This window comes from Lithobates pipiens, unplaced genomic scaffold (genome assembly GCF_037356315.1).
Source record: "Lithobates pipiens isolate NorthernLeopardFrog02 unplaced genomic scaffold, aLitPip1_a1.2 Scaffold_19, whole genome shotgun sequence".
NCBI lineage: Eukaryota > Metazoa > Chordata > Amphibia > Anura > Ranidae > Lithobates > Lithobates pipiens.
This window is the reverse complement of record NW_027507764.1, coordinates 128699692-128843870: the sequence shown is the minus strand read 5'-3', so window position 1 is coordinate 128843870 and position 144179 is coordinate 128699692.

Here is a 144179-nt window from a genome sequence, read left to right as displayed (position 1 = left end):
CTCGGAGTGCAGAGCTTACCCAGTTGTATCACAATAGCAAATTAATATTCGCTATTGTCTTCCTGATTCTCCTCCCACCCAGTCAGTAAGCGGCTCTTAACCACTTAAGGACCGCCACATGGCAATGTACGTCGGTGCAATGGCACCAACAGGCACAAGCACGTACATGTACATGCTCGCCTTCCAGCGGGTGGGGGGTCCGGTCGGACCCCCTCCCACTGGATGCGGTGGTCCGTTTCGCTGCAGGAGCGATCCGGAATGAGGGGATGGCCGTTGGTTTCTGGCCATCCCCTCTCGATCGCTCCTGGCGAATGAGAAGCTTCCTCCCACTGTGTATAGTAAACACAGGCTGGAGGAAGTGATGTCATTCTCCTCGGGGCGGTCTTATTGACCGGACTACTAGGAGAGGACACAGTAAGTCTGCACCAACACTACACTAACACATAGGCACACACAGGTACACAACCCCCCCCCGATCACCCCCCCCTCCCCCCCCCCAGTCACAGTGTCACTGATTGCAGTGATCATTTATTTACTGATCACTGCATTCAGTGTCAGTTGTGACAGTAAAAACTGTCAGGGCAGTTAGTGTTAGGTCCAGAGTAGCCCCCTACCACCCTCCAATAAAGGTTTAACCCCCTGATTGCCCCTAGAGTTAACCCTTTCACCCCCTTTTGCCAGTGTCACTAAGCGATCATTTTTCTGATCGCTGCATTAGCGTCGCTAAGTAGCTAGTTATTTTTTTAGGTTCACTGCCAGGTTTTTATAGCGCTAGGTACCCCGATATACTACCCAATAATGGTTTTAACCCCCTGATTGCCCCTAGTTATCCCTTTCATCCCCTTTTGCCAGTGTCACTAAGCGATCATTTTTCTGATCGCTGCATTAGTGTCGCTAGGTAGCTAGTTATTTTTTTAGGTTCACCGCCAGGTTTTTATAGCGCTAGGTACCCCGATATACTACCCAATAATGGTTTTAACCCCCTGATTGCCCCTAGTTAACCCTTTCACCAGCGATCACCGTATAAGTGTCACTGGTGACGCTGGTTAGCCAGTTAGTTATTTAGGTTCCCCGTCAGGTTTTTATATAGCGCCAGGGACCCCCATATACTACCTAATAAAAATTTGAACCCCCTGATTGCCCCTAGTTAACCCTTTCACCAGTGATCACCGTATAAGTGTTACGGGTGACTCTGGTTAGTTAGTCTGCTTTTTATAGCATCAGGGCACCCGCCATTTATTACCCAATAAAGGTTTAACCCCCTGATCACCCGGCGGGTGATATCAATTAGGTTTTAGGGTCAGGGTCTGCGTCGCCCCAGGCACCGCTAGGTTAGTGCCAGTACCGCTAACACCCACGCGCAAAGCATAAACCTCCCGTAGTGGTATAGAATCTGAACAGATCAATATCGGATCTGATCAGATCAATACTAGCGTTCCCAGCAGTTTAGGGTTCCAAAAAAACGCATTGTTAGCAGGATTAGCCCAGATACCTGCTAGCACCTGCGTTTTGCCCCTCCGCCCAGCCCACCCAAGTGCAGTATCGATCGATCACTGTCACTTACAAAACACTAAACACATAATTGCAGCAATCGCAGAGTCAGGCCTGATCCCTGCGATTGCTATTTAAATCCGAAAGGCAGTGCTTGGTTTTCAGGGTCCCATACGCGGCTAGGCTCACAAAAAGTCCCCCACATGTGGTATCCCCGTACTGGGGAGAAGCAGCAGAATTTATTTTGGGGTGTAATTTGACTTATGCCCATAGCATGTGTGAGCAATATATCATTTAGTGACAACTTTGTGTAAAAAAAAAAAAAAAATTGTAATATTCCTGCAACTTGTGGCAAAATATAAAATATTTCATGGACTCAACATGCCTCTCAGTAAATAGCTTGGGGTGTCTACTTTCCAAAATGGGGTCATTTGGGGGGGTTTTGTGCTATTTTGGCATTTTATGGCCTTCGAAACTGTGATAGGTAATGAGGAGTGAAATCAAAAATTTGCACCCTTAGTAACCCTGAAGGCAGTGATTGGTTTTCGGGGTGCCATACGCGGCTAGACTCCCAAAAAGTCCCACATATGTGGTATCCCCGTACTCAGGAGAAGCAGCAGAATGTATTTTGGGGTGCAATTCCACATATAACTATGGCATGTGTGAGCAATATATCATTTAGTGACAACTTTTTGTAAACTTCTTTTTTTTGTGTCATTATTCAATCACTTGGGACAAAAAAATAAATAAAAATTCAATGGGCTCAACATGCCCTTAAGCAATTTCCTTGGGGTGTTTACTTTCCAAAATGGGGTCATTTGGGGGGGGGGGGGGGGGTTTGTACTGCCCTGCCATTTTAGCACCTCAAGAAATTAGATAGGCAGTCGTAAATTAAAAGCTGTGTAAATTCCAGAAAATGTACTCTAGTAGACGCTATAACTTTAGCGCAAACCAATAAATATACGCTTATTGACATTTTTTTTTTACTAAAGACATGTGGCTGAATAAATTTTGCCCTAAATGTATGACTAAAATTGAGTTTATTCGATTTTTCTTATAACAAAAAATAGAAAATATATTTTTTCTCAAAATTTTCGTTTTTTTTCCATTTATATCGCAAAAAAAAAAAATCGCAGAGACAATCAAATACCATAAAAAGAAAGCACTATTTGTGGGAAGAAAAGGACGCAAATTTAGTTTGGGTACAACATTGCATGACCGTGCAATTACCAGTTAAAGCAGTGCAGTGCGAAATTGTAAAAAGACCTCTGGTCCTTAGGCTGAAAATTGGTCCGGGGCTGAAGTGGTTAAGACCCAATTGGCCGAGAGGAGAAGCGATCGCATTGGCCAACGAGGGAAGACGAAGGGAAGCCATGGCCGAGAACGAAGCTGGCGTGAAGCTGGAGAAGCAGGGTGAAGTTGCTGAGGAGGAAGCCATCGCCACCGCCAAGGAGGAGGAGATGCAGGAAGGAGCCAAAGCTGCTAAATGGGGTGAGTGTGGGGCTGGTGGGGGGACGGATGAGCGACAGACTGGGTGGGGGGGCGGGGATTTGGAGGGTTGGTGATGGGTATCTTGTTGCTGCCACCCCCAAAATATACACCACCAGCCGCCACTGGCTCAGTGTAGTGTATCTAAAGAGGAGCCGCATTGTAACCCTGGGCTGCTATCCAGTTATGAACTATAAACACTCTTCCTCTCCTCCCTTCATCTCTGTTAAAAACAGAGGAGTTGTTCTGTAATTCACAGATGATAGCTTGGAAAGCTGATTTTATATTAGTACAGTGCACAGGAAGTTACACTGAAATTCTGGTAAGATCAACAATGTTCTGTATTGGCAAAAAATGTACTTAAGGCAGCCATAGACGTTTGAATCATGGTTGGTTTGGCAAAGACTTGCCGAGATTTGAACCATGTATGGGCAGGCAGATTGTTGCGATCAATCAACTTGGGTACAGCCAGCCTGTCAGATTTTTTCATGTGATTATTGTCAGCGACTATAGCTGCTAGCAATAATCACTGTGTGCTCTCCCAGCTGGGACAGCTCCCCCTGCTGGGAGCACACACTAGCCCTTCAGGAGGGATTTCTGTGGTTGCGGGAAAGAAAATCACTCTATCTATGGTCGGCTTTGGCATTAAAATAAGCTAATACAGACACCACATCGAAAGACCGGTAACCTGTGGCCTCATGCACACTGGACGTTTTTACAGCTGCTGGTTCTGGCTTCAGATGTTTTTTTTTCTGCAGCCAGTCAATAGCCATTTTTTTGGCAGGGGTGTATTCTAGGTGTATTCTGGCTGGAACCCCCCCCCCCCCCCCCACAATTAGTGGGTTTTGAGCCTCATGCACACTGTATGTTATAAAAGAGCCAGTAGCGTTAGCTGTAGAAAGCTGTAGCTATAGAATGAGTTTGCAGCGTTTTTTGCAGTAGCGTTTTTTAGCAAACCTATACTCCCACAAATGCTTATGGCTCAAAAATGCTGATAGCGCCGTGTTTTTCAGCTTTTTTAAACTTTTATTAGAGTTAAGAGCATTTTTATAGCTGAAAAACTCTTCTGAGAACCCACTAGTTCTGAGTTTTTTTTTCCAGCCAGAAAACATCTCTGCTAAAAACTGATGGAGTTTGCTAAAATTGTTACATTCAAGGCATGCCAGGAATGATAATTGTCACAGTTGCTTAAGGCTTACCTGTAGGTCCAAGAAAGATCTCCTAAACCTATACGGTTTAGGAGATATTTACCCGAAGACAGGCACCACTGTCTACGGCGCATGCGCCGTAGACAGTGGCGCACAGGCGCACTGAGCGCGGCATCTTCTATGACGGAGCTGCCGCGCGTGTCAGCTCCCGTGTGCATGCGTGGGAGTGACATCATCGCGGCTTCGCCGAATGACAACGGCGGAGCAGCGAGACCCAGCGAGAAGATGGATGCGCCGGACTACAGGGGACAGCGGTGACATCGCTGGCTCCTGTGTCAGGTAAGTGACACATAATGGACTACTATGTGATGCATAGCAGTCCATTATGCTTTGCCTTTGCAGGGAATGAAAGAGGAAGTAAAGTCATCAGGGTTTACTTCCTCTTTAAAAGAGTATCAAAAGTGCATCAGTGTAAAAAGGCCCTATGACAATTGCAGATCAAACAGAGGCTAAGGTGGCAGCTTCTTGGGCTGTAAAGGATAGGAAGGCTTAATTCCAAATTAACCGCCAGCAATATGACGATGGCAAAGTGGTTTAGTTATCCTGATCGGACATCATATGACGTGATCAGGATAACAAGCCGGTGTGCGCCCGCGCGTGTCTGACACACAGCAACTCCGATCGTGGTATGGAGCCACTGACAAAGGCTTCTTATCACATGATCAGCTGTGACCAATCACAGCTGTTCATCGTGTGAACCAGGAAGTGCCGGTAAATGGCTTTCCTCAGTTCATGCTGACGGGGGGGGTCTGCACTGATAATCAGCACATTGATTATCAGTGCAGCTCCCATCAGATGTGCCCTCCAGCTGCCAATAAGTGCCCATCACTTGCCAGTCTGTGCCCAATAATAAACTTCTGCCAGTGGCCATAAAAGTGTCAATCAGTGCCCACAGCAGGGCCAATCAGTGCCCATAAAAGTGCCAATCAGTGCTCCATCAGTAATGCCTGTCAGTGCCCTTTAGATGCCACTCAGTCATGCCTGTCAGTAGCTCCTCATCAGTGCTGCCTATCCAGTGTCACCTATCTGTGCCCATCAGTGCCCATCAGTGCCACCTATCAGTGCCCATCAGTTTTTTTTTTCAAAATTGTCGGTTTTATTGTTTATAGCACAAAAAATAAAAACTGAAGAGGTAATCAGATACCACCAAAATAAATCTCTATTTGTGGGAAGAAAATACAAAAAATTTAAGTTTGGGTACAGTGTTGCATGACCGCACAATTGTCATTCAAAGTCCGACAGCGCTGAAAATTGTCCTGGGCAGGAAGGGGGGAAAGTGTCTGGTTTTGAAGTGGTTAACTATTTTTGTCAATGTTTTTCCTCTGTGCTTTGATGCTAAAGCAACCTGCATCATCTGGCCAGCTTAAAAAACCCACAGCTGCATATATTTTCTTTACCCCCTCCCCCTCCCCACTCCGTTCAGCCCCCAGCAGCCTAAAGAAATTCCCAGGTATGGAAGATCATGTGATTTGCTCCATATCCCTGTGTAATGTCTATATATATATATATATATATATATATATATATATATATATATATATATTGGGCTACCAGTGGAATTTAGAACACCATGTTATTTAGTAAGTTTGATAAACATCATAGAGGAAACTTATATAGAAATATGATGTACAAAACTATATATATATATATATATATATATATATATATATATATATATATATATATATATATATATATATATATATATATATATTTATTTATTTATATATTGTGATATTGATTGGGGGTTCTTTAGCTTCTGTGTAGAGCACACCAGTGAGCAGAGTCAATGCCAGTCATGCCATTTAAGGGCTTGTTGGCCCACTTTTATTAAATGAAAAAAAATAAAACAAGTCCAATAACAGAAGGGTTGCCCACACAGGGGTATCAGCTTTCCACAGCAAACACTGTAAGTTGAACAGAAAATACCAAGCCACCTGGCTCTCTTTAGCAGCACTGCTGCTCAGGCTTATGCTTCAGCCCTCTCGGCTCTATAACGGAGTTCCTGTACACCCTGTACCTCAGCACTCTTTCAGCTTCCTTGCTGTTCTAGCCCACAGGCTTGGACCCTCTGTCTGCTCTGACAGACAGAACTGTGTAGACATGTAGACTTCTCTCGTGCTTGCCTGGATTCCTCGGGAGGGTGGAGCCCAGAACCATGGTCAGGTGTCTACAAATACACCAGCACACACCTGACCAGTCAGTATGCTGGTGGATCTCAAAACCCGGAACCAGGACTGGGGATTTCATCCCACCCGGATTGCTACGAAATTCTGCGGGCTCCAGGTCCCATAGTGGACTTTAGTAAACAATGAGGAAACTGAAAAGCCAGTTTCCTCCCAAATAAACAACTGCCCTGGAGCCCCTCAACCTGCCTGGTTAAGAACCCTGCATCCTTCTGCTGGTGGGGTACCACACTACCACAATATATATATATATATATATATTGGTTCTAACTTGTACATTTTATTGTGATTTATAGAACATTCCTCTCCCTATTCCACTGAAGAAGCTATACATGTGAAATGCGTTAAAAAAGGAGACCCCTGCTGGTGCCAAGAAAAATAGGCCTCTGGGTATGATACAGACATTGCACACAGCAGTTGGTTGGTCACCTGCAGGGAGGGAATTGTAATTGTATGGTTTATGCCATGTCTATGATGATGGGACAGAATGTATAAATTGTCTTTTTTCATCTTTTTAATGGTGGCAAACAAATAATGAAGTATATTTTATCACCTCTGCCAAGATGAATTATACAGCACCATGAAAACTCCAGTAAGCTATTTTTAGCATTTATAGTGGTCCATATCCCTATGTAGCCCTATGTAAGGGATTTTCTTTCACTCCCAACTGATAAACAGAAGGAATGAAGGAGTAAAGGAAAGATAATTATATATGTCTGTGGAGGTCTGTATTAAAATTTAACTTTTACGTTTTGCAAGGGCAAAGAACAGAGTCAGTTTAAGATCCATGTTGTTTCATGCCATATAAGAAAGAATGGTCAGGAGGGCTGGTGACTTTCATTTAGCAGGGAGGACATTATTCAGTATTAGAAATGTTTTTAGAGTGTAATTATATAAGGGTATTCGAAGGAACCATCCAAATATTGTTAAAGAGATTTAAAAAAATGGAGACCTGTCCCCAACAAGTCTCCAAAAATGGGAGGAATGGACTATCTTGGTACTGGGCTGGTACCGAGATAGTCCATTTCCTCCCCTTTTTGGCGACCTATTGGGGACAGGTCTCCATTTTTTCAATCTTGTCATCATTCAGTATTAAACAGTGATAGCCCCTGTACACACGGTCGGAGATTTCCACAACCAAATCCGTCGGATTTTGCCCGTCGGATTTTGTCAGTCGGATCTTGTCCGAAACTGTTGCATACACACGGTCGGGCCAAGTTGGCGAAAAATCCGATCTTTCAGAACGTGATGACGTAATTTTGTTACGATGGGACTACATTCAGGCTAGTAGCCAATAGCTTTGATGTAGGAATTTGATCTGAGCATGCGTGGCACTTGGTCCGATAAAAATGCTCTACACATGATCGGATTAGGTCCGTCCGGCCCAGTTGGTCGGGAAATATTTCCAACATGTTGGAAAATTGGGTCGGACGGAGATTCGGACGGAATCAGTTCCGATGCATACCACACACAGTCGGATTATCTGACGACACGGTCCGATAAGACTCATTCCGACAGATTCTCCGACCGTGTGTACAAGGGCTTACACAGCCAAATTGGATGGCATGACTTTATATAATCTCGTCTGTTGGCAAAATGATCTGGAGCAGATTCGATCTCATTGGCACCTAGATTGGGTGGAGAAAATCATTCTTTCACAAATCCAGTTATTCAGAATGTACAGGGAACAATATATGCCTCTCACCAATCTCATGCATTGATCATCTATATTCTGTAAGATGTTTCACACTAGCAAGAAGACTTCTATCAAAGACAGTCACATCACGAAATTTTCATGTTGTAAAGAGCTGCGCAAACTGGCTCTATATAAATCCGGTATAATTAACAGAATAATAATAATAATATACAAATATATAAAGTAATAAAAAAAATACCAAATAAAAAAAAAAATATAAACCTTTGTAATTACTGACACTCAAATAATATGGCCAATTCTTAAAACAAAATCCTAAATAACATCTTACAGATAGAAAAATCTTAAATAACTGAAATATAAGATTTTTTATTTTATTTTTTATAAAAAAAAGCATGTCTCCAGTAGTACAGAGTTAAAGGGGTTGTAAAGGCAGCACACGTATGGGTGACCCCGCCCCCCTCTGATGTAACGGTCACCCATGCGTCATTGGGGAACCCCTGGCTTCCCTCACCAGCATCAGAGGGGGCGGGGTCAGGTGACGGGTGGCCCCGCCCTCCTAATATAAGAAATGTCAGCGCTGGGATCCCTGCAGTGTCTCCTCAGTGGAGACAGAAGACGGATGCATGGATGGACTGCGCTGGACTGAAAATCACCCGTTGCTGGATCAGATCAGCCATCACTGGACCCCAGAGAGATGATCATCCATCACTGGATAGCAAGAGTAGATTAGCACAGCTGGAATCTTTTTTTTTTTTTTTTTATTTTTAATAAAGGAATTTTTCAAAAGTGTGTTTGTTTTATTTAACCATTTTTTACACTTTCTTTGTGAAATGGTAGGGGTACTTTTGTACCCCCTTACCATTTCAAACAGGGAGGGCTGGGATCTGGGGGTCCCCTTGTTAAAGGGGGCTTCCAGATTCTGATAAGCCCCCCGCCCGCAGACCCCCACAACCACCAGCCAGGGTTGTGGGGATGAGGCCCTTGTCCCTATCAACATGGGGACATGGTGCTTTGAGGGGTCACAGACCCCCAAAGCATCCTCCCAATGTTGAGGGCATGTGGCCTGGCCTGGACCTGAAGTGTCTGGTATGGATATTTAACTGGACCCCCACGTCAATTTTTTAAAAAAATTTGACACGGGGTTCCCCTTAATATCCATACCAGACCTGAAGGGCCTGGTAATTGAATTTAAGGGAACCCCACACGTTTTTTTTTTTTTTATCAATGAATGAATTGTCGGCTCCATAATACAGAGAACAGAGTGTTCTCTGTATTATGGGAGCCGACAATTCAAAGTTATTTTAAAAGACTTTTATTGTTTCACTTTAATCATTATTAAAATCACTGCTCCTGAAAAAACGGCCGTTTTTAAAACTTTTTTTTTTGCATTGATACATGTCCCCTGGGGCAGGACCCAGGTCCCCAAACACTTTTTAGGACAGTAACTTGCATATTAGCCTTTAAAATTAGCACTTTAGATTTCTCCCATAGACTTGTACAGGGTGTTCCGGCTGTTCGAATTTGCCACGAACAGCCCAAATTGTTCACTGTTCGCTGAACAGGCGAATAGGCAATGTTGAACTCGAAGCTCATCCCTAGTCTCTCCCTGCAGCAGCTGAAAGCTGGCAGAAGGGAGAGGGTGAGAAACCAGCTTTCAGCTGCTGCTGCTGAAAGGGTAGGGAATATTTAGAGTTAGCTGTTACAGCGCCATCTGTGGAGCCACTTCATGCACTCCTTTGCATACCTCCCAACTTTTAATCTTCAGAATGAGGGACACTTGAGGGAGGAAGTAACCGACGGTGCACTACAGCAGTGGGCGTGGTCAAACTGTTAACAGTGGGAAGGGCTTAATGTACGTGGTTAAATAAAACCAAGGTTTTCTTGTAGCTATAAATTATTCTCACTGACACATACAAACCCCAGCACAATCATTAACAAAATAACAACCATTACAAATGGTTTTGCATAAACTACGGAAGTGTGCATTACACAAAGTGTGGAAAGATCGGGAGTGCGTTATGTACAGAGTACTATCAGGCATCCAATCATAGCAGAGGAGGGGAAGAGAGGATGGGAGAAGACATTGAGGAGCTGTCCCACCGCCACCAAGACAGGGTAAGTACAGATGGCGGGCGGGGGGCACATTGGCAACATTTGATATGGCACAGTGGCTGTGTTTGATGGGGCACAGTGGGAGCATTTGATGGGGCACAGTGAGGTTGCATTTGATGGGGCGCACTTAGACTGCATTTGATGGGGCACAGTGAGGCTGCATTTGATAGGCACAGTGAGGCTGTATTTGATGGGCACAGTGGCTGCATTTGATGGGCACAATGGCTGCATTTGATGGGCACAGTATCTGCATATGATGTCACAGTGGCTACATTTGATGAGGCAGAGTGGCTGCATAAGATGGGCACAGTGGCTGCATAAGATGGGCACAGTAGCTGTATTTGATTGGGCACAGTGGCAGAATTTTATGGCACAGTGAGAGCATTTGATATGGCACAGTGGCTGTGTTTGATATGGCACAGTGACTGCATTTGATGGGCACAGTGGCTGCGTTTGATGGGCACAATGGCTGCGTTTGATGGCACAGTGGTGGCAATTGATGGGCACATTGGCTGCATTTGATGGCACAGTGGCTGTGTTTGATGGTACAATGGTGGCAATTGGTTGGCACAGTGGCTGCGTTTGATGGCACAGTGGCTGTGTTTGATGGTACAATGGCAGCAATTGATGGGTACAGCGACTGCGTTTGATGGCGAAGTGGCTGCGATTGATGGTAAAGTAAGGTAGGGATGGGCCAAACACCCCCCGGCTCGGTTCGCACCAGAACATACCGAACAGGCAAAAAATTCAGCAGAACAAACGAACACCGTTGAAGTCTATGGGACACGAACATGAATAATCAAAAGTGCTAATTTTAAAAGCTTATATGCAAGTTATTGTCATAAAAAGTGTGTGGGGACCCGGGTCCCGTCCCAGGGGACATGTATCAATCCAAAAAAAAGTTTTAAAAATGACCATTGTTTTGGGAGCAGTGATTTTAATAATGCTTAAAGTGAAACAATAAAAGTGAAATATTCCTTTGAATTTCGTACCTGGGGGGTGTCTATAGTGTGCCTGTAAAGTGGCACATTTTCCCGGGTTTAGAATAGTCCCTACACAAAATTACATTTCTAAAGGAAAAAAAGTAATTTAAAAGTACTTGTGGCTATAATGAATTGTCGGTCCCGGCAATACAGATAAAAGTCATTGAAAAAAGTGGCATGGGATCCCCCCAGTCCACTACCAGGCCCTTTGGGTCTGGTATGAATATTAAGGGGAACCTCGAAACAAAATTTAAAAAAAATTGTGTGGGGGGGTCGCCCCAAATTCCATACCAGGCCCTTCATGTCTGGTATGGATATTAAGGGGAACCCTGCGCCAAAATAAAAAAAATGGCATGGGAGTCCCCCCAAAAATCCATACCAGATCCTTATCCGAGCACGCAACCTGGCAGGCCACAGGAAAAGAGGGGGGACGAGAGAGCGCCCCTCCTCCTGAACCATACCAGGCCACAGGCCCTCAACATGGGGAGAGTGCTTTGGGGTAGCCCCCCAAAGCACCTTGTCCCCATGTTGATGGGGACAAGGGCCTCATCCCCACAGCCCTTGCCCGGTGGTTGTGTAGGTCTGTGGACAGGAGCTTATCAGAATCTGGAGGCCCCCCTTTAACAGGGGGTCCCCAGATCTGGGCCTCTCCCCCTGTGTGAAATGGTAACGGGGTACAAATGTACCCCTACCATTTCACAAAAAAGTGTCAAAATGTTAAAAAAAAAACAAGACATAGCTTGGATCAAGTCCTTTATTAAAAAATAAAAAAATAAAAATGTCCCATGAAGTCCATTCATCTTCTTCTCTCGCTCCGCTGATGGACCGAAAAAGAAAAAAAAAACAAAGCCGCGACTAACCAGCCTGGGAGGCACCCATCGTATGACGAATCTTCTCTTTGACAGTTCTTATATAATTGAGGGCGGGGCCACACGGTGACATTCCCGTTCGACCCGCCCTCCTCTGATACATGTAGACTTGCATGGCTTTCCCTGGGCGTCAGAGGGGGGTGCCTCCCAAGGAGGCGGGTCAGTCGGGGCTTTGTTTTTGTTTTTTCTTTTTCGGTCCATCGGTGGAGTGAGAGAAGAAGATGAATGGACTTTGTGGGACATTTTTATTTTTTAATAAAGGACTTGTCCCAAAGTGTGTCTTGTCTTTTTTAACATTTTTACACTTTTTTTGTGAAATGGTAGGGGTACAGTGAGGCTTAATTTTTGAGGGGACCCCTACACCATTTTAAAAAAAAATTTGGTGCAGGGTTCCGCTTAATATCTATAACAGATCTGAAGGGCTTGGTATGGAGTTTGGGAGGACCTCCACGATTTTTTTATTTTGTTTCAGGGTCCCCCTTAATATTCAAACCAGACCCAAAGGGCATGGTAATGGACTGGGGGATTCCATGCCATTTTTTTTAATGACTTTTATCTGTATTGCCAGGACTGACAATTCATTATAGCCACGAATACTTTTAAATTACTTTTTTTCCTTTAGAAATGTCATTTTGTGCAGGGACTGTTCTAAACATAGGAAAAATGTGCCACTTTACAGGCATACTGTAGACACCCCTCCCCCCCCCCCCCAGGTACAAAATTTAAAGGATTATTTTACTTTTATTGTTTCACTTTAAGCATTATTAAAATCACTGCTCCCAAAACAATGGTCGTTTTTTAAACTTTTTTTGGATTGATACATGTCCCCTGGGGCAGTCCCCGGTTCCCCAAACACTTTTTATGACAATAACTTGCATATAAGCCTTAAAATTTAACACTTTTGATTTTTCATGTTAATGTCCCATAGAATTTTACAGTGTTCTGGTGGCTTTCGAATTTGCCCCAAACACTGGATATTGTTCGGTGTTCTGCAGAACATCCGAACAACCAAAGTCTGGCCCAAACTTATGCTCGGGGCAAACCGTTTGCCCATCCCTACAGTTATCTGTATTGCCGGGACCGGAATTCTCGTCGGAAGCTCTGATGGTTCTCCCGACGGAGCTCGGCTCAAGCTCTCTTGCCTACACACGGTCACCAAATTCCGATCGTTTAGAACGTGGTGACATACAACACGTACGACAGGACTAGAAAAAGGAAGTTCAATAGCCAGTAGCCAATAGCTTCTGTCTCGTAGTTGAATCTGAGCATGCGTGATTTTGTCGGAATTGTATACACATGATAGGAATTTCCAATAGAAAGTCCGGAAAATTGAGAACATGCTATCAATTTTTCTAGCCCCAGATCTTTTGTAGACCTAGCAATGCCCCTGATTCCCAGAGAAACGTTTTTGCACTTTTTACATGTAAACATGTAAAGAAGCACATGGATGCAGATTTGAACTGATAAATGCAATCTAGTGACTAGAATAAATAATAATATTCTAGCCAATAGAATGCGTACACTTTTAAACCCCATATGTGCATAAAAGCGCATTAACATTCATAATTTCACACCAAAACAAGTATTTTTTAGGCTTGATTTTTCTGCAAACTCTAGCTGAAACATACATAGCAGTATTTCAATATGCCTGAGTGTGAGGCCTTAAATCAACTAGCGGATTCCGATGGACTTGACTAACAAACTAAAGCCAAACTTCGGCTAACACTTTTTAGGCCTCATGCACACTGGACGTTAAAATAACGCTATAAAAACGGCAGTAGCTTTGCAGTAAATTTTACATATTTTTTCAACTTTTTTCAATGTTTTTGCAATAACATTTTTTTGCGTTTATTAGCATTTTCCCGCATTAGCGTTTTAGCATTTTTTTAAAGAAAAATATATATATTTTTTCAATGGATCAAAAACGTTTAAAAATGCTGATGAGCGACGTTTTTGAGTGTTTATCGACGTTTATCAGCCTTTATCAGCGCTAGAGCGTTTTTACAGCTGAAAAAGTCTCTTAGCACAGTTTTTTTTTTTTTACTGCTCAAAAAACGCCACTGCTCAAAACTGCTGATAACAGCCTATGTGTGCATGGACACATAGAATAACATAATGGAGAGTTGAATGACTGTAGAAAAAAATGTCTACAGCCAAAAACAGCTGCTGTAAAAATGTGAAAAAATATCCAGTGTGCATGAGGCCTTAAGCAGTTACAGCAACATGTTTTTCCTTTTGGGATGAAGGTATTACATACAATGCAAATTAATAAAAGCTGACCATTGTAAGCATCTCTGTCAGTGTTAAATGGTTTGTCTCAGCATTCTAACTGCCCCTTTTACTGGATAGCTTGGTCTGCTAAAGGAAGTTGAAAAATAGCAGACTTACTGGTAGAATCAATAGGTGAATATAAATGAGAAAAAGCTTAAAAAAGGAAACTAGTGCAGCCATCGCATCTAAGAATTGATAAGCTGCAATAAGAAAAATGTCTATTTTGGGGTTTAATACCACTTAAAGTGGTTGTAAACCCTTACATATACCCAGTGAAGTTGATTATCTTCTTACATAAGTTGTACTTGTTTATCTGTAGCCCTCTATCCTCTACAGTAGTGGTCTCCAAACTGCAGCTCTGGGGCCGGATGTGGCAAATTGCTTGCCTTTATCTGGTCCTTGAGGCATTATTCATGCTACTGACATCAACAATGAGGCATAATTCCTTCTACTGACATTAAAAATGGGACATTATTTCTCCCACTGACACCAACTATTTCTCCCCCTAATACCGAAGATCAGGCTGATATCTGATTGGAGGGAAGGGACACCCCCCCCAGACTAATGCTAGGTACACAATACCAGGTCTATTTTTCGTTCAACCCAGCAGACTAAATGAAAAAAACCAGAGGAGCTTGGGAGGAGCTGCTGTACAAACTATCTGATGTTAGTACAATAATTCCCCCCCACTGAGCTATTGTGCTCTGACAGGGGAGTGACCCCCCTATTAGAACACACCGGTCAGTGCTTGAATCCATTGGCTGTAAGCGCTGATCGGAAGCCAATCAACAAATGATTTTTGGGCATGCCATTTCGACAGAACCTGACTGGCTGGCTCCTGTTGGACAGGCTGCTGTACACACAGGACATGTTGGCCAGTTTCTGTTGAATTGGTCGATAGCGGCCGATATTCAGCCCAGGCAAACAGAAATGCATACAGAGGTGGGGACGGAGCCGGCAGCCGAAGGAGATGGCCGCGTGAGAGGAGAGCTCCTGAGACTCACGGCGGTTCTCGGTCATATGTAACGACTACACTGGCATAATTGCACTCTCCGAATGCCAGAACTGCAAGGATACCCCACCGAGCAACATGGGGAAGCGGAAGCCTTCCTCCGGTCCACGGAAACTCACTAACTATTTCCGAAGTGCGGAGGCCTGTTCGAACAAATATGGCGCCGGACGAGAGCAGACGCGCTCGCCGTCCAGACACAGCACACCGCTCAGCTCATGCAGTGGAGGAGACAACCGGGCCTCACCCAGGGAATCCCTGAGTGGTAGTCCCCTCAAGATGAACCCCAAAACGTCTCCATCACATCAGTATGCAGCTGAGAAGGGTCAAGGGGATTTGTTAGGTGACTCCACCAGAGAATTCATTGAATGTATAGATTACTACCCTGTGGTGGGGGAGCCCCTGTCTGACAAAACGCTGAAGGACATGCTGGTATCCCTGAAGGGGTCCTTGCATAAAGACATGATGTCAGTGATCACTCATATCAAGGGAGATATAGATGGTTTGGGGGACAGAGTGCAACACGTGGAGAATAAAATGGGGGATTTTGCAGTGGCGCATAATGAGCTAGTAGACGCACATAACGAGGCTGAAGATGAAATGCTTACTATCAAATCCAAGCTCGCAGACTTGGAAGACCATTCCAGGAGGAACAATGTTAAGTTCAGAGGGGTGGATGAGAAGGTAACTCCTGCTGAGTTACGCTGTTTTATTCAACAAATGATTGCCTCGCTTCTTCCTGAAGTGCCTGCAGCAGAAATAGTGGTGGACAGAGCACATTTCTCCCAGAGAAAGTACCCAGGGATGTAACTGCCCATATACACTTTTTCCACGTGAAGGGGAAACTTATGTTAAAGGCCAGAAAAGATCCTATTCTACCAGAACCCTATATGGGCATCAAACTGTTTGCTGACCTCTCAAAATACACCATGCAAGTCCGTAGCAAGCTGGTCCCACTCACCAAGCTGTTCAGAAACCATGGGGTGGTCTACCATTGGGGCTTCCCTGCCAAACTGCTGGTTACTTGGAAAAGCAAGACCCACACTATATTTAAAGTGGAATCAGGTTTTCAATTGGCCGAAACTTGGGGACTACTACCAGCAGACCAACAAGCGACCCCAAAAAGCACCTCACCGCCAAAAATTGCCCCGCTTTCGAACACCACTCCTGAGTGACTATAGTGCCCGCTATGAAAGGAGAGTGCGCAAGCATTGCATCCAGGAACCCCATGGCTCAGATGAGCAGTTACCCCCCAGTTGGATTAGCAGTTAACACTGCTACTATTGTTCTTGTTCTTTTTACACCCCTTGTCATGTTTTGTTTTTGTTGCTGTTTTTTCCTCTTTTTATTTCTAAGTTCTGATGCTGACGCCATCGGCCTCATCCGTGATCTCGGGAACTACCCAAAGCCCATTGGGTGCAGCTTACGCCTCTGTTGCTGGAAGAGAAATGAAGAACTCTTAGCTATCAGGTACTCAGTTTCTCACCTCCTACCAAATGTCTCTTAAACTTATTTCACTGAATGCCCATGGCCTCAACAGTCCATTCAAGCGAAAAGCGATGTGGCAGGAGGCAAAAGAACTGAATGGCGATGTTCTATGTATACAGGAGACCCACTTTGCTTCCTCTAAACCTCCCAAGTGCACGCATAAGCTGTTCCCGCACATATTTAATGCATCTGTTAAGAAAAGGGGAACTTTGATAGCGGTGAAGAACTCAGTAGCTTTCACCTTGCACTTTTGTATCCCAGACCAAAATGGGAGGAATCTTATTTTGGTGTGCAATACCAACAATGTCACTTACACAATAGTGAATGCATATGCACCCAATGCGCATCAAATTGCATTCATGCATAAATTACTAAAGAGGGTCCGACAGGTGTGCAAAGGGACACTCCTTGTCTGTGGGGACTTCAATGCAATAGTTGATGCTCGCATGGACACTACAGCTACTTCACACAAACGCACCACCCTGCAGCAACTGTTGCATAAGAAATGCATACAGAGATAAGGCTGTCAGTCACTTGCTGTGTGCTGGAGTGGGGGTCTTCTCCCAGAAGCCTGAGGTGTCAGAAGTGACTCGTGCAGATAGCAGAGAGAGGGGAGATTAGGGAGGAGTCACACTAGGTGATTTACTCAGGCTAGTGCATTGTACACACTATAGAGGGATGTGCTTTGTTCATTTTTCATGTCTGGTTTACAACCACTTTGGTTTCAGTACGTTTTTATTGGCTTTTCCTTGTCAAATTTGTTTATTGTTTTGAATAAAATAAAGGAGAACAAAAACGGTGGTACATATTCAGAGGGTAACAAACTAATTATTGAGTTGGAAAGAGACAAATAAAAATTCAAATGCAATATCACGCTTTATAAGCTTATTGGTTTTTCAGAACAGTATGAAAATAAACAATATATAGGCCTACAAGGCCCAAATCAGTATGTAAAACAAGTAAAAGAATATTTGTATGACATTTGTACACACGACCAGACTTTCCGGCAGAAAAGGTCCGATGGAATAATTTCATTGGATATTCTGATCGTGTGTGGGCTTCATCTGACTTTTTTTTTCAAAAATTCTGATGGACTTAGAAATAGAACATGTTTTAAATCTTTCCGATGGAATCAATTCCTCTCGGGAAAACTGCTCGTCTGTATGCTAGTCCGACGGACCAAATACGACATAAGGGCAGGTATAAGCTACTGGCTATTGAACTTCCTTTTTCTAGTCCCGTCGTACGTGTTGTACGTCACTGTGTTCTAAACTAACGGAATTTGGTGTGACTGTGTGTAGGCAAGTCAGTTTCAGCGGAACTCCGTCGGAAAGACCATCAGAGTTTATTCTGACGGAAAAACCGGTCATGTGTACGCGGCATGAGAGTATAAACAGGTCATACAACCACTTTAAATGTGTCCTTTGTGTACCACTAGAGGGAGTTATCATGTTGAAGTCGTTATTTTGCATGCTTGGCTGTTTTCTGTTCAGCTGCTTTCTAATAACAGTGACTCATCCAAAATGTCGAGTACTTAGTATTTAGCATGCTGAAACATCAGATATTGGAAAACCCCTTTATTCAGCCACAGGCTCTCCAACATGCACATTACAGCAAGGCAGGAAAAATAACAGAGAGAAACAGGAAATAACCTAATATAACAGAACTACACAACATAATAATTTAGAGGGTATAGCTCCCCCTAGTGGTACACAACACAACAGTTGTCAAGGATAATAAGGGCCATAGCAATAACAACTTTTCTTTTACTCTGGGCAGTGCGCCATTCTGTATTATCCTCCTGATAGTAGCAGATACCGTATCTCACTCATTTTGCAATGCCTCATCAATGCATTGACACATCATTTATAATTTACAGTATTTGTCACAGCTTTTCATAATGGCACAGTGAACAATCAATGTATGCATACGTGCATGCGCATGTGTGCACCAGTATTACCATAAAGCATTTATTGATTAATTTTTCCCTCTTGTTTCTGAAATATCTAGATAATACCTTTTTCCAGTAAGAGATTTCAGTGTGGTCCCTAAGAGCATAAAGAAGTGATGTCAGGTCTAGCAGACCATCGATTAAAAGAAAATTCATATATGCAGTTTGTTTATTCCCAAATCACATAATTACACAGCACACGTTTACAGCTTTCACAGCAGACAGGGGATTTTAGCTGTGACGCACACAGCCTTGGCTTTGCTTTTATCTATCATGGATATCTCTCTGATAATACATGTTATAATTACATCATTTGAAGCAAGTGCAATATTCTCATCCCTGCACACAGCCATTAGCCGGAGAGTGACTCTGGAATAGGCAGTGTCCCCTAATATATCATGTAATTTGTGTGATTTAGGGATATCATTAAAAAAAAAAACAGTTATAATAAACGTAAATAACACTGTGTTTTTCCTAAACTGTCAAGTTTAATGTGGTTTACAGTGGTGGATTCTGGGTAAAAAAATTGCGCTAACTAGTTCAGACTGTTCAGCATGCCAATTTTGTTTCTGTTCTTATTTCTCCTTACACGCTGAAAAGAGTTTTGCATTCTATGAAATATATGGTCACCATCAGAATGTAGTGAATGAAAATCTTCAATAACTTGGCTGCCATGTATACATATCTGAAGTACTAATGCAGACATTTTTTTAAGGTTAAGTTAATTTTTAAAAGAAAAAAACCTCTGCAGTCATGGAGCTCCAGTAGGTTTTAAAAAAACATACCTGTAAGCCAGGGGTATCCAAACTTTCTGAACAAAGAGCCAGTTTATTATCCTTCAGACTTTAGAGGGGCTGGACTGTGGCCAGTAGGAGCAGAAAATGTCCTGGCATCAGTAACAACACCCCATCATTGGTGTCAGTGAGAGAAATAATGCCCCGTCATTGGTATCAGTGGGGGGAATGGTGCCTCATCATTGGTGTCAGTGAGATGAATAGTGCCCCATCATTGGTGTCAGTTAGAGGAATAGTGCCCCATTATTGGTGTCAGTGGGAGTAATAGCGCCCCATTATTGGTGTCAGTGGGAGGAATAGTGCCCTATGATTGGTGTCAGTGGGAGGAATAGTGCCCCATCATTTGTGTCAGTAGGAAGAATAGTGCCCAATAGTGCGCCATCAATAGTGCCTCAGCGGGGCCTCTCCTGCTGGAAGCTCCCAGCCATCTCCTGGGCCATTGGGTGACGTCTGCCCCTGTACAAGCCATGGCTGGTGAGGATGAAGTCTCGGAGGCCATTCAGGAGCGAGTGGTGGTTGGGTTTAAAGCCCTGAATAGGGTGAGAGATAAGCTCTATAAGCTGAGAGCAGAACGGAAGCGTTTGCGACGGCAGCATGAGAGCTTGCACAGCAGGATCGACAGAATCAGAAATTCAACTGGCTAAGGTCCGAGTGGAACACCAGGAGACCATCGTGTTCATGATGGAAGGAAGAGATGAGCCTTTCAAGGAGAAGTTTGACAATGATCTAGTGGCAGTGTGTCCATAAAGGGTGTAGGAGCACCCCCCCTCTCTCCTGGCACTGCTCTATCATCATAGATTCATGCATTGCATGAATCTATCTATGGTTGCCACTGACACCCCCTATTCAGGTGTCTGGCCCCTTTTTGGGCACCAGGCACCGGGCACTGGGCACCTGAATTACAGTGGTGTGGGTGTTTTTGGAAGCACCTAATTAGAGCTGTAGGTGAACAGTGGGCACAATGCTGTGCGTTCGCTGCTCACTCAGCTGTCTGTTAGCAAAGCACAGGAATTTGCTTTGCTAACACTGAACTGCTTCTCAGCCAATCAGGTGCTCAGGTCTGTTACCTGTCACCTGATTGGCTGAAACATCAGGCGCTGTGATTGGACGCCAGATAGAGAGGATGGAAGAAGACATCGAGGAGCATGCAGGACACCACCGCTGACCCGCTGCAGTCAGGTAAGTGCAGGGCGATGCACACTGACAGCATTTGATGGGGCTCAGTAGCGGCTATTGATGACGAGCACACTGGCAGCAATTGATGGGTAAGTAGCTGCATTTGATGGGCACAGTGTCTGCATTTGATGGCTCAGTAGCAGCAATTGATTTTTTTTTGCAGTTTGTTTGCGCAACCCAAAATTTTGAACACCAGAAGCCACTACAATGATCAAAGGTTTGTAAGGATGATAAAGGTGGAGGAGGAGGAGGAGACCCCCAGTTCAGACCCCCTGCCCCCTCAGGGAGAGGTAAGCAGCCCCATGCCTTTCCAGGATTCAGGAGGCATGTTGAGGGCCATCCAGGCAAAGGAGTCTCCTATGCAGGGGGGATCAGTTGGCACTTGGTGATGAGGATATAACTGATTATGTGCCTGATAATGTCAAGCCCCAAACAGGGAATAAAACTGTTTTTGCGCCATCTAGCATGAGTAATGCTGAAAGTGTGCCCAATCAAGTTGCTAATCCCATGTGTAGCAATGCTGTACCTGCTGATGCTGCAATGCAGCAAAATTTGCATTTAAAAAATGACATTCCTGCAAAAGATCTACAAGAGTCAGCTCAGGCTGTTAACCCTCCTTTAGCTGAGTCCAAAGTTGTTGCCCCACAGCTGCTGAAGACTCGACAGCGCAGTTTCAGGAGACAGCTGGTATTGCAGCAGAAACTGTGACTATTCCTTATGGGAAATTGAATGGGTGTGTGACTGATAGCAATCGTACCAGCACAAGTGTGGTGGACAATTGTCCCAGCTCAGTCCAAGCAATTAATAATAATATACAGACTAATGTTACATCAGTGTGGGATCTTGGCCCCGATAAGCTTACATCTGCTGAGGTGGTACACTGTGCTCCTGGTAACTCCACTTCCAAGCACATTTTCTGCCTACAAGCTACCAGTTTGAGCACCACAGGACCTGGTCTTGGGTCTCTGGCTTCTGCTGGGGGTCCGAGACAAAATGTAGTCATTCTTAAATGGGAAGGTGGTGCAATCCCTCCAGCACGGCGTGCGGTGGTGGACATGATTTTGGAGATGGGTTTTGGGGCAAACGACCTGCATGACCCAATACATGTAGCTGCGAGCTGGGAATATACTATTAGTGTCACTTGGCCAGAGGATCTTGACCTGTTCTGGGAGCAATATGAGGCTTGGTGCAGGTCAAGACCTGAATGGGAAGCTCTGGCCCCAGTTGCGGTTTCACAAAGGTCAACATTGAAAAGGATCACAATTATTCTCACTAATGAGAGCGTCCCTGCTCAGGATCTGGAGGTCTGGTTAAAGAATTATGGTGAGGTTTTGACTAAGCCCGATAAAATCCTTGATGAATGTAACATCTGGACTGGGAGTTGGTTGGTAACAGTCAGGCTGGCCAGGGATGGGAACATTGTCAGTCCCCTGCCCTCCTCAGCTTTTATAGGGAGGGATAGGATGACTATTTTCTACCCTGGTCAGCTGAAGCTGTGTCACCCCTGTGGAGAAAAGGGGCAATTTAGTTCCTCCTGTTCAGCCTTGATGTGTTTAGTGTGTTGGGGTCAGGGTCATGTGGCTAAGGATTGCACCGAGATAAGGTGCAACCTGTGCCAGCGCCTTGGTCACCCCTTCAGCTGATGTCCTGAGGCCTGGTACAATATGGAGAAGGAGGTAAAAGATGACCTGTTGAAGCTGAATGGGTTGGAGGGTGAGGCCTCTGGTGTACCATCCTCTTCTGTGGTGACTGACTCCCCTGGTCCTGTTCAGGATCCCTCCCCAATTCTTGTGGCCACCCCTCCTGTGTCTGTAAGTATTCCTTCTGTATCTGTCTCTGTGTCCCCTAGCCTACAGTACCCACTCCTCTTGTGTCAGAACCTTCCAAGTCTGTGCCCGAGTCAGTCAGTCCCTATGAGTCTTCCCCTCCTAAGTCTGACTTAAAGGAAGCCCCCCCACCAGGAGCGGTAGAGAGTACTAAAAACGGTGCTGCTTCTGCCTCTGGGAAGACTTCAAAGAAAAAAGCAAAAGATGAGAGCATCTCTGAAGCTGACCTGCAGTACCTGGAGGAGAGAAGGAAGGTCGGGCTGTGGAAGAGGCAGGCAGTGAGGATGGAACAGGGACAGGAAGCTCCAGTGCCTGTCTCCAACCCTCATAGGGCCTCTGAGTTAGATATTTCCTCATCTGGGGCTTCTTCGGAGCAAAGTTCAGATTTAGATATGGAGTTGGAGGTGGCCTCAAAAAAGGGGGAAGGCTTCTGGTGATGAGCAACAGAAGGGAGCTAAGAAGCAATCCACCCAATAACCCTAAATGGCAGTTCCCCCTTTGTTTAAAAGTGGTGACAATAAATGTTGCCAGCATTAAGTCAGTAAGAGCTTGTTCTATGGCCTTCTTTTTGTTCAGTCAATTAGATGCTGATATTTTAATTTGGCAAGAGACTAGCTTCACTACCTTGGCAGATATTCATATGGCCAAGAGAGAGTGGAGGTATGATCCATCTTATTGGTCTCTTGCGGCCGAGCCTTACAGCGGTGTGGCGGTGTTGTTTAAAACCGGCATGGTAACTGTCTGGCGGGTTAATGAGGTGGAGATTGGGAGATGTATGGTCTAATGCCGTGTACACATGAGTTGAATGTCTGACAGAAAAAAGTAAGACGGAATCTTTTCATTGTATATTCTGATTGTGTGTATGCCTCATCAGACTTTTTTTTACGAAAATTCTGACGTACCTAGAAATAGAACATGTTTTAAATCTTTCCGATGGAACCAATTCCTGTCGGGAAAAATCTTCGTCTGTATGCTCTTCCGATGGACCAAAAACAATTCATGCTCTTAAGCAAGTATGAGACGGAAGCTATTGGCTAGAGGCTATTGAACTTCCCTTTTCTAGTCCCATGGTACGTGCTGTATGTCACCGCGTTCTTAATAATTGGACTTTGGTGTGATCGATTTATGCACAACAGTTTCAGCGGAACTCTGTCCGAACTCCCTCAGCAAAACCTTCGGAGTTTATTTCGACTGAAAAAACGGTCGTGTGTACACGGCATTAGACATCATTGTGGGAGGGCAGGACCTGTGCCTAATTAATGTTCATGGGCCGCACACAAAGTGGGACAGGAAATTACTTTTTACAAGGATCAAGCCATTTCTTTTGTGCCTCAGGAAAAAATTAAGCTACTAAGCATTGAATTTGGACCCAGCTATTATGGCCTCAAAAACTAGAAAGCCAGACTGGAAATTGCCAAAACTAAGGTGGTCAGCTGGAAGAGATGGAAGTTATCTCTGAGGGAAAGGGTTGATTTGATTAAGACTTGCCTTATTCCGATATTCTTGTATGTCAGCTTTGTCTGCATCTTGCCAATGTCTCTCTATGCTAGGGTCAGTAGTGTGTTCTTCCAGATGCTGTTGGGGAACAGACTGAACCCTATCAAGAGGAATGTCACGTATCTATCCAGGAGGGAGGGTGATTTAGGTATGGTCAACCCAGTTCTTTTCTTTTCACTGCTATTTCTCAAGTTTAACATTGGTAATATGCTTGCAGTGGAACCTCCTGGATGGGTAGGCATGTTTATATCTTGGTTTAGGCCTTTTCTACGACTTTGGGAAGAAGGTGGCCTAGTGAAGAATCTCAGGGGTCATTGTGGTCAGCTACCAGCCTATGTCGCTCCATGCCTGAAGTTGTCGGTTGAAGATCTCAGATTGGTTCTGAGAAAAGTCCTTATAAGTTGAGTCTTGAGTGAACTCTTTCATGACCCACTGGCCTTAAGGGATTGCCCAGGCACAATTTTGAGGGCAGGGTTAAGACTGATTCATTTGGATAATGTCCCCCTTTAATTTAGGGATCTGGCCTGGTTGTTCTTCCATGGGAGGCTCTATGTACAGAGCAATTTGAAATTCTGCAGTGAGATGGATCGTAGCTGTCCTCTGGAGGAGTGTGCAGGTGAGGAGACTATGGACCATTTTCTGCTCCGTTGCCCTTTTAACATAGAAGTGTACAAACAGATGGGGCGGGCTCTGGGTGTTCCTTTCCTCTCCAGGCTGCATTATGCAGAGTGGATGTATGGAGCATTCAATACCAGTCCGATTTTTTGTTTGGATACGCTTTTTTTAGTTAGTTTAATAGTCCGTTATTTCACCTGGAATGCATGGTGTCAAGTCACCACTCGGCATAAAATCCTTCCTGTTCAGGTGGTGGTGCATGACATTTTGCATGAGGTGGGGAAGATTTGGGAGCTTGGAAGAGACAAGTGGGGTCAGGGGGCTTGGTTGAAGGTGTGGAGAGGTTTCAAGCCTCCCTGACTGGCAGGAGTCTGTTTCCCAGATATGGCTGTCTGTCTCTTATCACCAAAGATTTTATAACTTATGATACATTTTTGATAAATGGTTGCGTACATAGGTGATGGGTTGTGCCTCTTAGGCCCTCTATGCTGCTTTATGTAAATAGTTTTCTAAAAATGTTTTGGTAGTGTACTATGTATATATTGTATATATTCTGAACATGGATGTGTATTCCTTTGATTTATTTATTTTTTCTCTTCTTTTCTTTGATTTCTGTTGAAGTTTTGTACTATGGTTTTGTTTTTTACTTTTGTATAAAATTGGTTGCTTGATTCTTTTCAATAAAATATCAATAGTACCCCAAGGACCAGATAAAGGCAAGCAAAGGGCCACATTTGGGCCCCCAGGCCGCAGTTTAGAGACCACTGCTGCAAGTCCCCCCCAGAAGTCTAGCTACTACCCCTAGTTAGCAACAAGTCTAAGGACACACACAACTTGGAGTGGAGCCTAATGAGTGCTCATACACACACAGGTGCCCCTTTAGCACCTGGCTTGCTACAGGAGGCACCCAAAGGGGGAAAGGAGCCTCCGGTGGAGACTGTTAGAAGAGGATAAAAGCAACATTTCTGTGCAGTATCATTGCACAGAGCAGCTAGGTTTTTTTTATTTTTTATTTTTTTTATTTAACTTTATTATTACCTTAATTTGATTCAAGCAGAAAATCCTTTTTTTATTTTTAATGATCCATTTGTATTGTTTTTATTTTGTGATAGATTGACTTAAATAAAAAGACTGTACTCTCTGAATCTGCCAAACTGTTATTCCTTGTTAATCGTTACAGCTCATTAGATTGCCTATTCCAGAATAAATTTAGGCCGACACTGACTGTAAAATCATTTGCTTATTTTTACTTCTGGGGAAGCCTACACATGTCATCATTCCAATGTGATTTCATTTAGACATATTTACTGGTTTTCGTGTCTGAATAATAATTGTAATATGATCGTTTGCAGGAACTGCGGTTATAAGCACGGTCTTCTTTTAGTGTGGCTAGCAGATATATACAAGACATTCTATGAGCATCATTGTACTTTCTCAATGACTAGAAAACCAGTCCTCGGATTTCCATGTTGCAGACCACCAACCATTTGTAGAATGTTAGAGGAGATCTAGCAGGAAATGGCTGGGTCACCAAGTTATGCTCTGTTTGGAGAGAGGTCACAAAATGTTTGTTGTTTCCTCTTTTTGCCTCTCACTGACAAAACACTTATAGTCATACCGTGAGTCAGAGTTTAGCTAACAGTATATTAGAGCAAGACGTTTAGTAGTTTTATGAATGTTAGTTCATTTGACTTCACGTAACTACAAAAAAATTAATGAATGTTCCAAAAGGTATTATTTAAATATCAAAAACAAATTCCATGATGTTACACAGAGTACATAAAATTATCCTTTGTCTGCAAAAAGAGCTTGCAATCTAATGCCCCTGACACAGCCTTACACATTACTGTTCATCTTGAGGGGAAACCTATTACATTACCAATAAATGTCTGACTCAGAGAAAGAGACTGGAGCAACCTGGGAAAATGTATGTAAACAAATAGAAAACATGCAAGCTTCATATACTAAATTACCAAAAGTATTGGGACGCCTGCCTTTACACACACATGAACTTTAATGGCATCCCAGTCTTAGTCCATAGTGTTCAATATTGAGTTGGCCCACCACAATATTGGACCATTCTTAGAGAAGTGCAATTGTGAGGTCAGACACTGATGTTGGATGATAAAACCTGGGTCACAGTCTCCGCTCTAATTCATCCCAAAGGTGTTTTATCGGGTTGAGGTATGGACTCTGTGCAGGCCAGTCAAGTTCCTCCACCCCAAACTCGCTCCTCCATGTCTTTATGGACCTTGCTTTGTGCACTGGTCTAAATGATTTGGTGGAGGGGTGATTATAGCGTGGGGTAATTTTTCAGGGGTTGGGCTTGGCTCCTTAGTTCCAGTGAAGGGAACTCTTAAGGCATCAGCATACCAAGACATTTTGGACAATTTCATGTTCCTAACTTTGTGGGAACAGTTTAGGGATGGCCCCTTCCTGTTCCAACATGACTGTGTACCAGTGCAGAAAGCAAGGTCCATAAAGACATGGATGAACAAGTTTGGGGTGGAGGAACTTGACTGGCCTGCACAGAGTCCTGACCTCAACCCAAAAGAACACATTTGGGATGAATTAGTGCGGAGACTGCGAGTTAGGCCTTCTTGTCCACCATCAGTGCCTGACTTCACAAAAGCGCTTATGGAAGAATGGTAAGACATTCCCATAAACACACTCCTAAACACACAATCTGTGGGGGCTAGTGCTACATAGAGATCATGTCCTATGTGACACACACACTCATACACACTTTGGCAATCAGGATGCTTGCAATGATGGTTTGCATGAATATGTGGAGGCATGTGCACTCAGTGATCGCTGTCCCCTTATTGATCTGCCTAATTATCCCTTTAAAACATGTCTATGGTCAAAATGTAAAATTATAAAAATTTCCACATTGGATTTCAAAAATTTCCTATTAATCTAAACGATCTTGCCCTGTGGGAAGGCACTGCTGTGTCACACATTTCACAGAGCCTGCCATCTGAATTGCAGAGGTGCTTAGAGGAGGAGTTTCATGAGGCGGAGTCAGTGCAGGAATCGCTACTTGCAAGAAGCCAGGTACCATGGGATATGTAGTCTGTAGAAATCTAAAGTGAACAGCAGAGGAGAAGCTGTAAAGCATGCAGGGAGTCCAGGAAGTTGTAGAAAAAGATGACCAGCAGACAGGCAGTGATCACAACATGAAAGTACACGTTTCAACTAAGCCTATATTGGATTTATAACTATTACAATACTGTTGTTCTAAACAGAAAATGTATGCTGTGACCATAGAACTCCTTTAATTTCAATTAATTTGTTACAGCCCAATTTGCAATTGCATTTTCAAATAATGCTGCTTTCATTTCTTATATCCCAATAAGGTGCTAAGTGTGTGTTAAGACTCTACAAGTCCAATTCAATTTTGGCAAAAAAATAACTAATTCATTTGGAAAATAAAATATGCAGCTTTTGCTGTATTATTCACCTTCTCCATGGTGCTTTCCTCCACAGACTTGATGCTCCATGGTCCAGCACCCAACCTCATCTAGGTTAAATGATGCTGGTTGCTATTCAAACCACTTCCTATGAGCTGAGGCATCACCTTTCCCTGGGCTCGCAGTACAATGCTACACACTACAATGCTGACATCATAATGTTAGGCTTAAGAATTGTAAATAGGGGAGGAGGAAGAAGCCCCTGCATGTCTTTTAACCAGCCAAAAGTCATCTGAATAATGGAATATATACAAAAATATTTTTTTAGAAAAATTATTTTTTTATTTTGTTTTATACAATACATGTTATAACAAGCCACACATTGTGCGCAACAACCGGCCACAAACTTACCAGTACAGAAAACAGTACAACATAAAAGGTATCACATAAACTTGTGATGTATCCCCCCCTAAGTTTGCCCAGATAAGTACACGAACATTCCTACCTCCAGCCAGAGGCAGTCTACCATAACACAAGGATACAGTTCCACGACTCCCCATATGATCTAGCAAATATCCTCCATGGAGTGGTGACATTCCCCCCCCCCCCCACTGCCCCACTCCCCCTAGTGACATGGTTCAATTAAGGAGAGTTGCCCATCCCCAAATATGCAGTGCGCCAGTTCTTTGAATACTCACTAATTTCTAGCCCTTCAAGACAATCTCCTCTCCGAGTTACTATGCCCACCAAGGATCCTGGGCTATGTTCTAGTGTGATTAATCCTATGCCATGTCCATGGAAGCCATCCACCCCCCCTCCCCCAAACCTTCTCAAATTTGTTCAGAGTCCCTCTGCTCAAGTATGTAGCCTCGGAAAAGGGTACTGCCTTGTTGATGTTTTCCAAGACTCCAAATTCGGTGACACAGAGCTCTTCCATGAAAGGATAATGTGCTTTTTAGCATAAAACAATAACAGGGTAACAAGGGTCCGAATGGCCCTGGTAGTGGCCACTGGCCAGAGGCTCCACTAAGTGTAGAAGTCACATCTCAATGGACACAGGGATAGAGATTGAAGTGACCGACCTTATACAGCTTTTATTGATGGGCATTCCCAGAAAATATGCATAACATTAGCTAAGTGTGCAGCGCATCGCCAGCACAGGGAGTATAGCCGGGGTGAGGTAGATCCTGTGTAGGAACTTGTAGTGGATCAATCTATCTCTGCTAAATACTAAATACTGGAATGCAGTCCCCCACATATCATCCAATCATCTCTGTCCAGTCCCAGAGCCATGGCCTCACAAGCTTTCCTGCAAGTCCCCAACAGGAGGGTTGTTTCATGGAATAAATCTTTATATAAGCAGGAAACTGTTTTTTGCAGTGATTCAATGCCGGTCAGTAGCTCTAGGTCGCTGGGCTCAAGGTCAAGGGGCTCCCTACCAAATTGGGAGCAAAAAGAATGCCGTAATGCCGTAATTGAATGTATCTAAAGAAATGTGAGTTTGGCAAATCATATTTTAGTTTTAATTCATCAAATGACAATAAAGTACTGTTTGATACAATGTGGAGCAAAATTTTAATACCATATTTGGTCCATACCACTGGATCCCGGTAACTGAAGAAGTGGGTAAAATTGGGGTTCCTCTACAGTGGGATATTAGGAGAAAGTTTGGTTGGGACTAAAATTGGGCTTTCAATTGAAAAAAAAAATACTAGAAGACTAGTTACATCAAGAAATTGTGTGCTTCAAGTTGCCAGAGCCTACACTATATTACATGCATGTGCACTTTATCACCCTCTGGAATACTCTTTGAGGGCTGGTTCAAACGAGAATTGCACAGGAATGCGACAAATGCACCTGTGTGATTCTTGTACCTTGCTCTGTAGTGCAATTTTTAGCCCATTATTGTTGTTATGTGTGCCGACCTGTGTGCACAAGGTGATTTTTCATTTCTATATGGTTTACAGCATAAGTAGTCAATGGCGAGTCCAGAAAGTAGTGTGATGGCCAACACTTAAAAAGTTGAGTAGCCCCAGACTATAGGCTATATCTGAAGAGAAAAACTAATGATAAATTAAGGATGGCATATGACTTTATAAATGACCCAATAATGTGATGAAATAATAAGTACTTCCTTAGGGTCTGTTCACACATTGAGATAAATAATCTCCTTCTGACAGTTTCAAATTTAGAACAAATATTACCAGTTCACTCAGCCTGAACAATTTTGTGGAATGTAGTTCTGTTCCAGAATGAACATATCAGGCATGTTACAAGAATTACCAGAGGAAATTGTATCAGCAGAAACAAATGTGCTGTGTGAAATGAAGCTGATTAGTAAGGTCTCTGGCTTGCAGAGGCCTATATAAAAGTTGAGTAATGTGGAGGAAGTGATAAAGTGATCCAGTTTACATGAAAAATGCAATCACCTTCAGTTGTTTAAGGGTCAGTCCTTTTCAAACTGCTCTTACCTGGATGGACCTCTGTGGGCTGATTAGCCAATAATGTTCTATATAAACTGTAGTGAGAACTATGGCAGAGGTTTCAGCTCTTGCCTCTTCCCACAATCCAGTCTCACTTCTCTGGCAGGAGTTTTACCACACCGGTTGCCTTCTTTGTAATATGAAGTCAATGAAAATATAAAATATTGCATCAGACTCTTCTTCTAATGGCCAAAACAGGCGAGTAGAGTTGTAAATAGATTGTAAATAGATTGTTCATTGTGCCAGCAATACAGTGGAGATAGTTTAATATTTATCTCATTGGGTAGGTATCCACAGCCCACTCAATGTATAGTTAACTAAAAAAGGGATTATTCTTACTTGCTAACTTGAGGACACAACCTTGGTCTCAGATCATGACAAGGAGCTGAAAAGTCACTTGGTATATTCCAATTGTAATCTGTTCTGGGAAAAGACTAGAGTACGTGGGTTCTGTAGCAACAACCGGTTCATTATCTGGTATCAGCATAGAAGAGAATATACAGTATATTGCTAGCAAATCATGGCTTCATAACATATAGTCCAAACATTTAAGCACATTTAAACTAATTATATACAGTATCTCACAAAAGTGAGTACACCCCTCACATTTTTGTAGATATTTTATTATATCTTTTCATGTGACAACACTGAAGAAATTACACTTTGCTACAATGTAAAGTAGTGAGTGTATAGCTTGTATGTAAATTTGCTGTCTCCTCAAAATACCTCAACACACAGCCATTAATGTCTAAACCGCTAGCAAAAAAAGTGAGTACACCCCTAAGTGAAAATTGTTCAAATTGGGCCCAATTAGCCATTTTCCCTCCCCGGTGTCATGTGACTCATTAGTCTTACATGGTCTCAGTTGTGAATTGGGAGCAGGTGTGTTAAAATTGGTGTTATCACTCTCACTCTCTCATACTGGTCACTGGAAGATCAACATGGCACCTCATAGCAAAGAACTCTCTGAGGATCTGAAAAAAAAAGAATTGTTGCTCTACATAAAGATGGCCTAGGCTATAACAAGATTGCTAATACCCTGAAACTGAGCTGCAGTATGGTGGTTAAGACCATACAGTGGTTTAACAGGACAGGTACCACTCATAACAGGCCTCCTTATGGTCGACCAAAGAAGTTGGGTGTAAGTGCTCAGCATCATATATAGAGGTTGTCTTTGGGAAATAGGTGCAGATGTTGAAGGGGTCTGCCTGTCAGTGCTCAGACCATGCAATGCCACACTGCATGAAATTGGTCTGCATGGCTGTCATCCCAAAAGGAAGCCTCTTCTAAAGATGATGCACAAGAAAGTCCACAAACAGTTTGCTGAAGACAAGCAGACTAAGGACATGGATTAATGGAATCATGTCCTGTGGTCTGATGAGACCAAGATAAACTTATTTGGTTCAGATGGTGTCAAGCGTGTGTGGCGGCAACAAGGTCTGGAGTACAAAGACAAATGTGTCTTGCCTACAGTCAAGCATAGTGGTGGGAATGTTATGGTCTGGGGCTGCATGAGTGCTGCCGGCACTAGGGAGCTACAGTTCATTGAGGGAACCACGAATGCCAGCATGTACTGTGACATACTGAAGCCAAGAAGGATCTCTGCTCTTCGGAGACTGGGCACTGCAGGGCAGTATTCCAACATGATAAAGACCCCAAACACACCTCCAAGATGACCACTGCCTTGCTAAAGAAGCTGAGAGTAAAGGTGAAGGACTGACCAAGCATGTGTCCTGACCTAAACCCTATTGAGCATATGTGGGGCATCCTCAAAAGGATGGTGGAGAAGTGCAAGGTCTCTAACATCCACCAGCTCCCTGATGTCATCATGGAGGAGTGGAAGACTCCAGTGGCAATCTGTGAAGCTCTGGTGAACTCCATGCCCATGAGGGTTAAGACAGTGCTGGAAAATGATGGTGGCCACACAAAGTATTGACTCTTTGGGCCCAATTTGGACACTTTCACTTAGGGGTATACTCACTTTTGTTGCCAGCGGTTTAGACATTAATGGCTGTATGTTGGGTTATCTTGAGGGGACAGCAAATTTACAATGTTATACAAGCTGTATACTCACTACTTTACATTGTAGAAAAGTGTAATCTTTTTAGTGTTGTCACATGAAAAGATATACATTTTTTTTTACAAAAGTGTGAGGGGTGTACTCACTTTTGTGAGATACTGTGTGTGTGTCTATATATATATATATATATATATATATATATATATATATATATATATATATATATATATATATATATATTTATTTATCTATATCTATATCTATATCTATATATATAGATATCTATATCTATATCTATATATATATATATCTATATTACATTTTATATATTTAACGAGGGGGTATCAAAAAGTATTGCCCATTTTCCTATTGTATCATATTTGCTGTCTGTGTGAACTTATTATACAGGTAAAATGTTCAATACAGTATATGTCATATGTGTGTTTAACTTAATTATTGTGTGCTTCTGTTTTTTTTATCATAGATAAGAGGCTAAATCAAGGAGCAGTAAATTTGTTTCTAAGAAAAGAGGGTTGTTCAATGGTTGAGATCCATACACGCCTGAAGATTGTGGATGGTGATCCAGCAAATGGTGTGAACTGAACAATGCGAGCCACTGAGTAAAGATGGCCATAGATATTTTACATTTTTTCTGGATTAGCAGGGACCTAGTGATCAACTCCTTTCGAATGGGAATGTTGGAATATTTGTTTTCGATCCGTGCATGTAGCCAATTGGCCACAGTGCTGACTCAGGATACAATAGTGCAGCAGGGATGATTCCTTCATCCACCTCGAATGTGCAGAATGGGGGAATTTTGTTAATTTTTTTTTTATCAACTTGATGGCTAATCAAAAAAACTCAAGTCATCTATGGCCAGCATAAAGAAAACAGAGAAACTTAAATATTTGAAAAGCTAAAGAGTGATTGCCCATCAACTCCAGTCTGCAATGACAACTTCAGAAGGATGGATGAGCTAATTCGAGGAGAAAGACACATCACCATCACCTTTGTAGATAAAGGCACAGCAGTCAACAGTGAAACCTATACAGGTACACTTTAAAAGCTGAAAGAAGCCATCAGGAAAATAAGACATCCATGCCATACAGCTTCATCATGATAATGCACACCTCTTATGCAATGAGTCAGGTAACTGCCAAAATGTGCAGGTCAGTGGTCTGTCATGCCCCGTACAGTCCAGATTTAGCACTATCTAACTTCTACCTGTTGGAGTCAATGATGAATTACATTCCTCATGTGGGATTTAAGGACCTGCAGAAAGTAAAAACAGTGCTAAAGTGGTGGAGTAAACAGTGCTTTGTAGACCTTTTCCAAACTTTATCTAAGGCCTGGTAAACGAATGGTGTAAATGCATCAAACATGATAGAGAATATGTGGAAAAGTAACTGTAAGTACATCTTAATATACATTTATATATACAGTATTAATATATAAGTATAAATATATATATATAACAATGAAGTCTAATATGTCTGCATTACAATCTAAATCTTTTAGTCTCTCCCACATATAGAAAACAGTTCCAGTAATTTTTGTTAAAACTCTAGAGACTGATCCAAACAGAAGAAAAAACAATGGAAATGAGCAAACAGTAGCAGGAATAGAAGACACATATGAGGACAAAAGGAGACATAGATCACTTTCACTGAGACCTCAAACACTGTAAATGTTGTGTACAGACAGTTACAGCAAGGTAAAGAGAGACCACAATGAAGGGAAAATATATACAATAGGTTTGCATAAGGAGCTAAGCATGAACTAGATAGCATTACATTAAAAAAATAAAAAATAAAATATTCCCAGGTATTCCAAAATTATTTGAATGAGAAGTAATAAATATTAAAACCACCCGATATTTTCAGAAGTCATGGATGTAACAAGAATGTTTTTGGTTTCACAGAATGTGCCAATTTACTGATATCATTGCCTGTGATGACATCAACTATTTTCACAACAATTAAAGTGCTAGTTTTCCAATGGGCCGATATGGAGGTGCCACCCCTGATCTGTTTTAGAGTTACTGCATATAGATATAAATAAAACAGTGTTAGACAAGGCACAGTTTGTTATGCGGTTGCCTGGAGTGCCCTGTTTGGTGATCTCTAATAGTGATGGCCGAACGGTTCGCCCGGCGGTCGTTTCGCGGCGAATTTCCGACTTTCGCCGTCCGCGGGTTCGAACGCCTTTTTCCGTCGTTCGCCCCGGCGGACTTACGTGTTTAATGTATACAAGAACTTTAACCTTTCGTGACACGTTTATCATGTGTTACAGGACAACCAATTGAGACATGACAGCTCATGGACACTTGGACATTCCCCCTAACCTATAAATACACCCGATCCGGTGGCCATTTTACATTCTTTCTTCTGTCACTGTAGGGAAAGGATCCTGTGTGGAGTAGGGACAGAGAAAACGCTAGCTATTTGGTACACAAAAGTTCTTTTCAGGACTGGTATAGGTGTTAGGTCAGCAGCCTGAGTTTCTTTTGTCAGTTTAGATAAAGGGACAGAGCGCTGTATGCTGCTATTTTAGGGACAGCTCAGCCAGATTAGTCTTTCTTCATCATCATCATCATCATCATCATTAGCTGTTACTATCAGGTCCACAAAAGAGCTGTTCCAGCTAATCGTTCCAGCCTACTCTTTTTTGCCAATTTGTATAGGGACAGGCAGGAAGCAGTGTGTCAGGCAGTGAGGATAATTTTAAAGACTTGCTGTTACTATTAGTTCCACAAAGGTTCTTTTCAGGACTGGTATCAGTGGTACGGTAATAGGCTTGTACACGTATAATATTCTTTCTTCCAAATATAGAAAGAATATTATACTTGACTGCTGCCCTTCTGCTGCAGTCTGCTAATCATTCACAACTCACTTGTTCCACAAAGCTCTTTATCAGGACTGGTAACTTGGTCTGTCTAGGGTGCTACGGTACATAGGCTTGGGTGCGGTACAGTCTGCTGTTCTGTAAGGACCGCTATCGGTCCACAATACATAGGGTTGCCGTGCACTACTGCTGACCGCTGCCCTATACTGCAGCAGTCCTTCATTGGTATAGGGACTGACGTACAGTCTGCTAATCACTAACACACAACCTGCTTGGTCCACAAAAGTTCTTATAAGGACTGGTAACTTGGTATAGGGTGCTACGGTACATAGGCCTGAGTGCGTTACAGTCTGCTGTTCTGTAAGGACCGCTATCGGTCCACAATACATAGGGTTGCCGTGCACTACTGCTGACCGCTGCCCTATACTGCAGCAGTCCTTCAGCGGTATAGGGACTGACGCACAGTCTGCTAAACACTAACACACAACCTGCTTGGTCCACAAAAGTTTTTATAAGGACTGGTAACTTGGTATAGGGTGCTACGGTACATAGGCCTGAGTGCAGTACAGTCTGCTGTTCTGTAAGGACCGCTATCGGTCCACAATACATAGGGTTGCCGTGCACTACTGCTGACCGCTGCCCTATACTGCAGCAGTCCTTCATTGGTATAGGGACTGACGTACAGTCTGCTAATCACTAACACACAACCTGCTTGGTCCACAAAAGTTCTTATAAGGACTGGTAACTTGGTATAGGGTGCTACGGTACATAGGCCTGAGTGCGTTACAGTCTGCTGTTCTGTAAGGACCGCTATCGGTCCACAATACATAGGGTTGACGTGCACCACTGCTGACCGCTGCCCTATACTGCAGCAGTCCTTCATTGGTATAGGGACTGACGTACAGTCTGCTAATCACTAACACACAACCTGCTTGGTCCACAAAAGTTCTTATAAGGACTGGTAACTTGGTATAGGGTGCTACGGTACATAGGCCTGAGTGCGTTACAGTCTGCTGTTCTGTAAGGACCGCTATCGGTCCACAATACATAGGGTTGCCGTGCACTACTGCTGACCGCTGCCCTATACTGCAGCAGTCCTTCAGCGGTATAGGGACTGACGCACAGTCTGCTAAACACTAACACACAACCTGCTTGGTCCACAAAAGTTCTTATAAGGACTGGTAACTTGGTATAGGGTGCTACGGTACATAGGCCTGAGTGCAGTACAGTCTGCTGTTCTGTAAGGACCGCTATCGGTCCACAATACATAGGGTTGCCGTGCACTACTGCTGACCGCTGCCCTATACTGCAGCAGTCCTTCATTGGTATAGGGACTGACGTACAGTCTGCTAATCACTAACACACAACCTGCTTGTTCCACAAAAGTTCTTATAAGGACTGGTAACTTGGTATAGGGTGCTACGGTACATAGGCTTGAGTGCGGTACAGTCTGCTGTTCTGTAAGGACCGCTATCGGTCCACAATAGATAGGGTTGACGTGCACCACTGCTGACCGCTGCCCTATACTGCAGCAGTCCTTCAGCGGTATAGGGACTGACGTACAGTCTGCTAAACACTAATACACAACCTGCTTGGTCCACAAAAGTTCTTATAAGGACTGGTAACTTGGTATAGGGTGCTACGGTACATAGGCTTGAGTGCGGTACAGTCTGCTGTTCTGTAAGGACCGCTATCGGTCCACAATAGATAGGGTTGACGTGCACCACTGCTGACCGCTGCCCTATACTGCAGCAGTCCTTCAGCGGTATAGGGACTGACGTACAGTCTGCTAAACACTAATACACAACCTGCTTGGTCCACAAAAGTTCTTATAAGGACTGGTAACTTGGTATAGGGTGCTACGGTACATAGGCTTGAGTGCGGTACAGTCTGCTGTTCTGTAAGGACCGCTATAGGTCCACAATAGATAGGGTTGACGTGCACCACTGCTGACCGCTCACCTATACTGCAGCAGTCCTTCAGCGGTATAGGGACTAAGAGTTTTGTCACAGGGTCATTTAAAAAATGACATGCAGAGGAAGAGGCAGGCCCTTCCGCAGGGGTGGTAGGGGTAGGGCAGGAGCAACAGGCTTGAGCCAAAGTGGGAAGTTGCAGAAGGTGCGTTCAATTACTTTAAAGGATGCACCAGACTTGGTTGAGTGGCTCGCTCAGCCTTACTCTTCTGCACCCTCCTCATCCTCTCGATCTGCACCCTCTTCTTCACTCTCTGCTATGTGCACCCCCAAAGACACTACCACCAACAACACGACCACCACCACCACCACCACATACCTTCCGCTTGAGTCACTGGAATTATTTTCCGATCCATATCAAGAGGACATTTCTGATGCGCAGCCACTCTTGGTATTGGATCAGGAAGAGGAGGTAGCAACAAGCGCTACTCAGCAGTCTGACGCCAGTACCCAGATCAGCCCAAGGAGGAGGTTGGTCCCCGGTGTTGCTGCCTACTCTACTTATAGCGGTGGGGAAGGTGACGTTGATGATGACGTGTCTAGTGATGTCACGTGGGTGCCCACAAGAGAGGAAGAGGAGGGGAGTTCAGAGGGAGATATGGACCAGCAGATAGGGAGGAGAAGCAGCAATGACTTACATTGCACAGCAGGGACAAAGCAGACTGCAAATGTATCAGGAGCGAGTCATCGACCATGTACGGTCACATCTGGCGCTCCCAGGACACCGGCACATGGCTCCGCAGTGTGGGCTTTTTTTAACGTGTCCGCTGCTGACAATAGCGTTGCCATCTGCAATCTTTGCAGTCAACGCGTTAGTCGCGGTAAGCCCAATACTCACCTAGGGACGACCGCCTTAAGAAGGCACATGAGCAGCCATCACCGAGCCCAGTGGGAGCAACGGAACACACAAAGCCACACTGCAGGCTCTCACCGTCCAGCCTCGTCTTCTACTTCTCCTTCTCCTCTCTCCTCACAATTGTCCTCCACTCCACCTTCCATCACGCCAAGCTCACATTTTTCTGCAAAAAGGCAGGCTTCCGTGGGCCTAATGTTTGAGCGTAAAAAAATGATGACGCCGGATAACCCTCTTGCCCAACGGTTGGCGGCTGGCTTGTCAGAACTCATAGCCCGCCAACTACTGCCATATAAACTGGTGGACTCGGAGGCCTTTCGCAAATTTGTGGCCATTGGAACACCACAATGGAAGGTCCCAGGAAGGAAGTATTTCTCAGAGAAGGGCATCCCAGAGCTATATGGCCATGTTCAGCGGCAAGTGAATGTATCTCTGGCACACAGTGTCGGTGCCAAGATACATCTGACCACAGACACGTGGTCTAGCAAACACGGGCAGGGAAGGTATATCAGTTTTACTGCCCACTGGGTGAACCTTCTGACGGCCGTCAAGCATGTAACCCGTGGCACCCGTGTAGATTTGGTTTTACCGCCACGGATTGCATGCAGGCCTGACTCTTCTTCTCCTCCTCCTACTCCATCCTCCTCCCTCTCCTCCTCAGCTGCCTCCTCCTTTTCCGCTGCTAGCGTCTCTTCCACTGCACCGCCCAAGCTCCCCAGAACCTATTCCACATGCCAGGTGAGACGTTGCCATGCCGTGCTGCGTCTGTTGTGCCTGGAAGCAAAGAGCCACACTGGCCCGGCACTCCTTTCAGCTTTGCGTTCACAGGCAGATGAGTGGCTAACACCGCTCAATTTGACAGTTGGTAAAGTGGTGTGTGACAACGGTGCCAATCTGCTTAGCGCATTGAAACAGGGCAAAATCACGCACGTGCCGTGCATGGCACACGTCTTAAACTTGGTCGTGCAGCGATTCCTTGTCAAATACCCTGGGGTCCAGGACATCTTGCGGCAGGCAAGGAAAATCTCGGCCCATTTCAGAAGATCTTACACGGCCATGGCTCGCCTTGCTGACATTCAGCGGCGACACCATCTGCCGGTCAGACGTCTTATTTGCGATTGCCCGACGCGATGGAACTCAACCTTCTATATGCTTGATAGGCTGCTCCAGCAGAAACGTGCAGTTAACGTCTACCTGTATGAACTCTGCGAAAGAAACGGTTCTGGGGAGCTGGGTTTTTTTTCACCGCGCCAGTGGCTGCTCATGCGCGACACATGCAGACTTCTGCGGCCATTTGAGGAGATCACCAAACTGGTCAGTCGCAGCCATGGCGCCATCAGTGACATGGTACCTTATGCCTTCTTTCTGGAGCGTGCATTGCGTCGTGTCATTGATCAGGCTGTGGAGGAGCAGGAGCGGGAAGATGAGGAAGTCGCAATGCTGGATGAATTCCCAGGGGGGGCTACTCTATCTGAGACAAGTCAACAACAGGAGTCTGATGAGGAGTCAGAGGAGGATGGTGCCGGGGCGGATGAGCAGGAGCAAGAAGAGCATGCTTTAAACCTTTCTGGGATCCCTGTTGTGCGAGGATGGGGAGAGGAGAATGAAGAGGACGACATTATCCTGGATGATGAGCAGGAGCCAGGCCACCACACCGCTTCCACTTTAGTGCAAATGGGGGCCTTCATGCTCCAGTGTTTTAATAGGGACCCCCGTATAAAAAGCATGAGGGTCAAGGACCAGTACTGGGTGGCAACGTACTTAGACCCCCGGTACAAACACAAAATGGCGGAAATGTTACCGCCGTCGCAGAGGGCTGTCAGAATGCAGCACTTCCAGGCCTTGCTTCGAGAAATGCTGCATTCTGCTTTTGCGTGCGCTGGCAGAGGAGCAATTCCCACTCCCAGAGAAGGATTTGCGGGTACCAATCCAACAGCGCCTGCAAGAAGAGGCCGGTTTGAAGATGTGTTGGTGACTTCGGATATGAGGTCATTCTTTCAGCCGACCCATCGACAGGTGTCATCCGGATCCAGCATCAGGGAACGCCTAGACCGTCAGGTGTCCGACTACATTGGGTTAACGGCCGATGTGGACGCTCTGAGGAGTGATGAACCCCTAGACTACTGGGTGGGCAGGCTTGACCTCTGGCCAGAGCTTGCCCAATTTGCAATCGAACTGTTGGCTTGCCCCTCATCCAGTGTCCTGTCCGAAAGGACGTTCAGCGCAGCAGGGGGGATTGTGACCGATAAGCGTACTCGCCTAGCTCACCACAGTGTTAACTACCTCACATTTCTAAAAATGAATGAGGCATGGATCTCGGAGGAATTCAACACATGTGATCAGTAGACCATGTATATGTCTATAAACAATTTTTGGAATCAAGCACACAGACCTTCTTAATTCATTTGGCTCACTTCCCTGACCCAAAAAAGCACACCGTACTATATGCCCCTACCCTCCTCTTTGAAGAGGTTGAGCGGTGTCATATTTCTACTGGGGCTGCTTATTATGAGGGGTTCCCACCATCCCTGTGCTGTGCTGACTTCCTCCTGGGTGTTCTTATTATGAGGGGCTCCCACCATCCCTGTGCTGTGCTGACTTCCTCCTGGGGGTTCTTATTATGAGGGGATCACACCATCCCTGTGCTGTGCTGACTTCCTCCTGGGGCTGCTTACGGTGCTGCTGTCAGCGCTGTATGTCACGGAGCTGCTGTCAGCGCTGTATGTCACGGAGCTGCTGTCAGCGCTGTATGTCACGGAGCTGCTGTCAGCGCTGTATGTCACGGAGCTGCTGTCAGCGCTGTATGTCACGGAGCTGCTGTCAGCGCTGTATGTCACGGAGCTGCTGTCAGCGCTGTATGTCACGGAGCTGCTGTCAGCGCTGTATGTCACGGAGCTGCTGTCAGCGCTGTATGTCACGGAGCTGCTGTCAGCGCTGTATGTCACGGAGCTGCTGTCAGCGCTGTATGTCACGGAGCTGCTGTCAGCGCTGTATGTCACGGAGCTGCTGTCAGCGCTGTATGTCACGGAGCTGCTGTCAGCGCTGTATGTCACGGAGCTGCTGTCAGCGCTGTATGTCACGGTGCTGCTGTCAGCGCTGTATGTCACGGAGCTGCTGTCAGCGCTGTATGTCACGGAGCTGCTGTCAGTGCTGTATGTCACGGAGCTGCTGTCAGCGCTGTATGTCACGGAGCTGCTGTCAGCGCTGTATGTCACGGAGCTGCTGTCAGCGCTGTATGTCACGGTGCTGCTGTCAGCGCTGTATGTCACGGAGCTGCTGTCAGCGCTGTATGTCACGGAGCTGCTGTCAGCGCTGTATGTCACGGAGCTGCTGTCAGCGCTGTATGTCACGGAGCTGCTGTCAGCGCTGTATGTCACGGTGCTGCTGTCAGCGCTGTATGTCACGGAGCTGCTGTCAGCGCTGTATGTCACGGAGCTGCTGTCAGCGCTGTATGTCACGGAGCTGCTGTCAGCGCTGTATGTCACGGAGCTGCTGTCAGCGCTGTATGTCACGGAGCTGCTGTCAGCGCTGTATGTCACGGTGCTGATGTCAGCGCTGTATGTCACGGAGCTGCTGTCAGCGCTGTATGTCACGGAGCTGCTGTCAGCGCTGTATGTCACGGAGCTGCTGTCAGCGCTGTATGTCACGGAGCTGCTGTCAGCGCTGTATGTCACGGAGCTGCTGTCAGCGCTGTATGTCACGGAGCTGCTGTCAGCGCTGTATGTCACGGAGCTGCTGTCAGCGCTGTATGTCACGGTGCTGCTGTCAGCGCTGTATGTCACGGAGCTGCTGTCAGCGCTGTATGTCACGGAGCTGCTGTCAGCGCTGTATGTCACGGAGCTGCTGTCAGCGCTGTATGTCACGGAGCTGCTGTCAGCGCTGTATGTCACGGAGCTGCTGTCAGCGCTGTATGTCACGGAGCTGCTGTCAGCGCTGTATGTCACGGAGCTGCTGTCAGCGCTGTATGTCACGGTGCTGCTGTCAGCGCTGTATGTCACGGAGCTGCTGTCAGCGCTGTATGTCACGGAGCTGCTGTCAGTGCTGTATGTCACGGAGCTGCTGTCAGCGCTGTATGTCACGGAGCTGCTGTCAGCGCTGTATGTCACGGAGCTGCTGTCAGCGCTGTATGTCACGGTGCTGCTGTCAGCGCTGTATGTCACGGAGCTGCTGTCAGCGCTGTATGTCACGGAGCTGCTGTCAGCGCTGTATGTCACGGAGCTGCTGTCAGCGCTGTATGTCACGGAGCTGCTGTCAGCGCTGTATGTCACGGAGCTGCTGTCAGCGCTGTATGTCACGGTGCTGCTGTCAGCGCTGTATGTCACGGAGCTGCTGTCAGCGCTGTATGTCACGGAGCTGCTGTCAGTGCTGTATGTCACGGAGCTGCTGTCAGCGCTGTATGTCACGGAGCTGCTGTCAGCGCTGTATGTCACGGAGCTGCTGTCAGCGCTGTATGTCACGGTGCTGCTGTCAGCGCTGTATGTCACGGAGCTGCTGTCAGCGCTGTATGTCACGGAGCTGCTGTCAGCGCTGTATGTCACGGAGCTGCTGTCAGCGCTGTATGTCACGGAGCTGCTGTCAGCGCTGTATGTCACGGAGCTGCTGTCAGCGCTGTATGTCACGGTGCTGATGTCAGTGCTCTGTATTACGGTGCTGCTGTCAGTGCTCTGTATCTCCTGCACCCTCTTGTTTGCCTACCCTGGTCCCTGACCTTCCCTCTCCTCCATTGCCTTCATTAGCTCCATAGTCCTGAATTGTCAGAACAATTTCCCAAATAAAAAAAAAATGCTTGTAGTTATCGATCCCAAATTCACCTCATACATGTATTATGCTATTGTCCAGGTGGTGGGACTACGTGCTACCCCCTAATAATTACCCCGTGGCCGCAAATTCGACCTAAAGGTTTGCGAAATTCGCCTCCCATTGAAGTCAATGGAGCCCGCGGCGAACGGTCGTTTTCGCGAACGTTTGTGTCCGTTCGCGTTTCGCGTTCGCGAAACGTCCCGTCGGAAGTTCGTCCATCACTAATCTCTAATAGAGATTTGAGTATACTATGCAAACACAAGCTTTATGAAAAATAGCCATTCCTTTTTAAACATTGTGCAATGTGTTTTATGTATTCTATGAACTGAATACAGTTTTTTGTTAAAATGTAGCTTCTATTATAAGACACAAGTTATTTACCTACTCTTTGTTGCCGTTGAATATCCCACACGTGAGAGTTCTCTTTTCCTGCACAAAAACAAATGCATTAGACTGGATTTGATCAGCCTACATTTTTAGATGGCTTCTTGGCGTCTGTTTTTGAAAAGAAATAGGGATTGTGTAGGCTTACATTAAACACAGAATAGTTCCCCTTTACTTCAGTGGTGCTGTGGAAGTGTAAGCTTTGAGGTTGTATTTGTCCAACCTTGCTTTGTGCTTCTTTGGATGCAGGGGGTCCCACCGAGAAACATTTGCACTGAAGCCAACACAAATCTAAAGCAACTTTTTGCTCCTTTTTGCATTTGAATGTATGCATTTGAACTGTTCTGCATTTTAACGCAAAAGACAGTGTTTGACAACAACAATCATCTACACAAGCCCATATTTTGGAACTGTGCATGGCCTCTATAGAGATGGTCAAGTCATATGTACTGACTTGCAGATGTATTTGCTGTGTTAAAACAAGATCACCTGAGGATCTGACAGTTTTGCATGAAATAATTAGAACTCACACTTGGATAAAGATATTAGTTACTGGTCAGACATACATTTATAACTGTAGCACTAACCCCGAAGGAGCTGCTGGTTTGATTGGGCTTTACCGTTACCTTCTTCACCTCGATTTGTGTCTAGGGGTTCCTGTGGTAGATGGCCCAGAATCTTTAAAGACTGACCACAGATCCGCTTAAAGGGATTTTTATTTGCAAAAACGTAGTTAAAGCGGTTCTTCACCCTAAAGGGGAAGTTCCGCTAGTATTATCCCTCCCCCCCTCCGGTGCCACAATCAGCACCTTTCGGGGGGGAGGGGGGTGCAGTTACCTGGATAATCCAGGTAACGGCACCCACTTCCGGCCAGACCGCCGCAGACCCCCGCATTGCTCCGCCCCCCCCCCCCGTTGTGTTCTGGGAAACACACAGTTCCCAGAGACACAGCGGGCGACCATAAGAGAAGCGCAGCGCAACTCGCGCATGCGCAGTAGGGAACCGGGTAGTGAAGCCCTCATGCTTCACTTCCCGATTCCCTGACAGAGGATGGCGGCGGTGGCTGCAGCGAGACGAGCCATCGCTCGTCATCTGCCGCCGACATCGCTGGAACCTGGGACAGGTAAGTGTGATATTATTAAAAGTCAGCAGCTGCAATATTAGTAGCTGCTGGCTTTTAATATTTTTTTTTTAGGTGCAGCTCCTCTTTAACGAACAGTTTCTTAGTATTGGATCAGAGGGTTAGGAGGAAAGGTTCAGGTACTCTTAGTGTCAAAGTCAGTAATAAAGAACTCTCTTACTTTGACTAAATCCAGAGAATAACCATTCACAGCTGGATGTTCACTCAAGTTGGATAGTCCCTCTCTCACAAGGCCTAGCAACCAACAAGGTGCTTAAATCAGGAACAAGTCTCTGCCACAGACGTTGTTGTAGAACATGTAGAAACAAGTCTCTGCCACAGACGTTGTTGTAGAACATGTAGAAACAAGTCTCTGCCACAGACGTTGTTGTAGAACATGTAGAAACAAGTCTCTGCCACAGACATTGCTGTAGAACATGTAGAAATAAGTCTCTGCCATAGACGTTGTTGTAGAACATGTAAGAAACTAGAACTTTTAGAACACTCGCGTAATACCTGCATCTTTCAGCCGGTTTGGGGATACCCATGAGATTGGATTCACTTAGGTCCCTCAGCCTCACCAGGCTCTTCCTAAGAAGCAAACCCATACGTGGCCTTCTTGTGAAGAGTCCTCCACTGGATAGCTATGGGTCTTCTGGGCCTCTCCACAACTGGAGACGGCACCGGACCACCTCGGAATCCTTTCTTTCGTTTCCTTGCCTCGGGCTAGCCAGCCCCGAGACATAAAGTCACGTGGATCCGCACCCCAGGCCATAGCCTCAGGAGGACCAGTACCATGGAGTCAGAACATACTTCTGGACTGGAGCTCCGAACCATGTGACATCCGCATCTTAAGTACCTTCTCCCAGAAAGCACAGCAAGAGTGACACTCTCACTGGGCGGGCTCCGAGAGAACGTAACCTTAAAGCACTCAACCAGACTGTGGTTCCATGCCTGCCAGAAGGGACAGTGCCCCCAGTGGCCAGGCTGAACACCCTATAGTCCAGTCAGACTGATGCTGAGGTCAAAATTTGGAATAATTATACCCAAACCAAACTGCAGTTCAGGTGTAACCTTAAATTTCAATAACATAGCGCATGCTCTTCTGGAGCCAGCACTACATAACCAAATCAACTCATAATATCTTTTTTGAACAGTTTCTCCCCTAAATAGGAGTGATGAAGTAGGATGAGTGCAACTGTTTATGGAAAATAGAATGAAAGGGTTTCGTGTACTCAATTCTGGGCATTTATTAGGTAAAAGTAGCTACACGGATAGGCAATATGAGGCAGGATATTAAATTGCTGGGATAATACATATGTTAATGAATGATATCCTTCTAAGGATTTGTTTGATCCGTGAACATTTAGATTTGTTGGACTTGGTACCCAAAGACATCTTTTAAAAAAAACTGTCTGGGTGATAATAATGTGTACCTAAAAAAGTAAAAAGATTGCAGATTTTCTTTCTGGTTGAAGGGCACACAAAGTAAGTACAAACACAGCTGTTGAGACACAAGAGTTGGTAGAACCACAGTATGCTTTGTCAGATATTTTGTTGTTCTTGAAAGACATAGACATCTATTCCTTGTGGGTAAAGGTAGAACATTTGTTTTTTCAATCATCCTCTAGGTCTGACACTGGATGTACAGTCGATGGGTCATCACAAGAGACAGTAGACAGCTAGTTACTGAGGCTGACTTTATAAATCCTTTGAAAACTGTCAGTGTTTATGTAGCTTTCATTTTGATTTCATGAGACTGGGATAGCCTGCTGGACTTTTCACAACTTTTTGTCTTATGTGGCTACTCAGAAGTCAGTAATTTCTTTTACATATGGGACATGAGAAATCGGAAGACAGTAAGCAATGTGGGTTCCCATAACAGAGTTCCTGATCTATAAATGTCTATGCGTTGCCTTGTTACAATTCCTGGACACCATCAGTAATGAGGAACTTGGTCACACTTTTAAGGTTTCTCGAAATGCTGAACATTTTAATTGTGATATCTGACCCTTTTATCAGCTGCCTAGAATATTTGTGGTTGTTATTACCATAGACATAAAGATTTATGTCATGTACATTATTACACAAAATGTCAATCAAAAAAACATTCTCTCTGTATATGACCCTTACAGTTTTACATACTTGCTGTACCATACATATATTGCACCATATACACTGTAGATCTGTATATTAACCCTGCAGAGAGAACTGCACCTTAACTTGTTTTAATATCTACTGCTAAGATTAAAATATCATCTTTATACTTACTTCATTGTCCTCAGGTGATTCTAAAGTCTAAACGTTTTTTACCTTAACGCATTGCAAAGAAATTTAGCTACCTTCCCCCCCCATAAAAAGACTTACATGGCTACTCAGATCAATCCAGCATTGTGCTCGGCTGCCTGTCTTCTCTCCCCTCTTCCTGCTCTCATAAGCTTCACTGACAGCAGCGGGAGCCATTGACTCCTGTTGCTTTCAGTCAAATATTGTGAGGAGGGAGCAGGGGTGTGGCTGAGCCATGTAGTGTGTATCTATGGATGAACAGAGCCCAGGTCGGGAGCTTGTCCACATGAGTGTCCCCACAGCAGCTGGCTTGCTATGGGGGAACATGCAGGGAGAAGATGCAGACAGCGCCAGTGGGTGACACTAAAGAAGAGGTAAGGGACTGCTCGTTGGAACAGAGTAGGTAAATATAAACCTCTTTTTTTATTTTAATAATAAAAAAAACCTTTAGTATCACATTTAGCAAGCTAGGCTTTGAATGAGTAAAAGGTCTGGTAATATCAAGCCATGTTCCTGGGGGCATGTCCAGGATGGTGCCAGGAGAGGACACTCAGTAACTGAGCTCCTGGAGTCCGGCAAGTTTATCCTGTCTTTTCCTGGTGCCTAAGCTGTGAGAATACTGTGGATCGGTCTAGGGTGCACAGCGGGGGCCCTGGGACATGGCCAGCGATAAATCCTGCCATTCCAACTCAGCAGCGGCTTGCCTGGACAGAGAAAGAACCAGAGCACAGGCTGCCATTACTGCACACATGGCGTCCTAAACAGAGGCAGCAGACTCCCCTCCTGCCATGGCAGCAGATCTCGCGACTGCCATGCCGACTATTGCCACAGACCAAGTGGCACTTATGGACAAAATTGACCACTTGCAAACAAATGTGGATTTTATCCTGTAGAAAGGGCCCATCGCATGCCTGTTACACGCGGCCCTCAGGGTTTTCCTCCTCACAAAATTTAAACTTAAGCTGCTGCACGTCAAAGATTGAGATATGGTGCTGAGGGAAGCCAGGGTCTTACAGGAGTTAATGTTTGAAAATGCTAAACTCGTGATCTTTCCTGACTATTCCATGGAAACCCAGAGCCAGCGCAAGTCGTTTGATGTGGTTCACGCCAAAATGCGTGCAGAGGGCCTCAAATACAATATGCTATTTCCAGCCAGACTGCGGGTAGAAGATGGGGAGACGGTCTGCTTCTTCACTTTGCCTGAAGAAGCATCCTCTTGGATAGAGACGGTCAACAGGCATTAAGGAGACCCTCTCCTCCCCCCCCCCCCCAGTGATGGTTAACCTCCTGGGATGATCTACCCACCACTATGTTTGCATCCTGATGGTAATGTATAGGACCAAGACATGGAGGGGTGCCAGGCTGTTCTATAAGTCCCCTGTTCCTCCAGGGTGCCCTGAGAGGGCTGGGATGGATGCTCCCCCCCCCCCCTCCCCGGTTTACTGAATGATTTGCATCCTTCTCCTGTGGATCCTCATTTAGATCACAAACTCTTATGTTGTCAGTTGTCTGAGGAGGAGGATGCTTTGCCAGGTCCTGTGGAAGTTGGTATTCATTACCTATTGCAATGCCCAGATATATATCACTTGTTGCCCTGGAACTCCTCTGGGACACCCTCCTGCAGGCATTTGGCCAATGCAGGGGCATTTGCATCTGCCTTATGGATCCCTGCACTGTGTATATGAGTGGGAGCAGTGGAGGGCATCCACAGTTTACATGTAATTGTTTTCAGGCTCACTACTGTTATTTTTGCAACACTAAGTTTGTACCCCCAGTGTATGCTGGGATATTGCACCGGTTCTGTTATCCAGACTCTCATAAGCGGTCTATGTACTGTATTCCAGAGGACTGGACTCCAGTGCCCTCTTGCACATCGTGCCCCCACATGGGCATATTGCCCTTTTCTGTTTTGGGCCCCCTCCGTTTGGAGTGGGGGGTGGTTGGGGGGGTTGTTTTTGTTACAGTTCTGTTTGTTCAAACACATGCATATACATGTCAGTATGCCTTCTGCAATATATCTCTAATGTTCTGTCCATGGAAACCCTTAACCCTGATACTGTTTGGTGGTGTGGGGGGTGGCTTGCCTGTTCGATTTCCAATTCTCCTCATATAGATTCAATGGTAGGGCCCTATGTCCATTTGTAAAATAGTGTCCTGGAACACCAGGGGCCTGAGTTCAAAGGTAAAAAGATCGCTGGTGTTTCAGTTCCTGCAGCGACAGTCTCCCTATATCTGTATAAGTCAGGAGACTCCCCTGACAAGGGGGAAACTCTTGAGTCTTAGGTGACCTTTTCACCTATTCTAATCTCTCGTGGGGAGTTAGGATATTAATAGGCAAGTCTTTGTCCTTTCGCCTGTTGGAAGTAGATCTCTAGAAGTAGATCCCTAGAAGTAGATCCCGGGGGTCGCTATGTTATTATTTATGCCAATATAATGAATCTGGAAGTTTTTATTGGGGGATGTACCCCCTCCTGCTTTTTTTTCTTCTATACCAGTAGTGTTCAGACTTATGCAGTATGCCACTGATAATATCCTGATATTCAGGGACTTCAACGTGGTCCGGGACCCTGGGATGGACAGATTATCCCAGACATCTGGCTCCGCTACAGAATTGATGGCCTGGGCAGAATCCTTTAATTTCACGGATGTCTGGCGGTGGAGACACCCACATCTAAGGGCATACACCTGCCACTCTGCTACCTACAAGACATTCTCCAGGATTGATCTGGTGTACTTTGGGGGGTCTGTCCCTTCCAGGATACAGGACATTAGTATTTTGCCTAGGGGTATCTCCGACCATGCTCCAGTCTCCCTACAGCTCGGGTTGTCCTGCTCACCGTCAGAGGGCTTCTGGCGTCTCTCTAGGTTCTGGTTATCTGACTTGAGGGTGGACATGCCATACAAGGCTGACATGATCACATTCTGGAACTCGCGGGATGGCTCTTTCCATGTTCCTGTCACCTGGGATGCATTTAAAACAGCTCTGAAGGGGGGCTTGCAAGGAGCTACAAGAGGCTGAAGCTAAGGCTGCGGACTTGGAGGCTGTCTACGTAAGGGATCACAGCCCTTGGGTCTACTCCTCGCTTTAGGCAGCCCTGCGGGATGTGTCCCTCATTTGTATCTCCACCACCAAAATACACCTGCTCCATCAGAGTCAAAGGATATTTGAACTGGGGGGAGGAGTGGTCATCTGTTGGCCTGGTTGTCACGGGAGCACTCTTCTCCTGTGTCTATCTCCCGAATTCAGTCCGCCACTGGGGACATCATAACAGACCCTACACAGATTAACGCCCTGTTTGCCTCATACTATCAGGAGCATTATAGCTAAAAAAACAAACAAATCCTGCAAGCCTTAAAAAGCTCCCTCCTAACTATATGCCACTATCAAGCTGCAAACATTAAACACGTCTCATACATACGTGCATAATAAAATGAAAATAAAAATAACATTACCTGCGCTAGATAGGTCTGATACCTAATAATCCGTGCCTTGATCTATAATTATAGATGCACAGGTGAGTAATAAAGTGCATAAATAATAAACACACAACTGGTATAAAGTGCAGGTGCAATCTGTGTCAAGAAAATAATGCACACACAAATGTAAACACACAACTGGAAAAAATTGCACAAGTGCAAATAGTGCCAGAACCACACTCAATAAATGTTATTAAAATATATAAACCTAACCATTACGTGGTGCCACCATATACATATAACACAAATTGAAACTGCTTAATGCATACCAATGTAACAACAAAATTGTAAAAAGTAAATGAATAAAAAAAATAAATAATAAAAAAAAAAAAAATATATATATATACCGTATATATATATATATATATATATATATATATAAAGAAGTGCACCATATGATTGTCCCTATATGATAAACATTAAACAGTCTTTTGTAGCAGCCTTTGTTGGGCTGAGATGAGAAATAAAGTACTGATGGTGGTGAGATAGATGCAAAATGACATAATCTCCAGTGATTAAATTAACAACATGCTTCTACATCCAGCCGTGATTCAGTCAAATCACACATATGAACCACTATAGGTTTCTCAGCTGTTTCCCTGGATCAGAAGTTTCCTCAATGCAGTATTCAAAAAGTGCATGAAAAAGGAAAAAAGCTGCAATATCGTTTAAAAATTTTATTACACACAAGTTAAAAAACGCTCCCCCGCCGGGGGAATTCACATATATAAGGTGCGTCAGTGCACCGTACTTCATAGAGCCTAATAGATACTGAAAACAGTATGCGTATGGCTTGTATTTCTCCCAAGGCTCAGGTGCATACTAACAATTCACTATCCCACTAGGCAGGGGCACCAGGCAAGTGTACCCACGCTCACCGGGGTTGTTTGCGCTGGCAGTGGAACCCTTGGCCTCGCACATACAAGCTGAATCTGCAGTCAGGGGAATTCAAGTGGGGGTGGTGGAGGAGAAAATATCCTTATATGCAGATGACACTATCCTGTATCTGAGTGATATCTTCACCTCCCTCCCAGCAGACTTACAGTTGATTGATGAGTTTGGGTAATACTTGGGAATTAGAGTGAACTGGGATAAATCCCTAATTTACCCCCTGAATTCTTCCCAGCCTAGACCGCCTATGCAGACCCCTATGCAGACCCCGCTAGTCTGAGTGGACAGCTTTAAATACCTGGGAATTAGGGATGAGCCGAACACCCCCGGTTCGGTTCACACCAGAACCTGCGAACGGACCGAAAGTTTGTGTGAACTTTAGAACCCCCGTTAAAGTCTATGGGACTCGAACGTCGAAATCAAAAGTGCTAATTTTAATGGCAATTATGTAAGTTATTGTTCTAAAAAGGGTTTGGGGACCTGGGTCCTGCCCCAGGGGACATGTATCAATGCAAAAAAAAGTTTTAAAAACAGCCGTTTTTTTGGAGCAGTGATTTAAATGATGGTTATGGTGGAAAAAAAGTGAAATATCATACCTGGGGGGGTGTCTATAATATGCCTGTGAAGTGGCACATGTTTCTCATGTTTAGAACTGTCCCTGCACAAAATTACATTTCTAAAGGAAAAAAAAGTCATTTAAACCTGCTTGCGGCTTTAATGTAATATCTGGTCCCGGCAATATGGATGAAAATCATTGAGTAAAATGGCATGAATACCCCCCCTCCAGCCCATTTGGGTCTTGTATGGATATTAAGCTGAACCCTGCACCCATATTAAAAAAAGGAAAGGCATGGGGCCCCCCAGGCCCTATATACTCTGAACAGCAGTATACAGGCGATACAAACAAGACAGGGACTGTAGGTTTGTTGTTAAGTAGAATTTTTTTGTAATTTTGAACTGGTACATTTTTAAAGTGTAGCTCCAGCCAAAAAATCTATTTTTAAGCTTTTTGGAAAACATAGGGAAGGGTTATCACCCCTGTAACATTTGTTTTGCTGTCTATGCACCTCTTCAGAAGATTTCACCTCACTTTCTGTCCCAATGAAAAATGTTTTTAAAAAAATGTGAGTTTTTTAGTGAAACAAGGATTGGTGATAAAGCATCAGTGGAGAGGAAACACATTTTTCCCATATTAACTCTTACAGGAGAGAATTTCCTTTCCTAGGGGTAGATTTCATCTCACTTCCTGTTATCTCCTTTCGTTTGCAAGTAGGAGTCATTTGTAAGTTGGATGTTTGAAAGTAGGGGCCTGCCCTATATACTTTGCAGAAATTAGGGCCTTAGGTGTTGGTCTTGCCACAACACTGTAAGCCCTCACAGTTACTCTTGGTGGGGGCTGGAACACCCTGCTGTGAACTATTATATCAGGAATTGTAATTACATGCCATTGTTGAACAGTGGTAGAAAAATTGGGCCTTTGGTGGTGGTGGTGGTAGTGCTGGTGCCACAAGTTACTCTTCCTCACAGTCCTCACAGTTACTCTTGGTGGATGCTGGAATGGGCCCTGCTGTGAAATTTTATATCAAGAACTGTAATTACATGGACCTGTTGAACATGGGCAGAACAATTGGGCCTTTGGTGGTGGTGCTGTTGCCACAACACTGTAAGCCCCCACAGTTACTCTTGATGGGCACAAGAATGGGCCCTGCTGTGAAATATTAGATCAAGAATTGTAATCACATGTCCCTGTTGAACATAAAAATTGGGCCGTAGGCACTGGTGCCACAACACTGCAACCCCTCACAGATACTCTAGTTGGAGCGCAGGAATGAGCCCTGCTGCAAAGTATTGCATCAAAAATTGTAATTACACGCCCCTGTTAAACAGGGGCAGAAAAATCGGGCCTTAAGCACTGGCGCTGGTGCCGCAACACTGCAACCCCTCACAGATACTGTAGTGGAGAGCAGCAATGAACTCTCCTGCTAAATATTACATCAAAAATTGTAATTACATGCCCCTGTTAAACAGGGGTTGAAAAATTGGGCCTTAGGCACTGGTGCGGTGCCACAACACTGCAACTCCTCACAGATACTGTAGTTGAGCACAGCAACGAACCCTCCTGCAAAATATTGCATCAAAAATTGTAATTACACACCCCTGTTAAACAGGGGCTGAAAAATTGGGCCTTAGCCACTGGTGGCCGTGCCCAGAACCAAAAATGTTCTTACAAGCTATCAGCATGATCATTGAGGAGGAAGAGAATAGTCACTCAGCATAACAGGATAGTCACTCAGCATCAGCATAGGCAGTCTTGATGGGATATGACATTTCAAAAAAAATTATTCGATTACATCAGCATCAGGTGCTTGGTAGCTGGTGGTGATCCAAGACTGATTCATTTTTAAGAAGGTCAGTCAATCGACCGAGTCGGTGGACAGACGCACCCTGTGATTGGTTACAAAGCCTCCAGCAGCACTGAATGCACGTTCCGAAAGAACGCTGGATGCAGGACAGGCCAGTAGCTCAATTGCATACTGTGCAAGCTCAGGCCAGTGATCTATCCTCCAGAGCCAGTAACCCAGAGGATTTTCGGTGGGAAAGGTGTCTAAGTCTGATCTTGCCCCTAGGTATTCCAGCACCATGTAAATCAGACGCTGGTGATGGTTGCTGTAACCAATCATACCTTAGGGTTGCGGACTAAAAAATTGTCTGAACGTATCGGTCAGACGGCCACCTTCTCCACCGCTCCTTCTGTGACTGACCGAAGCCTCAGCAACACGTTGTCCAGGACCAGGAATTTGTAACCTCCCAGGCTCTGGAAACGCATTCCACAAACCTTTCTGCAAGGCCTCCCGAAGATGTTTCATCCTCTGCTCCCACTGCAATGGCAAGATAAGGTCCGCAACCTTACCCTTGTAATGTGGATCAAGGAGGGTTGCCAGCCAGTAATGATTCCTCTCCTTGATACCACAAATACAAGGATCCTTTTGCAGGCTTTGCAGGGTCAGGGAGGCCATGCAGCATAGGTTTGCTGAGGCATTTGGTCCAGGGTCCTCTGGGTCACTAAGGACGACATGATCTGCAGCCACCTCCTCCCAGCCATGTGCAAGTCCATAGGTTTCTTGGGACTGTAAATGATCCCTTGAAGACTGCTGCTGATACTGAGTGCTAGGCTCTACCTCTATGCTGACACAATCCTCCTCCTCCTCCTCCTTCTTCTCCTCATCCTCTTCCTGTGTGATCAGCGGGCCAGCATGAACACTGTGTGGATAAAGGTGGCCTTGAGAGGTAAGGAAGTTCTCCTCTTCCTCCATCTGTTTGGGCTCAAGTGCCCTGACCCATTATTCCACGAAGCATGTGCTCCAACAGGTGGACAACAGGGACAGTGTCACTGATGCATGCACTGTCACTGCTCACCATCCTCGTGGCCTCCTCAAATGGTGACAAGACAGTGCATGCATCTCTGATCATAGCCCACTGGCATGGGGAAAAAAATCAAGCTCCCTTGACCCTGTCCTGGTCCCATAGTCGCACAGGTACTCATTTATGGCCCTGTGCTGTGTGTGTAGCCACTGCAGCATGGCCAACGTTGAGTTCCACCTGGTGGGCATGTCACAGATTAGGCAGTTCTTGGGCAGGTTCAATTCTCTTTGGAGGTCAGCCAGCCATGTACTGGCATTATATGGCCGGTGGAAATGCACAGAGACTTTCCTGGCCTGCCTCAGGACATCCTGTAAGCCCGGGTACCTGCACAAGAATCGCTATCCCTGTCGGAGGGTGGAGAGAAGGTTGGTGTTGTCGGAAACCACCATTCCTGGCTTAAGCTGTAATGGCATCAACCACCTCTGAGCCTGCCCCTGCAGAGCTGACAGAATCTCTGCCCCAGTGTGGCTCCTGTCCCCCAAGCACACCAGCTCAAGCACTGCATAGCATCTATTTGCCTGCATACTAGCGTAGCATCTACGGAGCACCGCTGGTTCCGAGAACAAAGCACAGGAAGAGGCCATGGAGGAAGAAGAAGAGGGGGGGGGGGGAGAGAGGTGTGTCAGAATCACCAGTATTAGCCTTTTGGAGGCATGGTGGTGGAACAACCTCCAACACTACTGCACCTTGTCCTGAATCCTTCCCAGCTGCCAGCAGAGTCACCCAATGAGCCGTGAAAGATAGGTAACTTCCCTGTCCATGCCTGTTGGACCATGAGTCAGCGGTAATATGCACCTTACTGCTGAACGCCCTGTCCAGCGAGGCCAAGACATTTCCTTGCACATGCCGGTAGAGAGCCGGAATCTCCTTCCGTGAGAAAAAGTGGTGTTTGGGAACCTGCCACTGAGGAACCACACATTCCACAAACTCACGGAAGGGGGCAAAGTCTACCAACTGAAAAAACAGCAGTTGAAGTGCTAGCAATTTAGCCAAGCTAGCATTCAACTGCTGGGCATGTGGATGGCTGGGAGCAAACTTCTTTTGGTGGTGCAGTAGCTGGGGTAGGGAAATTTGCCTGGTACAATCTGACATCAGTGTACCGATAGCAGATTGCCTGCAAGTATTTGGCTGTGACACACCAAATTCTACACCTTCATTCCTCTCAGTGCAGGTTTCAGAGAGGACTGAAGGTATAGTGGGGTTGGAGATCCCAGCTGCCGAGGAGCAAGGAGAGGTTCGCTTTTTGGTGTGAGTCTTTTTGGTACGCTTGCCAATGAACTGCATGGTAGGTTGACATATGTCTGGTCAAGCATGTGGTGCCCAAGCGGCTGATGTTTTGGCCATACAAGATACGCTTGAGACATATGTTGCAAATAGCAGTGGTGCGATCTGATGCACTCATCTCAAAAAAGGCCCACACCAAAGAACTTTTGGAATAACTCACAGAGACAGCAGCACCCTGCACATGTGGAGCTCTGCTCTGTGATGCTGTCGGTGTGCTGCCCTTCAGCTGGCCCCTGGAGGGCATCCTGCCTCATTGGAGATGTGCCTCCTCCTTCTCCTCTCTCCTATCGGGCACCCACGTGGAGTCAGTGATCTCATCATCCCCTGTTACTGTCTTTCCCTAGCTGGGTACTAGGGATGGCCAAACTGTTCACCGGGCGGTCGGTTCGCAGCGAATTTTGTGTGTTCGCGATTCGCCCGATCGGCAGACTATTGCTGCTGTTCGCCTGGCAGACATATGTGTTTACAGTGTGAAATAACTTTGACCCATGATGACACATTCATCATGGGGTACAGGACAGCCAATTGAAACGTTTCAGTACATGGACAATGGGACATTCCCCCTACCTTATAAATAGACCTGATCTGGCGGCCATTTTACATTCTGTCTTACTTCAGTGTAGGGAGAGGTTGCTGTGTGGAGCAGGGAGAGACTGTAGTGACACAAATCACTAGCTATTAGGTCCACAAAAGTCCTTTTAAGGACTGGTATAGGTGTAGTACAGTATATAGGGTTAAGTGCACTGCTGTGCTGGTGATTGCAGCAGCCTGTCTTTTGTCAGTGTAGGGAGGGATAGGATGCTGTGTGCAGCAGGGACAGTCAGTTTAATCACTAGCTATTACTATTAGGTCCACAAAGGTCCTTTTAAGGACTGGTATAGGTGTACAGTATATAAGGTTCAGTGCACTGCTGTGCTGGTGATTGCAGCAGCCTGTCTTTTGTCAGGGTACGGAGGGACAGGACGCTGTGTGCAGCAGGGACAGTCAGTTTAATCACTAGCTATTACTATTAGGTCCACAAAGGTCCTTTTAAGGACTGGTATAGGTGTACAGTATATGGGGTTGTACACATATAATATACTTTCTTCCAAATATAGAAAGAATATTATACTTGACTGTTGCTGTATTCTGCAGCAGTCCTTTATCATTGTAGGGACTGAGGGACAGTCTGCAAATCACTAGCTACTAGATCCACAAAGGTCCTTGTAAGGACTGGTATAGGTGTACAATATATAGGGCTGTGGTGCACTGCTGCTGACTGCTGCCCTATTCTGCAGCAGTCCTTTATCAGTGTAGGGACTGAGGGACAGTCTGCAAATCACTAGCTACTAGGTCCACAAAGGTCTTTGTAAGGATTGGTATAGGTGTACAATATATAGGGTTGTGGTGCACTGCTGCTGACTGCTGCCCTATACTGCAGCAGTCCTTTATCAATGTAGGGACTGAGGGACAGTCTGCAAATCACTAGCTACTAGGTCCACAAAGGTCCTTGCAAGGACTGGTATAGGTGTACAATATATAGGGTGCTGGTGCAGGGCTGTACTGCAGATTACTGCCCTATTCTGCAGCAGTCCTTTATCAGTGTAGTGACTGAGGGACAGTCTGCAAATCACTAGCTACTAGGTCCACAAAGGACCTTGTAAGGACTGGTATAGGTGTACAATATATAGGGTGCTGGTGCAGGGCTGTACTGCAGATTACTGCCCTATTCTGCAGCAGTCCTTTATCAGTGTAGTGACTGAGGGACAGTCTGCAAATCACTAGCTACTAGGTCCACAAAGGACCTTGTAAGGACTGGTATAGGTGTACAATATATAGGGTTGTGGTGCACTGCTGCTGACTGCTGCCGTATTCTGCAGCAGTCCTTTATCAGTGTAGGGACTGAGGGACAATCTGCAAATCACTAGCTACTAGATCCACAAAGGTCCTTGTAAGGACTGGTAGAGGTGTACAATATATAGGGTTGTGGTGCACTGCTGCTGACTGCTGCCCTATACTGCAGCAGTCCTTTATCAATGTAGGGACCGAGGGACAGTCTGCAAATCACTAGCTACTAGGTCCACAAAGGTCCTTGTAAGGACTGGTATAGGTGTACAATATAAAGGGTGCTGGTGCAGAGCTGTGCTGCAGATTACTGCCCTATTCTGCAGCAGTCCTTTATCAGTGTAGGGACTGAGGGACAGTCTGCAAATCACTAGCTACTAGGTCCACAAAGGTCCTTGTAAGGACTGGTATAGGTGTACAATATATAGGGTGCTGGTGCTGGTGCAGGGCTGTGCTGCAGATTACTGCCCTATTCTGCAGCAGTCCTTTATCAGTGTAGTGACTGAGGGACAGTCTGCAAATCACTAGCTACTAGGTCCACAAAGGTCTTTGTAAGGATTGGTATAGGTGTACAATATATAGGGTTGTGGTGCACTGCTGCTGACTGCTGCCGTATTCTGCAGCAGTCCTTTATCAGTGTAGGGACTGAGGGACAATTTGCAAATCACTAGCTACTAGATCCACAAAGGTCCTTGTATGGACTGGTATAGGTGTACAATATATAGGGTTGTGGTGCATAGCTGTGCTGCAGATTACTGCCCTATTCTGCAGCAGTCCTTTATCAATGTAGGGACCGAGGGACAGTCTGCAAATCACTAGCTACTAGGTCCACAAAGGTCCTTGTAAGGACTGGTATAGGTGTACAATATATAGGGTGCTGGTGCAGGGTTGTGCTGCAGATCACTGCCCTATTCTGCAGCAGTCCTTTATCAGTGTAGGGACTCAGGGACAGTCTGCAAATCACTAGCTACTAGATCCACAAAGGTCCTTGTAAGGACTGGTATAGTGTACAATATATAGGGTGCTGGGGCAGGGCTGTGCTGCAGATTACTACCCTATTCTGCAGCAGTCCTTTATCAGTGTAGTGACTGAGGGACAGTCTGCAAATCACTAGCTACTAGGTCCACAAAGGTCCTTGTAAGGACTGGTATAGGTGTACAATATATAGGGTTGTGGTGCACTGCTGCTGACTGCTGCCATATTCTGCAGCAGTCCTTTATCAGTGTAGGGACTAAGGGACAATCTGCAAATGACTAGCTACTAGATCCGCAAAGGTCCTTGTAAGGACTGGTATAGGTGTACAATATATAGGGTTGTGGTGCACTGCTGCTGACTGCTGCCCTATTCTGCAGCAGTCCTTTATCAATGTAGGGCCCGAGGGACAGTCTGCAAATCACTAGCTACTAGGTCCACAAAGGTCCTTGTAAGGACTGGTATAGGTGTACAATATATAGGGTGCTGGTGCAGGGCTGTGCTGCAGATTACTGCCCTATTCTGCAGCAGTCCTTTATCGGTGTAGGGACTGAGGTACAGTCTGCAAATCACTAGCTACTAGGTCCACAAAGGTCCTTGTAAGGACTGGTATCAGTGTACAATATAAAGGGTGCTGGTGCCGGGCTGTGCTGCAGATTACTGCCCTATTCTGCAGCAGTCCTTTATCAGTGTAGTGACTGAGGGACAGTCTGCAAATCACTAGCTACTAGGTCCACAAAGGTCCTTTTAAGGATTGGTATAGGTGTTCTATTTGGTGTGCAGTATATAGGTGTGTAATACATATATAAAATACTTGCACATATAGAAAGCATAGTGCATTTCCACTGTGCAGCATTGTGACTGCTGAGCGGTTCTGCAGCGATACTACAAAGAGTGACAAACGCAATAAAAAAAAGTATTATAACTGGTGTGATAGACCAGAGGCCCCCAAAAACAACAGATTGAAGCAGGGTGTTATATACCTTCTTCCACATACATACTGTACTTCTCTAGAGACTTTTGTCACAGGGTCATTTAAAAAATGACAGGCAGAGGAAGAGGCAGGCCCTTCCGCAGGGGTGGTAGGGGTAGGGCAGGAGCAACAGACTTGAGCCAAAATGGCAAATTGCAGAAGGTGCGTGCAATTACGTTAAAGGACGCACCAGACTTGGTTGAGTGGGTCACTCAGCCTTACTCTTCTGCACCCTCCTCATCCTCTCGATCTGCACCCTCTTCTTCACTCTCTGCTATGTGCACCCCCAAAGACACTACCACCAACACCACCACCACCATATACCTTTCGCTTGAGTCACAGGAATTATTTTCCGATCCACATCAAGACATTTCTGATGCGCAGCCAATCTTGGCATTGGATCAGAAAGAGGAGGTAGCAACAACCGCCACTCAGCAGTCTGACAACAGTACCCAGATCAGCCCAAGGAGGAGGTTGGTCCCCGCTGTTGCTGTCTACTCCGAGATCTCTAATTATAGCGGTGGGGAAGGTGACATTGATGATGCTATGTCTAGTGATGCCACGTGGGTGCCCACAAGAGAGGAAGAGGAGGGGAGTTCAGAGGGAGATATGGACCAGCAGATAGGGAGGAGAATCAGGAAGAACTTACATTGCACAGGAGGGACAAAGCAGACTGCGAATGTATCAGGAACGAGGCATCAACCATGTACGCTCACATCTGGCGCTCCCAGGACGTCGGCACATTTCTCTGTGTGGGCTTTTTTTAACATGTCCACTGCTGACAATAGTGTTGCCATCTGCAATCTTTGCAGTCAACGCATAAGTCACGGTAAGCCCAACACTCACCTAGGGACGACCGCCTTAAGAAGGCACATGAGCTGCCATCACCGAGCCCAGTGGGAGCAACGGAACACACAAAGCCACACTCCAGGCTCTCACTGTCCAGCCTAGTCTTCTACTTCTCCTTCTGCTCTCTCCTCACAATTGTCCTCCACTCCACCTTCCATCATGCCAAGCTCACGTTTTTATGCAAAAAGGCAGGCTTCTGTGGGCCTAATGTTTGAGTGTAAAAAGATGATGACGCCGGATAACCCTCTTGCCCAACGGTTGACGGCTGGCTTGTCACAACTGATAGCCCGCCAACTACTGCCATATAAACTGGTGGACTCGGAGGCCTTTCGAAAATGTGTGGCCATTGGAACACCACAATGGAAGGTCCCAGGAAGGAAGTATTTCTCAGAGAAGGGCATCCCAGAGCTATATGGCCATGTTCAGTGGCAAGTGAATGTATCTCTGGCACACAGTGTCGGTGCCAAGATACATCTGACCACAGGCACATGGTCTAGCAAACACGGGCAGGGAAGGTATATCACTTTTACTGCCCACTGGGTGAACCTTCTGACGGCCGTCAAGCATGTAACCCGTGGCACCTGTCTAGATTTGGTTTTACCGCTAAGGATTGCATGTGGGCCTGGCTCTTCTTCTCCTCCTCCTACTCCATCCTCCTCCCTCTCCTCCTCGGCTGACTCCTCCTTTTCCGCTGCTAGCGTCTCTTCCGCTGCGCCACCCAAGCTCCCCAGAACTTATTCGACATGCCAGGAGAGACGTTGCCATGCTGTACTGCGTCTGTTGTGCCTGGAAGCCAAGAGCCACACTGGCCCGGCACTCCTTTCAGCTTTGCGTTCACAGGCAGATCAGTGGCTAACACCACTCAATTTGACAGTTGGTGAAGTGGTGTGTGACAACGGTGCCAATCTGCTTAGCGCATTGAAACAGGGCAAAATTACGCACGTGCCATGCATGGCACACGTCTTAAACTTGGTTGTGCAGCGATTCGTTGTCAAATACCCTGGGGTCCAGGACATCTTGCGGCAGGCAAGGAAAATCTCGGCCCATTTCAGAAGATCTTACACGGCCATGGCTCGCCTTGCTGACATTCAGCAGCGACACAATCTGCCGGTCAGACGTCTTATTTGCGATTGCCCAACGCGATGGAACTCAACCTTCTATATGCTTGATAGGCTGCTCCAGCAGAAACGTGCAGTTAACGTGTACCTGTATAAACTCTGCGGCAGAACAGGTTCTGGGGAGCTGGGTTTTTTACACCGCGCCAGTGGCTGCTCATGCGCGACGCATGCAGACTTCTGCGGCCATTTGATGAGATCACCAAACTGGTCAGTCGCATCCATGGCGCCATCAGTGACATGGTACATTATGCCTTCTTTATGGAGCGTGCATTGGGTCGTGTCATTGATCAAGCCGTGGAGGAGCAGGAGTGGGAAAATGAGAAAGTCGCAATGCTGGATGAATTCCCAGGGGGGGCTACTCTATCTGAGACAAGTGAACAACAGGAGTCTGAAGAGGAGTCAGAGGAGGATGGTGCCAGGGCGGATGAGGAGGAGCAAGAAGAGCATGCTTTAAACCTTTCTGGGATCCATGTAGTTGTGCGTGGATAGGGAGAGGAGAACGAGGAGGATGACATTATCCTGGATGATGAGCAGGAGCCAGGCCACCACACCGCTTCCAGTTTAGTGGAAATGGGAGCCTTCATGCTCCAGTGTTTTAACAGGGACCCCCGTATAAAAAGCATAAGGGTCAAGGACCATTACTGGGTGGCAACGTACTTAGACCCCCGGTACAAACACAAAATGGCGGAAATGTTACCACCGTCACAGAGGGCTGTCAGAATGGAGCACTTCCAGGCCTTGCTTCCATAAATGCTGCATTCTGCTTTTGCATGCACTGGCAGAGGAGGAATTCACACTCCCAGAGAAAGAGTTGCGGGTACCATTCCAACAGTGCCTGCAAGAAGAGGCCGGTTTGAAGATGTGTTGGTGACTTCTGATATGAGGTCATTCTTTCAGCCGACCCATCGACAGGTCTCATCTGGATCCAGCATCAGGGAACGCCTAGACCGACAGGTGTCCGACTACATCGGGCTAACGGCCAATGTGGACGCTCTGAGGAGTGATGAACCCCTGGACTACTGGGTGGGCAAGCTTGACCTCTGGCCAGAGCTTGCCCAATTTGCAATGGAACTGTTGGCTTACCCCTTGTCCAGTGTCCTGGACGTTCGGCGCAGCAGGGGGATCGTGACTGATAAGCGCACTCGCCTAGCTCACGACAGTGTTAACTACCTCACATTTATAAAAATGAATGAGGCATGGATCTCGGAGGAATTCAACACATGTGACCAGTAGATAATGTATATCTATATAAACTATTTTTTTAATCGAGCACACAGACATTTTTTCTACATTTGGCTCACTTCCTTGTACAAAAAAAGCACACCGTACTATATCCCTGTACCCTCCTGTTTGAAGAGGTTGCGTGGTGTCATATTTTTGGGGCCCAGCGGCGAGTTGCTGGTATCAATGCTGGTGTCAGTGCTCTATATAACGGTGCTGGTGTCAGTGCTCTATATCACGGTGCTGGTGTCAGTGCACTCTATCACGGTGCTGGTGTCAGTGCTCTATATCATGGTGCTGGTGTCAGTGCACTCTATAACGGTGCTCTATATCACGGTGCTGGTGTCAGTGCTCTATATCACGGTGCTGGTGTCAGTGCACTCTATCACGGTGCTGGTGTCAGTGCTCTATATCACGGTGCTGGTGTCAGTGCTCTCTATCATGGTGCTGGTGTCAGTGCTCTATATCACGGTGCTGGTGATCATTGTCCTGCACCCTCTTCATAGCCTACCCTGACTTTTCCTCTCCTCCATTGCCTTCATGCGCTCCTGAGTCCTGAATTGTCAAAATTTCACATATAAAAAAAGAATGCTTGTAGTTGTCGATCCCAGATTCACTTCATACATGTTATATGTCAGTGGCCATGTGGTGGGACTATGTGTGCACAGCTAGTAATTATTTTGTGGCTGAAAATACCTGTAGGTTTTTAAAGTTCACCTGCCATTGAAGTCAATGGGGACCGCCGCAAACTTTGCGGTTCGTGAACTTCTGGCCGTGTTCGTGGTTCGTGTTCGCGAAACATCCCGTCGGAAGTTCGTCCATCTCTATTGGGTACCATCATCAGAGCCTTCAAAATGCTGGGCATCCTCCTGGAGCATGTACCCAACACTGTGGTCAAACAGTTCGGGGGACTCCTCAGGAGGACATGGTGGGGCTAGGGAAGGAGTGACTGATGCCATTGAGACGAGGGAAGAGGCTGCATCAGCAGCTGCTTTGCCAGACAACGTACCCTGAGCCTGGGTGAGAGCGGATGAGGAGGATGAGAACGACTTGGTCATCCACTTTACTAAGTCTTTGGCATGTTGCAGCTCAACACAGCCAGCTGCTGAAAAAAAGGACAAGCGCGTCCCACAGCCACATGCTCATGAGGATGCACCGTGTCCACAACCAGCACTGTTGCCTCTAAACACAGAGCCTGCTTGCCCTCTTTTATTGGCTTGTGACTATCTGCCTCTACTGCAGCTAGCAGAATCAACTGCCTGCCTGTAGTATTATTAGTATGAAAACACCAGCAATTGCCTTCAGGTAGCTTTAGGTGCACACTATCCACTTATCAGATCTATATAGCGTAAATTATACTCAGATTCTTCACAACATACAGAAGGATCTCAAGTCGTGGTCTTCGGGACTGTTTTCATGGTTCGGTAGAACAGCCATTGTTAAAATTAATATTTTACCCAAAATTCTTTATGTCTTACCTATTTCTCTCCCCCAAACATTTTTCACATCCTTGTGCAAATCCTGCTCAAAATTTATCTGGGGTAAATTACGACCAAGGTTGAGCCATGATAGATTAACACTTCCTAAAATTAAGGGTGGTGTGGGATGGATCCACAATATGGAACATGCAATCTCTCTTTTGCCACTTCGACAACTTCCCTGGACAGCTGTGGCCCATATTCCAGTACGATGCAAACAACATACCTTAATAGGCAACATTTTGCGGACATTCACAAAAATGTGTAAACAATTTACAATTTCTTTCTTACCAGGACCGCTAACACCGGTTTGCAAAAACCCCAAATTTCCTCCAGGAATGGTTCACACGTTTCCTCTCAATTTAGGTCACCAATCAGATTTCAGAGAAGGACTTATTATTATTATTTTCCAATAACAAATTTTTACCCAAATCCACAATCATGACATTGATGGACATTCTTCAATTTCCTTACTGGGTGTATACTCAACTTAACAATTCTCTCAATGACCCTAAGACACGTTCAGTCCTTTTGAGGCAAGAAACACCCCTTGAAAAGCTTTGTATGAATTCAGAGCCACAGTGTCACTTGATATCGATCATATATAATATTTTATTCCCGGAATGCACAACTAAATCTAATTTAGCAATGATAAAGTGGGAAAAAGACCTCTCCTTAAATCTTTCTGAAGAAGAATGGGGTAAAACATACTCACATATTCATAAAGGTTCGGTTAATATTTCCGCACAGGAAAATGGTTTAAAAATGTTTGCAAGATGGTACCAAACTCCACTCAAATTACACAAAATAAATCCCCTTATTCCATCCATATGTTGGAGATGTCATGCGCATGATGGTTCCCTATTGCACATCTGGTGGGAATGCCCTGTGATTCAAAAATTCTGGACCAAAGTTTATCAACTTATCACTTGTATCACTTCTTTTTTCATCACTCCTCTATATCCAAAAAATCTTATCATCGCTCTCTAGTGTTACACCTTATCAATGCTGCCAAAATGGGTATTCCACTACACTGGAAATTCACCCATACACCCACAATAGCAGAATGGATTAAAAGGGTAAATAACATAGCTTAAATGGAGGAGCTGATCCATCAAGCCCATAACTCTTCCACTTCATTTCGGGAAACGTGGGCTTGTTGGCAACATTTTCAGACCACAACGGAATATGCTGCATTTTTATAATAATATTCCTTTTAAGATCACAACAAAGAGACAAAAATCGGATCCTAAAAGAATTGAGCTCTGTAATTTCAAAGCCATTGTATCTAATTTTTAGGGACTCATTAATGACAGGAATAGTACCACTGGATTGGCGCAGAGCCAATGTGGTGCCTATATTTAAAAAGGGAACAAAGTCTTTACCAAGTAACTATAGACCCGTTAGTTTAACTTTTATAGTTGGGAAGATACTGGAGGGATTAATAAAAGACCACATAGACGAGTTCTTGCATGAAAAAAATATTTTAAGCAACAGACAGCATGGATTCATGAAAGACAGAAGTTGTCAGACAAACCTGATTTATTTTTATGGGTGGTAAGTAAAACCTTGGACAGAGGGGTGGCGGTGAACGTGATATACTTTGATTTTGCAAAAACGTTTGATACAGTTCCGCACACACGGCTCATGTGTAAGGTAAAGTCTACAGGTTTGGAAATATCAATTTGTAAATGGAGAGAAAACTGGCTAAAAGACAAAATTCAGAGAGTAGTGGTTAATGATTCTTACTTTGAATGGTCTAAGGTTATCAGTGGTGTACCCCAAGGTTCAGTGTTGGGACCCTTACTTTTTAATATCTTTATAAATGATATTGGGTCTGGGATCAAAAGTAACATTTCCGTCTTTGCAGATGACACCTAGCTATGCAGTGGAATAACGTCCTTACAGGATGTCTCCAATTTACAAGCCGACCTCAATGCTCTGTCTAATTGGGCGACTATGTGGCAGATGAGGTTTAATGTTGAGAAATGTAAAGTTATGCACTTGGGGGCTAAGAATATGCATGCATCATACATGCTAGAGGGAGTACAACTGGGGGAATCCATAGTGGAGAAGGATCTGGGGGTTTTGGTAGATCATAAGCTCAATAATAGCATGCAATGCCAAGCTGCGGTTTCCAAAGCAAGCAAAGTCCTTTGCTGTATTAAGAGAGGTATGTACTCCAGAGAGAGAGAGAGATATCATTTTGCCCCTATTCAAATCATTAGTAAGACCTCATCTGGAATATGCAGTTCAGTTTTGGGCACCAGTTCTCAAAAAGGATATCGGGGAACTGGAGAAAGTGCAGAGAAGGGCAACCAAACTGATAAGAGGCATGAAGGAACTCAGCTATGAGGAAAGATTAGAGGAACTGAATTTATTCACTCTTGATAAGAGGAGATTAAGGGGGGATATGATCAACATGTACAAATATATAAGGGGTCCATATAGTGAACTTGGTGTCGAGTTATTCACTTTACAGTCAACAAAGAGGACAAGGGGGCACTCTTTACGTCTAGAGGAAAAGAGATTTCATCTCCAAATACAGAAAGGTTTCTTCACAGTAAGAGCTGTGAAAATGTGGCATAGACTCCCTGCAGAGGTGGTTATGGCCAGCTAAGTGGATTTCTTTAAGAAAGGCCTGAATTATTTCCTAAGTGTACATAATATAACTGGGTACTGACATTTATAGGGAAAGTTGATCCGGGGAAAATCCGATTGCCTCTCGGGGGATCAGGAAGGAATTTTTTCCCCTGCTTTAGCAAATTGGATCATGCTCTGCTGGGGTTTTTTGCCTTCCTCTGGATCAACTGTGGGTATAGAATTGGGTATATGGGCTGGTATGATATTATTATATATATATATTTTTTTTGTGGTTGAACTGGATGGACTTGTGTCTTTTTTCAACCTGACGAACTATATAACTATGTAACTTCCAACCCCCCCTCCCATATTTCTCCTCTCATTCATCCCCTAAATTGCTTTCATTCACGTCCCACATCCCCCCGTTTCTTCTTTCATTCTTCTTCAACCCCCCTCAATGTACTTTAACTTCTCTCTGCTTTCTGTGTCTGCCTTAGTGTACTGCCTCTCTCATCTGCCTTTAGTGCCTCTGCACTCTACTACTCCACTTTCTTTTGTCTTCGGCGCTCACCTTTTTGTATTGTACCTCCTACCTGTCTCCAGTGCCCCCTCTCTGTACTTCATTTGCTAGATACCTCCAGAGTCCCCCCCCCGTGACCCTCCCACTTTATTTCCCTCTTCTCTGTACTGAACCTAATGTTTGTTTCCAGTAACCTCCACTCTGAAAAATCAAATAAGGGAAAATAATTGTATTTTTTTTTGTTTCTTAGTATAGTATAAATAAACCTAATGGACTGTCAGCAAAAATAAAACCAATCCCAGAATAAAAAAAAAGATATGGAACCTGACCTCTGACCTCTCCCATTACAAATATAGTAAAAAAAACACCTGTTGTCTCCTGTCTGTGTAATGGACCTGATTTTCCAAAGAATGTTCAGATGTGCACATATGCTGGCACATCAGCTGCAAACAATCAAATAATGTGCTCATAGAATGTACTGTGTGCATGGACATGACACACAGACGTAAGTGCTTTTGTACAGAATTTACTAACAAGTATCAATGGGCAAATCTTCTTAGGTTCCATACGAGGGCGAGTTCAGTAAACACATCCACAAATCTACAAAATACAAACTTCATTGCAAGCTCCACTGAAGTCAGTTGGAGGTGAATCTTGAAATGTATGTACCTTTACTTTCAAGCCTAATAGGCAAGGGGTTGTCAAACAAAGGGCATGAGGAACTGGGCACTGCCAGGGGGGACATATACTAATATACACACAATTTTAAAAACCACAGTTCAGCAGGGAGCAGCTTTTTTTTTTTTAAATGAGGCCTAAAGCGAAACATTAAAAATATATCTTGTTTTTAAATATCAACCTGCCTATCAAGTGATGCACATATAGGATGTACTAAAGTAAAAGTGACATTTACAAAAAAATGTATTTCCATGCCATTTAAACTTTATTTCTCCCTTTACAGTCAAATGTATTTTTATTAGTGTGTGTTCCCATTTACACAGCATACCTAAGAAAAAAAATGAAAATATATTTCTTACCTTGCATGGCTGCAAACCTCATCCATACTTACATGTGTGGTTTGCTATGGAATGTATTTTCCAGCTTTTGGACATACTCTGGCTAAGGTTTGACATGCCTAAAATAAAAATATAATTTTTCTAGTGTTTTGGGTCAATCTTACAAAAGCTTTCCTTTTTAATGCCCTTTCTATGGGGGAACAAAACAGCATCTAGGAATGAGCAAAATGTCTCTGCATTTGGTTCACAAGTGATTCATCTGGTTTGCAGCATGTGCTCTTTAAGCTGAATCTTATTGAAGCCTATGGAGAGTGAATCTTGATGATCAATTCTGACCATTTTCGAGGCTAATAGGCAAGGACTTTTTAAAACAGACATAGGTAGCTGGGTACTACCATGGGGGACATGTACCAATGCAAAAATAATTTTAAAAAATACAATACAGCAAGGAGAGAGTCCTCCTTTTAATGTGACTTTGATGGTGGCATGAAAAACACTAATGCCTTCAAACTATATATGGTGTTATGGAACAATATAATTCTCATAGACAGCATCAGTAACACTGTATTCTGGCATCACACAATTTCCATGTGTAATTGATTTGTTTTACTTTCATGTTATGAGTGGGCATAAATACAGTAGCATTACCCTAATCTGGTTCATTTCAACCTGAAATATATATTTTTTAGGTTGTTTTGTTTGCTACACCTATTTTTTTTATTCAGAGGTAATAGACCTAAACTGAACTGTGTAAGTAGCAGCTACAACAGATCTAAAAGCTTAAACTCTTAATGAAAAAAAAAAAAAAACAGTTAAAGCACTCAAATTCATACAAATTGGCTATTGGCAAAACACTTTCATAATATAGTTTTTGAGCTTTTTTTGCAGTACCAGACTATATCGTCTTAAAAATGTATTCAAATACATGAGTAATATGTATAGAGCACATACATTTCAAAACCACAACCCCACACTCCTAAAATAACCTCTAATCCCCATATCTTAAAGTATTTCAAAAATAGAATTCAGTTAGAGATTGGCTAGTGTTAGGACAGTATGTAAGCCTTTGAGCTGGCAGGCAGTTGAAAGAGACAAAGATGCTTCTTGCAATAACATTTTGAATATGTGTTATCTGATAGACAATAGGCACAAATATTGTACAGTGACTGCACAGTATGCAAGCAGTTTGATTAGGCAATGATGTAGAAAAACAAGACAGCTTTATCTTCAAATAAACATTAGAGTGTATTATTTCAGAGACGACAGGTAAACATATTGTACAGTGGCTTGATGGTACCATAATGTAGAAGGGAAAGAGGAAGCAGGTTTCACCCTGAAATGAAAATTGGAGTGTATTATTTCAGAGACGATAGCTATACATATTGCACAGTGATTGGATTGTATGCAAGCAGCTTGTTTAGGTCACATAGTCAGAGGGAGCGACAAGGCAAGTTTTACCCCAAACTAACTTTTTTTATGTATTATGCCAGAGACAATAGCCACACATTCTGCACAGTGACTACACAAGTTGGAACTAGCTGTTTTAGACTGTACTGTGAGAGAAAAAGACAGTTTAGATTTTATCCTGAAATAATAATTAGTGTATTATTTCAGAGACTATAGCCACAAATATTGTAGAATTATTAAAAAGTTTGCAAGCAGCTTGACTAGGCCTTGGTGTAAGAGGTGGAGATAAAGCAGGTTTTAATATATATCCAATATTCCCAAGTGACTTGTGCAGATGTCCAAAGTGCTCCGTGCATACATTTATTCGTGACTCCAGTGTAACAAAATTATGAAGTGACAGTAGTGCTCCCCTTCGGTTCCACACTCACCAGATCTTTGTACCCCTGCAGGGGTAAAGCGTGAAAGCGTATGTAATCAGGTTTGCTTTGGTAGCAATATCCGTGGTACACGATTGTTATTGCAAGTGATTTGTGACAACAAAGTGGTTGTGATGAGATGCCTATCATAAAATTAATTTGTAGTTAAATGATGTATTATATATGCAAAATTGTATTCATTACAATCTTGTGCTTTTTTATCTTATCTTAGTTTGTGACGCTTTTGCAGAAACATGTAGAGATGGAATGATCAAAATATACAACCTACACGGAATTCACATTATATGTGCTTTGCATATTTGAAATTTTATGTTTGTAATGTTTTCTAAATAAAATTATGTTATTTTATATATAACACATGGTTTTTCTCTAAATCACAAATTATCTTTTACAAAATGTGGGTATTTTTTCTAGGGATGTGGTGCCCTTGATTTCCACTCCAACTCTGATCTATCTCTTGCTATAAATAAAAATTAGTTTTCAGTAATGGGGGCAGGCCAGCAGAGGGGCCGGAGCTGGTAAAGGTAGCAATGGCAGATCAGGAGAAGTGGCAAGAACTGGTAATGGTGGCAGGCTAGAAATGGCAGCAGAATTTCAAAGAAAAAATTGGTAGCATCAGCTGCATTGGTTGTTGTTCATACATAACCGTGGCAGGTACCCATGTTATCATTAAAGGAGTCTGTAAAAAAAAAAGTCTCAGTTAAGCTTACATGGAGGGGTATTGTTCTGCACGTTTTTATAATTTCATTGGTATGTAGAAGTTCAAGCACTTAGCTACATACAAGATTCTGTACACTGATGATTGCAATAAAAATTACAATGATAAAAGGCTTTCATACAGTTAAAATAAGAAATAAATATGTTAGAGTACTTACTTCTGTGTAAACATTTTGATAAAAATAAATAACCTTACCGTTTCTACTGCAGAACCATTTATATACAGGTACTCCTCAATTAACGACCATGTTCCGTTCCAACGACCAGGTCATTAAAATTGGTTGTTAAACGAGGAGCTACAGTATTTTAAGCACTCCAAACTACTAGACTGTACTGTATTGTGAAAAAAAGGCCCAAACACAAAACTCCAGCTCAATAGCATTGTTTTAATTTGCATAAGTTCAGAACACAACGAAAATTCTGTACTGTACTGTACAATACAATGATGTACAGCCCGTCGTTTGGGTGGGGAGAGCTGGTTGTAAGTCTGAGTGGTCGTTACACAGGTAAGTCACTAAACAAGGAGTATCTGTAATGGATTCCCAGATGAGAAATTGTTTGTTCTCTCTGTCAGAGTTGCCTACCCTAGCCTATTAAAGTAAAACTCCAGGCAAACAAAAAATGTGCTATCAGGCTTTGAGCTTGTGTTGATGGCTGCAGTTTGAAATAAATTTGAGACACTTCTGAGACCATTCAGAATTCATTGACAGGTGCATTTGACCTGCAGATAATTTCCTTCTGAGCTGCATTTTTATCTGTTACAAGGTAGATTTGCATTCTCATAAACTTGTAAAAGAAGGCAAAACTTGTCAGATGCAAACAAATGCCTGTCAACAAAAGAACAAAAGCTCTTACTAGAAAGAGGTAGAAATGGGAATGGAGGGGGGGGGGGGGGGTTTAAGGTGCCAGAAACAAAAGAATATATATAATATATAATAACACATTTTATTTAATACGTTTAGTTAAAAGCGGTATAACAATCTCAAATTAAAATTTCATGCTGGTGGGAGTATAACTACTGTAGTTATACTCCCACAAACATGCAATTTTAATTTGAGATTGTTATATCTTTTTTAACTAAATGTATTAAATAAAATGTGTTACTCTTATTATATATGATATAGTTTTTTGTTTCTGGCACTTTAAAAGTTCCCCCGTTCCCATTTCTACCTCTTTCTAACAATTTGGGAAGTGGTGCCTAGTTCCACCTATCCTTGGCTGATTCAAATATACCAACTTCAAAAGCTCTTACTAGTTTGTGGATCAGCTCCCTGTTTATTGGACAGAATTGATCTTGCATGGGTCACATAGAAAGCTAAATTGCTGAACTAAGAAATAAGTGCTTCACCCACTTGGCTGAACATGTGTACACTTTGATGATGTACATTGTAAATCATAAGAATTTAACATCTATTCAGAAATGCTAACTCCCTGCCTCTGAGAATGGGCTGGGACTCCTCTAGATACCTGTGCTCTATACCTGCATCATTTTTTTTACTCGCTGACAAAGTTAATTTAATATTTTACATTACTCTCCAGAACTGGAAAAATATTTTCACTCTTTTAGCAACTCTAGCAATGCAAGGATTTAAATAATACCTTTTGAAATTCTGTGCATTGCAAAATAAATAGCTGAATAGAAATAGCTGGATACATATTAAAAATAAAGAAATGCAAAAATTAATTTTTTATGTAGCTTTAGCAATTTTAAAAACAAGCTAAAAACCAATAAAAGTATATTTAACCATATCATGCTTTTGTGATTAAGGTTTTTTTTAGGAAGGATGAAGAAACTATTTGTTTTGCTTTGTCCTATTGGCCACAATTCCTGCCCCTTTTTCATCAGCTTATTGAAGATTGGTGTTGTGCAGCAGTGCAGTTTGAAAAATGGGTTGGTATAAAAATATGGGAAAAAAAAGCAACAGCATATTTATAAAGTGCACAAATAAATCTACAAAATGAAAAAAAGAAAAAATACACGACTGCTACCTAAAACATTATGAAACTGAAATTGCCTTTTGCAGTTTATTAATAGGTGTCTAAACTTAAATGTCTCCATGAATAAGCAGTGACATTTAAATTGTACTATATTAGAAAGAGTTCCAATGTCCCGTAATAAAACATAAGAGATTTTCTTTAATAAATTTAAATTTGAAAACACAAAATGAATACATTTTTATAAAAAAAAAATCAAAACTTTCCAATTTGAAGAGGCAACAGTTTAAATGATTTTCCTCTCGATTTAACCTACATTCAGTACTATCTCAGGCATTTTGCTACAGTGACCTCTGAGGCATGCTCAGATAATGCCAAAATAATTAAAGTTTTTCTTGCATCTGACTTTGCCTGTGAAGTTAAATCCCTCCCACCTGCAGGTGTATAGTGCAGCATCAACAGCTATCAAAAGCCAATTAGTTCGCTGAATGTAGCTGACACAATAGAGGAAACTCCAGGGTTTCTCAGGGCTCCCAAGAGCTATGTGCCAACAGTGAGACTGAAAAGTGGCCTCCTGGTTAAACATTCTTCTCTGGCTTTTTAATATCAGGCGTGTCACTGCCAATAACACAAAAATACCTCAAACTTTATTTGGTTTTATGGTTTGTTCTACCTATACATAAAGTGATTGAAGGCAAAAGATGGATTCTTTTTAGGTCAGCGTTTTTCTTTTAATGGAGACACAATAGTGAGTTTGTTTTATTTATTTTTTTACTCTAGTATTAACCAATAAAATAGACAACATTTGTATCGAACCATTTTTTGTTAATCATAAACTATTTGGTATTCTAAATTTCAAAGGCAGTGTAGAAAGTATACTATATTAATTGGAAAAACAGCACCAATAAATACCATGAAAATGAAAATAAATGCCACAAAGTGACAAGCCTCTGCAAATGTTTAAAAAAAATCTTAGGCTGATATGTAAGGTATTTTTTTTTCAACTAAAAGGATTAGCATATTTATTAGTACAGCATTTTAAGAAATAACATAACGTTTTCAAATGAATCAGCTCACACTTGGATTAATCTCTGTTTTTTAGACTCGCTAGTTCTGTTTAATGCAGATTTAACAAATGGAGCATCTCTCTTTATTACTGAGTTCTGACTACAATGCACATCATTTTGAACTCCAGATTAAATGAGAAAGGTTTATTAAATCCAAGTGAATATATTTCTTTGGTTTCCATTATTTTTACATATCTCAACCCCTTAAAAACAACATAAACATTGTACTAAAGCAAAGAATTAGATTAATTATCTAATGAAATTTAATCCCCTTTATAAATGTACAGTATTTCTATAATACATTCTATAATACACAGTTTATGTACTTCTGCACCTGCATTTAAATCACAGAACACTTGGAATGCTATGAAAATTATAACCAACTTTAAATAACTCATGAGATTGCTCAGTACAGTTTACTTTTACATTAACTAATTCTTTGCAATTAAGTTATGTTTTCTTCTACTCACATTCATCACAGGGAACTATAATTCAGTTCACATAGTATACTACAGTATAGACATAATATATCTTTATCAGTTTAATTACATTAAAATATAAACAACAACATTTCACCCACAATGTTGTACTGCCAACAATATCATAATTCCTTTCAGCCTTGTGTGATTATTAAACATTTTGGCAAAGTCACTTTCATTTTACTTCTATAGGCTAAATCTAATCCATATGGCTGGGCTTTCAAGCCAAACCTGGAAAGAAGAAGAAAGTAGGAACACCACCAGCTATACTGTCTTCTAGCCTTCAGTATACATCCAGAGAAATGTCAGGAAAACAGACGTAAATAGCATAATGTTTCTTAATTTTTTTTTCCAGGGTTATTAAGTAATTCTGTCATGAAAGAGATGTATACAATGGCGAGACGCAAAGTTTCGATCCGCGAAAGTCTTTTCTCATATGCAAATGTTGGCACCTTTTTTCTGAGAATATCAAAGGCTTCATTGAGGTTGAACATCCTTTTTCTCTCCCTGATGTTGGCCGCTTGCCGCTGGGCAGAGGTAATCACTCTTTTTCGCTTTTGTCGACCAGTAGGAGAACATACTGTATTTTCTTCCTCGCAATCGGTTTCGTCCTCGAGAAAACTTGTCAAAGGAGACCGTTTTTCATTAAACGATATTCCACCTTCTCCAAACGACGCAAAATCATAAAACCTTTCACAGATATCCTGACTTGGAGATGAAGTTACCATTGTGTTGTAGGGATGATGTTTTTGCCTGCAAGAAAATTCCATGACATTCACATCAGCACCAAACAGTGAGGGCTCAGTTACACCTCCTTTGTATTCCATTTTGTGATGTTCTTGGCAAGCAATCTTTGTGGTTGATTGAGGCTTTTTCTTGAGATCCTCTTCTTGATATCTTACTTTTGCAAATAACCATCAAAGTATAATCATGGTGGCAAGCATTAATATTTATATCCGTGAAGGTAACAGGATTAGGCAGAGAAAAGGAGAGCGAAAAAACAGTTGCATCTTAAAGTTGATTGAAATCGACATGCGTAATCTGAGGGCACGTGGATAGCCCATAAAAAGAGTATCTTTTTTTTAAATCATGTTAAACCGAGGAAGGAAAATGTCTTTTTCAAGTAATGGCTCTTAGATGTCACCTGCTGAGCCGTCAGAGCTGATGATCCCAGAACTCTTTAGCAGTAAGGACCAGGCAGTTGCTGCTCTGGCACTGTGCACTTTAGTAGAGATTTCTCCAATTGATATAGGACAAGTGTACTCTTACTCTTTATGATCTTTTGAAGAGGGGACTTGTCTGCAAAGGAGTCGAATAGAAATGTTTATCTTGTTTCCCAGTGCTGAGGCGGTTGAATGACAGGACCTCCATTAGCCTAAGCAAGCATTGTAGCAAACCCAATATTGCATTCCCAATTGTAACTGTTGGAATCAGCTTTATCCTGCAAATAAGTTTAAATATATTGCCTACCGTGTGGTAAAATATTTACCTTGGTGGTAAATGTAGACTGCTTGTTTCATTACGCATGTTTTTTATGCACTTTTATATTTGGAGGTAGAATATATTGTACAAAGTAAGTCACTGACAATGAAAAGAACAATGCAGTCAGTACAATAGAAAACGAAATACAATTTCTTACTTTATATCACACTCTTATTTCACTTGGTATTTTATTTAATTAGTTCAGTAGCCTATAGAAACAAATAATAATTAAACTTGATTTTCCTGGCTTCATTATATCTGACCATACATGTTACAATTTGATGTGCAATTTCATTTAGATCGAGCAACAGCTATGTAGTGCAAGGGCAAACCTGATCTGATTCAAACTTGTTGGATTATATGGGTGAGCCCTCACCATACATAGTTTGGTAAATATGAAGGAGGTTGTACAGAAATAGTACAATTAGCATGTAACCTGTATAGTCGACTTAACAAAATGAATGATTATATTAAATATTAGATTAGAAACACACATCATTATAGTGGTATTAAAACTTTTTTTTTTTTCTTAAAACAACAAACATGTCTATACTTACCTGCTCTGTGCATTGCTTTTGTACAGAGCAGCCCTGATCCTCTTCTTCCCGGGTATCCTGCCAGTGCTCCAGACCCCTCCTCTTTTGACAGGTGACCCCATGGAAAGCCGATTCCCTTGGCGGCACCTGTGTGTGCTCGCTCAAAAACACAGCTTCTGCATCCATACCTATATCAAAAGGAAATTGGGACTTTAGATGAAGCAGGTGGAATGCGGAGGTAGGAGTAAAAAGTTTTCAATTCATAACATAGTAATGATAGAAAAAAAGTTTCATATACATGCACATATATCCTTAGCACAAGATGTAGACATGATAAATACAAAAGTACATATCAATAAAACGCATATCATAAAAGATACATGGTAATAGAAATAATGGCATATACAGCAATATTATGGCCTGCAGGTGCCAAAAGTGCCCAATAACAGTGTCCGTGACCACATGAAATATACGTATATTAATACATAGCTGATATGAATGTAGCATCAGACTTAACTCGTAGCTCAACGCGTTTCATGAATACCTTCACTCATCAGGAGCAGATGCAACAATTGCCTATAGAATATAATAAATATGGTAAACCACACTCGGTATAGAGGGGAGTAAAAAAAAAAAACTTTTGCTATGAGTAGTTGGCCAAACACACTTACCAAGTTGGGCAGCTAGTGAAGCATGCATTGACACAGACCACAGGACTCAGCCCCCCCCCCCCCCCGCTCCCATGTCACAGCATTTAAATGACAGCATTAATCTGCACAGTGAGGAGCGAGAGAGCAGTGGTAGCCACTGAACACATGCACATCACTGGATTGGATTGGGCTCAGGTAAGAAAAGGGGGTGGGAATGCTGCAGCACAGAAGGTTTTTTCACCTTAATGCATAGAATGCATTAAGGTAAAAACCCTTAAAGCTTTAGAATCACTTTAATGTTTCACTGGCTCATTAAAATGGTACTATATCTAAAACTGGAAGTTCCCATTTCCCTCCACTTATCCCCCTCCATTAATATTTTTAGAGGGTTTTTTTTATGGGACCCAGTACCGATTTCTAACAGGTACCTACTCCCACTTCTTATCTTCTCACCTAGGCAAGGAAAGCAGAAGTTCAGCCTATCCTCTCTTTGCCCACAACCTCCTGGGACACAACTCAAACCTTAGGAGTCTGCGGGACTAATCAGAATAAGCAGCACAATCTCGCACATACACAATGGGGAGCTGGTAAAGAACTGGCCCGGGTAAACACAGTGCTCGACTCTTGGACTGGTATGTGGGTGTTTATTAAATCAGCAGGTACAGTAACTGTAGTTGCAGAGTTTTCATATTTTTTTTTCTTTTTTTTACAAAAGACTGTAAAGAAAGGAGAGTGATCTATTGTATTGTATATATGCAAGGAGGTGTGTAGCATAAAGAGAAATGGCAGTTTCTGTTTATCACTTCTGGTTGATTTCGCTATCATGTAGCCTAAAGTTAATGAGGCCAATTTACTAAAGCTGTTGAGAATCTTTACCTAATAAACTGGAGATTCACTTCAAGTAACCAATCTTCTGCAAGTTACAATCATGTGCAAATTCCTGTTTACCTATTTTATCTACACATTATTGAGTCTTCAAAGTGAACTGGAATCTTCTTTTTCTCATGACTAGATAAATTAAGCAAATATTTACTCAATTTATTGAAAGAAGATTTTCAACTCCTTTACTAAATCATTCTCACTGCCTCAGCTCTGAAATGTTATCACTTTTGGACTTTTTTTTTTGCTACAACTCTGGGAGGGTTCCAGCAGAGACATTGGGTCATTTACTAAAGGCAATCAGACTGTGCACTTTGCAAGAGCAGTTGCACTAATTTTCCGCAGAGCTTAGTAAATGTGGTAAAACTCTGCTGATTTCCATCATGCAATCATGTGCAAGCAAAAATGCTGTATTTTTTTATTTATTTGCACCTGATTGGTTATACTTTACAAGGTCAAACTTTACCACATTTACTAAGACCTGGGCAAAAATAAGCGAACGGCACTTGCAAAGTATACAGTCTATTTGCCTTTAGTAAATCCACCCCGTTGCTGCTTTCTCTACTATTTGCACCAATGCCCTTCTATTTGTCTCTCCCCACACTCAAATCTCTTTTAGATTGTTCACTCGCTAATATCCACATCCCTTATCTGTATTCTTTGTTGCCCGCAGGGCATTCTTTTGTGCAGTTTTCTCTTTAGCCCCTATCTTCCATGATTTTCCCTCAGCTGTGATCCCAGACCTGCCCACTTTATCCCTATCCAACTGTATATTACCAGCATGCTGTCTTAATCACCATTTTACTCAGTTCCACTTGTCCACAGGTCACATGTCTTTCCTTCAAATCGATTATGTTCTAACCTGTCCTTCGAATGCCCCATGTCCAGCAGGGACCCACCAGATGAGTGTCACCTAAAATAAATCTCAATTCCTCACGTCAACATAGTAACCCCACTTACTAGTTATATTAGCAACTTACACGTTGACATTTTATAAAAGGTCATCTTTGGTGGTAATATTTGTAGCTGCACTAGTTCTCCAAACGGTTCTGATAGTAGGCGGTACAATGTTACTACAAAATCTCATGACATGGTCCGAACTGATGATTTACAGAGGACACCAATATCAAGCCACTTTAAATGATACATTTAGGGTCTCTTCACACCAGATATGCTGGCATGCATTGATGAACACATGCCAGTGCATATACTGTATATTGTAAAAGCAATGTATTTCAATAGGAGCAGTTCACACCAGTGTTGCACTGATGTGTGTAGCCCTGCTGTGAAAATAAATGTTCCAATCAATTTTTTTTTAGAGCAACATGATGCAACACGTGTGTATGCATGTAAGTACACCGTAATGCACATAAACACAAGAGACAAAACAGTCAATTAATGTTTGCTTTACAAATAAAGTTTTGTGAAGTTTAAAATAAATAAATAAATGTATTTCAGCTGAATTTATGATGCAACGCAGCATGTAAATGCATTTCAATGCATATGCATTAATGTTCATTCATAACGCATATATTGCAGTGTGAGTGGACCCTTATATGATACTAAGGAGAAATATTATTTTCTAGACATCTGAGAATCATTTAGTACCACATCCCTTATATATGCATAGTATATTAAAAAATTTAGAGGATTAGGATTTTAAAAGTGCAAAAATACCAAACATTTTTTTTAGAAAATATAGCAATTTTATTTAAGAAACATTAAAATCAATATATAGACATAACAATGTCCTAAATTACCATGCAATACATAGAAAAATGCAGACTGGTTGAATCTCTACATGTTTTGCCACATCAATGGCTTCTTCAGGAGAATTGTTATCAGGCATTGTATATATAGTCACTATAGCCAAAAAATAAATAAAGACGTTTTAGAGACACAAAATATATAAATTTACAATTTTAAACACATAGATACACCTTATATTTGTAGCATTAACCCCCGAAAGGAGCTGCTGGTTATTTTTGGTCTTACCGTTACCTTCTGTTCTCCTTGTGACACGTCTAGGGGATGTCCCGTGGTAGATGACCCAGTAACTTGAGACTGACAATAGATCCACTTTCAACTTGGGATCAGAGGGTTGGAAAAGGAAGTTCAGGTACTCTCAATATCAAAGTCCAAAAATCATTAAAGAACTTGCTTACTTTGACTGCATCCAGAGAATAGCCATTCGCAGCTAGATGAACACCCAGGTTGGACAGTTCCTCTCTCACAAGGCCTAGCAGCCAACAAGGTGCTTACTCAGGAACAAAGTCTTTGTCACAGACGTTGTTGCAGAACATGTAGGGAAACAAAGCTTTAGAGCACTTGTAGGATACCTGAATCTTTCAGCCTGTTTGGCAATACCCACAAGACTGAATTCTTTCAGTAACTTCAGCCCTTCCAGGCTCTTGTTAAGAAAACCAACCTGTACATGGTGTTCTTCTAAAGAGTCCTCCCCTGGAATGCTCAAAGTACAATGGGTCTCTCCCGAACCAGAGACGGCACCCAACCACCTCAGAATCCTCCTTTAGTTTCCTTGCCCTGGGCTAGCCAGCCCCGAGGCATTACAGTCAGGTGGATCCGCACCCCAGGCCATGACCTTCCTGGGGGCTGGTCAGGAGGAGCATCTTAAATACCCTCTCCCAGAGGGCACAGCGAGAGGGCCACTCCCACTGACCTGACTCCAAGGGAGAGAGTAATTTAAACACCTGACCAGACCCTAGTTCCACACCTGCCAGAAGAGACAGTGCCCCCTGTGGCCAGGCTGAACATTTCACAGTCCAGTCAGACTGATACAGAAGTCAGAACTTAGACAATGCATAGTAGTCCATTATGCTTTACCGTTGAAGGGAATCAAAGAGGAAGTAAACCCATCAGGGTTTACTTCCTCTTTAAGGGTAATTCATTATCTGCCGTGGGAAAATCACCAACCTCCTCTCCCTCCCCTATGCTGGACCATCGCAACTCAACTGCTGCTGGCCTCTATATATACCCCCACACCTCTGAATGGCGGTATTGGCGCCAAAAGAGATGCAGACACCTCAGAAAGCCAGTGCGCATGTCTGAGTTGGAAATGACATCAGGCGTCCAAAACACCAGACGTCCAACGCGATGACACGGACATTGGCGCCATGAAAAGAACCTTATAAGGTGGCCTAGTTAATTTTAACCCAGAAACCGTGCATGTGTTACATGCATGCTAAGATGATTTAAAGCAGCAGGTTTAAAATAGGGCACAAGACAAGTACAAAGGCAGATGGTGTCAGCTAATGGAGTCCAGAAAAAGGACAACATCTGAATGATGCCCTGGGCATTCGTATGGTTAAGAATTAGACTAATGACCAAAATCTCAAAGGCATTGTCTCAAAAAGAGACATACCAGACAAAACACTAAACAAAGAATGACTCGAGAGCAAAAATGTATCAGATATTTGTCAGAAACCATGAATCAGACCGAAACAGAAGTACAGTTAAATCACACTTTTTTAATAATAAAAATAAATAGAACAAACGTAGTCAAAACATAGCAAATTCGGTAACCAGAAAAAATAGTCAGACAAGCCAGAAAGTCAGGAAGCCAGAGATCAGCGTATTGGGACAGCAAGCAGGATCTGGAGCCAGAAGGAATGTCAGCCAAGCATGTCTTTAACAGGAAGGCAGGAGATAGTCTCTGTGATGTTAACCAAGGCGAAGGCAGAGATCATCTGGGCTGGACAGCTTAAGTTGGCAGGACTGACGAGCAGGATATCATCAACAGGTGAGTCACTGTGGAGAAATAGGAGCTGGCAATTAGCCAACAGCTGAGTGGCCAGCTCAGTGGAAGGAAGGGCTGGGCCCAGCTGAGCCCAGCCCTGACAGTACCCCCTCATCAACGACCCCTCCCCCCTCAGAGGACAACAGGCTTGAGGGAAAAACGTCTGTGGAAATCACAGAGAAGGACAGGGGCATGTACATCTGAGGATGAGACCCAAAAGCATTCCTCCAGACCGTACCCTTTCCAATGCACCAGATTTACCAAAAACATATAATATGAGGTAAAACCTTAGGAGTTTCAATTTGTATTCAATCAGGCAGGCCCTTGCACAACATGGTTTTGTTAAACCTGAAGAAAAAAATCTGCAGAAAATCTGATAGTGTGTATGGGGCATAAGGGTTCTCTCATCCGCTGAGAGACACATGAAGCCAAATGTATGGGTTCACCTTCACTGGCTGACTCGGTACAAGGAGGCATGGGAGGTGAGGGAGGCAAGAGTGGAACTGCAAAGCTCGGAGACAAATGTACAGGAGGCTTCCGCAAGCGCTCCTTAAAAGAGAGTCTTTCTCTGAATCTGGAGTCAATGAGGATGGCAAACGTGATCAACTTCTCCAGCTCAGTGGGTATATCTCGGGCTGCTATCTCATCCTTGATGGTATCCGAGAGACCATGAGAAAAAGCAGCCACGAGGGCCTCATTGTTCCAAGCAACCTCTGCTGCCAGTGTACAGAATTCACTGGCGTAATCTGCAACAGTTCTCGTACTCTGTTTGATGGACATGAGGCACTTGGCAGCAGAAGCAGAGTGTGTGGGAACGTCAAATACCCTTTTAAAAGAAGCCACAAACTCTGGGTAACTCAAGACAACAGGTTATTGCATCTATCATAGAGGGTTTGCCCAGGCCAATGCTCTCTCAGAAAGCAAAGATATCAGGAAGCGCCTGGAGCAGCATCTCAAAGTATATCTCAACCTGGTTGAGAAACCCTCTGCATTGGACTGGATTGCTGTCAGGAAGGGCTAGCCAGTACCCAAGATGGCGGCCGAAGAATATGACCTATGACCTCAGCCAGAACACCTCTGGTAGATCTGCGTGCGCCGGTGCGCGCAGGTGTCCGCACATGCGCATATGCACGCACACGTGCACATTGTCAGGAAGTGCATGCCAGTATCCAGGATGAGAATCCAAAACAGTCTGTCGGATCTGTCTTTGCACACATCACCACGCACACATGCGCATGCGTGCACCCTGTAACAGCTTTTGGCACCCAACAGGCTATTTAAACTCTGTCAGTGCACAGACTCGGTGCTGTCTGCTCTACAGAATTCCGCGTGTTCCTGTTGTCCGTATCTTGATACCTGTTCCTGTTACCTGACCCGACTTGCCTCTGACAATTCCTGCTATCCGCCTGCACCTAACCCGGCTTGTCTGACCACTGCACCTGCCTGCTCCTTCTGCTACCTTGCTGCCAGCTCATCACCGACCTGGCTTGTATCTTGACTACTCTTCTGCCTCCGCATCTGCTCCTGTAACTGCTTCGGATTCCACGATCTGCGACCCATCAGGCACACATGTGACTCTGCACTCCTGAGCTCCCTGTCTGCTCTACCAGGGGGCCTTGAGTCAGAGGTGTAAGAAAGGCCGTCCACTGCATATCAGGCTCTACCATCAGGTACATGACAATCATGCCCAAATTGCTGGGGAAGCAGAGCTGAACCAGACATACCTCTTATGGAGGTAATACTCAAGGCGGGTGCCTGCACAGCAGCAGCAGAGATGGCCTGCAACACAGGTTGTACCGGAGCAGCCACAGTGGGAGATTCCTTGCCACTCAGTAGCATTTGTAACTCCATGGCAACAAGTGTATTGACAGCATCTTCTGAATTTATGGCCTTCGCGTACTGTCAGAAACCATGAATAAGACTGAGAGAGAAGTACAGTTAAATCCCACTTGTTTAATAATAAAAGTAAATTGAACAAATATAGTCAAAACATAGCCAAAGTTCGTTAACCGGAAAAGATAGTCAGATAAGCCAGAAAGTCAGGAAAGCCAGAGATCAACATATTGGGACAGCAAGCAGGATCTGGAGCCAGAAGGAATGTCAGCCAAGTAAGTCTTTAACAGGTATGCAGGAGATGTTGACCAAGGTGAAGGCAGAGATCATCTGGGCTGGGCGGTGAGCAACTGTGGAGAGATAGAAGCTGGCAAGGCAATTAGCCGACAGCTGAGTGGCCAGCTCAGAGAAAGGAAGTCCCTGGCAATATTGTTATAAACTATATCTAGAATAAAAAGAATGCCCATAGCATGCTGCTCAACCTCAATTCTTGCCGATCAAGATTACAAATCAATATATATTGCAGACAAATTATAAATTCAAAAAGAACAAGAACAAAAAATGATTTATGAGAAATTAATTTCTAAGATAATGGCAAAAAACCTACAGAAAAGGCTTAAATATGATGGATTAATTCAATCCTGGATACATGGTGGTAACCAGAGAATGAATCCCTTTGGTCTCCCATTGAAGGAGAATTTTGTCCACATCTCTCCCTCTTTCATCTGTGGGCACATATTCAAGAGCACAGAAATTCATCTTTGATGCCTGGAAGAAATGATAGAGTCCCATGTGCCTACTAATCGGTGTCTCCATTTTATTTTTGAATACAAGCGAAACATGGTCCCTAATTCCGTGGAAAAAGGGCCTTTTGGTCTTTCCCACATAAAATGCCTGGCATTCGCACTCAATGTAGTAGACTACCCCTATCAACTGACAGTTGACAAAAAAGTTTGGTTCACATAGGTTACATTTAGGGAGAGCTACCTCCAGAGTTCATAAGAAAACTGCAAAATTCACATCTCCCACATGGAGCAATGCCCCTACTGTTGTGCTAACCTTGGGATCAGATGGCTATGCAGCAGCTGATCTTTAAGGGATTTTGACTTTCTGTATGTAATCTGCGGATATGAACTATAAACTATGAACATATTTGGATATCACCTCATCAGTAGCCAGGAGGTGCCAGTATCTTTGAATGATTTGTCAAACTTTTCCATGTTCCCCCGCATATCGTGTTATTGATCAAACCCTTTTGTTTTTTTTAGACTTATCTGCCTCTCTCTATGGTTTTACCAATTGATCCGAATGATCCATCCCTATAACTCTGGAGATTGTAGTTTTTTCAAACTTATCCATTGACTATACAGGTAACTATCTGACCCAAGATAAGATTTGCTGTTCAGGCCCTCTCCTTTTTTGCAGATTCAAGAAGTTATAATATAAGGTGTATCTATGTGTTTAAAATTGTAAATTAATATATTTTGTGTCTTTAAAACTTCTTTATTTATTTTTTGGCTCTTAGTGACCATATATACAGTGCCTGATAACAATTCTCCTGAAGAAGCCATTGATGTAGCGAAACATGTAGAGATTCAATCAGTCTGCATATCTCTATGTATTGTATGGTTATTTAGGACATTTTTATGTCTATATATTGATTTTAATGTTTCTTAAATAAAATTGCTATATTTTTTAAAAACATTGTTTTGTATATTTGCACCTTTAAAATCCCAATCCTATTTTTTTTTATATACTATCCTTATATGATACATTCTGGAAAATTGTGGTATTGCTTTAAAATTTTAATGTGTATATCAACTATACCATTCTGAATTAGCCAATCGAGGAATGGGTAAAAGTTTGCTAGCACATACTGTATAATGAACAAAGATAAATATGTAGTGATACCCACCGTAGGAGCTGCTTTGTTTGTTCAGTCCATTACTCTGCCTCTCAACCATAATAGCAGTCTCAACTCCCTCTGGCACACCTGGCAATATTAAAAGTGCAGTGACCAATGAGAAACACACATGTTATGATAAAACACAGAAATTGTCTTTACTGCAATATGTCTGTGGAAAGACAGACAGTAACAGTATGAAGTCAATTATTCAACTAGAGAGCAATAACTGAGATTTAAGAGCAATTTAGCTCTCAATCCTATATTCAACTGCTCTCATGGGATTCCAAACCTGAGAATGTCCCCAAGAGCAGAGGCACACTCAAATGGCAAATAAATCACAATATGACACTTTTAATCAGATTGGTTACCTTTACTCAGGTTAGCTCTATGAGATCAGGCAGGAGGAGAGCAGAGGAATGACTCCCTTTATGTCAGGCCACTCTCTCCTGTCCCCTGACACCACAGGCCCAACTTTAAACACTTTATACAAGGCAATAGGAAATGGCTTAACTTCTTAGATAAACTGTCCCACACACCCAGTGCATATGCAGAGCCCTGAATATGTGTGTGCGGATACATATGGCAATAGTAGCTTTAGTCCTTTTGAAGAAAAGATAGCTAGCCATTTTCGTTGGTGCACTTAAACTCCTGTATAAGCAGGCCCAAACAACACAACTGGCCCAGATTATCAAGTGAAATACTCAGGATGCTTCTCAGAAAGGTGAGAGGACAATGATGTCTGTATACAGTGTCCCAGAAATGGATAACCTTATTCCTTATTCCTGTGGTACTATCAGCAAGATGACTACTTGCAACGATGTCTGTATCTCTGCAGATAGGCAAAAATACTGTGACCAAGGGGCCCAAATGAGCGTCCTGGAACAGTAGGCTTTCTTGGTGACCCGACTAGTCCCCTCACACTAGAACACTTCACCGGCGGTGCAGGTACACCTCGATATGCATCTGGAAACCCTCACTCAGGCTGGATTTTCTGACTGGTGGTGGAGGCCTGAATTACGTGGGGAGATCATCTGAGAGACAGCATCTCTCTTATAGGTCTGATCTCCCTCACTGTCTCATCATCACTGACTTTCCCTCAGCTCCTTTTTGTGCAGAGCATCCAGAGCTTTGTAGTTTCTCCCTGTATACCAGTCTATGCTGCCATCTTGTGAGGGAACTGCTTGTCCCAGAATCCATTGCAGCTCTTCCTGCAGTTCAGTACAGTCTCTCTGATTGGCTGCTGTAACTGTGCCTTTAATTGGCTTTCTTCTTCCTGCCAATAGGGGCACAAGAGAGGCTACAGAATGAACAGCTCTGTGTGCATGATCTCATATTACATTAGACTAAGTGAAACAGGAAAAAGGGGAGGTGAAAAAGCCCACACAGACACTGACAGATGCTTTCTACCTAACTCAAGCGGTCAAGCCTGTGTATATTGCTCTGGCCAGCTTGGCGGGGTTGCGGGAATTGTGGGCATCCACTACAAATATATTATCGTTTTTGATTATTAACCTTGAACCCTGGTTCACATGTATGCAATGTGGGAAATACAGCGAATCTGTGTGTTTTACACATTGCATTGCAAACGCAGGGCGTTCATGCAATCTACTGCGGGTGTCAATGATATCTTAATGACACCCTGAAACACCCTGTGTGAACACCCATGCAATGTGATTCAGGTGCAGGGAAGTAAGGGTCCTGCACCATTTTGGTGCGGATGCGATTTTATCCATACAAAATATATGGCTGGAATCCCACCGCACAGACATCGCATGTGATGTGAACAGGAATGTGGTGTGATTCCTGTGCAAAAAACATGTGGTGTCTACATAGTACAAGTGTGAACCCAGGATTAATCTCTAAAAATTGTGTAAGATGCAAGTGGCGTTATGTAGGATAAGAATAAATAAATTTGCCTGAACAAATGTTCTATATGCCATTTTTATGAAAATAGTCAGCCATTTACCAGTACTATATATTGTATAAACAAGAACATATGCAGCTTTCTTTGAAGATGTAAAGTAGGAAAATAATTGCCAAGCTGACCCGTTTAAAGCAGATAATTGGCTATGGTCTGCTGAGGACAGGACATGGCATCACATATATGATCCTGTAATAAAAAGTGGTGTGACTGATATGGGTATCAACAGTTATTTTCTGAGTAACAATGTGCAGACATAATCATCAGAGGTTCATTGAGATTTTCTAGTATGGCAGAAAATTATATTTGTTTATTTTTCTCTGTAGAAAGGGACCCCTTGACTATATGTTTCTCTGGTCAAGGTACAGGGCAGGTGATCATGAAGCAGGCCAGGATGACTCAAACAAATCCTGCAGCTTTTGAGGGTATAGCGCTCCAAATATTATTTTATTGGTTAGGTTTACATTAACTTTAACACACTGTGCTTGCATTCTTTGAATTGCAGTGCAGGTGTGCATATTCTTATATGCCCTACCTGCGGGCACAGATCTATGCAAAATCTTTTTAAGGACTAATATCTGTCTGCAGCAACTGATTGTTAGCTAGCACTACAATTATCAATAGGGATATTTGAATGTGTCTAACTTTTCTCATCCTAAAGTCCAAAAATTGCAAACTTAAAGTGATTGGAAAGTCTTGTTTCTTTCCTATAAAAATAAAAAACATGTTATACGTGTCTGTGGATTTGCACAGAGCAGCCTGGAACCTCCTCTTTTCGGGTCCCTCTTCTGTGCTCCTGGCCCCTCCCTCCTGTTGAGTGCCCCCACAGCCAGCAACATGCTATGGGGGCACCCGAGCAGAGTCACAGCTCTGTGTGCCCATTCAGGCACGGAGCCCTGCCCCGGCCCTGGCTCCACCTCCTCTCTCCTGATTGGCCAGCTGACTTTGATTGACAGAAGCGGCAGCCAAAGGTGTTGCTGCTGTGTCTTAGACAATCAGGAGGGAGAATCTCGGACACTTGAGACATTTGTGGACATCACTGAATAGAGAGGGATCTCAGGTAAGTATTAGGGGGGCTGTGGGGGGCTGCTGCACACAGAAGGCTTTTTATCTTAATGCATAGAATGCATTAAGATAAAAAACCTTCCATCTTTAAAATTCCTTTAAATCTGAACCCCATTGAAGTCTATGGGGTAGCACATCATAAAAATGGGTTCTGGGCAGTTTCAAGGCTAATAGGAATGAGACTGTTAAAGGCGCTGAGCAAGCTGAGCACTGGCATGGGTGACATGTACCAATGCAAATAAAGTTTAAAAATATCATAGAGTGGGGAGATGGTTCTCCTTTATATGTGACTTTGAGAGTGACATGGGAAAACACCAATTCTTTAGGTTACATGGTTGGGAGCGACATCGCATATAATGTTAATAGATTTTTTTTTATTTTTTTTACTTTTACATTATTGCTTGACATAAAGTGGTTGTAAATGTCAATCATGGAAAATGAATAAAGCACATCACTCTAAAGTATGTACTTATCTGAATCCAAAGCACCAGGTCTGGTTCCTATCTGGTCTCTCCTCTCGCTGCTATCTGCATAACTCACTCCTAATAGATGAAGCCAATGCCACAACATCCTGAAAGGCAATATGTGTGACATCAGATCCTCACCCCTTCTTTTTGCTGCTATGAAAAAACATTTTCATTTATGTTCTGTAGATGGCTGTAGAGGACAGATGGCTTCAAATAAATAGGTACAACTTATAGAAGAGGATTTGTTTTATCTCTGGGTATCACCTAAGGCTACTCACGTGTATAGGTAGGGGTTTACAACCACTTTAAAAGAGACCAAACAGGCACCCCGCATTACATACAGAGAGGATGTCTCAGATATCATCAACAGTCCAGGTCATTGGAGAGGCAATGCAGGATGTGTTTATCCATAGCATATGAGTGTATACTGAAAAAGTGCAGGGAAATATTTCTGTGTCAGCTAATTGTTTAGCAACCATCAAGTGGTTTCAGTAAATGCTTGATAATGTTCAAGATGTAATCAAAGCTCGGAACAGGCTTTGGATTATGAAAAAATGTAGACAAAGCACTGGGTGCTAGGATTCAGCCACTGGCTGGAAAGGAGAGATAGTTTCCCAGTATCATTGGCTCTTAATGATATCCCAGGTGGTCTCTCTATGTGTTGTGGAGCGCCTGTTTGATCAGTGCTCCGATGGGTTTGTTGGGGTGGACACTGCCATATCTATTTTCCTGAAGAAAAAAAAAAATATGTAAAATGTGTGGAGATTTTCTTTCCCTTTTATCACTGCCATGTAATACTAACAAGTACATGTAATCCATTGGGATTTGGTGCCAAGACCAAGATCAACCAGTTTAACCCCATTAGGAAATTTACGATTTTACGCAGTACCAAACTGTATTGTCTTAAAAGTTGAAAAAAAAATGTACACTAAGCACTTAAAAACCACAATCCCACATTCCCACATTCCCATAACCCCATCCCATCTCCATATCAGCAATTATTCCCAAATTATTCAAAATATATAGACTTCAAGCTGGTGTTTGGTGAAAATTGGCTAGTTTCAGGACAATACTCATGGACATGAATAAGCAGCAAGATGAAAGAGATGTGGTAGACTTTTCTTTCAATAAAAATTAGAGTGAATTATTTCAGAGACAATAGCCACACATATGGCACATGTGCTGGAGAGTATGTAAGCAACTTGAATAGGCTGCAATGTAGGATTGAAAGACAAAATAGGTTTTATCATGAAATAAAAGTGTTTTATTTTAAAGACAATAGTCACAAATAGTATACGTTTGTTGGAGAGTATTTGGGCAGCTTGATTAGGAAGGTACAAGGAGGAGATATGGCAGTTTTCTTTAAATAAACATTAGAGTATATTATTTCAGAAAAACAAAAGTCAAAAATATTTTTGACTGCCGCAGCACTGGAATAGGTGACAAACTAATGCCGCGTACACACGAGCGGATTGTATGGCGTACTTAGTCCGTCATACAATCCGACGGACAATCCGTCGTAGTTTCCACTGAACGGACTTGACCACACACGGATGCACAAACAGTCCGTCGAAAGCTTGCGCGATGACGTGTACAGCACGTACGATGGGACTAGAAATAGGAAGTCCAAGACACAGCAAAGCACCCTTCCGCCGTGTAAATCCTTTCTGGGCATGCGCCATTCTTAGTCCGTCGAACTAGCATACTGACGACCGTATTGTCCGCTGAAACCAAAGTATGACGGACAGAATTTCGAAAAAACCGAAATACTTAGTACTCCGGACTGCACGCTGAAAAAGTCCGCTGAAGCCCACACACGAGCGGATTGTCCGCTGAAATGTGTTTCGACGGACTGAGTACGCCACACAGTCCGCCCGTGTGTACGCGACATTAGCTTTAGATGCATATTTTAATACAAGATGTAAAGTCTCTATTTCTTCCTCCTTAAGAATAGTCTTACTAAGGTTAAAGACCCCCCTTCCTTTTACGCTTTCCTTCTTTCTGTGTCCATTGATCTTCCTCCATCCCCTATTCTGCATTGATGCTTCTTTTCCTTTTTGGACCCCTCCCTAAAAACGGTTGTTCTGACCCTGCTGCTACCCCCAAGAAGTGGCACATGTGATTGATGGCCGTTCCCTGCCCCTCCACAGCTCATCACTCCAGTAAGTGTGGAGAAGCAGAGAGGAGAGACACTGACTGACAGTCTGCAGCTCTTCTCTGTGTGAACCAAGCCATTGGCGATGTTCCGTGGCTCGGTTCTCAGTGCAGAGATGGTGGGGGACAGCTACAGCATCGGTCCGATGCTCCATTCACATAGGTAAGTATGAATCGAAAATAAAAAATAAACCCATAGCACTCTTTTAATTATACTTTTCACTTTTAATGCGGTTTATTTCACTGTTGCTAATTGTCTGTTTTTAAATAATTTTATGTAAATATTTTTTTGCCCTGAATATTTTTTTTCTCATTAAATTATTTATTTAAAAAATATCAGTCTTGCATATTTTAAACTCTGTTACAGTTCTTTTTGGGCTTGCTAGTATCACAGATGTTTATTAAAAATTTAAGCAGATGCTGTAAACGATGCACATGTGGTGGTAGCTATTGTTTGTGTGTGTAAAGGGTTAACTGCAGAATTACTCTATCTACACTCTATTACCACTCTGTCTGCTGGTGCTTGGATTATTGTCTCACAAACTAGAAAATATCCAGAGAGGGTTAAGTTGAGAGTAATATGTGAAACTATCTATCTTTCTATCTATCTATCTATCTATCTATCTATCTATCTATCTATCTATCTATCTATCTATCTATCTATCTATCTATCTATCTATCTATCTATCTATCTATCTATCTATCTAGCTATCTAGCTATCTATCTAGCTATCAAAGATGATGACATTAATGAAAATTTGTACATGGATTTAAAATACAAAAATGTAAGCGTGCAGTTCCTTTTTTTTGATTATATATAGCCAAACATATATAATCCTCTGCTATTGAAATAGGAAATATGCTCCATGTAATAGGAAATCTGATTCTGGTTACAAGTAAAAAAGCTAGAGGGAAAAAAGGGCAATATCTAGTCATGGAAACGGACTAGTCATGGTTGGGTTTGATGAATTCCAGTGACGCCTTTTAAGAACCTGGTGAGGGACTCCCTTTGATGTCCACCTTTGTGTTCCTGGTAATAGTGTCCGCACCTGGCAGATCCAAAAGAACAGAAACGCATCTGCCATGGAGAATTGAAATAACACATTAAGACAGACTAGGCCATAATAAAGATCCAATATAGAATATGGAATTTACAGATCTGCGCAGAATGGAAACTCACTAATGTGGAAGTCGAAGCATTTTATGTTTTCCTCTCCTTTCACTTACTTCAAACAAAACCTCAGCTTCAACTAGGGTTTTCTTTTCATCTTCCGCACACAAGAAACCTAAAACATATGCAGACTTCAACTTCAATTGTAAATTGGTCTTCCAGGTAAATGACTGCACGTGGTGATAACTATCCCGTCTGCCTTTGTTCTTATCGTTTTCAAAGTACAACATAAAACACTGTATATAGAGGGAAGCAGAGGTGAGGGAGGGAAGCGGGTGAATAAAGAATTATGGTCAGGTTATTGATGTATGCACTGGATTGGAAAAGAGGTATGGCCATTCTCAGCATTTCCTATCAAATACATATATATATATATATATATATATATATATATACATGTATAGATAGATAGATATACAGATATATATATATATATATATATATATATATATATATATATATGTATATCTATTTATCTATCTATCTATACATAGATATACATATTGCTGATAACACTTAGGAATGTATACTATATTTTAATCACATTAAGTATCATATGTGCTTATCTAAGCAATTAGCTTTGAATAGAAAAATTGCTAGAATGAGCCTAAAAGAAACCTGGGTAATTCAAACTGGGATGGAGATTACCTTAACCACTTCAATTTCGGGCACTTTTAACCCTTTCCTGCCCAAGCAAATGTTTTCAGCTTTCAGCAACGATGCACTTTGAATGACGATTTTGCGGTCATACAACACTGTACCTAAACTAAATTTTTAGTATTTTGTTCACACACACAACTAGAGATTTCTTTTGGTGGTATTTAATCACCACTGGGCTTCTAATTGTTTGCTAAATAAATGAAAATAGATGGGAAATTTGGAAAATACTGATTTTTCTTAGTTTCTGTTATAAAATTTTACAAATAAATAATTGTTCATCACACATATAGGCCAACATGTATTCTGCTACATTTCTTTGGTGAAAATATCCCAAATCAGTGCATATTATTTAGTTATTTAGTATGTGGGAAAGTTATACAGTCCACAAACTATGGTAGATCTATATATATATATATATATATATATATATATATATATATATATATATATATATATATACAGTGGTGTGAAAAAGTGTTTGCCCCCTTCCTCATTTCCTGTTCCTTTGCATGTTTGTCACACTTAAGTGTTTTGGAACATCAAACCAATTTAAACAATAGTCAAGGACAACACAAGTAAACACAAAATGCAATTTGTAAATGAAGGTGTTTATTATTAAAGGTGAAAAAAAATCCAAACCATCATGGCCCTGTGTGAAAAAGTGATTGCCCCCCTTGTTAAAACATACTATAACTGTGGTTGTCCACACCTGAGTTCAATTTCTCTAGCCACACCCAGGCCTGATTATTGCCACACCTGTTCACAATCAAGGCATCACTTAAATAGGAGCTGCTTGACACAGTAAGGTCCACCAGAAGATCCTTAAAAGCTACACATCATGCCGAGACCCAAAGAAATTCAGGAACAATTGAGAAAGAAAGTAATTGAGATCTATCAGTCTGGAAAGGGTTATAAAGCCATTTCCAAAGCTTTGGGAATCCAGCAAACCACAGTGAGAGCCATTATCCACAAATGGCGAAGACATGGAACAGTGGTGAACCTTCCCAGGAGTGGCCGGCCGCCAAAAATTACCCCAAGAGCGCAGCGACGACTCATCCAAGAGGTCACAAAAGACCCCACAACAACGTCCAAGGAACTGCAGGCCTCACTTGCCTCAGTTAAGGTCACCGTTCATACCTCCACCATCAGGAAAAGACTGGGCAAAAATGGCCTGCATGGCAGAGTTCCAAGGAGAAAACCACTGCTGAGCAAAAAGAACATCAAAGCTCGTCTCAATTTCTCCACAACACATCTTGATGATCCCCAAGACTTTTGGGACAACATTCTGTGGACCGATGAGACAAAAGTGGAACTCTTTGGAAGGTGTGTGTCCAAGTATATCTGGCGTACAAGGAACACTGCATTTCATAAAAAGAACATTATACCAACAGTAAAATATGGTGGTGGTAGTGTGATGGTCTGGGGCTGTTTTGCTGCTTCAGGACCTGGAAGACTTGCCCTGATAAAAGGAACTATGAATTCTGCTGTCTACCAAGAGATCCTGAAGGAGAATGTCCGACCATCTGTTCGTGTACTCAAGCTGAAACGAACTTGGGTTTTGCAGCAGGACAATGATCCTAAACACACCAGCAAGTCCACCACCGAATGGCTGAAGAAAAACAAAATGAAGACTTTGGAGTGGCCTAGCCAAAGTCCTGACCTGAATCCTATTGAAATGTTGTGGTATGACCTTAAAAAGGCCGTTCATGCTCGAAAACCCTCTAATGTAACTGAATTAGGACAATTCTGCAAAGATGAGTGGGCCAAAATTCCTCCAGGACGCTGTAAAAGCCTCATTGCACGTTATTGCAAATGCTTGGTTGCAGTTGTTGCTGCTAAGGGTGGCCCAACCAGTTATTAGGTTTAGGGGGCAATCACTTTTTCACACAGGGCCATGATGGTTTGGATTTTTTTTCACCTTTAATAATAAACACCTTCATTTACAAATTGCATTTTGTGTTTACTTGTGTTGTCCTTGACTATTGTTTAAATTGGTTTGATGTTCCAAAACACTTAAGTGTGACAAACATGCAAAGGAACAGGAAATGAGGAAGGGGGCAAACACTTTTTCACACCACTGTAAGTGGTTTCTGCTATGGCACCATTAGCGGTAACCCAGAGCTACACTCGGGATTGCATTGCAGGATCCTGGTGCGGTATGCTTACCTTGTCCCCAGGATCCTGCAATGTCCCCCTGCTGTGTCAGTGGGCTTTATCCTCCACCCAATGCCTCTCTGTGCCGAGCTCCGTTCCCTGCAAGCAGTGCAACGCACGGGGCCGAGCAGAGTGCCAAATTCAAAAAAGGGAAAAATCATAATACATACAGTACATTGTAATCTTACAGATTACATTACTGTATGAAATTATTCCACATCCCTTTTGTCCCCAGTGCTTAGTCCAATGCCCTGCAGGCAGTTTTATATGATATATACTGTTCTTTCTGCCTAGAAATGGGAGACTGTCCATAGCAACCAAAAACACTTTGACCAGCTAGAAAACAGTGATAGTAAATTAGAACATTTGCAGAACTGAGCGATAGTGAATCGTGGGGAAATTAATTTTATTATTATTATATTATTATTTTTTATAATTATTTATATTTATTTATTATATTATAATTTATGTTTTTGTGTTTCAAACTTCATCATACCTGGGGATATCTATTAGTCTCTTGTTTGGACAGATTTAAGTGTGTTATTGCTAAGAATTACAGGCCTACAATATAAAACGGCAAATTTCTATGCAAAATAATTGTACCGATTTTAGAAGCAAAAATCGGACATAATCATACCGCCAGGGAGGTTAAAAAACCCATAATACTCCATTAATCCAGTGTCATTGGTGCACTCTATAATAACCACTTCATTACCACGTTATAGCCAAAAGACAGCTACAGCGCGGCTCTGTTGTTCCAGGAGGGCGTCCTTGGGCGTCCTCCCGGAATAACGCCCCCTGGGGAAAGCATCCAGCATGTTCTGTGATTTCTGTGTCCTTTGCACACAGCTGATAACAGATTGTGGTAAAGGGCTAATCACGGCTGCCCCATGTGATCACCTGACCTGACTCGCCGTCTGTCAGCAGTACTTTGCTCACTCTATGACAGGAGAACCATTAACTGGCAAGTGTGACAGGGGACATGTACACAGATAATCAGTGCCCATCAGTGCCGCCTATCAGTGACCATCAATGCTGCCTATTATTGACTATCAATGCCACCTTTCAGTGGCCATTAGTGCCGCCTATCAGTGCCCTTCAGTGCTGCCTATCAATGCCGCATTTCAGTGCAGCTTCATCAGTGCTGTGTCATTAATGTCCATCAGTGCCACCTCACCAGTTTCCATCAATTCAGCCTCATCAGCACACATCGGCGAAGGAGAAAAATTACTTATTTGCAAAGTGTTATAACAGAAATTAAATAATGGGATTTTTATATACAGCTTACCTGTAAAATCCTTTTCTTGAGAGTACATCACGGGACACAGAGCTTCATTTCATAGTGGGTTATATAGGCACCTCTGGTGATTGGACACTGGTTAACCCCAATTAAGGAGAATTCCTCCCCTATATAAGCCCTCCCATATGGGATGCACCTCAGTTTTGTAGCAAAGCAATAAGAAACCACGTAAAACCCAAGAGGGGCGGGAGCCCTGTGTCCCGTGATGTACTCTCAAGAAAAGGATTTTACAGGTAAGCTGTATATAAAAATACAATTTTCTTGATCATACATCACGGGACACAGGAGCTTCATTACATAGTGGGATGTCCCAAAGCAATGCTCAGATTGAGGGGAGGGAGACACAGATCATAATTATAGACCGCCAGGGACCGGAGAACCTAAACTGCAGCCTGCAGTACACTGCGCGCGAAGGCGATATCCTCTTGCCCTCTGACATCCACCTGATAAAATCTGGTGAATGTGTGGACTGATGACCAAGTTGCAGCCTTACAGATCTGAGCCAGGGAGGCCTGCTGATGCACTGCCCAAGAAGCACTTACAGCCCTAGTAGAGTGCGCTTTCACTTGAAAAGGAGGAATCTTCCCCTTTATACTATAGGCCTGAGAAATAACCTAAAACACCTTGAGAGAGTGGATTTTGACGCCACCTGGCCCTTCCTAGGGCCTTCCGGCAAAATAAACAAGCAATCAGTTTTCCTTATCTGAGCAGTTGCTTGAAGATATATACTGATTGCTCTAACCACATCCAAAGTGTGCAAAGATTCTTCTTCTGCGGACTGTGGGTCCGGAAAAAAGGATGGTAGGATTACGTCTTGATTCAAATGGAATCCCGAAATCACCTTAGGTAGAAAGGACCTGTTGGGACGCATGACCACCCGGTCCTTATGAATAATTAGCTCCTTGCTGGAAAGAGCTGCTAGCTCTGATACTCTTCTAGCCGTAGATATGGCTACCAAGAAGAGCAATTTTTTAGTCAGGAGAACTAATGAAGCCAGATGCAAAGGTTCAAATGGTTGCCCCTGCAAAGCCGAGAGAACCAAATTCAGATCCCATGGGCATACCGGAGGTTTGACTGACGGTCTTATCCACATGGCCCCCTGGATGAAAGCCCGCACCAGGGAATGCGATGCAAGTGGCTTCTGAAAAAACACTGACAAGGCCGAAATCTGCACCTTGATAGTGCTTATGGCCAAATTCATTTCTAGGCCTGACTGGAGAAAGGCCAAGATCCTGCTAATGACATACTTTCTAGGATGACATTTCCTGAGTTTACACCAGGAAACATATGCCCTCCAGATTTTGTAATAAATAAGCCTGGAGGCCGGCTTTCTGGCATTGACCAGAGTAGAAAGGACTAGCCCCAAAAGGCCACAGTCTCTCAAAATGTGGGTCTCAGCAGCCAAATTCAGACTGCGTAAAGCAGGATGGTAAATTGGACCCTGTGAGAGCAGATCTGGCCGGAGAGGGAGGATCCATGGCCTGCCTACTGCCAACTTCATGATCTCTGCGTACCACGGTCGCCTGGGCCAAGCCGGGGCCACCAAAAGGACCAATTTTGGCTCCCTCTTGACTCTTCCCAGGAACCGCAACAGAAGCGGGCTCAGGGGGAAGGCATAGATCAGATTGTACTGATCCCAGGGAACTGTCAGAGCATCTGACCCCTGAGCAAGTGTATCTCTTGTCCTTGACACAAAATTGTCCAGTTTCCTGTTGAACCTGGATGCAAACAGATCTACGTATGGAGTACCCCACCTGTGACATATGTTCCGAAACACATCGGGGTGCAGAGCCCATTCTCCTGGGCACAACTGCTGTCGGCTCAGAAAATCCGCCTTCCAATTTTCCACTCCTGGAATGAAGACTGCAGAAAGACACGGAACATGCTTCTCTGCCCAGACAAGTATGCGATTCACCTCTTTTTGGGCCACCAGACTCCTGGTACTGCCCTGGTGATTGATATAAGCCACTGCTGTGGCATTGTCGGACTGAACCCGAACAGGGAGACCTCGTAGTCTGTAAGACCACTTTATGAGAGCCATATAAACTGCCCGGATCTCCAGGACATTTATGGGCAATAGCTTCTCGATCGCAGACCATTTCCCCTGCGAGCACGTCTCCTCCAACACTGCTCCCCAGCCTGTCAGGCTGGCATCTGTCATGATAATCTTTCATGGAAGAGGAAGAAAAGTTTTGCCCTTCAGCAAATTCTTGGTTTGTAACCACCAGATGAGACTCCTGCGTGTCCCTGGGGATAGACGCATAGGAAGATCCAAGGATTGGGGCTTCCTGTTCCAAGCCGCAAGGATGCATCTTTGCAGAGGCCTTGAGTTGAACTGGGCGAATGAAATGGCCTTGAAGGAGGTGACCATTTTCCCTAACAGTCTCATGCACAAACAAATGGGGGAAGATCTCCTGCCCAGAATTAGGCACACCAGATCCCCAATGGCCAAGGCCTTTGGCCTTGGAAGAAACGCCTTGCCCTGAGCGGTGTCGATGATCATACCCAGGTATTCCAACCTGGTGGGAGGCTGTAGGGACAACTTTTCTAGGTTTATGATCCAACCTAGGCGTTCCATGTGTTCTAGCGTTCTGGTGACGCTGTGGTTCAGGAACGCTACTGTTTTCTCCATGAGAAGCAAATTGTCTAGATAAGCCATGACGGCTATACCCTGAGCTCTTAGGTTTGCCAAGAGAGAGTCCAGAATCTTTGTGAAGACTCGAGGGGCCGTAGCAAGCCCAAACGGCAAGGCCACAAATTGAAAATGGCGCCGCTCTACCGCGAACCTTAGAAATTTTTGTTGTGCGGGAAAAATTGGCACATGGAGATATGCATCACTGATATCTATTGATGCCATAAACTCTCCCCCTTGCAGGGAGGAGACCACAGTGCGGATTGACTGCATTCGGAAGGACTGGATGCGTACAAACCGGTTCAGATCCTTCAAATCTAGGATAGGTCTGACACTTCCATTTGGCTTCAGAACGGTAAAGAGATTTGAGTAAAACCCTGAACCCTGTTCTTTTGGGTCCATTTCTACTATCACCCCCTGGGATAGTAAGTGCTCTAAGGCCAGAAATAGCGGTTTTTGCTTCACTGGATCCCTGGGGATCCTTGACCTTAGAAAGCGAGAAGGTAGAATCTCCTGAAACTCTAGCCTGTAGCCCAGAGATACCGAAGAGATCGCCCACTTGTCCCAGATCTCTTACCGCCAGGCTCCTGCAAACTGCATGAGCCTTCCCCCCACTCGGCCGAGCGGGGGCGCCCCTTCACAAGGAAGCTTTTGGGCTCTGCTTGGCAGGCTTTCGCCCCCAAGTCTTTTTCTGCCCCTGGGCTCGGCCCTGAGCCTTTCCTGTAGAGGAGGGTTGAGAAGGCCGTCACCACTGCTTAGAGCTTGATGCTCCGGGAGAGAGAGCACGTCTGAATGAAGGACGCTTGCTCCTTTTGACTGGAAGGAGAGTAGATTTACCCCCTGAAATTTTTTTGACGAATTTGTCTAATTCTTCTCCAAACAAACGTTCCCCTTTAAACGGGAACCCAATCAAATGCTTCTTGCATGACAGCTCAACTTCCCAATTCTTTAGCCATAGGGCCCTTCGCATGTGTACCAACAGGAGAGACAAACGAGATGCTTGTTGGACAGAATCCAAAATCGCATCAATCATGAAATACAGAATATGAGGCATTTCTGCATACTTCTCTACTTCTGCTTAACCTGTTCCTTGAGGAACTGGCACAACCCCACGGCTGCGCTAGTCATGGAAAATGAGGCTTTTAATAAGGTTTCCAGCTTCTTTTCAGTTGGATCTTTAAATACCTGCGCATTATCCAAGGGACAAGTCAGGTTTTTATTCACGCAAGAAACAGCCGCATCAACAGATGGGACCCCCCACTTCTTGGTGAAACTCTCCTCCAGAGGATAATGCATAGAAAACCTTTTAGGAGGAGCAAACAGTTTATCGGGATGTCCCCAATCCTCATACAACAATTCATCCATTAAGGGATGAATTGGAAAGGAATAGGCAGTCTGTGGGGCTTTCCTGACTCCCAGGGAAGAAACAGAGGACGTAGCGACTTCAGCAGCAGGCATTCTGAATGTGGTACGCACCAATTCAGTATAATACTGCACCTGTTTTCTGAGCGCCTGGGAGGAGGGGACTCTCTCCTCTTCCTCTGATTCATCCAACTTCTCATGATCCCTGTCCCAAGACAGGGATCTCTCCTCATTTTCAGACAAATCATCTGAGAGAGGAATTTCAGCAGAGGGAGGGGATCTACCCCTTTTCCTGCTATCTTTCAGGGAAGCAGAAATAAAATTCATTATTCTCCCTTCAAAACCCTCCAATGTAGCCCTAAGGGAGTCCTCAGTGACATAAACCGGGGCTGGGACATTAGGAGAGGCTGCAAAACCTGACAGGGGCACTGACTCGTCTTGAGAGGCTGGCTCCAGTCTCGCAGGGGGGGTGGTAATTTACAGGCACTTTTAGAACCCCTGGACCTAGGCGATGATTTACCAGTGCCTTTGCTACCTCCCCATGAGACCCTCTTACGAGGAGACATAGTCCTAAGCTACAAAGCAGAGGTACTAGTACAAGTGCAATCACTGTTGTGCTTAAAGTCTCACAATAAAGATATATGCTTAAACTGCACAACCTGATGCTGAGTAGGTGTCTAAGGTTTGCCTGTATCCAATCCCCTTGGATGCTTACTTCCCACAGCTCCTGTGTCTCCACTTACAGCCCCCGACACTCTGGGCTTTTTAAATCTGCCACCCTGCGCCTGCGCAGTACAGCGCCGTGCACACTGACGTGCATGGCTCACAACCACACTCCCCCCTCCTCCATTAGGCTGGGAATGCGCCCGGCGCGTGTGCGCGAGGACCGCGGGATCCAGGGGGTGAAAGGAGAACTCCACCAGAGCTACGTGGGACCCCTGTGTTACCTTGTTTGTGGCAGGGACAGCAGTGGAGACGTGAGACAGCTGGAGAACCAGGCTTCACTGAGCATGTGTACTGAAAGGCATGTAAGTATGCATCAGGCTGCTCTTACTCCCTCTAGTGGTGGAAACCAAGTAAGACATACAGCTACTCAAAATGAAGAAATCCATCATATAATTACATATATAGGATTAACTTCCCTTACCTGTCCTCGCCGCAGGAATTGCTGAAACAGACAAATTCCAGCCTTCACCCATCACGGCGGGCAGTGTTAGCCAACCTTCAGGTTTATCTGGGGCTCTTTCTTGGAAGAGCCTCCTACCTGGACCATGTAAAAGACTCTGCCAGAAACTTTCGTGCGGTCTGTATAAACAGTACACCAAGTCTGGTTTTCCCAGAGCCCAGTCTTCCAATAGGAGAGGACTTACAGGCCAAACCTTGTTTCTTCGGCTGACGAGGCCAGGGTACAATACCATCTTGGGAGTCAAATATCGGCCCGAGGTATGGATCCGGTTTGTTGTAGCCCTTAGGCTTTATAAAAATGCCATATGGGTACAATGTTGCATGACCGCGCAATTGTCATTCAAAGTGTGACAGTGCTGAAAGTTGAAAATTGGCCCGGGCAGGAAGGGGGTGAAAGTGCCCTGAATTGAAGTGGTTAAATGTTTATTTGTAAACATAAGACTGCATTCTCATACTAAATATGATTATATAAAAGATCCATTTAAAAATGTATAAATTGTAAAATAAAACTGAAAGAAAAAACCCATCACATTTTCCCTTTAATCTGGAACCTCTTTGTCATGATAATAGAAATGGAATGGTAATTCTGGTAGAGCAGAGAGAGTTATTTGCTCAGGAACCTGCAATAGCAGAACGTCTCCGAGCTGTCAAGGAAATGAACACTGGTGTGAGGTTGGGGATAAATGCTTAGACACACAATTATCCTTTTTTTCTTTAACACTGTGACATTCATCATAATTTTGCTGTTGTTGTAATCCCAAAATGATTCCCAGAGTCTTATTTTTATTAATTTTCAAACAATGCAGGGACATCAAAGAGTTTCAAATGTAAACATCAAAGACATGTCCAAAATCAGAGATTTGAGGCTAAGACAGTTTGGGTTCATTTAATATCCTCTGCTTTCCAGGGGATTAAATTACAACATATAAAATTCTTGGAATCTGAAGTACTGTATATGAAGTATTTATTGCCTGTTATTCTAAGACCAAAATGGCTGTGACAGCAAAATCCACAACGTTCCAATTTTAAGATCATTTGTGGGGTTATTTGGAATATTAAGAGTAGGCTTTTAATAGAACAACTTGATGGAAATTAAAAGTAAAGTAAAACTACTGAGAAACAGAACATCCCATATTGAGGGACCACTACAAATAGTACAAAAATGCAGTATGATGTCATGGAGATAATAATAGCATTTATACATGTGTAACTAATAAATAAATGCCCAAACTGATAAGGAAAAGATAGTCCATCTTTAGTGAGTTATTGAGGCAGCGTTTACATTTTAGTAATTTTGGCCAGTGTTCCTACATTTTAACCCGTGCAACATTCCATATATTTATTGTTGTGTATGTGGGGAACTTCAGTCTCCTTAATTATGGCTCCACCCACTCCACCGGAGCCACTGTTTTTGACTGTCGTGTGCATGTATATGCACTCAGGACCCCTTTATTAGGTACACCTTGCTAGTACTGGATTGGACCCCCTTTTGTCTTCAGAACTGCCTTAATTCTTCGTGGCATTGATTCAACTAGGTGTGGGAAACATTCCTTAGGCTGGGTTCAAACCTATGAGAATTGGATGAGGGTTTCACTGCATCCAATTTGCATGTCAGGAGATTGTGATCGTCTCTCTATGGAGCTGGTTCACACATCTCCGAAGCGGCTCCGTTGCGAATTGCACAGGGGTCCAGTGCGTCTCCATTCACTGTTTCAGGTCTGCATTCAGCCCAAAAATCAGGCTGAAATTGGACCTGAAACAGTGAATGGAGACACACCAAACTCCTGCTGTGAGTCGCTGCATGTTCTATAAACAAAGCAAGGAAGGACACTGGGGTTTTAAAACAAAACCCCCGGACTTTTAAGGTGCTAAACTGTAAAGTTAATTAAGGTCACATAAGCAATGTGCTCAAACTAAAAAAATTTTTTTTTTATTTACAAACAATAAAAACAATAATATTATCAACATAATAAATACAATTCATAATTTCACTAGAATGCTGAAACCATAAAACAACTGATCATTCCATAATATATCACTCTACATGTTTCACTTGTTCAGCTTCTTCAGGAGTATTTACGGTATATGAATGAACAAAAATTGCCGCTGGCTAATGTTAACCAATGATCAGAACCAGCAAATTCTGATTTTAAGATTTTCATCTACAATTTGTTCTGGTGGACATCTATGATGCTGTTATCGGTACAAATCTGAGGATTTTATATCCTCATGAGTTTGATCTTTCTGATTCAATTCATGCTATTCGTGGAATTTGAGGTCTATTTATGTATCCATCTTATTAGCCCTCCTGTGGTCCACCTTTGTGAGCGTGCACTTTAGTCTGGGGACTCCGTTACTGGGATTCCATCTGCTGACCACCATTTTTGCTGGTTCAGATCATTGGTTAACATTAGCCAGTGGCAATTTTTGTTCATTCATATACCGTAAATTCTCCTGAAGAAGCTGAACAAGTGAAACATGTAGAGTGGTATAATATGAAATGATCAGTTGTTTTATGGTTTCACTATTCTAGTAAAATTATGAATTGTATTTATTATGTTGATAATATTATTGTTTTTATTGTTTGTAAATAAAAAATGTTTTTAGTTTGAGCATATTGCTTATGCGACCTTAATTAACTTTACAGTTTAGCACCTTAAAAGTCCTGGGGTTTTGTTTTAAAACCAGTGTCCTTTCTTGCTTTGTCTATGGTTTCTGGGATGTGGTGCTTTTTTGTCAGAGCTCTCCTCTCATTGCCTGTCCTCGCTGCATGTTCTAGTTTGAATCCAGCCTCAGAGATTTTGGTCCATACTGACATGACAGCATCGATTGCTGCAGATTTGTTGGCTGCACAGCCATGATTCCTCCTGCATTGAATTGTATTGTAACTGTACTGTCTGCCCCCGTGTTGTAAAGCACTGCACAAATGTTGGCGCTATATAAATCCGGAATAATAATAATAATAATAATAATAATAAATAATAATGTGAATTCCTTGTCCACCACATCCCAAAGGTGCTCTATTGGATTGAGATCTGGTGGCTGTGGAGGCCATTGGAGTACAGTGATACAATGAGCTCATTGTCATGTTCAAGAAACCAGCTTGAAATGATTTGAGCTTTGTGACATGCTGCATTATCCTGCTGGAAGTAGCCATCAGAAGATGGGTACACTGTAGTCATAAAGGGATGGACATGGTCAGCAACAAGACACGGGTAGGCTGTGGTGTTTAAATGATGCTCAGTAGATAATAAGGGGCCCAAAGTGCGCCAAGAAAACATCCCCCACACCATTACATCTCCACTAGGGATGAGCCGAACACCCCGTTCGGTTCGTATCCAGAACATGCGAACAGGCAAAAAATGTGTTCAAACACGCAAACACCGTTAGGCGGCGTACACACGCGGGGACTGTCTGCCGAAACTAAGTTCGTCAAACAGTCCGCTCAAACTTTTGAATCAACGAACACGCCCACACACGGCACTTTTTGAGCGGACAAATACGGCAAACTTTGTTCGTCGTACTAAGTCCGCGCAACTTTTGAAATGAGCGGACTCGCCCACACACGAGGCAACAGTCCACTCATTTCGAGCGCGTGTGCAAGTAGGCGGGGCCCGCGACGGAGACGTCGCTGGCTCCGCCGCCTGGAATGGACTTAAAGGGGAACCCCAACGCCGAAAAAAATCGGCGTGGGGGTCCCCCCAAAGTCCACAACAGACCCTTGTCTGAGCACGCTACCCGGCCGGCCAGGAAAGGGGGGCGAGCGAGCGCGCCCCCCCTCCTGAGCCGTACCAGGCCGCGTGCCCTCAACATGGGGGGTGCCTTGGGGAAGGGGGGCCGCGCGGCCCCCCCACCCCAAAGCACCTTGTCCCCATGTTGATGAGGACAAGGGCCTCTTCCCGACAACCCTGGCCGTTGGTTGTCGGGGTCTGCGGGCGGGGGGCTTATCGGAATCCGGGAGCCCCCTTTAATAAGGGGGCCCCCGGATACCGGCCCCCCACCCTATGTGAATGAGTATGGGGTACAATGTACCCCTACCCATTCACCTGTAAAATAAAAGTACCCAAAAAAAAAAACACAACACACGAGATAAAATATTTTATTGCACAGCTCCGGGGGTCTTCCGTCTTCGGGGGTCTTGTCCCCCTCTTCGGTTCTTCTGCCGGGCCACCGCGCCTTCTTATAGCTCTTTTGCAGGCGGTGGCCCGGTCTTCTGTCGCCGCCTTCCGTTCTTCTGTCGCCGCCTTCCGTTCTTCTGCCGGGCCACCGCGCCTTCTTATAGCTCTTTTAGAGGCGGTGGCCCGGTCTTCTGTCGCCGCTGTCGCCGCCGTCTTCCGTTCTTGTTCTTCTTCTTGTTCTTCTTCTTCTTCTCCAGGAGATGTTGACACGTCGCTCTCTCCGGCCGGAATGCCAGAGCCGCGCTGAGCGGCCACTTATATAGTGACAATGGGGCGGTGTCACATGGTATATGTCACATGGGTTGGTCACATGGTGACCCCGCCCCCTTACGATGTCATAGTCCCCATGTGACATCAACCCATGTGACCAACCCATGTGACATATACCATGTGACACCGCCCCATTGTCACTATATAAGTGGCCGCACAGCGCGGCTCTGGCATTCCGGCCGGAGAGAGCGACGTGTCAACATCTCCTGGAGAAGAACAAGAAGAACAAGAAGAACAAGAACGGAAGGCGGCGGTGACAGCGGCGACAGAAGACCGGGCCACCGCCTGCAAAAGAGCTATAAGAAGGCGCGGTGGCCCGGCAGAAGAACCGAAGAGGGGGACAAGACCCCCGAAGTCGGGAGAAGAGGCCGGCGGCGGGGAGGAAGAAAACCGGACTCCTCCGCTAGCAAAAGAGCTACAAGAAGATAGCGGAGGAGTCCGGCGAGAAGACCCCCGAAGACGGAAGACCCCCGGAGCTGTGCAATAAAATATTTTATCTCGTGTGTTGTGTTTTTTTTTGGGTACTTTTATTTTACAGGTGAATGGGTAGGGGTACGTTGTACCCCATACTCATTCACATAGGGTGGGGGGCCGGTATCCGGGGGCCCCCTTATTAAAGGGGGCTCCCGGATTCCGATAAGCCCCCCGCCCGCAGACCCCGACAACCAACGGCCAGGGTTGTCGGGAAGAGGCCCTTGTCCTCATCAACATGGGGACAAGGTGCTTTGGGGTGGGGGGGCCGCGCGGCCCCCCCTTCCCCAAGGCACCCCCCATGTTGAGGGCATGCGGCCTGGTACGGCTCAGGAGGGGGGCGCGCTCGCTCGCCCCCCTTTCCTGGCCGGCCGGGTAGCGTGCTCGGACAAGGGTCTGTTGTGGACTTTGGGGGGACTCCCACGCCGATTTTTTTTCGGCGTTGGGGTTCCCCTTTAAGTCCATTCCAGGCGGCGGAGCCAGTGACGTCTCCGTCGCGGCCCCAGCCTACCTGCACACGCGCTCGAAATGAGCGGACTTTCCTCCGAGCGGGAACAGTTTGCTCATTTCGAAAGTGGCCTACACACGGGCGGACTGTCCGCTCAAACCAAGTTTCAGCGGACAGTTTTTCGGAATTTCCGAAAAACTTTGTTCGTCAAACTGTCCGCTGAAACTGTCCGCTGAAGCCCCACACACGAGCGGACTGTCCGCTGAAACACTGTTCAGCGGACAAAGTTGAGCCAACAGTCCGCCCGTGTGTACGCGGCATTAAAGTCTATGGGACACGATCATGAAAAATCAAAAGTGCTAATTTTAAAGGTTAATATGCAAGTTATTGTCATAAAAAGTGTTTGGGGACCTGGGTCCTGCCCCAGGGGACATGTATCAATGCAAAAAAAAGTTTTAAAGATGGCCGTTTTTCGGGAGCAGTGATTTTAATAATGCTTAAAGTGAAACAATAAAAGTGAACTATTCCTTTAAATTTCATACCTGGGGGGAGGGGGTGTCTATAGTATGCCTGTAAAGTGGCGCATGTTTCCTGTGTTTATAACAGTCTGAGAGCAAAATTACATTTCTAAAAGAAAAAAAGTAATTTATAGTACTAGTGCTAGTGCCGGCTATTAATGAATTGTCGGTCCCAACAATTCACATAAAAGTCTTTGTCACATACCTTACAGCGGAGTCAGACTGCTGGGGGTGGCCTCTTGCACGGTTCCGGTCTCAACACCTCTGGAAGTGGGGACAGGGAATGTTGAGGCAGCGAAAGGGTGCAGGTGCTTGTGGATTTGAAGATGAAGGCCTGAAGACACTGGATCCTCACGGAGGAAGAGGTGTAGACTGGTCACCGGAGGTATTCAGTGGAAGCCAAGCAGGTATGAGGAAAACACTGCACATCAGGAACAAGCAAGGTTGGCAACTGGCTGGCAACGAGGTACAGGAACGACAGGCAGATACATAGTCAAGGACGAGCAGGGGTCTGGTAACGTGCTGGCAGTGAGGTACAAAATCAGGAAGCAAGCCGAAGTAGGAAGTCCAAGCCGAGGTCAGAAATAATCCAGGAAGTAGTAAGCAGGGATGATCCAAAAGAATAGTCGAGCAAGCCGGGTAGTCAGGAACAAGGTCACAGGTACAAACAACGATCAGGTATCTCAGGGACAAGCTGAAGACGATCCAGCACTGGTATCAGGTCAGGGTCCTGTTTATATATGGTGAGATGTGCCAGGATTGGTGGATGTGGTCGTGCGTGCGTGAGTACGCACATACGTTTGGTGCGTCCACGTGTTCGTATTGGCGTGAGCGTGCGTCCGTTCATTCCGGAACTCGTTCGCCTCTGACGGGGACACCGCACACGGCCCTTGGAACTAAAATTAACCACTGCTACACAGGGACGGACAATCACACGGTGAGTTCCCTGACAGTCTTTGAAAGTCATTGAAAAACAAAAAAATAAAATGCTGGGGGTCCCCCAAAATTAAATTGTCAGGCCCTTCAGGTCTGGTATGGATATTAAGGGGAACTCCACAACAAAAGTTTTTTAAAAAATGCTGTGGGATTCCCCCCAAAATTCTATACCAGACCGTTCAGTTCTGGTATGGATTTTAAGGGGAACTCCATGCCAAAATAAAAAAAAAGGCGTGGGGTTCCCCCAAAAATCCACACCAGGCCCTTATCCGAGCACGCAACCTGGCAGGCTGCAGGAAAAGAGGGGGGAGGAGAGAGCACCCCCCCTCCTGAACCGTACCAGGCCACATGCCCCCAACATGGGGAGGATGTCCCCATGTTGATGGGGACAAGGGCCTCATCCCCACAACTCTTGGCCGGTGGTTGTGGGGGTCTGTGGGTGGGGGCGGAATTCTGCGTTGCATCAGAGGGGGGCAGGGTCACCCTCACACGTCACTGGGAAACCCTGACGTTTCCCCTTGTCAGAGGGGGACAGGGTCACGTGATGGGTGGTCCCGCCCTCATCTACATGTGTCAAGCTGGCACCGCGTCATTGGCTGGGTGCCTCCGGTGGAGGCAGGGTCTTGTGTATGTTCCTTGCTGGAGTCGCTGGAGATCATCCATCACTGAAGATTGAAAATTGGATTACATTGCTGGAGTAGGAGCATGGATTTATTGGATTACATCGCTGGAATCTCTTTTTTATTTTTTTATTTTTAATAAAGGACTTCTCCCACGGTGTGTGTTGTTTTTTTTAACATTTTGACACTTTCTTTTTGTGAAATGGTAGGGGTACAATGTACTCATTACTATTTCAAATGGGGGGACGCGATCTGAGGGTCCCCTTGTTAAAGGGGCTTCCAGATTCTGATAAGCCCCCCGCCCGCAGACCCCCACAACCACCGGGCAAGAGTTGTGGGGATGAGGCCCTTGTCACCATCAACATGGGGACATCATCTCCATGTTGAGGGCATGTCATGTTAAGGGCACGTGGCCTGGTACGGTTCAGGAGGGGGGGTGCTCTCTTGTTCCCCCACTTTTCCTGCAGCCTGCCAGGTTGCATGCTCGGATAAGGGTCTGGTGTGGATTTTTGGGGGAACCCCACGCCATTTTTTTTTACATTTTGGCGTGGAGTTCAGGTCTGGTATGGATTTTTGGGGGGAACCCCACGCCATTTAAAAAAAAAAAATTGACACGAAATTCCCCTGAATATCCATACCAGACCTGAAGGGCCTGGTAATGGAATTTTGGGGGACCCCATTCATTTATTTTTCAATGACTTTTATGTGAATTGTCGGGACCGACAAATCATTAATAGCCACAACTAGCACTAGTACTGTAAATTACTTTTTTCCTTTAGAAATGTCATTTTGCTCTTGGACTGTTATAAACACGGGAAACATGCACCACTTTACAGGCATACTATAGACACCCCAAAGATATGAAATTTAAAGGAATATTTCACTTTTATTGTTTCACTTTAAGCATTATTAAAATTAAAAAGCGGCCATTTTTTTTACTTTTTTTTGCATTGACACATGTCCCCTGGGGCAGGACCCGGGTCCCAAAACACTTTTATGACAATAACTTGCATATTAACCTTTAAAATTATCCCTTTAGATTTCTCCCATAGACTTTTAAAGGGTGTTCCGCGGCTTTTCGAATTTTCTGCGAACATCCCAAATTGTTCGCTGTTCGCCGAACGGGCGAACAGCAAATGTTTGAGTCGAACATGAGTTCGACTCGAACAGATAGCCCATCCCTAATCTCCACTACCAGCCTGAACCATTGATACAAGGCAGGATGCTTTCCATGCTTTCATGTTACTTATGCCAAATTCTGACCCTATCATTTGAATGTTGCAGCTGAAATCGAGACTCATCAGACCAGGCAACATTTTTCCAATCTTCTATTGTCCAATTTTGGTGAGCCTGTGTGAATTGTAGCCTAATTTTCTTGTTCTTACCTGACAGGAGTGGCACCCAGTGGACTTCTGCTGCTGTAGCCCTTCTGCTTCAAGGTTTGATGTGTTGTGCATTCAAAGATGGTATTCTGCATAGCTTGGTTGTAACGAGTGGTTATTTGAGTTAATGTTGTCTTTCCATCATCTCAAACGATTCTCCTCTGACCTCTGACATCAACAAGGTATTTTCTTCCACACAACTCCCGCTCACTGGATATTTTCTTTTTTTTTCAGACCACTCACTGTAAACCCCAGAGATGGTTGTGTGTTAAAATCCAAGTACATCAGCAGTTTTTGAAATGCTCAGACAAGCCCGTCTGGCACTAACAGCCATGTCATGTTCAAAGTCCTCTAAATCTCCTTTCTTCCCCATTTTGATGCTTGATTTAAACTGCAGGAAGTTGCCTTCACCATGTGATTGGCTGATTAGCAATTTGTGTTATCAAACAACTAGTAAGTGTATGTGCCGAATGGCTCTGCCCTGCCTTCAAGGACCTGGCAGAGTCCTGTGGCTACTCTGCATGTGCTGAGCTTCGTGCACATGAATTGAAATATGGAGGTTCTGGACCTCAACATCATTCTCACCTTGGCAAGAAAGGAGAAAGTACTGCCCTACAGCACAAAAAAAGTAAAAATAAATAAATAAATAATAATAAAAAAATTATATATATATATATATATATATATATATTGTAGGTTATGGAGGATGGAGGGATCTCAATCTCTAAAATATTATATAATAAATATTCAACACTTTAACTGCTTGTTGACCAGCCGCAGTCATTATACTGCGGAAGGTCAGCACGATCCCGTGAAGCGTTGCAGCTATATGTTGGCTCATGGGATCAGGATAGCAGACGTTCCTATTAGCTAGGAACAACGATCCGTCACTTCCTGTAGTCAGTCCCATTCCCCCTTTAGTTAGAATCACCACCCAGGGAACACAATCAACTTCTTGACCGTCCCCTAGTGTTAACCCCTTTCACTGCTAGTGACATTTTTACATGTCACATTCACGATTAAAATCACAGATCGCAGCCATTACTAGTAAAAAAAAAAAAATAAATAAAATTGCTATGTCTATCCCCTATTTTATAGATGCTATAACTTTTGCGCAAACCAATCAATATACGCTTTTGCTATTTTTTTTAACAAAAATGTGTAAAAGAATACATATCGGCCTAAATGGAGAAAAAAAATAGCTATTTTTTTTTTAAAATGGGGATATTTATTATAGCAAAAAGTACAAAAGAAAGCTGTGGGAAAAAAAGGACATCAATTTTGTTTGGGTGCAGCATCGCACGACCTCGCAATTGTCAGTTAAAGCGACGCAGTGACGAATCCCAAAAAATGGTCCAGTCATTCAACAGCCAAATCTTCCGGGACTGAAGCGGTTAAAGCTGAAGTGTGGGCAAAAAGTTTATTGGGAGGTTACCTAAATATTTTTAAGGTACCATTAATGATGTGTGCCTCATTGATGGCTGCTGCTTTTTTCTTAAAAATGTTACCTACTCAGATGGCAATATCACCGCTGAGGTTACAGTCAGGAAACCGACAGCCAAGGATGAAGTACAGTGATCACAACGGGTCGCTTGATCTGCAGCACCTCAATTCAGAAAACATCTGGATTTTTTTCAAGGAATATAAAGAGTTCTGTGATTGAAAAGGGGCATATAACATCATCATCTTCCCTTTTCCAATCACAGAATACCTTGATCTCAACTGAGCACTGCAAAATTCAATGATCCCAAAACTCAAACAATCAAAAAACACAAAGGGGGTTTATTTACTAAAGCTAGAGAGTGCAAAATCTGTCACACATTTGCAGAGAAAACAATCCGCTTCTAACCTCAGCTTGTTCAAGTAAGCTTTGGCAATAAAACCTGGAAGCTGATTAGCTTTTATGCAGACGTGTGACTGATTTTGCACTCTTTAGCTTTAGTAAATAAATCCCAAAGAGACTTGTCCTTTAACTACAGCCTTTGTAATAATTAATTATGAACTTGAAAAGCATTATATAAATACACTGAAATAAGGAGGCTGCCCAGAAAAACTAGCCAGTTGCAGAGGCGAACCTTTCCAAACAATACTTCCCCCGCTTTTTTGTTTTAAAGCAAGAAAATGTATCTTTAAAGTGTTACTAAACCCAGGACCCTGCATTCACTATATCTGGTCTCGCACAGCACACAGAACATGTAAATGCAATTATTTTAGTAAATATAATTGGCTAAATACCTTTTCTCATCAGCTGTATATAGAAGTCTTGTGACTTTTATTAGTGTCTGGTTAAAGCTTGTATGAGGAGTTTTCATTCTATTCTGACTGTCCTATAAGGCTGCATGGCCCCTTACCCTCTGTCTGGACAGTGCTGATTGGCCCTGTGTAGGGATGAGCCTAACACTCCCCAGTTTGGTTCGCATCAGAACATGTGAACAGGCAATAAATTTGTTCGAACATCCGCACACTGTTAAAGTCTATGGGACTCGAACATGAAAAATCTAAAGTGCTAATTTTACTTTCAAAAGATTTTATTTTATAATAAAGGCACTTACAAAAATATACCAGTATAATAAACAATCTTCATCAGGGAGGGCCCGATGTCATAGTGTAAGTATTGAAAACAGGAGACAGTTGTGGAAGACATACAATATCAAATAAGTACAGACATCTTGCCCCGCCTCAGCGAGGAGCTAAACAAAAAAGGAAAAACAAGGGGCCACCCCACGTGGGGAACCCATCCAAGGAATCTGTATGGGGTAGCAACCAGGAGCCCCCACCCCGACACCCCTAAGAGGGAGCTTGCTGTGTCAGGGTGGGGGAGTACCCTCCCGGGTCCCCCCCTCTCAAAGGGAGAGAGAATTAGATGAGCCGTCCACAGTGGGCATCTTAATTATCAATTTTACTGTACAGTGAACCTGTCAATTTTAGTTCTGTTGATCAAACCACAAAGATAAAACATCTATAAAGACAGAGAAGAGAAAAGAGGAAGAAAGGAGGAGGACAGAGGGGTAAAGGGAGGTAAGCTATATCCGAAAAAGGTGGAGGGGTACAGTGGTAGAATGCTTGGCACTCAAGGAAAGAGAGAGAGCTTTAGGGGTGAGGTCCGGTCACTAAGGTAGAGCCTGGGGGCATTCCCGACAGCAGGGATATTCCCATATAACGGGCCCAAGGTTCCCACACCTTTCTAAATTTAGGCGTGGTATCTGACAGAATGCCTGACATTTTTTCTTGGGACATTATCCAGGATATTTTCGTCTTAACTGCGAGGAAGGAGGGTCTGGGTTGCTTCCAGGCGGAGGCAATCGCAATTTTGGCTCCTAAGAGGATAAAATGGATTAGTTTCTGAGTGTAACCAGGCAACAAAGGAGCAGGGGCATTGAGTAACGCAACCTCAGGGGCTTTTGAAACCCGGCAGCCTGTGACAATGTAAATCAAGTTAAAGATTTTAGTCCAGAACGAACGAAGTCTAGGGCATTCCCACCAGATGTGGATCATGGAGCCACGGAGTTGGCACCCCCTAAAACATAAGGGGTTTGCCGTGGGGTAGATTTTGGCTAGCCTGGCTGGAGTGAGGTACCACCTGGTTATCAATTTGATGCTAGCCTCCATAAGTGAGGTGTTTTGGATCCCACGAAAGGATCTGGCTAGGGCCAGCTGCCAGGTTTCAAGACTGCCTGAGGTCTGAAGATCAGATTCCCATGCCTTCATATATGAGGATTTGCCCGTTGGGGCAGTGAGAGCCGCATAGATGACTGAAATACCACCCCTCTGCTCCTCGATCTTACCACACCAGGCTTCGTACTCAGTAAAGGGGGGAGGAAGGGGTTTATTCTTCCAAAGCGAGTGTAAGAAGTGAGATATTTGTTGGAAGCGGAACCTCTCCGAGTCTGGTAGCTTTAAATGTTCGATACAATAAGCCAGGGAAATGGGACCCCTAGAATTGAAAAAATGACCTATCCGGTATAGTCCCTTGTCCAACCACCATTTGAAGGCCTCAATATCCAGGCCAGGGGGAAAGTCATGGTTACGGAAGATGTGAGCAAGGGGTATTAAAGTGGAGACTAGGGAAGGCTCTTTGCGGATACTGTCCCACAGGGCGCAGGAGTGAGAGAGGGATGGGGACATGATGGGCAGCCTAGCTTTGGGCGGACACCACAATAGATAATCTAGTGTAAAAGAGGGTACGGAGCAGCGTTCAATTGACAGCCAATCCGGTTTCTCGTATTTGGAGTATAGCGTGGAGAGTTGGGCCAGGCGAGCTGCAAGGTAGTATTTGTGAAGGTTAGGCAGGCCCAACCCCCCCTGCGTCTGTGTAGGAATAGCGTGTTTTGCGAGAGACGGTACCCTTTGTTACCCCAAATATATTTCAGTATTTTGCTTTGCAGAGAGCACAGGTGGTCCTTCCGGACAGGTATGGGGAGGGCTCGGAAATAGTAAAGGATTTTGGGAAGAAGGGTCATTTTTTGGAGTTAATCCGGCCAAGCCAGGATAGTTCGTGTTTTGACCATGAACAGAGATCCGTTTCTAACTGTCTGTAAAGCTTGGGGTAGTTGTGAGCGTACAACATCTCAATCTTAGGTGTAAGGAAGACACCCAAATATTGGATGGCAGTGTCACTCCATTGGAACGGAAAGGATTGTTTGAGTGAGAGAACTTGGTGGGTGGGAAGAGAAATATTCAAAGCCACAGACTTAGAGTAATTGACTCGTAAGCCTGAGACCTTGGCAAAGTCGTCTAGTACTCGAGATAAGTTGGGTAAGGTTGTGAGGGGGGAAGTGAGGAATAACAGTATGTCGTCTGCAAAGAGTCCGCATTTGTGCGTTTGGCTACCGCATTGGACACCACCAATGTCTATGTTGTGGCGGACTGCTATCGCTAGCGTTTCAATGGCTATTGCAAATATGAGGGGAGACAGGGGGCACCCTTGTCTAGTCCCTCTGGTAATGGGAATGGGAGTGGATAGGTATACCTGAAGTCGAATTTGAGCCCTCGGCTGGGAGTATAAGGCCCGTAGGAAGCCAAAGAAGCGAGTCCCAAATCCCCACCTGTCAAATAGCTGGAAGATGTACTGCCAGGAGACCGAGTCGAAAGCCTTCTGGATATCTAAGGAAAGGAGGAAGCCAGATTGTTTGGGTCCCCCTTCCCAATTAGACTGCAGAATGGAGACAATGTCAACCACCCTCCGAATTTGATCAGGTCCTTGTCTGCCAGGGATAAATCCAACTTGGTCCTTGTGGACGTATCGTCCGATAAAGAAGGCCAGCCTATTGGCCATAACTTTCGTAAGAATTTTGAGGTCATTATTAATGAGGGAAATTGGCCTGTAGTTGCTGACATCCTCCAAATTCTTGCCAGGTTTGGGAATGACCATGATATACGCCGTGTTAAGGTGGGGATCTAGGGGGCTTCCATTAGCTTTATGATTACCGAGATTGGCCAGGTGGGGGGCAAGCGTGTTGGCAAAGGCTTTATAGTAAGGGATCGAAAGACCGTCGGGGCCTGGGGTGGAGCTTTTTTTGAGTTCCTTTATGACTCCCAAAATCTCCTCCGCCTGAAAGGGGCATTCCATGACTTGTTTGTGAGCATCCGACAAGGCAGGGATGGGGAGTCCCTCCAAAAACTTTGGAAGGAGGTTTGCTTTGGGAGACGGAGGACTGCTGTAAAGGGAGGTGTAAAAGTCCTGAAAGGCCTTCAGAACTGTGACCGGGTTAGACGTGGGCGGGTGCCCTGCACTTCTGATCCGGGGGAGGGCGCTTAGCTTGGTTCTAGGGGAAAGTCTATTAGCCAGGAGTGTGCCTATTTTATCTGCCTGTGAGTAAAACTTGTGACCAGACCACCTAACCGATTTTTCTGCTTTCGTGGTAAGGGCGAGATTAAGTTCTAAACGAGTTTTGTCAAGCAAGGAGGTGGGGGTGCGGAGGGGGTCCTTTTTGTGAAGAGCCCTGAGTCTAGAGTATTCCTCTTCCAGCTTCAGGATAGTTGATTGCCTTTCCCGTTTCATTTGAGTTCCTAGTTGAATGAGTTTTCCCCTAATAAATGCTTTGTGCGCCGCCCACAGGGTTTCGGGGGAGACATCAGGTGTCGCATTAATAAAGAAATATTCCTGCAGTGCTTTGTCAAGATCCATGACTCGTGATGGTTCTGACAGGAGGGATTCGTTCAACCTCCAATGCCTGGGGTGTCTCCCACTCGAATCCCCGAGGGCTGTCACAATTACCAGAGAGTGATCCGAGACCACCGTGTCAGTGATGGAGGCTTTGAGCACCCTGGGTAGGAGCGAAGAAGGGACAAGTATGTGGTCAATCCTTGCATAGGATTGGTGCGGAGCCGAGTAGTGGGTATAGTCTCTCTTTGTGGGGTTTAATTCCCGCCAAGCATCGGATAACCCATAAGCATGGAGCAATTTAGCGATCCGCAGGCTTGCCTTCGTGGGCCGGGTTAAACGGGCATGAGAGGAGGAGGATTTGTCGAGGCCTTGATCAAAGGGTCCCCTCCAACAATAACCGTCCCCTCTAAAAGAGGCGCAAGGGTGCGCAGCAGAGATTCAAAGAATTTGACCTGTCCTGTGTTCGGGGCATAGTAGGAGACCAAGGAATAAAGGTGGTCCCCTACAGTGCCCTTTACAAGTAAAAACCTACCCTCCGGATCCGCCTTTTCAAAACTTTTATTGAAATTGCACGTTTTGGCTATCAGAATGGCCACCCCCTTGGTTTTGGATTCTGCGTTGGCTAAGTAGAACTGAGGGAAGTGGGCGTGCAGGAACTTGGGACTATACCGGATAGGAAGGTGCGTTTCCTGAAGCAGGATTATATCAAGTTTCAGAGATTTATAGTAATCGAGAGCTTTTCTACGTTTGACGGGGGAATTAAGGCCCTGTATGTTGTGGGTAGCTATCTTAAGCCTGACAGCTTGTTGATCAGCCATGGAGCAGAGGGGGAGCCCAGCATCTGAAGACGACCTCACTTACCCAGTCAGTAGCGGGGTTCCCGGCAACAGCATTGGGATCGACGGCCTGTGGTTTTCTCGCGGAATACATTGCCGTCTGGGTCAGCTCAGCCAGACCTGAAAAAAACAACAGTGTCATGCAAACATTCAACAGAAGTAGCTTACAACCTAGTGGGGAGACAGAAGGAGATAGGACAAGGAAAGAAAGTGTTCCTGGGAAAAGAAGGAGGACATCAGGGCAGGAGACACCCCCCGAAATCCCGAGAAAGAACAGTGTTAACAGCCGACCCATAGGGTCAGATGTCCCGACCCTCAGGCACCCGGGAGATACCGAGGGAGGGGGAGTTGCACATGTGGCCCCTCGCGGAACTGGGGACCCCTAGTCGGGAAACATCCCGATCTGTATATTCAACGGTATATAACAATAGAAATTAAGCAACAATAAAGAACATAAGGCACAGCCAAAGACAGTGATTAGGAGACGCTGGGGCTAATCAGTGCAAGCTGGTCATTAAACATAAAGTGAAGTAACATATCCAGGGAGAGTGCTGGGGACTGCAGCCCTCTAAATAGTCCTTCAAACAGCCCGGAGGGCCTATTTCGAGGGGGCGCAAAAAATGTGAGGGGTTGCGGGCAGTCCAGAAGGTGGATGAAGTACTGCATAGCGTCCCGGGTAATCAAAGGCTATGGGAAATGGGGTAGCACAGGTCCTAGGCAGGGGGAGGGCAACAAAGGGTGGAGGACCAAACTTCCAATGGTTGGGGAAAAGTCCTCTGGCCCTCTCCAGTACCTCGGACGGTCAGGCACACAAAGGAGAGTCAAAGTAGTGGTCTGAGTGTTGCTCAGGTGGGTGCATTGTCCTTGACCTTCTTGGCTCTTCCGGAGGTCCACAACGGGGATTGTGGGCTGTTAGGAGTGGGCCGTTTGTGTGAGCCCTGGCCAGAGTGAGAAGTGTCCATGTCGGCTTCTTGAGAGATGATTTTCAACCTGGTGAGGAGCTTTTCCCCCTCGGGGAAAGTGGAGAAAGCATAAGACTTCCCTTTATCCGTGAATCTGACCGCAAACAGGAAAGCCCACTTGTATTTTATGTCCTTTTGTGACATTGCAAGCAAGAGGGGTTTCAGGGCTCTCCGTCTCTGTATGGTGGAGGGGGAGAGGTCCGCAAAGATCTGCACCTGGTGGCCCTGGTAGATGACGTGTTGCAGGGATCTGGCTCTCTTCATAACCTCGTCTTTCACCGAAAAGTGGTGTGGCTTGGCCAGCACATCACGCGGAGTGCCATCCTTCCTAGGGGGGCCAAGGGTTCTGTGGACCCGGTCAAGTTCTAGCTTAGGAGCTGGGATGTCAGGGATTAGCTGCGTAATGAGGTCCTGCACTGCCTTGGACACATCAGTTATCGATTCTGGAAGCCCCCGAATTCTGATGTTGTATCTGCGTGACCTATTTTCAAGGTCATCAATACGGGCCATGGCTAGGTCTAATTGCTCCTGCACTGAATAAATGTGCCTGGAGTTTTGAATGGATCTGGCAATCGTATCCTCCATTTTATTCTCGATCGTTTCCATCCGGGAGCCTAGGTTAATAAAGTCAGCTTTCAATTCCCCCCGTGATTTGCATGGCAGTTTGGGAGAGGCCCCTTTCCAACAGTTCAGTGAATTTGCCAAACAGGGCATCCATGTGGGAGACTGGGTCTGCATGAGTAGCCTCATGTGAGGCCATGGCAGCCTGGGCAGCCCTGTGTGTCCCCGCTGGGGATGGGGAGAATTCCTGGAGGGTGCGTTCCAGCAGGGAGACCGTGGAGGCCGGGGACGGTGTGGCTTCCTTGGGAGGGCCCCTGAGGTTGCCTGGGGTGGCGTGGAGCAGAGGAAAGTCTGTATCTGACCTGAAATCCACTGTGCCTGTGGATCTGTGGTCCTGGGATAGGAGCTGTGTTGCGGTGGCCATCTTGGATTTCTCCCACACGTCCAGGGAAGCGAACAGCGGGCCCAGATTGCGTTTAGCCAGTCCCCCGGTCATTCGGTTATGTGCCCCAACACTCTGGGAGTCCGTCCCTACAGCTCGGGAGGCGGAGGGGCGGCCGTGTCGTGCGGTAGGGGTTCCGCGAGACAGCGGAGCTTTAGATGATCGCGGCCATCTTGGAAGCCTCGTGCATGCGCACTCCAAAGTGCTAATTTTAAGGCTTATATGCAAGTTATTGCCATAATTAGTGTTTGGGGACCTGGGTCCTGGTCCAGGGGACGTGTATCAATGCAATTTTTTTTTTAAAACTGCAGTTTTTTCGGGAGCAGTGATTTTAATATGAAACAATAAAAGTGAAATATTCCTTTAAATTTCGTACCTAGGCAGTGTGTATAGTATGCCAATAAAGTAGGGCTTGTTTCCCGTGCTTAGAACTGTCCCTTGACAAAGTGTAATTTCTGAAGGAAAAAAGGTAATTTAAAAGCACTCGTGGCGGGGGGCGTGGTCCGGACATGGCTGGATAGTGACGTGTCCCAGCAGAGCTCCCAACCATCTCCCTGATACCCCAACTTTACAGCCTGACTAAACAAATTATGCACTCCTCGAGGAAGAAAACATAAAAGAGGAACACCAAACTGGCAAAATCACCACAAGCAGCACCGCCACCGGGCAAAATAAGTAGACTATTCAGACTCCCACAACTGGCCTTCCCAGAGTCCAAGATAGTGGATGCACGCTGCGGCAGTATAGGAAGCCAGACACTAAGCAGCTCACTGCCTCCTCACATAGTGGCATTGGGATCTGATGCTCTCCCCGGTATCCCTCTGGCCTTTCTCCCAGACTCTGGGGAATCATCACAGCCCTCCCCACAGACATATAGAGTGGACACTGAGCTCCGTACCTTGCTACAGGCGCTGCCCACAAAGGCGGATATAGCGGCACTGATCGGGATGGTGGAAGCTGTCCACGAGAGCTAAATGTAGTGAAAGCGGAGGTTAAATCAATAACAGCCAGGATCATGTTGGGGAAATCCTCCCTATCCACACTGGAGCAGCGAGTATCGACTCTGGAAGAACTACAAGAGTCACATGAGGAGGCCCTAATCACCCAGCAGCTACATCTTGAGGACATGGAGGATCAATTTGTGGCTCTGAGAAATACCAGTGACAGGAGCTGAAGATCTCCTGGATACTGCCATTGCTATTTTCCGCAGTATAGAGGGAGTTGTACTACCAGACAGAGTGGTGTTAGATACACAGAACATTGGGCCCCAAACCAATCTGCAGGATTCACCACTGTCCACAAGGATCTCATCATCCGCAAGGCCTGGGAAGCAGGAGAGACAGAATTTGATGGGGTGGTGGTGAAGATACTTCCACACCTCTGCCACGCTACCCTGCTATGACGAGCCATGCTCTGGCAGCTGTTAAATCTTGCCTGGCGAAGGGGGGCTGCCTACCGATGGGGATAACCATTATCGGTCACGTTCCATAAAGAACAGAGATCCTTCACCTTGCACTCACTGGAATCCCTACCTGCCCTGTTCGCCTTCCTGGGAGCGGAACCGATTAAGGCGCTTCAACCTAGACCCTCGAGCAGAGACAACCCATCAACACAGAGAGGGGGCTTCCTGACCAGACAACAGCGGAACCACCGCCGTCCCAGAGCGCCATCTCTGGGGGACACACATGAGTCTTGAAACCCCCCTCACTTGATACAGCTTCCACCTCTTATCAGCCTACACCAGTACTTGATCCAACTGATATAGCATTTGATATGCATGCCCTGTCACTTTCCACTCTCCCTTGCTCTTCGCCTGTCCCTTTGTATGGGACAGTGCCCGGCTTTATTTACTCCCTCCCTTAGGCAAATGGTTATGTTATTAACCACAAACCCCGGAATGTCTGGTCATAACCTGAGTAGGGTTGTTACCCCTATATGAGACCTGGAGGCTTTCTCTTCCCTTGCCCAATGGGACCACAAGTCAGCTCAAACATCACACAAGCTGGTGCAGGAGGATCCCTCTTATAGCCTTCCAGCACAGACATAGTGTTGACTCTGGATTTGAACAGAGACAACTGACCAAAAGGTGAGCTCATGGCCACACGCACCATACCTCTCATAAGATCACAGGTTAGTTGGAGACGCTTTAGAGACACCTTTCAGTGCCTAAACCAACAATTCCAGATAAAAAAAAAATCAGAACTGTTATCTAATGATGAGGTAACATTGCCCCCACCTTATTCTTGCTCTAGGGGGGCAATTTCCTGCCCCTCATCTCCAGAGATAAGGGAATCAGCATATAGGAGGCAAGGGGACATGACATTTAGACTCTAGAGGTGTCAGTCCAATAGAAATTATACTCCGGGGCTGCACAATGGAGAAACTGACCCTCCCCAGATCTGGGGGTGGACACGTCGGTTATACTCTTTGGAGGGGGACTAGCATTGTTGCCCTGCAGAGAAATGCCGCGTACACACAATCGGCAACACAGCGGAACCGCCACCGTCCCATAAGCTGACTTTTATTTGAGTTGAAGTATAGTTATTTACTGTTATGTATATGTTGGGGTGGGTGGGATGGTTAGGGGCTCACTTTTTGAGCCATGTCCTAACGCTTTCCCAAATAGGAAAGCTTATCCTCCTTTGGAGTACCTACTGCTCTATGGGAGTCATATGCGGTGTAAATTACTTAAAAAGGAACACAGGGTATTAGGCCCTGGTCTCTTAATCTCAATTCTCCCTTTTTTCCTGATTTCCTTCTTTCCTCTATTCTAATACCTCCATTCGCCACTTATTTACCTCTCCCCTCCCATCTCTGGGATACAACCTTCTCTCTCCCTCCCCCACACCTGGTTTTACAAAATAGCTTTAGACAGTAACAAAGTGATGTCGCTTAATGTGAAAGGTCTCAATATACCAGAAAAAAGATGCATGCTATTAGATGACTTGAAGCAATCCCATACGGATATCGCCTTTATCCAAGAAACAAATTTTAAAAACAACAAGCTCCCGTTTCTTAGCAATAGATTCTACCCGGTAGCCTATCACTCTGCTAACCCAACTGTTAAATCCAAGGGAGTCTCCATATTGATATCTAACAAGATCTCCTGGAAATGCCAGAACTATGTAGCAGACCCGGAGGGTCGATATATCTTTCTGAAAGGCCTTATAGGTGACATTCAGGTGACATTAGCAACAATATATGCTCCCAACGACAAACAAGCTCAGTTTCTGGAGGACATTATGGAAAAACTTTAGAGGAATTTAGAGAAGGCCAATTAATAGTAGGGGGGAATTCAATGCCCCCCTGATCCCCTAGATCAGTGGTCTCAAAATGGTGACCCTCCAGCTGTTACGAAACTACAAGTACCATGAGGCATTGCAAGGCTGACAGTTACAAGCATGACTACCACAGGCAGAGGAATGATGGGACTTGTAGTTTCACAACAGCTGGAGGGCCGCCAGTTTGAGACCCCTGCCCTAGATGGACACATCTACAACCAAATCGTCCACCCCACCAAGCCAGCTTAAATGTCTAGCTAAAACATTGCATAAATCCCAATTAATAGACGTCTGGCGCCTACAACACTCAAGTGAGCGGGACTACACTTTCTACTCTTCCATGCATAATGTATATACTAGAATAGACTACTTCCTACACCCCCAAACACAGCTACATGCTGTTCAGGTGACCTTAATAAGAAATAGAACTTGGTCAGATCACGCACTTGTATTCCTGACATACACTATCTCCGATACCTCATCACCTACACACAAATTTTGGCAACTCAAGGAGAGTCTTCTACAGACCTCAGAAGTGTTAACGGATGCGACCAAAGCATTACACCTCTATTTCCAAGAAAATGCGACCCGAGTATCCTGTGGGAAGCCCACAAGACAGTTATAAGAGGAATTTCCATCAAACACAGAGCCCGTATTAAACAGGAACATAATGAGCAACTATCCCAACTACTGAAGAAACTGTCACAGAATCTATATATAAACATGCCCCCTCCCACACATCACAAAAAGAATTAACAATATTACAGAAACAGATTACTGACCTTCTCAACTACAGAGCTAAAGCGGCCTTACAATATTTCCGCAAGGCGAGTTATGAATCAGGAGACAAATGTGGAAAACTACTAACGAGATCAGTTAGAGACCATAAACCTTCCAGTTATATCCCCCATATTGTCACAACTAATGGCCAAAAAAGAGTCCTACTCACACATATCTCTCAGGAATTCAAAAGTTTTTACTCCCTTTTATACAACATAACACAGACGACATCTACCCAATCAGATATAGATGAATATATCACGTCCTCTAAACTGCCCTCCCTCTCCCCAGAAATCAGAGCAGAGCTGGAATCCCCTATAACTCTGATAGAACTTCAACAAGCCATAGGGACAATGAAATCAGGGAAAGATCCAGGACCCATCGGCTATACATTACAATATTACAGAACATTACTTCTGATACTTGGTCCACACATGATCAGGCTGTTTAATGCAGTTGGCACCAATAAAGTATTTGCAAGGGACACCCTGGGAGCCCACATTACATTGATATACAAGGAAGGGAAAGACCCAGCAGCATGTTGTAGCTATAGGCCCATATCACTTCTAAATGTGGACCTTAAACTTTACACAAAGATCCTGGCCTCTCCAGATTTTTGTCCGCCACCCAGTGGATATGTGGGAGAGCTGCAACACCCTTAAGCTTATTACATGCATATGTAACTGATTACTAATGGAAGGAGAACAGTGGGGACAGCGCTAAACTTGGTTTGTTTTCTATATATTCACTTTAGGCTGTAAAGGTCTCCCGTCAAGAGCCTCAATGGCAAGTGGAGTGTCACACAGCTGCAGCGGAATCGAGTGCTGCAAAACAAATGCAGCATCAATGAACAGGTCTGCAGCCCCAGAGTCAATTAGAGCCTGTATCTCGATGGATGACTCAGCCCAAGAAAGGGTGACCGAAAACAGGGGCTTATCCTTCTGGATAACTGGGGACGAAACAACACCACCTAAGGTCTGTCCGTGATAGGACCTTAAGGTTCGGGCGTTCCCTGGAGGGGTAGGACGAGACTTCAAAAAGTGACCTGCCTGGCCACAATAAAGGCACAATCTCTCCCTTCTCCTAAAGGCTCTCATCCGCAGAGAGACACGTGAAGCCCAGGTGCATGGGTTCATCTTCACTGACCGACTCGGTACCAGGAGGCATGGGAGGTGAGGGAGGCATGGGTGGGACTACAAAGCTCGGAGGCAAACATACAGGAGCGCTCCTTAAGAGAAAGTCTTTCTCTGAGTCTGGAGTCAATGAGGATGGCAAACGAGATCAAGCTCTCCAGCTCAGTGGGTATATCTGCTGTTATCTCATCCTTGATGGAATCCGAGAGACCATGAGATAAAGCAGCCATGAGGGCCTCATTGTTCCAAGCAACCTCTGCTGCCAGAGTACGGAATTCAATGGCGTAGTCGGCAATAGTTCTCGTACTCTGTTTGATGGACATGAGGCACTTGGCAGCAGAAGCGGAGCGTGCGGGAACGTCAAATACCCTTTTAAAGGAGACCACAAACTGAGGGTAACTCAAGACAACAGGTTTTTGCGTCTCCCATAGAGGGTTTGCCTAGGCCAAGGCTCGCTCAGAAAGCAAAAATATCACAAAACCTACTTTGCTTCTGTCCGTGGGAAACGCCTGGGGCAGCATCTCGAAGTATATCTCAACCTGATTGAGAAACCCTCTGCATTGAACTGGATCACCCCCAAATCACTGGGGAAGTAGAGCGGAACCAGACATACCTCTTATAGAGGTAATACTTGAGGTGGCTGCCTGCACAGAGACTAGCGTAACAGCAGGGATGGCCTGCGACTCAGGTGGTACCGGAGCAGCCACCTTGGGGAATTCCAGATGAGCCATGTGACTCAGGAGCATTTGTAACGCCATGGCACACTGATCCATGCAGTGATCTTGCTCATCCAATCTGTAAAAAATAATACCAACAAGTGGATTGACTGTATCTTCTGAATTCATGGCCTTCGCCTACTGTCAGAAACTATGAATCAGACCGAGACAGAAGTACAATTAAATCACACTTGTTTATTAAAAATAAAAAGGTAAATAGAAAAAGCATAGTCAAAGCATAGCCAGAGTCCAATAACCGGATAGAGTAGTCAGCCAGGCCAGAGTTCAATAACCAGATCGGGTAGTCAGCCAAGCCAGAAGTCAGGATAGAGCATCAGAAAGCAGGATAAGGTCGAGAAGGGATGTCAGCAAGCCAGTCTTTAAACAGTACCGCAGGAGATAGTTTCTTGTGATGTGACCAAGGCGAAGGCAGATGTGAAGTGAGCTGGACAGCTTTGAGTTGGCAGGTCAGACGAGCATGATCAGGAACAGCTGATAACTGTGGAGAGAGATGAGAGCTGGCAATTAGCCCACAGCTGAGCAGCCAGCCCAGAGAAGGAAGGGCTAAGCCAGCCCTGACACACAGCTTGTTCATCTAGACCAAGTGGGCTTCATACCTTCCAGGGAAGCTAGAGACAGCACCACCAAAGTCCTGAATCTGCTACATTTAGCAAAGTCCACGAACACCCCTTGTATATTTCTGGACACAGACGCCAAAAAGGCATTTGATTGGGTAAATTGAACATTTATGTTCATGGTACTTAGAGGTGTTGGATTAGGGGAGTTAATGTGTAACTGGATAGGCAGCGTCTACTCCAACCCAACCACTCAAGTAAAAGCAAACGGAGTACTCTCTGATCCTTTCCCCATAACAAACATAACGAGACAGGGATGCCCCCTATCTCCCCTCCTCTTTGCCCTCTTCTTAGAACCATTCCTATCTATGATAAGATTAAATCCGGACATACAGGGAATAACGGTGGGGCAGACACAAAATTTTGGCATATGCAGATGACATGCTCTTTTCAATGACTAACCCATTGATGTCCCTACCAAATCTCCTTAAAGAATTTGAAACTTATGGGAAATTATCTAATTTAAAGATAAACTTTTCTAAATCAGAAGCGATGGGGGTAGCACTGCCTCCACATATCAAACCAACACTACAATCAAACTTCCAGTTTAAATGGACATCATCTACCCTGACTTATTTAGGCACCAACATCCCACCTGACCTCTCCCGCATATACGAGTGTAATTTCTCCCAGTTATTAACACAGACCAGAGTATTATTAGATACATGGCATAAAGGTCTACATTCGTGGTTCAGGAGAAGCAATTTATTAAAGATGTGTATACTGCCGAAATTTTTATACCTCTTCCAGGCCCTCCCAGTTAAGATACCCCTTACGTATTTCAAACAAGTCCAAGCTCTCTTTACCCGCTTTGTTTGGGCACATAAAAAACCTTGCATCTCACGCATTCAAATGTCTCTACCCAAACAATGTGGAGGTCTAGCAATGCCTGACATCAGGAAATATTACCAGGCCATACATCTAGGAAGAATCATTGATTGGAGACGACATTTTAGAATTAAGCTATGGACACAAATTGAACAGCAACAAGCCGAGTGCCCTTTAAAGAATGCACTATGGTGTAGAGACTCCCTAACTTTGGAAGTGATATCACACCCCTTGATAGGGAACACGCTGCGACAACGCTCCCTTGCTAACCTACAAGACATCCTAATGACTGCAACATCGCCACTCACCCCGATCATTGATAATCCTAGGTTCCCTCCGGGTCTTGCAACCACGCAATTCCTACCACTGAGAGACGCGGATTGTGTTACCGCTTCTCATTTTGTGATAGGAGACAAATGGCCCATGATAACGGAACTGATGGACACCGCAGGCCCTTTCCAACTCCCATTTTGGAATGCGGCACAGCTACACCATTTCCTTCAGTCTATCCCAAATCCTCAAGACTACATTAGACCGTTAACCACATTCAAAGAGTATTGCTCGGAGACAGAACCATAACCACACGCCATCTCCAAAATGTATTCCCTTCTAAATACCCCCTCACAACAACTGTACTTTTACAGAATATCAAAAACAGAATATGTTCGGTTTCTCCCTCAAGTCCTCTCTGTGCACTAAAATGCAAGAGACCAATTACAAGATAATGACAAGGTGGTATTTAACACCTAGTCACCTACACAAGATATTCCCTGACACCTCGGAACAGTGTTGGCGTTGCAATGAAGACAGGGGAATGATTCTGCACATATTCTGGACATGTCCTAAACTGACAGCTTTTTGGTCTGAGGTTCACACCATCTCTCAAAAATTTACAGAATTCCAAATCCCTATGGACCGGCATTCTTTTTACTTCACATATCAACTATGTCTCCCAAAATTTATAGAAAATCTATTTTATGCCACTTGACAAACGCAGCGAAATCTTGCATTCCTCTGCTCTGGAAACAGCAAGACCCACTGTCCATGGCAATGTGGCTGCGGAGGGTAGAAGAGATTAAAAAAATGGAGGATCTGATATTATCAGGACAAGACAGACATGAAACTTTCAAGAGCACATGGGATCTATGGAACATGTTCATGCTTTCAGAAGAGGGTAAGGCTCTATACGAGACCAGAGTAAATGAAAGTTAGACAAAAAGACTAGAAATTAAGGCTGTCATAATTCAGAAAGAAAAGTTCAAGCTAGCGCCACCCTTTCAGTATCCCTTCCCCTCCCCCATTTTCCCCAGCACCTTTCCTTCTTTCTCCCCTTGCTCCCACTTTCCCTTTCCATACAATAACTTATCTATTATTGTTTAGAAAGTAGTTTAAGGGCTGCCCGTATTTTTTGAAACACATTTAATAATAAAAATAAAAATATATTTGGAAAAAAAAAGCACTCGCGTCTATAATGAATTGTCGGCTCCCGGCAATACAGAGAGCAGTCATTGAAAGTCATTGATAAAAAAAAATGCGCGGGGGTCGCACCAAGTTCAATTACCAGGCCCTTCAGGTCTGGTATGGATATTAAAGGGAACCCCGCGTCAAATAAAAAGTAATGACGTGGGGTTCCCCCCAAATATCCATACCAGACCCTTCAGGTCTAGTATGGATTTTAAGGGGAACTCCACGCCAAATTAAAAAACAAAGGGCGTGGAGTTCCCCCCAAAAATCCATACCAAACCCTTTATCTGAGCAGGCTGCAGGAAAAGAGGGGGACAAGAGAGCGCCCCCCCTCTTGAACCATACCAGGCCACATGCCCTCAACATGGGGAGGTTGCTTTGGGGGTCTGTGACCCCTCAAAGCACCATGTCCCCATGTTGATGGGGACAAGGGCCTCATCCCCACAACCCTTGCACGGTGGTTGTGGGGGTCTGTGGGCAGGGGGCTTATTGGAATCTGGAACCCCCCTTTAACAAGGGGACCCCAGATCCCAGCCCCCATGTGAATTGGTAAGGGGTACATTGAACCCCTACCATTTCACAAAGAAAGTGTAAAAATTGTAAAAAAAACACACAGACACCATTGGCATAAGTCCTTTATTAAAAAGAAAAAAAGAAAAAAAAAGATTCCAGCGGGGGTAATCCACTCTCAGTATCCTGCGATGGGTGATCTCCTCTCCGGGGTCCAGCGATTGATTGATCTCTCCTCTCCAGATCCAGGGTCCAACAATGATGTTTAGAGCAGCGCATCCTGTCTCCGCCAGAGACACCGCTGGAATCTCAGCAGCCTGACAGGTCTCTTAGCTGAGGACGGGGCCACCATCACATGACCCCGTCCCCCTCTGACCCAAGGGGAAACCCGAGCTTCCCCAGTGACGTGTGGGTGACCCCATCCCCCTCTGATGAAACGCACCATTGTGGGGATGAGGCCCTTGTCCCCATCAACATGAACGGTCTGGTATGGATATTTGGGGGAACCCCACATCTTTTTTTTTTTTATTTGACGCAGGGTTCCCCTTAATATCCATACCAGACCTGAAGGGCCTTTTTTTTTATCAATGACTTTCAATGACTGTTCTCTGTATTACCTGGAGTCGACGATTCATTATAGCCACGAGTGCTTTTAAATTACTTTTTTTCCTTCAGAAATTACACAAGAACAGAAAAAAAAAGAAACAAGTGCTACTTTACAGGTATACTATACACACCCCCTAGGTACGAAATTTAAAGGAATATTTCACTTTTATTGTTTCACTTTAAGCATTATTAAAATCACTGCTCCCCAAAAAACTTCAGTTTTTAAAACTTTTTTTTGCATTGATACATGTCCCCTGGGGCAGGAACCGGGTCCCCAAACACTTTTTATGACAATAACTTGCATATAAGCCTTTAAAATTAGCACTTTAGATTTTTCATGTTCGAGTCCCATAGACTTTAACAGTGTTCAGATGTTCGAACAAATTTATTGCCTGTTCAAACCGAACTGGGGGGTGTTCGGCTCATCCCTACTGTTGAGCGTTTAGTAACACTTTAAAATTAACCTATGCCCAGATCATGCAAACTGAAGTATTTAAAGTATAACTAAAGGCAAAATCTTTGTTTTAGTTTTGGATAAACTGGAGAGGGATTAGAACATTTCCCAGGTTTTTTTTATTGTTGTTGTCTGTGTCCCAATTTGGGTAATTCTCTCTCTCTGTTTGTCCTGTTTTCTGCACTGTACAAAAGTAAAAGTTAAACAAAATCGCAAATTTGGGGTTATTACCAGAACAATAATAGAGGGGGAATCTTCCAATAGGAACACTAGTTCTGGTGACCCTGGTGGCATCCTAACTTTGGAGGGATTTTCTCTCCCTTCCTGTTTTGGCTATGGGGCAGGAAGTGAAGGGAAATCTACGCAATGGGACACAGATGGAAAAAAAAACTAACAGGATACTCTATTCAAATAAAAAATCCTATGCCTCAATGTGACCCAGGGTGAGTTCAGGGGCACATACCCACACTTGAACGGATGTCACATTTGGACACAGAAACACAGACAAAATGGCTGTTTATAGAGAATCTACTGATGTGAATGATTCTATGTGACCTGTAGAGTGTCATTTTTTCTAAAAATAAAGACAGAAGATATTTATAGAACGCTTATGGTATATTACATTATGTCACCAAGCAAGTGCCCCAAAAGAATTCCAATATTTTTTTAATCTGACAGCAGGGAAAAGGCATTATTTGGTGAGGTCATTAACCCATTGTGATGTCACTGCCCATATAAAGTCCAGATCCAGTTCGGAAAAATAATTTTAACTGGCAATGACTGGCATCAGTTTGAATTAAAAAAGCAACTCTAGCGCTTTTCTCCACTGATCCACCATTGTTCGTCTTTTGGTTTAAATGGCATCAAGCCTCATTCAACCAATTTCTGTAAGCCCATGGTATCAAGTGGCCATTTCCCACCCTGGACTCACAGGAGAATGTTGCAGAGAACGACATCACCTCATAATGTAGTTTTCAAGATCTGTCCAGCACCAGTGGAAGAAGAGAATTCCAATAGTCTAGACTAGACTAGTCCTCATTGGACTGGCGTGAAGACACTTGGGGGAAAAAAGCTTTTTTTAAAGGGTAGGGTGTGGTGGTGCTTTGGGATAAGGGGTACACAAATGAAGGTAGGGGTGATCCAGAGTTGAACTTTAAATTAGTACTATACCTTTTTATTGTGTTCTGCCTGCCCTGGAACAAAATAATAGTAAGGGGTCTTTTGGGATCCCTTTACTAGTCTGCTAAACACCAGGTGGTTTTTATGCTATTGCCCTTTTACATATACATATCCAAACAGTTCATAGTTATATAATATAAACATATTTTTTCTTATTTTTTTCTAACTATCCAGTTAAATTTTTTTTATATATATTATTTTTTCTTTACATGACTTGAAACACTGAAAACAAAACTTTGCAAAGCCACAAGTTTTTTTTTATATACTATTGAAGTGAATAAAGTAGAGCAAGCACAACGTTTGACTAAACCCATATGTCCACACACTGACTAATCTTACTTTTGTCTGCAGGACGATAATGCAGCTGCATGGAGATTTCCCATGACTTTCTTTTTCAAGATTTACATTCTTCTCACCTTTTGGCATTTAAGTAACAAAACTTGTTTCTTAGCATTAGAATCCTGGAACTGAGAACGATTGGCAGGATATCATACGCATAAACACACAGTTTATAAATAACTTAGAAAGTTTATATCTGAGATATACACAGAAATAGTTTGCCTTAAACACCAATCTTGGTTATTGTAAATATCGCAAAAAAAAAAAACACGTCTCATATAACATTAAATTTAAGGCCTTCATGATTCAATGGGAAATTATAGTATTTGTTTTAAAATAGACTATTGGATTATATGACTCACAAAAGAGTAACAAATTCCTTTTTGTGTTTTAATGGCATTGTTTGTTTGGTACACTACCTATTCCCCTTGGATTTTATATGTGGGATTAGGTCATGCTGAATTACATATGCTTCGCTCTGTTTGATGGTCTGTGGTATATAATAGTGTTCTGTTTTTGACATGACATCTCCAAATCCCCATTGTGGGCGAAGTGAAAGAAAACATGAATAGCATTGCTATTAATCATTCGAGAATTATAATGGCAGTGTATAGTCCTTTGTTTTACATATTAATACATTTATTTGAGAATCTCTGGAGACATTTGCTTTTTTTATGTTCCTAAGAACACATAACATTGCAATTAATTTTATTTTACATACAGTCATCCATTTCTGTATAAACTTGTACAAAGGTTAAGAAGTTGCAGTGGCCCAGAGGATCGGTGGATTTTTTACAGCACATGACTAACCAATCAAAGGCTTCCTAGTAATATATTCACTAAAGAGCCTCCATGGTTATTTAGTGATCACAGATGATGGGAAAACCCCTGAGGAGTCACCCATTATGCAGGCATATAGCCTATGAAGACCTGGCTTCTTGGTTCAACAAAATGTTTTTCAGCCCCCCATAAATCTTTTTTGACATTACAGAGGAAATCTTAGTGGCAGCTAAGATTACAGATGATAAAAGAACTTATAGTAAATATTATGGGTGAATGGACAAGTTCCATTTAGAAATGTGCTAAGGAATCTCTAAACCTGAAACAAAACATTTACATTAAGTAATTACTATGAAACAGATATTATTAATATTCACAACTCTATATCTAGTTAAATATCTATCTATTTATCTTAAATTACCCACACTTTTACAGAAACCGAGAACGCTGACAGCGAATTATGCTAGCTGACAGTCAACAGTGTTCTTCTATGTCAGGGGTCTCCAAACTTTCTAAACGAAGGGCCAGTTGACTGTTCTTCAGGCTTTAGGAGGGCCGGACTATGGCCACTGGAAGTAGAAAAATGTCCCAGCATCAGGGGGAGTATCTGGTGCCCCATCTTTGGTGTCAGTGCGAGAAATTGTGCCCCATAGTTGGTGTCATTGGGAGGAACTGTGCCCCATTGTTGGTGTCATTAGGAGAAATTGTACCCCTTTGTTGGTGTTGGGGGGGTGGACTATGGCCCATTTTTGGTGTCAGAAGATGAAATATTTCCCCAAGGGCCAGATAAAAGCAAGCGAAGGGCCGCATCTGGCCCCCAGGCTGCAGTTTGGAGACCACTGTTATATGTGATTACTGGATCAGGAGTGAAGTTTAAATATGTATCTTCCTATTGTACCAGTATAACTTTGTTCTGCTTCTTCCTCAACTCTTATATATTTACTTGTTCAGTATTTACCTGTGATTGCTATTGAAAGTTTTTTTATTTTTAATTATATATAAACCAATTTGTTTTTGTTTTTAGTTGCCTGTGGCATTATTATTTATTAGTTATTATCAGGGATTTTTTTTCTCAGAGAATAGGTGCAGGAACTCCTCCCTTTAGAGTCACCATTGACTCCGCCCCCTACCCACCCCTGAGCACCGTTTCTAGGCTCCACCCCTTACCCGCCTTCCAGTACCACCCCTTTTAGAGAATACAGAACCAAGTATTATTTTGTGGTGGAATGTGTTAATGATAACAAGAAAGGCAGTAAAATAGATTTTGCAACAATGGACACTCCAGCAATAACAGATCCACCCCAGCAACAATGGACTCCAAACAGCCAACTTTATTAGACCCTCCAGCGGCCAGCAACATTGGACTCCTCCCTCAATAGTAGATTCCTCTAAGCAACGATTGACCCCCTGCAACATAGGAACCACCCCCAACAAAAATCCATCCCCCATCAGCAACAATAGACCACCCCCCAGCAACAATAGCCCCCCCTGTAAAAATAGATTCCCCCAGCAACAATAGACCTCTTCAGCAGAAATAGATCCCCATCCAGCAACAATAGATTCCCCAGTAGCCAGCATGCCTCCTGCCCTCCAGCAGCCAGCAACAAAGACTCCTCCCTCAACATCCCTCCCAGCAACGACTGATCCCCAGCTACATAAGACCCACCCCAGCAACAATAGATCCCAAACGAGCAACAGAAGTACTCCCCAACAACAATAGACCCCATTCCTCCACAAAAATAGATCCCCTCCAGCAACAATAGATCCCCAGCAGCCAGCATCAATATACCCTCCAGCACACCCCAGAACCTCTTGCTATTACATACATTCAGTTCTGAAGGGTGCCGGGAACTGCTTTCTCCCTCGTTCCTGCTGAAAAAAGCCTTGGTTATTATTATTTTATAGCTGTCTATGCTAAACATTTAACAAAACATACTTAGTGACTTAGTGCCAACAAATTTGATAGTGTTTACTGTGTGCAATTACAACCACCCCTATCCTCAAAGCAAGCAATTAATCTAATGCTCTTACCATAGTCATAAAAACATATCTGGGCACATTTAAAGTAATTCTAAAGCCTTAAAGCAGATCTTCAGTAATTTGTTCAACTTTTCATCTATTAAATCTTCTGCCCTTGTTTAAAAAAAAATCTGCCAGTAAATACCTTATACAGCCCACTTCCTTTTTCTTGTCTGGTATTTAGCCTAGGCTTATGACATCATGAACAGCTCTCTCTCCCACTCTGGTGAGAGTTTGCCAGGAAGGGAGGGGGGATGAGTCATAGGCGGGCCAATGAGATCTGCAATGCTGCAGAGCTGGAGGTGTGCCTCTGTGTGTCTGTGTAAATCCAGGAAGGGAACAGGCAGCAGCTTCAGCTACCCACAGTTAAAATGGATACAGCAAGACTCAGTGGAGGGAGATTTCTGCAGCATATTTGGCAAGTACATAATCACAGTATATATAAAATAATATGCAAAGTGGTTGGAGGGAAGCTTCAGAATGGCAAAGATGTTTTTATTACAAATTATGTGAGCAGACTGCAGTTTCTCTTTAAGGTTTTTTTACCTTAATGCATTCTGTGATAAAAAATCGAATTCTGTGATGAGGGATCGGGTGGTGAGGCTGAGCCGCTCTACCTGTGTCTATAGACACATACAGGGTGGCTCAGGATGGAGCCTACAGGTGTTCCCCTATAGAAAATGTCTTTTTATGGGGCACGAACCAAGGAGGAGCAGCCAAGAATGCCAGCGGGGGACCCCAGAAGAAAAAGGATCAGGGCTGCTCTGTGCAAAACCATTACACAGAGCAGATAAGTATGATATGTTTATTTTTTTAACAAAAAAAAAAATAAAGTTTTACAAGCACTTGACAAAGTCAATGAACCTAACTAGAGGAAGTGATCACCTATACATCCCATAGATTCAATGCGGATAGTGTCTCTGATGAAGATTACATATGATCCTAGGGCTGAACTCTTTGCCTTCTTTTTCAGCTCTGGAGAAACTGGAGTCTATTTGCCTTTAGCAAATCATCCCCTATATGTCCCACATACAATAAAAGTTCCTTTTCTTCCTGCCAACATTGTTTCTTTTGAACGTACACTAAATCGCCCAAATGCAGCTCAGTGTACAATTCTGGAATTCCTTGGTGCCAGGATGAACATTCCATGCGCATGTGCGAAACTTATGTTTTCCCGGACTGGCAAATCAAGATGGCTGAAGATGCCAAACTCATAGTTGCATAGGGGTTGATTTACTAAAGGCAAATCTACTTTGCACTACAAGTGCACTTGGAAGTGTGTCACTTTATATCTGAGGGGGAGATCTTAAATTAGGGGAAGCTCTGCTGATTTTATCATCCAATCATGTACGAGCAAAAATGCTGTTTTTTTATTTTCCTTGCATGTCCCCCTCAGATCTACAGCAACTTGCAGTGCACTTGTAGTGCAAAGTGGATTTGCCTTTAGCAAATCAATCCCATAGTTGGTAAGGTTGAATAAAGGCATCAGTCCATCCAGTTCAATCTGTGTAGGTGTGTGTGTTGATAATCATTTCCATATCTCTGTATACTGTGCTCACTAAGTTACACCTGGCTAAGATAGACCCGGCCAATTCCCATACGACGTCCGATAGTGATGAAAATCGTAGGGTGGAGCCTGCGACAGTGACGTCATTACGTTTTCTCTCCCAAGAGTCTGATGGGAAAAACGGAATAGGAAATTAATGGAAGCCTGAGGAGACACCACGGACCTCACTAATGAGACACATTGCTATATTGCCCCTGACACACCGAATATCCTGTAAGTGCAACCCACTTATTTTATTAAATTCAATTTTGTTATGTACTGCACAGTGGAAGCATTCTCTTTTTTATCTTTTGAGTGGCATCATCCCAGCTGTGGTTTCAGACATCTATACGGGTCTTGGGGAGACTGATTTCCATGTGCTGGGTGAGACTGCTTTTTAGTAGTCACAGTTAGCTGGTAAGCAGGCTACTTACTCACTTGGTTGTGGAGTTGGATGCACATTCTTTGGAGGATCTTTCACGATTTCAGTCTTTTGCAATTCGCCACTGATATTTCACATGGATGGATGTTTGTTTCATTCTTTGTTCATGGACTGAAATTTTCACTGGGACTCTGCTTTAGTTTTCCTTTATATGTTCTCCTAGAATGTAAGCTCTAAAGAGCAGGGCTTTCTGATTCCCCCCTGTATTGAATTGTATTGTAATTGTACTGTCTGCCCTAATGTTGTAAAGCTGCGTAAACTGTACCCTGTATAATAATAATAACAATGTTTTTTCACTTGAAAATTTGTCATGTTGTTATTTTATTAGCACTGCACTCACTTTGCGTATATTCACTAAGATACATGTCCAATCATTTTTTTTTTAAACTATCAACACTTCCTATACTTTTTACTATCTCTTTACTATCAATACAGCACTAATTGTGGAAGTGAGTTCCACATCCTTACCACCCTGACAGTCAAAAACCTCCTACGTACTTTAAATTCAGAGAAAGACCAGGCACAAATGTCATAGTTGGTGAAGAAGAAACAAAGAGGGATCACAGAGGGGTCCCTTTTGCAGGTATGTTTGCCAAAATCTGCAAATATGCTGTGTATGCTTGCACATTGTGGGTAAAGTCCACCCACCACAGTGTGGATTTAGGTCCATGAGGTATAACAAAGCAAATAACAGGTAATACTATTATTATAAAGTGAACAACACAACTATTGTAATGTGGCATAGCATTATGTATATTAGCATAAAATGAAAATAAACATATATTATGTTGGACCAACATGTAACCAGCCATTACTAAATTTATTCTGGATAAAAATTCCTTTATGCATCCAAACATTTTCAAGACAAAGAAGAAGTCTGTTAGTGAAAAAGACAATGATGAAATATCTCTTCTGTGGTTACAATACAGCTGGTAATTCAAACCAGAATCTCTTGCAGCTGTGTATTTAAAATTGAAGCAGAAACATTTCCAGTATAGTTTTTGTTCACGTTGCTTATTAATGATCTATAATTAGACCTAGGGGTGGCTTCTTTTAGCAAGATGTTCACAGATCTCATGCTTTAGTAGCCTTTGAAATAAAAGGATACAGATGTCACAATGTTACTGCTGTGTCTTGGAAAACCCTTGCTTTTTAGCAGTGTATGACTAATACTTGATTTTCAGAAGAACGCTAATAAAAAAAAAAAATATCCGGCAGTTATGATTTTTTTTCTTAAAATATAGAACTAGGGTGCCAAAGGTGACTCTTAAGAGACACAAACAATGCTTTTTATATAAAAAATATAAATTAGGGTGCGCATGCGCGGGCGCGCCGTAATGGCTGCTTAAGCTAGGTGCTCCGCATCACCTCTACCCCGCGATAGCCCTAAGCGCCGCCACACCACTCAAACTGACCGGATTCCACCTTCTCTGCACAAGGGAACATAGCGAGACCGTTCCTAGATGCCGGGCCCCGCCGCCAGACGGGACCTGGGACCGGACTTCCACAGGGCCGGAGCGAACGGGTGTACCAAGATGGCCGCCGGACACGCTGGCACACAGTCACACGCGGCCTCCGGAGAAAAGAAGCCGGACCACAGGCAAGTGATCGCCCCGGCTACTCTCTCATACTCCCAGGTAGCCCAGGGGGGCCAACACCTTCTCCAAACGCCTTCCCCAGCCTCCACAGAGTCTCTCCTGGGCCACCATGCGGCAGACAGTGCCCTGACTCCTCTAAGGCCTACCTCCCCAAATCTCCTAGAAGCCCACTCTCCATATCTCCCTGACCAGGACTCCTTATCACAGCAGGGAGACCTGTTCCACAAACTCTCCACACTCCTGGAAAGAGGCCTAGCTAATACGGCAGCCCAGATCACGGAGATATGAAATCGGACTTTGCAAACTTAGGCTCCAGAATGGAAGCCATCGAGAACAAACTGGACATTACTGTTTCCCGCACTAACCAAAATGCTGCCCATATCCAGACCCTCCAGGAGCAATTAGATGTGGCCCTATCCCGAATCGATGACCTGGAAAATAGATCCAGAAGATATAACCTCAGAATTCGAGGCCTACCTGAGTCCTACACGGATGTTTCCGCAACAATTCAGGATTTTTTTAAGGACTTAATTCCGAACATCCCGTCCCATCGCCTGGAGTTAGATAGGGCACACAGGACCCTCGGTTCCATGAGGAAAGATGGTTCCCCGAGAGACATTCTCGTCAAACCACACTTCTATGCTGTGAAGGAGGAAATTCTGAAGCAGTCCAGACTGCAACCACAGATAGCCTTCCAGGGCCACCAACTCCAGATCTTCGCAGACCTGTCTCCGGTTACTATTCAGAAGAGGAGAGCCCTGAAGCCTCTTCTCACAGTCCTCTCTAATCAGGAGATCAAATACCGTTGGGCCTTTCCTTTTGCAGTCAGATTCAACTACAACGGGCATCCCTACGCCTTCTCCAGTCTCCCAGAAGGTGAAAAGCTTCTTCTCCATCTCAAACTCATCTCTCATGAGGCGCCCATGGAAGTAACAGCTAATCCTGCTGCATCTGCCAAGCGTCCGCAACCATCGAGCCCGGTCTCTCCAGTCTGGATCCCTGGGAAGAATAAGAAATCAAGAGAGGGAAGACCCCCATAATGTGATTCTCTTCATTTTTTGGTCCACCTGTTTGTTCCTGGATTTGTTTTGGATCGAGTGCCTGGGTCAGGTTTTCCCGTCTAGGAGGAGGTTGGGAACCCCCTCTAGTTAACCTGCCCCAGTGAGATCCCATCCTCAGGTTTATTTCTCTTTTATATTTGACTTGCTACCCGGCAGTTGGGGTCAGGCTTACCCCCTAATTTTGTTTATTTTTTATTTTTACCCATATGCAAACTTTAAGGCATCACATTTTTTTTGTGGCTATGTTCCCTTGAGCTCCCCCCAGGACAGTTTTTTTGCGAGACTTAGTGCCTCTGGGAATGGTGACGTATTTGCCATTCATGGTTGGGGGCTCGGGGGCGTGGCAGGCTGATTGAGGAGGGGGGGTGGGGCCCCTATTTTTCTGGGGACCACCCCCCCTTCGGTCACCTGACTAGATTACATGTGTTTACTCATTCCTGATGCCTGGCGAGAGACTTTAGCCGGGTTGTTCGCATGCTCTCTTTGGTGGTAATGTTTGGGTTTTCTAGTTTAACCTCGCTTATCCTTATAGGCCCGCTTCCACCTCCTCTTGAGGGGGAGGGGGGAATGGGACTGATTTACTTTTCACTTATTGTCTTAGCTCTATGAATACCAGTCTTATTATTCTCTTATGTGCATATACTTGATCATTATCAGTTCTGATTAACTTAGTTCTGGTGCTGTACCGGGATTATCCCGGAGGGATTTTTTCTCTTTATATTAACGGTTGTTAGTTCAGTAAGGGGTAGAGGTGACCCCCCTGCGCCTCAACCCTCACCGCAGAGACAGGTCATTGTCTCTACGAGTCAGGGAGTCGGCTCTTGAATACAGACGTCGACGTTTATTACTCTGCGGACCCTAGGGGTACTTTCCCCTGGGCTACGTAGATCTCCTTGTAAGATGTCTTACTTTCTTGCTCTTATCTCTCTCTTTCTCCCCTTTTCCCTCTCCTTCCCCCTTTGGAGCCAGGTGACAGGATGTTCACGACAGATGGTCCAGTTCTCAGACAGGATCACCCCATCGCCATTTGCCAGACCTGCGTGGAAGAAGCTCGTTATGGGTAAGAGATTTCCACTTTTGCAGCCTTTTACCACCGAGGTTCTATGACAAACTTAGATAACACTAAGAGGCCTCTTAGAATTGCCTCCCACAATGTACAGGGCCTTAACTCCCCCAGTAAGAGGAAACTAGCATTTGAACATTACCGCTCCCTTAACTTAGATATTATCCTCCTACAGGAAACGCATTTCCCAATCCGGTACAGCCCCAAATTTCTCCACTCACGGTACCCAAATTTTTACTTAGCGAATGCCGAGAATAAGACCAGAGGGGTGGGGGTCCTTTTCGCTAAATCATGTAGATTTGAGCATTCTTCCACAGTCAGAGACCCCGAGGGCAGATACATATTGGTCAAGGGTCTAATTGAGGGAGTCCTATACACCATAGTTTCATATTATGCCCCGAACAAGGGTCAACCCAAATTTTTTCAAGACCTTCTACGGACTCTCCGGCCCCTCACCGAGGGCAGGGTAATTTTTGGGGGAGACTCTAATGTCGCGTTTGATCAAGGGCTCGATAAATCCAGACCGCAGGGATCTCAGCTTACACGTCCCACTAAGGCTAGCCTATCTATTGCTAGGAAACTACATGAATATGGCCTGATAGACGCCTGGAGGGAGTTGCACCCAACCAAGAGAGATTTCACCCACTATTCTTCCCCACATCAATCTTATGCCAGAATTGATCATATCCTGGTCCCGCCGGGGATGATCCCTTCATTACACAAAGCATCGATTATCGATGTCTCCTGGTCAGACCACTCAATAGTTAGCGCCTCTATACACAAGGTAGTGACGAGGGTGGCGGGGTTCCATTGGAGGCTTAATGAATCTCTTTTGAACGACCCTAGCTCATCAAAAGACATTGAAGACGCCTTGAGAGAACACTTCCTTCTTAATGCAGTGGGAGGAATCTCACCAGAGACTCTATGGGCTGCCCACAAAGTCGTGATCAGGGGTAAAATCATAGACATAGCTTCACGCATTAAGAGGGAACGTACGTTCTTCATCAAAAACCTAGAAACCAAATTCAAAACACTTCAATCCCAACACAAACAAGACCCGTCAAGGGCCCTGGCAGACTTGGTTGACGCCTCCAGACTCGAGTTAAACTTAGCTTTGACTGCCAGAACCGAAAAGGAAATCCGGTGGGGCAGTGCCAAATTTCATAACCAGAAGGATAAGATTGGCTCCATGCTGGCAGCCAAATTAACGCCCAAGACTCATACTAATACTTTCCCCAAAATTAGAACTGCAGGACAAGCCCCCTCTGCCAACCCCACTAAAATACTTAAGGCGTTTCAGGATTACTATGCCAAGCTCTACAGCTCGACCTCAGGGGATGACCGGGATGCAGGTGAGACCTTACTGAGGGACTTGCCCATCCCAGCTCTCTCAAAGGACCACAGAGATCTCATGGAAGCTGAAATCTCTGAGGAGGAGATTAAGGATGTCATAAAATCTCTTAAAACAGGGTCAGCCCCAGGACCTGATGGTCTCTCCTCGCCATACTACAAGACCTTTGCTGACATCCTGGTGCCGCATCTGGCTAAATTTTTCAATTCATTAACCAAGGGCTCCCCCTTAGACCCCCAGTTGAATTCCGCATACATCTCGGTCATCCCTAAACCGAATAAGAACTGGGAAGAAGTAGAGAACTATAGACCCATATCCCTAATCAATAATGACCTAAAGATCCTCACAAAAATCCTTTCCAATAGGCTAGCCTCCTTTATTAGCAGATATGTACATAAAGACCAAGTGGGATTCATCCCGGGCCGTCAAGGGCCGGATCTAACTCGTAGAGCTATTGATATAGTTTCGATCCTCCAATCCAACTGGGAAGGGAATCCCAAGCAAGAGGGCATGCTTTTATCCATGGACTTACATAAAGCCTTCGATTCTTTAAAGTGGCCTTATATTTTTGCACTCATGGAACGTTGGGGGTTCGGTGACAGGTTTATGGGCATTCTACACTCCTTATATTCCACACCCTCGGCATCAATTCGTCTCTTAGGTCACTACTCCCAATCACTAAGCATAGCGAGGGGCACCAGACAGGGGTGCCCGCTCTCCCCATTGTTATTTGCTATAGCTATTGAGACTCTGGCCATAGGAATCCGCACTAACCCCAACATACAAGGGGTTTTCTGTGGGTCTCAGACACATAAATGCGGTCTATTCGCAGATGATGTGCTCCTTTTTATTACATCTCCTATCACATCCCTACCAAATCTATGCAAGCTCCTAGACGCCTTTTCAAGGGCGTCAGGCCTCAGGGTTAATTACTCAAAATCTCACGCCCTCAATATCTCGCTTCCCCAGTCCATGGTTGCCACCTTACGAAGCAGTTTTAAATTTGAGTGGAAAGACAATTTCTTAGATTACCTGGGGATCAAACTGACTCCCAAGGTAGAACAACTTTACGCGGCCAACTTTCCTCCTACCTACAAGAAATTAGAAGCAGACTTGCAAAATTGGGCCCAGGGGAATCTCTCTTGGTTGTGTAAAATTCACTCACTCAAAATGACATTTCTTCCCAGGCTGCTATATTTATTCAGGGCAGTTCCGATCAACGTCCGGTCGGATCACCTGCAATCCCTCCAGAAAAAGATGATGCGCTTCATATGGGGCAAAAAGGGACACCGGCTGCCATGTAATACGTTATATAGACTTAGGAGAAAAGGAGGTTTGGGTGTTCCTAAACTGTCTTGGGACTTCCAAGCGGCCAGACTAGCTCAATTATCCACAATATACTCCAAACTCGAAAAACCTGACTGGATGAACATAGAGAGACAGGCTGTTCCTACGTATACCCTAGATTATCTACTCTGGATTCCTCACAAGGAACGACCCCCCATCCTCTCTCCTATACTATCTCAATCTCTAGCTCTCTGGGACCGATTGAAACTGAACTCTTTCTTAGTCTCAAACTCCCACCCCCTGGCTCACAGTTTTAACAACCGCGATTTCCCACCTGGGTCAGACATTAAAGCATTTAAATGGTGGTTGGATAAGGGGCTGTACCGGATTGGCCACTTTTTTACAGCTTCAGGCCCCATCACCCTAGCATACTGCAAAAAGAAATTAGAGATTCCGAACTCGGAACTCTTTAGATTCTCTCAAATTCTACACTTCCTTCATGGGCTTTGGAAGGAAAAACCGGCTCCCCCTCGCTTTACTGATTATGAGGCATGGTGTGGACAAGCCACGTACCAAAGAGGTGGAATCTCGGTAATTTACCAGGCTCTAGCTCAGAACAACAATAAGTCCTCTTTTATGGAAGCATGGGAAAGGGACCTCTCGTTTCAATGGGACCTGGAGTCCTGGTACTCCTCTTTTGACAAAGCCTATAAAGGGGTTAGATATATATCACTAATAGAAGCTAATCTTAAGGTGATGACTAGATGGTATCTGACACCGTCCAGATTGGCCCACATGTTCCCCTCAACCAGTCCCCTCTGTTTCAGGGGCTGCGAGCTGACGGGAGGTATGTCCCACATTTGGTGGGAATGTGTAAAGCTTAGGTCCTTTTGGAAGCAGATGTTCAACTTAATCTATAAGGTGACGGGAATACAAGTGCCTAGAACCCCGGTGGTAGCTCTTCTTAATGGTCCTATCCCGCAGACTGGCAAATCTACTAGATTGTTAATTCACTATATGTTGCTAGGGGCCAAGATCACCATAGCGAAAGCTTGGAAACAGCCCAAAGTTTCGATCCAAGCTGTTAAACGTAAGATTTCATGGATCATGACACAAGAAAAAGTCACGAGTATGTTACTGAATTACAAAGAGAAGTTTGAGGCTATTTGGGAACCTTGGGCCCAACACGTGGGCATCTCCCTCATTGTAGGAGTCCCTCCGCCTAGGACCAGCTAAGTAACCATAGTCCAGTTTTGCTCCTCTCACCTGGCTCAATGCCTCTCCCTCCCTTCTCTCCCTCCCCGCGGGTCGAAATGTCTGCATCCCTCGAAGACGGTCTTTTCAGTTAACTCTATTACTTCAGAACTGCCCGAGCTCCAATTGCTCCCCCTGGCTCCCCCTGTCTCCCCCCCTCCTCCCCTCTGTGTTTTCCCTATCTAAAATCCTCAAACTCTCTCTCTTCCTTTATTTCTTTCCTTCTCTGTTTGCTTTTACAAGAGTATGTGATGATGGTGCCAAACCGGAGCCAATTCATCTCGGTTGTCCTGGAAGGGACCCAGGATGAATACCAACTTTTTATTCATCTGAATTGGTGGGCCTCCCCTGGTAGCTTTGGGAAGCTCCTCATAATTCCTTGTTGCCCTGTGCCTTTCCCAGATTTACAGCGGGGACGGGGACTAGCGGGGATCCGAGGGGGTGTCGGTCCAACACAGCGAGCTCCCATTAGGGGTGTTGGGCTGATCTCCCTGGTTCCCGGATTTCTGCCCCTCTGCGTTCCCCTTTTTCATGTTAACTTA